The sequence below is a fragment of the Lissotriton helveticus genome, chromosome 5_1, assembly GCF_964261635.1.
Source record: "Lissotriton helveticus chromosome 5_1, aLisHel1.1, whole genome shotgun sequence".
In the NCBI taxonomy this organism is placed as follows: domain Eukaryota; kingdom Metazoa; phylum Chordata; class Amphibia; order Caudata; family Salamandridae; genus Lissotriton; species Lissotriton helveticus.
The window spans coordinates 159,489,662-159,633,840 of NC_136065.1; the positions used below are offsets into that span (position 1 = coordinate 159,489,662).

The 144,179-nt window shown below is 46.2% G+C and overlaps 2 protein-coding genes across 2 annotated transcripts; one reads left to right on the forward strand and one right to left on the reverse strand.

The window, feature by feature from the left end:
• Nucleotides 1–6,651: 6,651 nt before the first annotated feature.
• WDR5 (WD repeat domain 5) lies at nt 6,652–112,234 on the reverse strand. Its single transcript, XM_078641945.1, has 15 exons — nt 111,776–112,234; nt 109,666–109,852; nt 92,527–92,705; nt 91,238–91,346; nt 86,821–86,894; nt 68,963–69,052; nt 68,424–68,513; nt 68,116–68,199; nt 67,915–67,970; nt 67,660–67,706; nt 52,873–52,948; nt 44,170–44,203; nt 42,688–42,762; nt 18,407–18,494; nt 6,652–7,510 (listed from the first exon to the last, which is right to left on the reverse strand). Exons 3-15 carry the CDS (start codon nt 92,605–92,607, stop codon nt 7,410–7,412), a joined length of 1,005 nt encoding a protein of 334 aa, XP_078498071.1. The 5' UTR covers nt 92,608–92,705; nt 109,666–109,852; nt 111,776–112,234; the 3' UTR covers nt 6,652–7,409.
• Nucleotides 112,235–129,652: 17,418 nt separating this feature from the next.
• BRD3OS (BRD3 opposite strand) lies at nt 129,653–130,196 on the forward strand. The gene has a single exon (XM_078641946.1). It carries the CDS (start codon nt 129,793–129,795, stop codon nt 130,045–130,047), a length of 255 nt encoding a protein of 84 aa, XP_078498072.1. The 5' UTR covers nt 129,653–129,792; the 3' UTR covers nt 130,048–130,196.
• Nucleotides 130,197–144,179: the final 13,983 nt, after the last annotated feature.

Sequence of the window (144,179 nt, forward strand, 5' to 3'; positions counted from 1 at the left end):
CAGGAGATGCTTTGGGTTTTAAAGGGATCTGACAGATGCACTGCAGCCTCATTTTCTTGTAGTGTCAATGTTCATTATCAGTCAATTGCATTAGCCCTTTTTGCTTTGCTGTTCATTAAACGTCTTCATTAAAAAAACGATACTGGCTCAAGGCAGTCCAAGTGGAAACCCATGCGCTTTTTTGAATGCACAGATTGAGAGGTGTCAAACAAATGTGGTCTGGTTCCTGCACCCCCTAGATACAAACCGGATCCACGGTCAGTCATACAAATTTAAAGAACTTGGCGGACGCAAGAAACAACTGCCATTCATTCAAAGGCATGCTCCAAGAAGGGCACTTCCTGCTGCTAACGTGCTCCCCGGCTCCCTCGCTCCACGCAGGATCCAGCCCAGCACTAAAACTGCTGCACACAAGGGGAAACAAGCATATAGCGCTTTAAACCATCTCGTTGCGGAGCGATGGGAGAAAGACAAAACTCTACCTTTAAAGAGACGCTGTGCTAGCCACTTTCCTTGTTCTTTTATCTTCCCTCCATGGACGCATATTCACTGCAAGTAACGTGCATGGTAACTGCTTTCAAAACTAAGGCCTGCGCTGGTCCTTAAAGCACTTTAGATATCTGAAAACAGCGAATAGGCCTCAAAGTGTTGGGAAGTACTACACCTCTTGGCTGCTTCATACAGTGATTGGCTCCGCTTAAGTCAATGGCCCACTCTTTGTTGCTGTAAAACCTCTGCAGCGTCTGCGATAAAAATCACACAAACTGAGGCACCGCAGCGATCGGGAGCTGATCACCTGGTAGAGCCGCAGAATGAAAACAAAACTACTTGAGGGATGGGGCCATCGGTATCACGATGCCCCGGGCCCATAGCGACGCTCTGTGAAAACTTGTAACTTTCTTCGTGCCTTGTTTGTTTCTTTGCTCCAGCAGAGGAGCCGAGGCCGCCGGAGCACCGCACACCCCGCCCCGGCTCAAGCCCCGGGGTGAGGGGAAGCAGAGACTCGAGAATGGGGAGACATACGGACCCCTTTGCCGGTCCTTCACTCTCCCCAGAAGTGGCGCCATCATGCCGGCTAAGACCTTCCCAAAAGTCTTGTGCCCCATTGTGTGGGCCAGGACGGGTGTATAATGAGCAGTACGAAGAGGGAATAAAGGCGGGGGCTTACCGTGCGTGTCCCGGTGTGGCGTACCCCCCTCCAGCCGCCGCTCTCCGGTGCCCGCTCCTCCAATGCTAGCTCCCCTCTCCTCCCCACACACACACATGCAGGCGATCCGAGTCCCTCCTCCTCTCTGGATTGATCTGGTCTGGCTGGCGTCAGGGAGTCGGGCCGCCCAGCCTCCAACACCACAGCCTCCTCCTCCTTCTCCTCCTGGCAGAGCACGGCAGCGCCTCACGCCGCAGGGATCCTCTGCAAGTTCCCTCGCTTTTCCCTGCGACTCGCTCCTCGTTTCTCCCGGGAAGGGCAATATCAGTTAATTCAAGCACTTCTTTACAATATTTCCCTCTCCGCCGCGTCCGTCTTGCATTCCGCAAAGGGCACCCGGCGATCCTGTCATTAGGGCAGCCTAGTTCCACTCATATCGGTGCCGGATCCCGTTAATGAGTCTCGAGCCACCGCTCTCTCTTCTTCAGTTAATGAACAGACATTTTTTAGTGGCTTCATATCACAAGCTAATGCGGAGCCGTGAAACTTGCAGTGGCCATTAAAACAAGCAACGGAGAGTGAAAGGGAAGGGGGGGCGGGAACGGACACGGACAGCGGGAGGGGGGCGGGAACGGCGCAGGACACCGAGGGGGGGGGGATGGGCGGGGGGGAGGGCGGGAACGGCGCACGAACAGCGGGAGGGGGGTGGCGGGAACGGCTCAGCACATTTATAAACAAAATGCTCCTTACCCGATTGCCTCGTGGGAACTCGAATCTTGCAGCCAACTCCAACAACAGACACTTTGAAAAGGAACAAAATAGGCCCACTCGAGAGAAAAAAATAACACCCACCCACCACCGTGATGACGAACAGAAGTGGGTGGAGAGGGAAAAAATCTCGGGAACGCCCCCGAATCTGGTCCGGCCTTGACGGACAGATCTCTGTTCCAATGGCTAGCCTCCATTTATGGAGCTAGCCAATGGAACAGAGGGCGGATTCAAGTGTCCCTTACTGAAAACTAGAGATTTCTCCTGGAGGCGGAGCTAAAGCTCCGTGCTCCAGGCGAAACCTAAAAGGACCAGTACAGTTTGCTTTTTCACCAAAAAGGCATAAGCCATCCATGGTCATATCTATGAGACAGCTTGCATATCTACAGAAAATATTGTGGAATGCATCCAAGCGTGGCAGGGGAGCACAATGTTGGTGCAAATCGTCCTCCACTTGGCTGGGTGCTGTCCATCATGAATAGTTTGAGCCAACGAGGCCCTACGGTCATCCAGGACAGCAGGCAATATCTTGCAGCCCATGTCCCAAACAGCATACGTATAGTGGCCCTGTAAATAGACTGCTTTGACCGTTCCCATTACCAGGCTAGTCAAAGAGAACATTTGCTTTCCAAATGCCTCAATGTAAATCCACATTAAAAAACTTGTCATAACAAGGGGGAACATCAGCATCCACTGCTCAACCATCATTTCACCCTTGTAGAGAACAGTGTTAAAAGTCACAACCTTAAAGGTAATGGAGCCTCAGTTAATGTGACTTACCTGGCAGCAGAGTCAATGCTAAATAAGGCTGCAGACTGGTTATGCTTTGGTTATGTAGCAGTGCAACATTAAGTTGAAGTTGGTTTGTGGTGAAACATTGGTATCACAAGCAATCCTCTTCCAGTGCCGTTGGCACCAACATTGACGAGAGGCGGCTGGTGCAGATCCAGACACTGGAATAGGTGCATGTACCAACATTGGCACTGCACACAGAACAGGTCCTAGGGGGTCATGCAGCACTGAGGAAAGACCCACTGGCAATAACCCAACTGGAGACCCCTGCGTATCCTTTGGGCCCAAAGGCATGCAGAGGGAGTCGGAAAAGTTCTCAGGATCTGCAGCATGGTCTCAATTTGCTGCGTAATAGCTAATGGGCCAGAAACGGAGGGTGTAGCTGGATCAGCTAAGAAATCTGCTCAGCGCTCAGGAACACCAGAGGAGCCCAACTAACAGGACACGCTCACGACTCTTCCTTCGACATGGAGTGGCAGAAGGGGGTCGAACCCACCTTCGCTTTTTTATGTTTGTGTTCAGACTTCAATTTGGATTTACTGGATGGCTTTTTCCACAAGGTAGATCTCTTGCAGGAACAGCACCGGGAACAAGAGCGCACACACGACAGAGCTGGAGTCAGACTTACGAGAGGGTCTCAAACACTTTTTGTGTTTGGCAAACCCAAGCTTTGCCTCCTGGTTCCGGATCACCTTTGAATGTGAGCGCACTTGCCCCACAACTTCAAGTTTTGTTCTGAACCCAAAAGCCAGACACACACCTCGTTCAGGTCCATGTTTTCTGAAATCATGACTGGCGTGAAGCCTGTCATTTTAGAAGGGGCCAACGTTCCACTGCTCACTGGTTAGAATGTTTTAGAAAACGTTGTCATGCTGACAAATGTGGGAGCAAAGTGCTAGATACGACTCAAAAGCCCCAGAAAGAAAGGCACAGATGTCAGAGTGCAGGGCTGGTGCTTTTATGCAGCTCCACTCCATCACTTCAGGGGCAGTAAAAAAAAGCCATACTGCCCCACCTAGTAGAACACAGGAGCATTTTAAGGTGAGTAATCTCTAGTTAGAAGTATCCTTCGGTAAACCCCATATCTGACACAAAAGTACACTGAAGTACACTTCCCATGCCGCATTACTACATAGAAAACAAGCATTTGCAATGCAATAGGTCTCGCATTTACGAGAGTTTGAGCTATTGGGATTGTAAATTACAATGCCTTTTATTTATGTGTTGATTTTTAAAACATAAATAAAAAGGCATTTAACAATGCCAATAGCTTAAACTCTCGCGAATGCGAGACCTATTGCATTGCAAATGCCTTTTTTTCTATGGCCCCTTGTGTGCTGCTTTAAAAAATCACATCGAGAGACGCCACAAGTGAAAGGAAACAAGAGCCCACGAGGGAGCGCGCTCCTCATCACGGTCATGTTTACACAATGTTCCTATGAGCTGCAGATATATTATATTCTCCCACCACCCAAAAATTCGGTTTCCCATGAAAAACAACCGCCCACCCCTGCAGGTATATCAGTGGACTAATGCAGCCCTGTCGGATAACACCACCCTTTCGTTCTTCAGTGGTCGATGCAAAGCGTACCCGGAGGCTACTAACATTAAACATCGGTTACATGTGCTTTTTTTCTTCTATTATACAACGCGGACTCGACCCGAAGTATGGGAGCTTTACATGAGCACCAGTTACATTACTCAAGGACACATTTGTGTTTGGTAGGTACGGAGAGATTGCGTGATTTGGGCAGATTCACAAAATTGAGCCGACGCCGAGATTCAAACTTGGATCCCCAGTTCCATAGTCGACAGCTCCGGCCCTTACGACACATCTTCTTCCCATAGCGCTAAGACACGCCTCGGGGGTGAATTTGCGCTACACAAATCGAGGTTTATGATCTGTTTCTTCGCCACACGCTCCTCTCTCCCCGGAGTATAGACACGAGAGAACAGTATGCCCTTGCTCTAATCGATTTTGGGTGACTTCACAGTGTTTCTACCTTTTACACACTGATCCTACTTGAAAATTTAGCACCCCACAGGTTCTCCGAATCCCTAAACCCTTGCTAAAATCATATTATGCTTCGCTGGGTTGAGCCAGGTAACTAGGTGCCCCTTAATAAATACTTTCATGTTCAGCGTGAAGCGCCTAGCAACCCCTGGGGACAGGCCTGTGCTGCAGACTGAAATAATTTAAACGAAATTTAAAAATATTAACACGGGATACCCACAAATCTGTCTCTCAAATTTTCTTCATGTCGATCTCCGAAAAAACCCCAATGACATTAGATTTTACAACAGCTGATCAATGCCACTAAATTCTACTCTGTAAAACTTTCACCTCATGTCATGTAGAATCGTACTGACTTGAAATCCTAGAGGTTTCCTGAACAAGGCATTACCTGCCTCCACACTTATCCACTTCGTACCCTGTAATTGAACAGGGCATGGAACACAAACACGGCGGGACTGTTTTCTGTACCGTCCATTGGACAAAGAATACTTTCAACTCCTTAAACATGGCAACAGACGAATCTCTCTACATCAATGTCCTAACTTTTTAGTGTTGCACCACCTCACATTTTACCTGTCTCTGTCTGGTGGCTGCTCTTCTGGGCTAATGAAGGGTGTGAAGCGAGGCCGGACGCCACAGACAAAAAACACTGTCATGCGACTCATTGCAGAGGAAGTGAGAACCTGTAACACCAATATACAAACAAGTGAAAGAGCGCCATGCGTGCGTTGTAGGCACGCCGTGAGCGTGCACATCGGCGTAGCCTGCGGCTCGTGCCCAGTGGCGGCACCTGCAGTCTTCGCCGCCGTGCTTGAGGAGTGCTGCACGGCTCGCGAGGCCCTGGGAGGAGGCCGCCAAAGCAAAAAAAAAAAAATATATTAAAATGCTGCATCGCCGAGGAGCCAGCCTGCCCGAGAAGAGCTACCGGGAGGTTACCAAGGCGGGTGAGTGATGGCACTGCCGTGCCTCGGAGCGCCGCGCTGCTACGACTTAGTGCATTGAAGCAAAGCGCCTCACCAGCCTGTGAATTTGAGAGACGCGACAGAGAACCGTGTGCAGTACCCAACTTTCTAGCCGCAGTGCGAGCTTAACTTTCATGCGCAGGGTGTGACGTGACTGCCGTGCGATGAACAGAGAAGGGGCGAGGCAGTGCAGAGTTATTAGTGTGTGTTTAAACACAGTCACTGTTTCTATTCCCTGTGTGCCACTGTCTCACCCCGCATTAAACAAAACGTACAATTCAGTGAGGCTTGCACACCGCGTGGCTATACTTGTGTGTTCACGAGCTCGATTCGCCCTGCGCGTGTCCATCTCCTGTCTCCCTCCCGAAGCACGTTGACGACAATAGATCTCGCTGGCGACAGCGCTTTCGCGCTGCGTCGCAAGGCGAGACCTAAAAATGAAAGGTAAGGGACAGCTGTCAAACGCTTCTACTTCAACAGTGCATGCGTATTTAGGCACATTATGATATAGCCATTGCAGTTTCCAGTACCACTCTCTAGATGACAGTGTATACCATCACACTCTTCATGCTTTGAAAACAAAGGTTGTTATATGTAGAGTTTAATCTGCTGGACTACATAATTCAAAAAATGTGTTCCTGTCAAGTAGAAGTCTTGTCCAAGAAAGTAAAATAACTTTTCTGAAGCTAAAATGAGATAAAATTGATGGGTATTTACTACAAGTGCGCACACACACAAAACCCCATTTTGATTTTATTATGGCTCACGGTTCTGAAGTTTAATGTCACATACTGCTTAATAAGTGACGAAAAACACAAGATACCGCATATAAAAGACAGAGCCATGCCACTGCAGCAATACATTCCAATACTATCAATATTTAAAATACGAAACAAAAGATTGCCTTTTTTTAACACCAAAATATCTTTACAATGAGTTTCAAATCTTAAAATTGGAAGAGAATGTGTAACAAAGCAGGTATTGTTTAATGTAAAATGTTTGAGGATTGCATCTATTTGCACACACGGCAATAAATGTAAGCAATATACAGACAGGTAAAATGCAGATCTTAACTGGAAGGCAGTTTTGCACTGATTGAAGACTGAAATTACATTATTGGTTTTATTTGGTCACAAAAAGAAAGCAAAAGTAAAAACCGCCAAAACATGGCGTTCAATTGATCTTCATATAAGATCAAACTATGTTTCACAAGTACTCATTTCGTGATATTCCTGCGACTACTTCGATATCACAACATGGTAAACAGTCTTTTTTCAGAGTGTCCATGTCTAATTCCACAGTTGACTTTAGATTCATCCTCACAAACGGGTTCATACCTACACCAAAGGTAAGAGAGTGGTCGACTGTCAATGTAACTGATGCAAGCCATGGAAACTGCATCTGCCAGTTGTGCTTCCATTCAGAGTACAGTAAGCGCACCCACAATAATACCATTTCCTCAAACACTTCCACAGTTTGAAGACTGGGAGGAAGAAAATGAAGGAGGCTCATATCTTCAGGTCTGAGCTTCACCAATTAAGATGTTCTAAAGACTCTCCCAGACGTCCTTCGAATATTTATTTCATCTTCTCAAGATCAAGATTTGATCAATTTCAGATCAAAAGTGCACATGAAAAACCTTCAGATTTTGTACAACGCGTCCTATGCACAACAGGTTATCTTCCATCAGTTGCAGTTCTCCAAATGTAGTCGGTGAACTATTTTAGCAGTCACTTTTCCACAGCTTGATGGTTTTATCATTCTCTAGTGCGGCTGATGCAATTATATTTTCTGTAGGGTGACATGCAGTTGAGATTACAACATCTGCAAAGAAAAAAATGTATGGTTCGTAATCCGCATTCGATCTTGACTTGTAATACATCCTATGAAAAACAGTGTTCAAATACTTCATGCACAGATATGGTAGTCAATATATATACCATCCCATAACTGAAATCACCACCCACATAAGTGTAAACAATCTCAAATTTCAACTACATTCAGTACTCCATTTCTCCTAACCTACGGCCGCACTCAACAAACACAAATGCAAGAAACCAGCCTGGCAAAGGCCATTGGTCTGGTTTGAATGTGATAATTCATACAACATAAGCACAGAAAGTCAAATCAAAGATTACAAGTCAATTCTTTCAAAATATTTTCTGGATTCCTATTTCCTCATGATTCAGTATCCTTGCTTGTTTTTCAGCGCGTTCCCATCTACATGGTCCAAGCAGTCGAGTGGCTTGGACCATGTAGAAAGTGGAGTCCAGAAAAAATTTGGAAAGGACGCACTGGCTGATGAATGCTTCACTTGTTCTCAAGACATACAACCAGTGAGCCCTGAAGAAGTCTTGTAAAGAGACTAAACGCATTGGTGAATTTTTGTGGCTACTAATGGAGAACTGGTTTTATTATAAGAAGAGAAAGAAGACATGAACAAAAAGGAACTGTTAGAATTGGTGGGTCTCCAGTTGGCAGAGGCCAAGGCTTCTTGACCAAATAGGGACCCTCTCCTCCAGTCAGGGCAAGGTGGACACACGTTAGTAGATAATCCCTGCTCACCCCCTTGGTAGCTTGGCAGAGCAGACAGGCTTATCACCAGGGCAATGTGTAAAGTATTTGCACAAACACTTTCAGTAATTATAATGAACACCACAAACGGACACCACACAGGTCTGATATAAAAATAATATTTTTATATATTTTTAGGCAGACTTAAAACTGACAAACCAACATAAAATATGCTTCTTGAAACAAATGTATTCTTCTTGTGGAAAGTGTTCTTCTAAAGTAAAAAGAGTCTGTTGCAAAAGATTGTGCAATTCAGAATGCACGATGTAGCCACCACTGTGGGATTTCTCAGGCTCTCTGGCGCCCCTCCCCTACTCCGGAGTTTGATCAGGACTGCCCCCGGTAATTGTGTGGCCCGTTTGAGCCTCTCAGCAGGAGTCCCAGTACCGCGCTGGTCTGGCGCCTGGTACCGGACTCTGGGATGGAACGAGCAACGAAGGGTGGAGGTAGGGGGCGGCGTCCGAGTGCCCCCGTAGGTGCAGGCACTGGCTGTAGAGCCGCGGGCCAGAGAATACAGCAGGCGTCCCGTGGGCAGTTAACCCGGTAAGGCGCTCGGAGACACAGGGGGCAGTGCGCTCTTACAGGGGAGATCGGTGGTCTTGGGTCCCTGGGGGCTCCGTCGGTCCCGGCAACTGGGCAGCCAATCCGCGAGGGGCTCTCGGAGATTCCGATGACGTGGCGATGATTCGGCCACTCCCAGCGCAGCTCCCGGAAAGTCCTGGTGACGCTGGTAGCCGGGGAACGCTGAGCCAATCCCTGCGCGGCGATTTGGGCACTTTGCCTTCGGCGATCTCGACACTGGGGGCACCTCGGGACGCCGGGTTTTCACAGCTAGAGGCAGGGGCCTACGGCGCTTCTGTGAGGATGCAGAAGAGCGGCCACCCTGGCCCTGGCGGTGCCTCGTGTGGTTGAGCTGGGGGGGGAGCGAGCATGAGCCGGCAGAGTTTCTTTGTCCCTGAACTCTGGGATCAGGAGGCTCGGTCCTGGGGAATCTTTCTCTTTGAAGCAGGGAGGCAGGGACATCCGTCATCCAGCAGACAGGGGAGCCGGTATCGTAAAAGGCAGGGCACAGCCCAGCACCACTCCTCCCCCTAACCTTCTGGGGCAGCCAGCTATCATCCCACTGCTGGAGCTTTCCCAGACCCTGTCACACTCCCTCTAACTCGCACACCCAGGCAGGCCCACAGACAGACTGAACAAGAAAATAGCCACTTTCTAAAAGTGCTAATTTCAGACAACATTTAAAGAACACCTATGCTAAAAGATATATTATGGATTTCTGAATCCTGAGAAACCAGGTTTGGATTTTCTATCTTGTTCCTGGGGGAAGATAGGCAGGTACCCATGGGCCCCCACCCCCTCATTCTGTCCTATGGGCAAGGTGGCCTTGCTGCAGTGAAAAACGAATTTGGCAGTAATCCACTACCAGCATCTAAACCAGCAAAACGTAATCCAGCATAGAGTAAAAAAAAAACACCATAGGAGGTAGAGATCAAACAGTCAGGGAAAACCATGCCAAGGATGCCAGGTCTAACAGGAACATTAAGAAAACTGAAATGGTGTGTGCATTACATTTCAAATCATAGCTTAAGGTGGAATTTGGTGACATAGCTGAGAATATAGGTGAAATGCATTGCGTGGGGACTTGTTGATAATTTGTTATGAGTATTTGTCTCTCACCGGATGCGATTTGTTTTGTTCTCCCATAATGCCATTTGTTCCCTGGTCGCCTTTGGGTTCATCGACGCAGAGACTCCATAGGCCTTTGAGTCATGCCTTGACCCCAAGCACCGCAGCCAGACATTTGTCTGCAGCAGTCCATACAGGGCTTAAAACCGGTCTGTTTAAGTGTTGACATCAGTTGCACAGGAAGACATTTTCGATTTTTCAACTAAATTTGTACAGAGACAAGATGGAGCAATGGATCTGCATCTGGAGGTACAGTAAGAAAGGAACTGACATCAGCTGACGGAAGTGGTGCCTTTATATGCCCTGCACTTAATTTACGGAGCGGCATTAGTGGGAAGTCAAATTGGTCCCACATTTCAGTGCTCTGAGGTACAGCTGAAAAGTTTGCGGGTCCAGTCTAACGCCTGGGAAATAATCAAAAGATGAGGAATCTGCGGATAGAAGTCTATCACAATGAGTAGTCCTTGAACAGTAAGTACTTGTCAACTGGAAGTTTAACACCTCAACATGCCATTCATTGGGAAACATCTTTACGGATCCCATTAAAAGCCATGTCTGCAGTAAAGTTAACACTATTGGAGGAACTGTTCGTTGTGGCCAGGGCAGAGCATATGTTTGCACTAGAGACAATTTTCTCTCTGCAGCTAGCTCCTCAACACTCTTGTAAGCATCAGGGAGGTGGTGGTGGAGTGCCTCCATCTCGTCCCTGTGAAGAGGGTCATATTTGGGCAATAAAGCCATACAAATCTGCATTAGGCCACTGAGTGGTAGCAAGGATAAGTTACTTACCTGTAATCCTAGTTCTCTTCCAGGGGTATCCTCATTAAAGTCATAAACAAGGAATATTCCCGCTCATGTGCGGGACCCCGGAAACAATATAAAAATATATATGTAAAAACACATACATCTCGCTCCCTATATATGTACGTACATATATTATTTTTCTCACACAAATGCAGCCCCAAAACCAAGGTTAGACAATGTAAACACATATATATTTATATATATACAGCAATTGGTAAGGAACGAAAAACACATTAGGTCAAATAGTCCTTGAACTTTGTGTTTTAATGAGTAAAACCACTCATAAATCCTGAAAATTGCTCATAAAAGACATTGTCAGCCATAGGCTGCATTGAGAAGCAATAACACAGAAACTGAAAGCATTTTCAGCTAAAAACTGGCACCGTGCCTTTAAGGCAGCCATGACCCCAAGCTTCCCATCATGCCTCAGGGGTGACAGTTAGGTCAGTTGTTCTTTGCACAGCCCTGAAGTCAGGGCTAAACCACAAGTCAGAGACGTACAGCTCTCATTTACCTGGGGAGGCGGGTGGGTTGCTTATGACTGATGAGGATACCCCTGGAAGAGAACTAGGATTACAGGTAAGTAACTTATCCTTCTCTTCCAGGGGATCCTCATCAATAGTCAAGCACTGAATAGAATAGCAAGCCCATCAACCACCTGCAGGTAAATGAGAAGTACATTACCCAACCGAAAAAGACTAATCATAACAGCCCAAAACGTAGCTGTTAAACAGATTCCGCAAGGAGGCCTGGCCTACCTGGGTATCTGCTCTAGTGTCCGACTCAAGACAGTAATGTCTGGTAAATGTATGGACGGACCGCCAGGTCGCCGCCTTACAGATCTCAGACATGGGCACATTACGGAGAAAAGCCGCAGTCGCAGCTCTACCTCTGGTGGAATGCGCTTTAGGAGAAAACCCAATAGGTTTCTGCGCTAACTGGTAAGCAAGCCTGATACACGAAACGATCCACCTGGAAATAGACCGTTTCGAGGCTGCATGACCTGTTCTGATCGATCCATAGTTAACAAACAGTTGATCAGAGTGACTAATAACCTTGGACCTATCCAGACAGAATTTCAAAACTCTCTTCAGGTCCAAAGAATGCAGAGCCCTCTCAGCTGGAGTAGAGGGATTGGGAAAGAAAGTGGGCAGAGAAATGGTCTGATTTACATGAAAATCAGACACCACTTCAGGAAGAAAGGACGGATGTGTCCTTAGTACCACTCTATTCAAATGGAACACAGTATACGGTTCTGAGGAACGGAGAGCTTGAATCTCGCTCACCCTATGAGCTGACGTGATTGCCACCAAAAAAGCTGCTTTCCAGGAAAGATGCTGCAAAGTAGCTTTATGAATGGGTTCAAAAGGAGGACCCATTAGCTTTGATAGCACCAGGTTCAACACCCAGGGAGGAGAAGGGGGACGCACTGGAGGGTACACTTTCTTCAGTCCCTGCAGGAAGTCTTTTACAGCTGGCAATTGAAAAGAAGAGGTTTGTGAATGTGACCGCCTGTAAGCTGTTATAGCAGCCAAGTGCACCTTAATAGAATTAAACTTTAAACCTGCTTTAGCCAGATACAATAAGTAAGGAAGGACTGCCTCTTCCTGACTCTGAATAGGATTACGACCATTCGTCATACACCACATATAGAATCGCTTCCATTTGCATGCATAAGAATGTCTAGTGGAAGGACGTCTCGCCTCTTTTAGGATGGACATGCAGTCTTGCGGCAGTACTAGATGGCCGTATTGTATGACCCCAGAAGCCATGCTGCCAAGCTCAGTGACAGAGGTTGGGATGATGGACCCTCTCGTTCATCTTGGATAACAGGTCCTGCCTGCATGGTAGCCTCTTGTGAGGAGTCACTGACAGGTGAAGCAGGTCCGTGTACCACAACGGCCTCGGCCAGTCTGGGGCGATGAGGATCATCGTCGCGCACGAGTGTGTCAGCTTGCTCACCACCTTCGGGATCAACGGGAGGGGTGGAAAGACGTACACAAATTCCCCTAACCAGTCTATCAAAAGAGCATTCCCTCTCGATCCTGGCCGGTAAAACCTGGAGGCGAATTCTCGGCATTTGGTGTTTTGGTCGTCCGCGAACAGATCTATGGTGGGACGACCCCAGGACTGGAAGATGTCTTCTACTACTGTGTCGTGGAGGACCCAGTCATCCCGGTCGTCGAAATGACAGCTTAGAACGTCCGCCCTCACATTCTGCTCTCCTAGGAGGTGGACTGCTGTGACGGACAACTTGCGAGCCAGAAGCCAATGCCAGATGCGTTGGGCTTCCAATGACAGAGTCCTTGAGCGTGTTCCCCCCTGTTTGTTCAGATAGTACAGACGGACAACACCACCACAATGTACTAACGCTGAAGCTTCTTGAATCGAAGGAAGGAACGCTTTGAGAGCTAGGTGGACTGCTCTCAACTCCAGCATGTTGATGTGGTAGGTACTTTCTTTGGGAGACCACAGACCCTGCACTTGTAGCTGACCCATGTGCGCTCCCCAGCCTAACAGAGAAGCATCTGTGATCAATGATTGCACAGGAGGAGGTTGATTGAACAGAACTCCCACCTGCATATATTGCTTCTTGGTCCACCATTCAATGGACGCTCGAGCTGCATTTGATAGAGTAATCTGGTCGTCCCAGCGAGCTGACTGTTGGTCCCATTTGTCCTCCAGATCCTGCTGAACAGGAAGCATCCGAAGTCTGGCATTCTGGACCAGGAAGATGCAGGATGCCATCAACCCTAGCAGGGAGGCAATTCTGCGCACTTTCTGAGTCTTGCTGCGAAGTACCTTCTGACATTTCAGAGTTATTGAACACGGTCTCTCCTCCGAAGGAAACACTCTTCCTACCTCTGAGTCTAGCATATCTCCTAGGAAGTGAATCTTCTGGGTGGGCTGAGAGAGTGACTTGCTGAAGTTGAGATGTAGCCCCAGTCGCTGGCAGAGCTCGATGCAAGTCTGGAATTGACTCCTTACACTGTCTGGGGAAGGACCTTTCAACAGCCAATCGTCCAGGTATGGGTATACGAAGACCCCCCTGCGGCGTAAGGCAGCTGCTACCACTGCCACGCACTTCGTGAACACCCGGGGAGCCAACTTCAACCCAAACGGAAGGACCTTGAACTGGTAGTGGGAGGTCCCCACCCGGAATCGAAGAAATCTTCTGTGACTGGGGTGGATCGGGACATGAAAATAGGCATCTTGCAGGTCCAGCGAACACATCCACTCTCCTTTCCTGAGATGTGGATATAATTGGTGAAGCGCTAACATGCGAAATCTTTCTTTTTTGACATGCAAGGTGAGTGTTCAAGTCCAGAATGGGTCTGTATTCCGCCTTTTGGCCCTTTTTTCTGACCAGAAAATATCGGGAGTACACTCTTTTTCCCCTTTTATCCACTGGAACTCTCGATGGCTGACTTCGAGGAGAGTAGTTATTTCTTTTTCCAGAAGGTGTAGTTGGTGACTCGACGTTGGCATCGGGGGAACAGGTGGAGGCGGGTGACTGAAACGAAGACAGTATCCATTATGAAGTGTAGTCAACACCCATCGATCTTTTGTGATGCTTTGACACTCTATTAAATGCCCTGCGATGCTTCCCCCCACTGGAGCGGTCCACGGCGCTGGGGAAAGGAAGGCCTCATTGTTTGGACTGGGCTTTGTTGGAATTGTTGCCCTGGCGTTGATTCCCTCCTCCTCTGGGATTACACTTGCCTCTGTACTGGGACTTTTGCTGTCCCTGCTGGTCGGGACTCTTCTGCCAGTGCAGGGTTTGAACCCGCTGTTTTGAAGAGCCTTTGTTGTAGGAGCGATATTTCTTTTTGAACTCCTTTTTCTTCTCAAGCCCTACCGCTTTGAGTGTGTCCAACTCTGCCTTCATACGTTGCATTTCATCATCCGTACTTGCCCCAAACAATGAAGTCCCGGAAAAGGGTAAGTTCAAGATCCTCGCCTGAGCTTCTGGTTTCAAAGCAGTCAGGCGCAACCAGGATGATCCCCTTGCTGATATTTCATGTGCATAGCCATGAGCCGCGAGGGTAGCTCCGTCCGCTGCGGCACTAATGACTTGATTGGAGACTTGGCTGCCTTCCAAATCTTGTGTCTTGCTCTCCTTGTCTGGAGGAGGAAGAGACCGCACTGGACTTTTTCGCCGCTGCGATAATTACCGAGTCCGGGGGCGGATCAGTTCTGAGAAATAGAGGGTCCTCCTTTGGCGACCTGTACTTCTTGAGGATCCTCGCCGGAGCAGCTTTTACAGTTGCTGGAGTGAGAAACACCGCCATCACCGGCTATATAATCCCAGGTGGCAACGGGACGTAGGTGCACCTAGGGATATTTTCTCCAGGGAGCAGGGCAGCTGGATGCAGGGGTGTCTTTTGAGGTCAGATTTCACCTTACTGGGCCACTCTAGGTTGGGGGGTCTCCGGGCAGAGGCTGCAGGAGACATCGGGGAGTCCTGAAGGGGTCAACCCACATTGGACTCGGACTCTGCAGCGGTGGGGGACTTTGCTGGGATCGGTGGCCCACTCAAACTCTGACCACAGGCGAAGGGTGCAGTGGTGGTTCCAGGCATCGGGATTCTTTGTTCTCGGCAGGCTCAGAGTTTATCTTGGGAGTTTCTTTTGAACAGAGCTGCTGTTCACTGGAGATCCGGTCTTTGCTGAAGGCTATCAGTCCTCCCAGGGTTATGCAGGTCGCTGGTTGCAAGACAAGGCGACTCTTGGCGCAGGATCTACGGAAACTGCAGACTGGCCGGAATATGGCATCATGTACAGTACAGCGACTTACGGGACCAGTCTCCAGGAGTTAAGGTGAGTGGTGGGCAATGTCCAAAGGAGCACCAGTAGAACACCACCAGCAGCACTAGGGCGGCTGGGTGCAGGAGTTAAAAACGGAGTTGGGTGCCCAATGTTACTCTATGGGGATCAGTCTTAATGCAAAGTGGCTGCAGGCTAGGATTGGGAAGCCAGTCAGGATGAACCAACAGGGGGGCTCCGGCCTCACGATGCTCAGGGATATAGGGACACATTTGGTCCTCGTCTCCACTGCCCAGGGACGACTGGTGCAGAGGTGTCCTTAAGGGTCGGGCTTTTCTTACTGGGAGCAGTCGCTCTAGAGGGAGCCTGTGTGCACTCCTTCACTGGAGGGGTGTGGGACCACAATGATTCTGGTGTCTGACTTCTGCGGTCACAAATTCCACTCTGGTGTCTTTAGGTTTCTGCAGGATGCAGGGAAGCTGGTCCGCTACTTCTCAGGAAGTCTTGGCTCCTGGGGCAAGTGCTGGCAGGTCTCCCGGGCTTTGGGGACTCAGCAGCTGTAGGACAACTCCTCTTTTGGTGCAACTATCGAAGTCAGCAGGCAGACCAGTAGAGTTGTTGCCAAGTCAGTTGATGGTTCGTCTGTTCTTGCTGTGCAACTCATCACGCTCGTTGTCTTTCAGGTCATCAGGATCTGATTTTCTGGTGCCAGTGACTAATCTAAATACTTAATTTAGGGGAGTGTAAGGAGGTAGCCAATGGGCAACTGATCCCTAGGGTCATTAAGCCCCCTATTTGACCTCTTCCTTAGGGAAGACGGCATAACCATGACCCAGTTTTTAAGTGTATCAGAAATAGGAGCTAAGAGGGAAATAACGGAAAGGGGCTGCCCTCCACTCAACAACCAGCCATCAAAAAAAGCCCTGTCCAAGAGACGTGGATAATGTCAGTTAATTAAATAACAGAACAGTCTGTAAGTACTGATAACCGTTATCCTCCCCTAAATACTTTTGTTTTAGTAAGGGGACGTTACACTGCACTACGTCCTGAGTTCCTTAAAATTAAAGACGAAACCAATAGGCCAACACCTCTGACAGTTACACAGAACACAATAACAAAGTGTCTGACACCCTTAGTCAGTATCGAGTGTCCATCATCAGATTGGACCAAGTTCTATTTAGAAAAAATGTGAACGAACTGAATGACACCTCACGGAAACCCCACCAACGGGGTAACTGGTATGCAATCTCCAGACAGGGCCCCTGTCTCATCATCGGTTGTCATCCGGTTCAAAAAGAAATAGAGAAAGCGTGTCCAAAACAAACCAAAAAAGTGTGTAGAAAAGCGGAAGCAGAGAGTCTGCTAGTGACAATCAAAACGTGCATAAAAAACAACAAACACTTCTCTTCATAATTTTATTCGTAGAGAAATAAGTGTTTGCTGTTAGACTAAAAAGGCTGGTAGCTATGCATGCACACCATAACCTATTACCAACATGTTTCACTGCCACAGCTATTTTGGCAGATTCATCAGGGCTGCACAATTTGCTGCCACTCCACTGTTGGACACTTGTTCTATGTTAACTAAAAACAGCCTGTTAGCTCATACCAGCTGCTACGGGATCCAAGGGGGATACACGAGTACTCCTACAGTGAGTCTCCAACTGCACATAGATTGTACATATCAATCGTTATGTGGCCAGACGAGCGCGTTGTCTCGTTCACCACAGACTACAGTTTTTAAGTGTGCCAACACAAAGATGTCCACTTCTGAAAAGTTGTATCCCTATCAGGCTAGGCCACCTTAGGGGTGGTGATAGCCTGGGGGTGGGTACTCCACCACAACTAGCTATATTTATCACCTGTCCATGTGCCAAAGGAGTGGTGTGGGTCGGCCTCTCCTGCGAGGGGAGTCAGATTCGCATTTCAAAGCCGGAAGCTTATTTGAAGCTCGCAGGCCTAGGAGTTCTATTAGGTCACCCTGAGTGAGGGGGTGTGAACACCCTCTTTCCCATGTAGAATTGGTTTCTTGTCTCCTGAGAGCAAAGGCCTTCACCCTGGGAGGTCGGAAATCTGTCTCAGGTGGCAGACTGGCAGAAATCAGTCGTCCAAGACACCAGAGGATGGTAGGTTTTCATGGGGCAACTCTAAGGTGCCCTCTGGGTGCATGTAGTAATAAAGCCAACACTGGAATCAGGGTGGGTTTACAAAGTTGAGATGTTTGATACCAAACATCCCTATTTTCAGTGAAGCCATCATGTAGTTGGGGAACTCATTTTCTCTAGTGTCCAGCACATGTTCTAAAAGGGCTTCCCTGTTCATTTGCACCGGCAGTAATGGAACTGACCAGCACAGGGATATCTGCTCATGCAAGGATAGCCCTCACATGTAATATTAAGAACCTTGTGTAAGTGCTGTAAGGCATGCTGTGGGGTGACTTACAAATCATACATGCAGTGTCAGGGGACAGGGCACACAGGGAGGTGGGTCATGTCGAGTTTTCTCTTTTGTCTGCACCAAAACACACAGCCTGCAGTGGCAGACTTGCATGTGTTTGGTGAGGGGTCCTTTAGGGTGGCACAATTTGTTCTACAGTCCTAGGGGGACCCTCTTTAGTACCTCGGGCGCTAGGTACCAGAGGCACCATTTACTAGGGGACTTAGATGTGCTACATGTATTGCCAATTGGGGAAACAACTGTATAGTTTTAGGAAAGCGATTTGGCACTGGGGACCTGATTAGCAGGAACCCAGTACACTTCCAGTAGAAATCACAGCATTTACCAGGCAAAACGTGTGGGTGACCATGTCAAAAAGGGCCAGGCACTTTCCTACATAAGTCTACTACATACCATAAGAATTAGTACATGGTTCAACACCAAGTGTTTACCTGTATGCCCCTGTAGCTTCTGTACAATTTCCTTAGTCTGGAGGTTCCAGATGTAAACCAAGTGGTCTTCTGAACCAGAAACAATCCACTGTGGAGAAATGAGAGGAAAAAATACTACATATTAAAACAAGCTTATATAGACAAATGAAAAAAACTCAGTGCATCTATACAAATTAAAAGATTATGACAAACTTAAATATCAGCCCAGGTTAACAAAAGACAAGCGTAACAATATCATTGTTTTTTTACTCCAAAAACACTCGAACCCCTCATTTTTGACGCGCTGGTACAGTCATATTTATATTTGGAACAACTCTTATTCCACTCATCAGCCAATATCCACAGAAAGGTTAGTTAGGGCTTCCAATACGTGAATCTTGCTTAAGTGATAAACAACCTGTCCTCGAGTCAGTAAGAGCACAAGTAATGAGATTACCCTTCTGCATCACAGGATCTTCAATGACCCAGTCAAGAACAGTATCAATTCCATTCAATAAGCTTCAGTCGGTTCATTAAAAAAACAACCATAAAAGCTCATACAGAAAAAGAAACATCAACATACAAAAGCGCAAAAAATTCATTACAGTACATTTGATAATAAAAATCCAGCCAATGGTAAATACAATTAAAACATCATACTTTTCCTTGCTGCAATAGATTTAAGGATAAAAGTTTCTGTAAAAAAACATATCAGGTTCTTGCATTGTAAAGATCAACCTCATAGCAGCATCTGTAGTGAAAGTGCAATATTTTAAAAACAGTGGTTTTAAAAACGCTATACGAAAATTCATATACAAGTCATAAATCAGGAGAAAGTGCAAGGTGCTTTGTTTGGTGTGGCCATCACACGGACAGGGGGAAACTGGGTACTCTTTTATACGTGGAAATGCTACCAAATGGTGAGCAAGCCCGAATCTCAATCTGGTGAGTACATATCTGTGTGAGATTCTGGTTACCTGGATCAGATAAGTTTGGAAACCCTCAATATCTGAGTAACGATTATAAAATTGGCAAGTTGATAAATGATCAGAGTTGTTAATGTGCCTTCTTTTCCTAAGAACAGTATCAATTAAACAGACTGCACAAAAGTCTGACCCACCTGCTACATGATGTGGATTCTAAATCCAGGCAGTGTCCACAAAGATGTGGGTTAATTGCCAAGTGGATGATATGAAAGTCAGATGGGAAGATTGCGGAGTTTAATCACACTGGCAGTTCATCCACTTGTGGAACGCAATCACTTTTTTCCTTTAACAGAATTATACAACATACTAACCGCATCATTATGGATTGTTGTTAACAATAAGTTGTTTAATTGTTCTAAAGTCCTTTTTTTCAAATAATATTGTACCCCTCTTCTAACATGGGATGCAGTAGGTGAGCTCCCCAGCCGGAGAGCGATGCGTTCGTTGTCATGACTATGAGGAACTGGCTCTAGAAACGGGCGCCCTTTGGAAAGGTTTTTGGTGTTCCACCATTGCAGAGAACGATGAGTCCGACCGTCTACCAACACTAGGTCTGTCAGTTGACCTTGAGCCTGGTCCCATTGTCGTGCTAGGCACTCTTTTGCAGGAGGTACTATAAATATGCAAGATGCCATCATTCCTATGAGCTGCATAAACACTCAAGCTGGCAGCGAGTGTTGTTGTTTGAATTTTGTTAGGAGAGTTTGTACACTTGTTATCCTGGCTGGAGAGGGATAAGCTAGTGTTAGTTGGGTGTTTATTGTAGCGCCGTGATACTGTTGTATGTGTGAGGGTTGTAGATGCGACTTGGTGTGATTTACTGTGAATCCTAGGTCGTGAAGCAGTTGAATGGTAGCGTGCGTGTGTTGTACACACTGGCTGTATGAGGTGGCTTTTATGAGCCAGTCATCCAGATACGGGAAGACATGAATATGTTGTCTTCTTAAGTGTGCTGCTACTACTGCTAGGCATTTGGTAAACACCCTTGTCGCTGTTGTGACTCCGAATGGGAGCACTTTGAACTGGTAGTGCAGCCCGTCTAGCACAAATCTGAGATATTTTCTGTGCGCTGCGTGAATGGGAATATGAAAGTAGGCGTCCTTGAGATCTAGAGTGACAAGGAAGTCGTTTAGTACCAGTAGTGGAAGGACCTGTTGGAGTGTGACCATATGGAAATGGTCCGACTGTATGTAAATGTTTAGAGGTCTTGGGTCTAGGATGGGTCTTCGAGATCCATCCTTTTTTGGTATTAGGAAATATAGAGAGTATACGCCTTTGTTTTTCTGAAGCTCTGGAACTATTTCTATTGCATTTTTCTGCAGGAGGGATGTTACCTCTTGTCTGAGCAATGTTAAATGTTCCTGTGACATAGGACGCTGCCTGGGTGGTATGTTTGGGGTGGTAGACTTTACTTCCAGACAGTAACCTGATTGAATTATTTGTAACACCCACCTGTCTGATGTGATATTTTCCCATGCTGGCAGGTATTGCTGGAGTCTTCTCCCGACAGGAGTGGAATGGGACAGGGGAAGGGGAAGGGAGTCATTGGGCAGGGGTGGAGGCAGAGCGGGAGTTGTTATTTTTACCTCTGCCCTTGTTATTGTTATCCCTGTAACCACTCCTTTGGTAGCCCTTGCCATGAGTGGACTGTGTGGGGGCTTTGTATGAGGTAGAAGCGGTGTCTGAGGAATATCCTCTAGTGGCACCTCTATAGGATGAGCGACGAAATGAACGTCTGGGAGCCTGCGACTGCAGGGCTCCCATAGATTTGGCGGTGTCTGTATCTTTCTTCATTTTTTCAAGAGATACATCGACATTGGGTCTGAATTGGTGTTGCTCATTAAACGGTTGATTAAGAATGGCACTTTGTACCTCAGGTTTGAAACCTGATATACGTAGCCAGGCAAATCTGCGTAGTAAAACGCTGATGTTAACAGCCCTAGATGCAGTATCTGCTGCATCCAGGGCACACCTAATGGAGGTGTTTGTTATGTTTTTACCCTCTTGGATGAGTTAGTTAGCTCTATCCTTGTACCTGTCAGGGAGGTGTCTCATTAGTGACTAACTCATCATAACGTGCCCTATCATATCTGGCTAACAATGCCTGTGTATTGGCAATACGCCACATGTTTGCAGCTTGAGACGCAGTTCTTTTCCCTGATGCGTCAAGTAACTTAGACTCTTTATCTGGTGGTGCGGCCTCACCCGATGTTTGAGAGTTTGCTCTCTTGCGTGCGTTGGAAACTACAAGTGAGTCTAGTGGTACCGGCCCTTTAATGTATGCCGGGTCTGAAGGGGCAGCTTTAGATTTTTTCTCTGTACGAGGGTTAATGACCAGAGTTCTGACCGGGTCTTTGAAGACTTCAGAAGCGTGCTTAATCGCTCCCTTAAGCATTGGTAAAATGGAGACGTGGACCTGTGTGCATTATCAAAGGTATCCATTAGGAAGTCTTCCTCTGCAGGGTCTGTATGTATGTCTACACCATGATATTGTGCAGCCCTTTGTATTAATTCGTTAAACTCTATAGTGTCTTCTGGTGGGGAAGGCCTTGAGGGGTACAAGTCATCCTGAGGGACATTTGGGACATCTGGGGTGGTAGAATCATCCCATGGGTCAGGTGATCCTGTAGGCGTGGCAGGATCAGGTATGTTACCCCCATCCATATCATCAGAGCTATCATCCCTGTTGTCATCATCTTGTACTATAGAGGATGCTAGGGAATGCTGTGGTATGGGAGCATGTGGTGATGGCATAGGTGGAGGAGAAGTGGAAGGCAGTCTTAAAGGCGAGGTAGCCATGTCCTTTTTTGCATGCGGAGCTGGTTTGTCCAGTGGTCGCTTCTTTGAGGCCAAAATCAACTGTCCAGTGGTTGGGTCTCTAGCCAGAGTCTTTTGAGCAGGGTCTGGGTAAGATAAGTCTTCTGCTGGGAGTCCGATCTTTTGGTACGGGTGAAGGTTTCGACACCGAAACGGGTTGTTTTGGTTTTTTGACAATGTCCTTTGTCGGGGAAGCAGAAGTCTTTTTCGGCTTCATAGGTTTTTTTCGGCTCCGAAGGTTTTTTCGGTTCCTAAGGTTTTCGGTTCCGGTATTGTTTTTGGATCCGACGGTTTCTTTGGTTCCGGTTGTCTTTTCGGTTCCGGTGGTTTTTTGGACTCCGAAGCGGCTTTGCTTGGTTCCGACCTGGGTTTCGGTGCCGAAGGAGTAGTGGGTTTCGGCGCCGATGGTTTGGACGTCGGCGTAGCCGGCGTCGTTTTTTTCGGTGCCGGTAAGTTGGCGCCGGCACCATGGGAAGGCTGACTCGAGCTTGAGTCGCCTGAAGGCTTAATTGGCTTCTTAGCCGGGCCCAAAGGTGGGGCAGCAGAAGCGGAGTGTCGCGTGCATCCGAGCCCGAGGGCGAGGGTGTGACAGGGGTCTTCTTTGGGTGTGTCGAGGAAGGGTTGGTGTCGACGGTCTTACTTACGACCCGCTGCACTGGAGTGATGTCCTAGACTTCAGAATCTACTTCTTCGGAACCGCTGTCGACGTCGTGTTGTTCTGGGACGTGGACGCCTTCCTCAAAGATGTCGTCTGGAATGGAAGTTGAAGATCGAGCCATTGTTCATCGCGCTCTTCGGTCCCGGATAGTCTTTTTGGAGCGGAAAGAGGCACAAGCAGAACAGTCTTTGGCCTCGTGCTCCGGGGAGAGGCACAGGTTACACACTTTATGAAAGTCGGTGTGGGGAAACTTCGACCCACATTGAGAACACTTTTTATATGGCGTCCTTTCCATGAGCTGGAGTTGAGGCCTAGCTAGGCCCGAAGGCCGTCTACGACGACAGGAATCGAAGTATTCGATGTTGAAGAATAGTGTCAAGTGGAAAAGCGTCCGAAACTTATTTCCTGTAAGTTGGTGAGGATTGCGCGCCGAAGGAAATCGGTTTCAACGCGGAGCGCTGGAAACACATCCGAGCCCAGTGGCGGAAAAACACTATCTGGGGATGGAGCCGATGCTCATGCGCAGTATCATCCAAAGCAGGAGTCACCTATCCCGTGACTTCCAAAGACTTTTCTCCAACAAAACAAACTGCAAACATCCAGGCCCAACACTAGGTGGCAATTTATGCATAGTGTGCAATCTGCAGCTCATATGCCTCGAACAGTTACTTTCAAACCAAAAAACCTTACACAGATCAAAAAAACTAAATCAGAAATATAAAGAGTAGATGAGGTGAAGGAAACTCCAATATGGAATATCAGACCCACACAAAGCCAGACAAATAATTCTACTGTACATTGAGTGGTATCTTCAAAACTTTCTGGGGATATTAATAAGGGGGATTGAATAGAATGTCATAGATACAAACTTTGAACTACAAAGTTATATTTAAGAGTTTCCGTCCAATGCGTTAATTAACAGCCTGACAAACATTAAAGTCTATTTTTTGGTGGAAACTAATTAATCGACACCTGTAATATACACTTTTGACAAACAGAATCCTCTTGTTAGGCACCTAGTTTTGTAGTCTATTCTGTTGTGTGTTATTGGCAATTTATGTTGATAATCATTTATAGGAGCCATTCAATGCATTTCTTCTATACTTGGGGCACTGTAGAAAGTTTCAAGAAAACAACAGACACTCAAGATAGACTTCACAGAATTTATAACATTAACTAACCTTTTCTGATACTGAAAACTTGATTGGTAAAATCCAACACAAAGGCTTGCTAACAATAAAAGCTGTAATTATGGAGCAGATTTTTTTTGTTGACAATGTAAGCTCTGATTAAATGAATGCATTTCATGCTTTATCCTAAGAATTTCTGTTACAGAAATACTTTATTATAAAATATATATGCACTTCGAAGACTAATGAATCCATCTTTTGGCAATAACCTATACATTCAGTCAATCAAACCTACATATTGCAATATAACCAGTTAAGAAGCAATATCACAATATTCTATTGGAACAGAACTTCTCGGGGGTGGGTGGGTGTGTGTGTGTGTGTGTGTTTTAATGCACCAACAGAAGGATGCTAAAGGAGATGAAAGATTGCAAAGGAGTAGAACAAATCACTCAAGTTCAAACACATGGTGAAAGAGATGGGTCTACAGTTTAAGAAGATTACCTAATGTCCAGATTCTTCGTGGAGAGGCAGTAGAAAGCTGCCTTTTGATGCAGAAAACTGCACCCTTGTATCTGCAGAAACACAGATGGTAGTGTGAGGCCAAACTTAGCCTCCTGATAGGATGGTTTGTTGTGACTACTTTTGAAGACCAATCCGATGTGTGGCATCAGGATCCAGCCATTTTCGCCCCCACTTTCAGAAGATGCCCTGTGCCACCTTAGGGTGCATCACCATTAGTTATCCTTCAGGCGCCGCTGACTGAGCTCATTTGTCCTGGCCGTTCAATATCCTACCAATTGATTCACAAACAGGAAAATGCTCTCACGCTCCAGCAAACTGTAGAGGCGCAGAGCCTCTTGGGACAGAACCCAAGACCCTACTCAGACCTGGTTTTTGAATTACCTCGTGGAGACGGTATTGTCATGAGAACCTGAACTAGCCTTCCTTTGATGGAACGCAGGAAGGCCTTCAGAGCCAGGCGAAAGGTCAGAAGCTCCAACAGACTGTTATGAAGCTGGGTTTCTACAGGAGACCAGAGTCTGATCTACACCTCCCCAAGAGGGCCTCTCCAAATTAGCACTCACATCGGTCACCACCCGCAGCCTTGGCTGTGAAAGGGAAACGGTATGCCACTAGCCCAACTGCAGTCAAGCAGTTAACCACCACCGATCTCATGTTGCCATCTACAAAACCTAGATAAAAGGATACAACAGGTTCCTGTATATGCCACCCAGTGTAGACAACAAGTAGGATGCAGGAAGCTACCAGGCCAAGAGGTCTCGGAACCGCTGACAACCAGACCCAGGCTAAAACATCAGGATCATAGCCCAAATGTCATGGACTGACTGAGAAAAAGGCCATTAACTGCACTATATCCAAGACAGCTCCTATGAAAGGAAGTCTTTGTAAAGGAGTCCGGTGCGACTTGGCACATTGATCAAGAAACCAAAAAATATCAGAAGGTTCACCACTTAGGTGGTCTTCGAATGACTATGGTGAACCTGCCTTCAACAGAAATCACTGAGGTGAGGAAAACTGGTACCACCAACATCTGAATGTGAAAGGCAACTACATCCATCACTTTCACGAACACCTGAGGGGCGCAGGTGAGGCCAAAGAGGAGCACAGCAAATAGGAAGTGCTCCTGGCCTACCTTACTCAAGTAACATCTATAAGGCTGCAGGACGGGTATATGAGAAAACGTGCCCTGCAGGTACAAAGACACCATCCTGTTGCCCAGATTCAGAGCAGACAGTACCTGGGCCAGTGGGAGCATGTTGTATTTATCCATTCACAGAAAGGCATAAAGAATACAAATATCTAAAATGGGATGGAGGCCTCCATCCTTCTTTGGAATGAGGAAACCGGGATGGGTTGTTACTCTCACTATCTCCGAGGTTGATGTTGACTTAGGTAAGTAGAGATCACATCTCTTGCAACAAGATGGAAAGGTGCATCTCTAAGAGAGGCAGTGATGTGGGAGGAAGTTGTAGTAGGTCGGAAAGGAATGGAATGGCAGAGCCCTCTTGAACTATCGGGAGGGCCCATTCTCAGCATAAAACCACAATGATGCCTGTGTTGGATTTATTATAAAATGCACTCAGAGGGTATCTTCGAGATGCCCCCTGAAAAAAGACCACATTCCAGTGGTAGGAAGCTTGCTCTGTATATACTATACCAAATTGAAGTATAGTGTCCACAGAGACCAGTGGAACCCCAAAGTTAAGCAGAGGTAAAAGTAGATAGTACCTTACTCTCTAGTTATGGTAGTGTGGGCAAGCAGTACGGCATCAAGTGTTAAGCATTTGTTGTACACACTCAGGCAAAGAATGATGCCACCCACTCAGACCAATTTGTTTGTATAAAATTATTATTTAGCTAGATTTATTTTCTCGAACCAAGAAAGCCTGGTACAGGTAAGTGTAAATAGTACTTTTCAAGGCAGGTTGAACATTACATGCAAGATGAATGAAAAGGTCTTTTGCAGGTTTGTAAATCTTTTCAATACAGTGGAAATTACTGTTGGATTACTTTTGATTGAGTACTTGTTTGTGGGAGTTGGTATTCTGGGGAGGGAACCAGGGCTACCCCAGGGTTAAGGAAGCAATCTTGAAAAAACCTGGGCAGCAGCACTAGGGCGGCCGGGTGCATAGTGCGGAGGTCCAATATTGTCCAATGGGGGATAGGGGGCCTCCGGTTGGTGGCTGCTCACGAGCAGGTCACAAGGATGTGGGAGCAAAGCTCCTGGTGTTAGGCTCAGGGCAAAGGGGAATCAGAGTTTGCATCCAAAGTACAGCTGCAGCGACGGCTGGTGGGAGGGTGCGGTTTTGGTGTCTGGTGCCCTGTTTTCAATCCGGATTCTCCAGTTGCAACAAAGACTGCAGGTTCGGGGACGAAGATCTTCTGGGAGGGACCACCAGTAGGAGAGGTAAATTGGGATGCCTGGAGATGCTGGGAGACAGTAGGTTGGGCCACCCAAAGCTGCAGAACGTCAGTTGCAGGGGTGCCTTTAGACGTCGGGTTTTTCTTACCAGCTCCGGTCATGGGGATCCTCCAGAAAGGGGCTGCAGGCTTTGCTTGGGAGATTCAAGGCAGGTCAGAGATCACAAGATCTCAAGTAAGGATTGCCAGAGAGGTGGGGAGAGGCTGGTAGGGCTGGGGCCAAGTAAGTGGGTATCCTCTTCTTAGTTTCAGCATGGCTTCTTCGGTCCTTCTCTTCTTCTTGTCGATTCATGTATGAGGAGGCAAGGTTGCCCCATAATACTAGATTTAGGGGCGTTACAGGTACATACCCTATTATGCCCCCCTACAGTGGGAGGGGAGCATATGCCTCACTTTGGTTGGCTGGGTCCCCCATCTGCAAGATGGCGGGGACTGAGCTGTGCTTCACCTCTCCTCCCCCACCTGAGGGGTGGGTTTGGCAAATGTGGGCACACCTCTCTTCCTCACTTGGTTGTCCTGCCGAATCTCACGCACAAAGTGGGTGTCAGAACCGATGGGGGCAAGTTGCTGGGAGAAGAATGGCCTGGGGTAGGTCACAAAGGCAGCAAGCCCTCGAAGCTTCCCCTTTGGGGACCTTGCCCATCCTGGGGGAGGAGGCCTGGCATCTCGTTCCCAGGGTGTGCATTGTTTCAGACCCCAGAGAGCAGCAGGCTCATGACCAAGGGGCCCAGAAACACGTTTGGTGGTGGCAGCTGGCGAGCAGCCACTAGTTGGATTCCTTCAACCCGACTTCTGAACCGAGCCTGCAGCCATCTATGCCAACCGATGATCTCCATTGGTTTCTACAGGGCACCAGACGCCTCCTTTGCTCTCTGCTCCCAGCCACCCCTGTGCTGATGGTGGTGTAGTCTCAGTGATATTTGGTAGCCCCTTCAGTGCTGACCTCAAGCTCCAGGGCCTGTGTCCCTGAACCGCAGGTACTTACTTGCAACCGGTGCCTCTTCAAGGTGCCCCAAGCCGCCATAGGATTACATTGTTCCTAATGACCTCTGCAACTGGCTACCCCAGTGCCGGTGGTGGAGCATTACCTCCCTAGGTCCGACCTGTGCCCAGTGTTGTGAGGAAAATTGAATTTTGCCCTGTCATGTGTCCCTACGTGTTCCCCATCATATGTTATATGTGCATGATTAATATGCATATTTACCCCCTTGACCGAATAAAGACGCAATTTTAGTTGTGTCCAACGTTAGTATGTTAGTTATCCAGTCCTCCTGAAAGCAACAAGTATTAGGCCTATGTTGCCAACGTCTTTACATTGTGCACGTTAAAACATCGAGATGCACCCGTTTCTAGGCCTCACAGGGCCCGGACACCAGATTCAAGCCTCAAGTCTCCTGAAACCACTCCGAGGAGCGATGCAGCCCCTCCCGCATCCCTGACCCTTCACTTACTTCCTGTCAAGCAATGCGGTGCTCGGCCTGGCCTGCCTGCCAAGAATATGTTATGCCTACAGTTATCAGTTCAGCTCCCTGGCTTCACATTCCTAGCTAACGAACTACATAAACATCTCCATCTACAGTCTAGTCTTTCTGTCTCCATGTAAGTGATTTCCTGAATTAATATCCATAGAAGATTCATAGCACACGCAATAAAGAAATATATGCATGCACTAGCTTTAGTGACAAGTAGCCTTTGCTCTGATGACCTTTAGATTCAAGCAACATGTACTCCAAACACAAGATATCAGATATGCTATAGGTACAGGTCGTTCTGACATCCCAGACTTTAGTCTCCTCTTCTAGTGCTAGAAGTCAGAGCCCCCAGCTCTCCCCAGTTACACGTCATGGCCCGTTTGCGCGCACCAGTAGGTTAAAGGTTCCAGCTGCCCAGGTAGCCCCCTCCATGTATCCACCCACTTATGACACTTCTGTGACGTCTACATCACATGTCTCCGTGCACGCCCTGTGCACGCCTTCTTTTCACGCCCATATGTTCTTATCTTTCGTTTGTCACTTGTTAAGCCTACTGTATTCAATGCAATTGTACTGTTATACTATATATACTGTATGATGTTAATGAGATGCTGCAGCTGCCATTCCCCTTTTTCCTTGTGTCTGTCCCTTCCTGAACCTTTGCAGGTGATGGAACCCGATGGTCCATTGGCTCGAGCCATCTGATTAAAGCCCATATGACTCAGACACCACGGATTTTGCCTCTTATTTATTGAGCTATCCTTTTCAATTAATACATAGAAAAATAGTACCGGTAATTATTTATTTATTTACCACATAATGGCGCCCGAACAGGGACGAGCCCCTTCCCCACGCGCCGGCGATGTAACGCAGGCCCCCTGACCCTTCTACAGCCGTGACGGACCCCTACTGTGCACGTGCAGATATTTCTGCTTCAAGTTTCCCTCAGGCCCACGGAGGAGACGGAGACTGCGGTCCGGCATCCAGACGAGGCGGTGAGGAAGGCGGATCGTCCCGACCAGAGCCCAAGCCGAGAGAGCAAGGTCCGAGGTATCCGGAGGCCCACCTGTGTCCGAAGCCCGAAGCGCATGCGTAGTGTGTAGCAGTAACCAGACGTCGTAGCAGTCCAGACCAGTCCGAGGCTTTCAGTTCTGCTTCCCGGTGAGTACCGTTGCTGGGGAAGTATCTAGACGGGTTCATTAATTTGTGCCCGGTCCGACGGGTTTGGGTACACAGATCCGGTCCGACGTGTTCACTTAGGTGGATACGGTATGACGTGTCTCTTTAGGAGACCGGTATGTTCTGTACTGTTTTAGCAGTGCATCCAGTAATTCTAGTAAGTCTGTTCTCGAGAAATTCAAGTATTATGTTTTCAATGTATTAGGTAGTATCTGTTCGAACTGTTATTAATGTGTATTGACGTCGTGGTATGGGTGATTGTTTGCTAGTCATTACTGTGTTCATTGTGTTCAAGTTCAAGTACGGTTCAAATATGCCTCGGTTTTCAAAGTTACGTCAGATAAAAACCAGAAAAGGGTTACTTGAAGAATCAGTTCCTGTCCCTCCTAGGGACAGTCCCGGACATTTCATGCATCATAAGCATGGCTTAGATGCCATACTGTATCTAGATTTATGGGTGGACTACACCAAGGATCTCGAAGAGAAATATAGATGGCCTGTTTCAGGAACATGGGATGCCGAGTGCATCATGAGAGTAGAAGAAGCATTATGGAAAAAGAAAGCCAGACAATCCCAGAAAGATGCCATAGAATTGTGGCGTAAAGAAGCGCATAAGAGAACTGAAAAGGAATTCAGAAAAGCAGAACTAAGTAGGGAATCCTCAGAAAAAGCCCAAGAAAGGGAATTACTAGAAGAAGGTGAACGAGTTAGAGCAGAACAGTCAGACAGACAAAGAAATGCCCTTATTAAAGGCATGATACGTATCCCCTTCTCGCCGAGGGCCTGCCGAAGGCGACCCCGGAAGCACCCTGTAATTTACCGCCACCATTGGTCCCGACTAAGCTACGTCATAAACCGACCGCAGCTGAAATTTTCCTTTCTTCCTATTTAGACGACACTGTCCCAGAATATGCAAATCCGAATCCTACTCCGCCTGTTCAACCCCATCACCCTGTTAATAACGTAATTACTGTGCCTCCAGCCGTGGGTCCCGGGAATCCTGTCCATGTGCCAGTACCCCAGGACCAACCCACATTACGTACACCTACTTTACCAGTCACGTTACCAGCAACCGCACATTCAGTATTAATTGACGATTCTAGTTCAGGGGGAGCAGGGGGAGGTATTCCTATCACCCCGCCTCAAACAAAGCGCCTGACACTAAGAGAAGCAGCATTACAGCGTACGCCAAAAGTGGCCACGTACGAAGCCCTCAAGAAGTACCTTACTGATTGTAGATATGATCCAGTGCCAGGCGAAGATCACATGATATTATATTCCGTACGTTTATGACGAGTAGCAAACTTTTTAGCTACCATGCCAGATATGAAGGAACATCTAGACAGAATATATCATTTCATCCGAACAGGGGAGAAACCAGAAAGTATTCACGAAGCTATGGCACACAGGAAAGTGGAGATTCAAAGTATGATTTTACAATTTTTGATAAATTGTTTAATAAGAGAACAAGATCATCCTGATAAAAACAAAGACGAGATGAAGGTCCTGACGAGGTGGAGTGACAATATAGCAGACGGAAAACACAAGACACAGAATAGTATAGAAACGATGTACAGAAAGATTCGTAAAGAAATCATAGGCATACACGAGAGGGAGAAAGCAAGAGTAATAGCAGAGAAAGAGAATGATTCTTCAGACGAAGATGTAGACAACGAGAATCCCGCCAGAATAGCGTATGTAGGTAGGACGAGATTTTCTGATAGACACACACGCCTAGACTACAAGAAAGTTTTTCCTCCTCCCGTACCAGAACAGTGTTCTCTTGAACAATTATTCCAGGCTACCGATAAAGTTCTGAAACTACGAATAGGTTACAGTGAGCTTAGTACCATGCATGAACAAGAACTAGCCCGATCAGCAGTACGATGGACTAGTGATTCTACCACGTTTCCAGACGAAGTAGTGGCTCAAATGTTTCTGAAGCTGCCCCCAGCCGAGCAGCGACTGGTGGGTATGTACATGATCCAGCATCTCATTACATTGTACGAAAGTCAGCATTCTGATCCAGGTCCCTTATATAATGTATTGAACGAGTTACTCCTAAACAGATGGAAAGGTCTAGGTACCGATTGGATTAATGTCATTTTAGAACAGCGCCACAAATACAGAACGTTCCTGACTCCACATTTTTTTCCTGTTCCACCCCCATTATACATAGATAGAAAGAATCCGTTGCGAGAAGTGCATCCTGTTAAGGGAACGGGGGGTGAGCTCGAACGAGTATTTGTTTACACCCCTATAACGAAAATAGAACTACTGGAAATGAAAAAGTTAGTACCCTGTCACGATAAAGATCCAGCAGGGTTCCACCGTGAACTAAAAGATATGCTCCGTATGGGAGAATACACGTATCCTGATATCATTAAAATGTTAAAAGTCCTGTTGCCTGCGGGCATATATGAAAAACTCAAAGAAAAAGAATGGGAGGTGGGAGAGAAAAAGATTGACTGGACCGCATTAGAGAATGAAGATAATACACGAGTTCCAGGTACTGGTCTTGGGGAAAAAGCCAAAGCATTGCCCGAATTGTTAATACAAGTCTTGCCAAGATTACTAGCCACGAAAAAGGAAGACTGGGATGCCATCTCAGCCTGTAAACAGAAACAAGACGAAGACACTAGTGATTTTTATTCCAGATTTGAGAAATGTTTCATTATTAATAGCGGTTTGAAGACAAGTAGTGAGTCGTATCCCCATCTTTTTGTTACTAAACTAGTTGAAAATTCTTTACCACAAGTTAAAAATCGAGTACTGAAAGTCGAGAGTACCTGGCAAGCTAATACCCCGTCCCAAATGCTACAGATGTTACAGTATCACCAGAACCGAATCAGAGAAGAACAAGAACACGAAAGGAGACGTATGAAAGACACGAAAATGAAAGTACTAGTTGCACAGTCTGTTCCAGCAGATAGTCAGAAGAGGGGTATAACTCAGACAAGTCATTCTGCAGCTCCCGTTAAAGGGACATGCAATTATTGTAAACAGCCAGGTCATTACATAAACGAATGTGCAGTTCTGAAACACAACATAGCCACTGGTAAGACGAAAGAGAGACCGCTTCCTCCAAGACAGGAACATGTTCCGCAAAATACGCAACTACCGCAGAACGCACAACAGACAGTAACAGTACCGCAGCCTATAGCTGCCACACAACACGTTACACAACAGATGTGCCAGTATGCACAGTCAGATTATCCAGAATACCAGCAGTATTCATGAAACAGCCTAGAGAGGGAGGTTGGCTTGCCTCTCATCGAGGTTCCTGTAGATCAAGAGGGTCCCTATGTACACAGTCAAGTATTAGGGAAAGACAGAACGTTTCTGATTGATACAGGGGCAAGTAGGACTACCATCAGTCATGACGAGGTTCCAGGGTCTCCTCTCTCTGGCTCAAGAAATGTTTCCCTGGGATTTTCAGGAAAGCCTATTGTTAACGAAATATCGAAACCAGTTTCTCTAGAAGTTGGTCCATTGTCCCGAACTACAGACTTGTTACTTACGAAATCATGCCCTGAAAATTTACTTGGTATTAAAACATTGAAAGAATTAGGAGCTATTATTTGCTGCTCTCCGGAAGGAGTGAGATTGTTTTTACGTGATTTTAAAGGACATTATGTGTTACGTGATTTTGATCCAAGATTATTGAATGTACCACAGCATTTATGGGCGCAAGGTCCAACTGATGTAGGTTGTATGCATATTACACCATATCGTGTCACTCTGAAACAAGGTGTTGTATTACCACGAATCCGACAGTATAAATTGCCACCTGAGGCTGTAGCAGCCTTATCGAAAATCATTGACGAGCTCATTGCTCAAGGAGTGGTTGTAGAAACTGACTCCAATGTATGTAATTCTCCTATCATTCCGATTCTTAAACGTACTGACCCAAATGCACCTCCAGTTTATCGATTAGTGATTGACCTTCGAGAACTTAATAAATGTATCATACCCCAGTACCCAGTGGTCCCAGATATCTCTTCCCTATTGACTGCCATTGATTTCGAAGCAGAGTTTTTTTACTGTTATTGATCTCAAGAACGCATTTTTCAGTGTCCCCATTCATCCAGACAGCCAGTTCCTTTTCGGATTCTGTTTAAATGGAAGAAGCTATAAATTCACACGTGCACCTCAAGGTTTCACAGAAAGTCCCAGTATTTACAGTCAAGCACTGAAACGACAACTAGACAGTATTCACATGCCAACTGACACTGCCCTGATCCAGTATGTCGATGATCTATTGATCACAGCCCGTACTGAACGTGACTGCGAACGAGCATCACTGACAGTCTTGTATTTCCTGGCAGAAATGGGGCACAAGGTGTCCCCTTCGAAACTGCAATTCTGTGTCCAACAAGTGGTATACCTTGGACACTTGTTGTCCAAGAGGGGTAGACAGTTGACACCTGACCGTATTCAGTTAATAGCACATCTTCCACAGCCCAAGACACAGAAGGAGGTACGAGCTTTTATCGGCCTCACTTCTTACTGCAGACAATGGATTCCTCAGTACGCATACCTAGCCAAACCACTGATACAGTTAACAACACAGGAGGCAGCCACATCGACTGTCCTCCCTTGGACCCAGGAACATACACTTGTTTTCAATGAATTAAAGAAAGCTTTATGTCAAGCACCTGTGTTAGCGACTCCAAACTACAGTAAGCCTTTTACACTTTTTGTCACTGAATGTGATGGTACAGCATTATCTGTTCTCACACAAGATCAAGCAGGACAACACAAGCCCTGTGCTTATTTTTCTAGCACATTAGATCCAGTAGCCCAGGCTCTGCCTGCGTGCCTTAAATCAGTTGCAGCCACAGCTCTAGCTATCAGACAAAGTGATTCCATAGTGTTAGGACACTCCCTGACAGTACAAGTTCCACACTCCGTGGAAGTTCTTTTAAACCGAACACAGACTCAGCACTTGACAATTGCACGATTGACAGGATATGAACTGACACTGTTTCAGCCACACATAGAGATCAGACGCTGCAACATTTTAAATCCTGCTACACTGTTACCTTCGATTACCTCAAACCCTGTAACACATGATTGTGTGGAAGTTACTAACATCATGACAAAGCCAAGACAAGACTTGACGGACATTGCATTACCCGACCCAGACCTGACACTTTACGTGGATGGTTCATGTATGAGAACAAGTACAGGAGAGTTAGTAGCTGCATATGCAGTAACTACTGAAACTGAAGTCATAGAAACACATCGTATTGACACCTTGTCTGCTCAAGCAGCAGAGCTCATCGCTCTGACCCAAGCCTGCATACGAGCCAAGAACCTGAAAGTAAACATATATACAGATTCACGTTATGCATTCGGAGTCGTACACGACTTTGAAGTCCTCTGGCAGGAAAGAGGTTTCATGACCTCTCATGGAGCCAAGATTCAGCATGGCCCCCTCATTCAAGCTCTGTTAGATGCAATACATTTACCGACAGCCATTGCCATTATGAAGTGCAAAGCACATACGAAAGCCACTGACACCATTTCCCAGGGTAACGACCTGGCAGATCGAACAGCCAAGCTTACAGCTCAGACTCCAGACATTCCAGTTAACATAACAAAGACAGACGTTCCAGTCCCGACAACTTGTATGACAGTTAAGGATCCTACACAAGACGTACTAGACATACAGACACACGCTACTCCAGATGAAATCAAGAAATGGTCTGAACAAGGAGGGGTCCAGACAGATCAGGGATGGTTGACGAAGGGAAAAGCCACATGGTTTCTCCCCGACTCTATGGTTCAAGTCATTATTAATACAGCACACAGTCCAGCGCATTTAGGAGAAAAAGCCATGTTAGATAGCATTCAGAACCTTTGGTTTAACAAGCATTTACGAGCAGTAGCGAAGCAGAAAGTGCGTACCTGCATGATCTGTTGTCAGTTCAATCCAGGTAAAGGTGTTCCCGTGGAACAAGGTGGATTCCATCCTCCTGACCACCCTTTTGAAGTCCTCCAGATGGACTATATCCAGATGGATCGATGTCGAGGTTTCAAGTATGTCCTTGTAGTTGTATGCGCTTTGTCCAGATGGACAGAAGCATATCCAGTCCCAGATTATACTGCCGCGACCACTGCCAAGCAGTTGGTTCGTGAGTTCTTCCCTCGCTATGGTTTACCCAGGGTCGTGTATTCAGATAACGGACAGCCATTCTCATCCGAACTCATGAAACAAGTATCACTTCTGTTAGGGTACCAGTGGAAATTCCACTGCGTACGACACCCCGAGGCAGCTGGCCTCGTCGAGAGACACAATCAAACTATGAAAATACATATAGCGAAGGTCTGTGCCGAGAAAGGTGTAGATTGGATGGTAGCCCTGCCGGTTGCCCTTTTCTACATGAGAATGGTTGCTCACTCCCGATCTGGTTTGTCACCTTATGAAGTTATTTTTGGTCGTCCCCCAAACATGTGGGGTACACCTATGCCACGGAAAATCACCGATGTTGACAGTAACATGCTGACAGATTACCTAGCTTCCTTGATGTCTGCACTACTCTCTTGTCGTTCACAGGTCGCGGCTGCCTTTCCAGACAACACCCAGGTGAAACCGCACGAGGTCGTTCCAGGTGACCTTGTTTTGATCCGCAACTTCGATCGTTCAAGCCCGCTGGAGCCCCGCTGGAAGGAGCCGAAACTTGTTCTGATGACCTCAAGGACCGCCGTAAAGCTAGAAGGAAGAAAGGGCTGGCTACACTCCAGTCACATCAAGCGTTTCCATGGACTCCGTCCAAAGACTTTTTTCAAGGACTGCCCCGATACTGACTCTAAACTTCCCCTGTTAGAGAAAACTCCGCAGCAGGAGTATAAAATGAAATTGAGGTCTAATAAGTCAGACAGCGTTTAATTGTTTAAGTCCCCCTCGGGTGAAGCGGTTAGACAGGTTCCTGACATGTATGAGATAGACCCACATAGTGAGAGAGTTAGACGAAACTCCAAGAAAATACGTTACTGTAAGAATCTGCGCAGCAGATGTATTGTTACGTTATTGTTTATGCTATTTCTGAGTCTTACGATCACATGTATAAGTTATGTTTTACACGTATTTTTTCCTCCTCTTGGTCCACATGTACATCTTTCTTCTAATGATACAGTAGAGCACACATTTAGTGAACTACCCCCTCACGAGTTATCCTATTGACTTGCAATGCGTAACAATACTTTCATCCGCATGTTACACTATTCACACCAGACCAGTAATGCCACTAATTGTTGGGTGTGTGGTCGACTCCCCCCTTACCAGACCGCGAAGGGAGCTCTGCCACTCTTTCCCTATCCGTTTTCACATAATGGTTCGTGTGGAGCATGGTTTACGTTAACATCATCCTTAGACGACAAGTCCCTTTTGAATAGAACCTGTGTCCCAGACAAGGAAGGTCTTTCCCCTAGGACAGGGATAGATCTAGAAAATGAAGTATATGATCTAGGTAATTTCTCCTCCAATTTCATGGTTTTGAATGTTCAGTCCGAGACAGTGATTGTACTACTGTGGTCGAATACAGTGACAGTGGGAAGTCTACTTTCAAAGCTTCACGTCATTCCTATTTTATATGTGGTCAGACCGCATATGTACGTTTGCCCCTAGATTGGGATGGAACATGTTACATTGCCTTCCTACTGCCACCAGTTTTTCTAGCTCCGTCCGATTATCACCGAAATACATATCTAGTACACGTCAGACATAGAAGGGAGATCGAGTCCCCAATTGTCGATCAGACTGAAACTGCATTAGAACAGTACACAGATTTCAATAAAGGTTTCTTTTTCTTCATAGGTCCTGTTCAGAATAGTAAACTAATACGCAGGTTAACCAGAACCATTGAAGCAGTAGTGAATGAGACTACTTCCACCCTAGGTAACTTAACAGAGGAACAGTCTGCTATGAGATTTGTTGTTCTTCAGAACCGCCTTGTTCTTGACGTCATACTGGCCGATAGGGGCGGAGCTTGTAGAGTCATCGGATCTAGTTGTTGCATTTTCATTCCTAATAACGCACCGTCTGTATATTCAGCAATAACAAGACTTCATTAACAACAACACAACACACTGAGGAAAATCAAACCCTTCCTCCCGACTGAAGACTTCCAAACTGCTGTACAAGCGTTAGTCATCCCTCGAATCGACTACGGAATTGTGACCCTCAGCGGACTCCCGCTATCCACAACAGCTCCCTTAAGAGCCTCCCTGAACGCTGCCGCAAGACTCATTACTGGCTCAAGAAAACATTCGCATATTTCCCCAGATTTAAAGTCCCTAAAATGGCTGCCTTTTGAAGCCAGAATACAACTAAAAATTGCAGTTATGACACACGCGGCCGTGCACCACAATGCACCCAACTACCTCGCTCAAAAATTGTCCATATCAGGAGGTCCGAGGTCCAATAGAAGCTCAAAAAATCTACTCCTGAAACCCCGTAGATTCAGGAAAGAGAAAACCTACAAGCGCTCCTTCTCAGGAATGGCACCCAGGATCTGGAATGCGCTCCCGCCTGAAACTAGGCGTATCTCCTCCGCTGCACTCTTCAAGAAAGAGGTGAAAACCATCCTTCTGGCCAAGATCTCCTGAACCTTATAGGTGGTGGATCAGAGACTCTACATTGCCTTGTATCAGTGCTCACCTTGTCCTTTGGCACTATACCTCTACTTGATGGTGACACTACTACACTACTTTCTTCCTACCGACCAATATATGAGACACATTGGGTCACTGATTCACCCTCCCGATGCCCTCACTCAGTGCGCTCTCTATACTAAAACACTGGTATAAGCCTGCCACACACCCAAGGTGTACCTGAACACCTCTGTAATGGGATCAATGACTTGTGCCGTTATATTACCTGTTTACCTGACTGTATATTGATATGTTTTATGTATTTTATTATTATCCTTTCATGTTAGTGACTACTACATTGCTCCCATTACCTCTGTTCATTCCTACTGCCCCTACCCTGTCATTGTAAAGCGCTCGGATATCTGTAAGGATCTTGTTCGCGCTATATAAAACTTTGAATAAATAAATAAAATAGCCCATCTGCTACACCAGAATCCAGGCACCTGGACTTGGTCCGGTTGGCTCTGGAGTATATCTGCCTGGGGATGGAAAGTACTGTCATTCCTAGGAATAGTAGTAATGATCATATTCAGTTGTTGTCTCTGTTTACAATGTGGCCCTGCGATTTGCGGCTTGTGCGCTACATCTTGTATTCCAAGTCCAAAGTCCCATTCCCAAAGGATAAAAGACGAGCAAATGATGCTGTATGAACAGATAGATGGTCTCATGAATATTGAGGTTTCCTGAGGGAAACGTAGGGAACAAGGAGGGAATGAGGAAAATTGAATTTTGCCCTGTCATGTGTCCCTACGTGTTCCCCATCATATGTTATATGTGCATGATTAATATGCATATTTACCCCCTTGACCGAATAAAGACGCAATTTTAGTTGTGTCCAACGTTAGTATGTTAGTTATCCAGTCCTCCTGAAAGCAACAAGTATTAGGCCTATGTTGCCAACGTCTTTACATTGTGCACGTTAAAACATCGAGATGCACCCGTTTCTAGGCCTCACAGGGCGCGGACACCAGATTCAAGCCTCAAGTCTCCTGAAACCACTCCGAGGAGCGATGCAGCCCCTCCCGCATCCCTGACCCTTCACTTACTTCCTGCCAAGCAATGCGGTGCTCGGCCTGGCCTGCCTGCCAAGAATATGTTATGCCTACAGTTATCAGTTCAGCTCCCTGGCTTCACATTCCTAGCTAACGAACTACATAAACATCTCCATCTACAGTCTAGTCTTTCTGTCTCCATGTAAGTGATTTCCTGAATTAATATCCATAGAAGATTCATAGCACACGCAATACATAAAGAAATATATGCATGCACTAGCTTTAGTGACAAGTAGCCTTTGCTCTGATGACCTTTAGATTCAAGCAACATGTACTCCAAACACAAGATATCAGATATGCTATAGGTACAGGTCGTTCTGACATCCCAGACTTTAGTCTCCTCTTCTAGTGCTAGAAGTCAGAGCCCCCAGCTCTCCCCAGTTACACGTCATGGCCCGTTTGCGCGCACCAGTAGGTTAAAGGTTCCAGCTGCCCAGGTAGCCCCCTCCATGTATCCACCCACTTATGACACTTCTGTGACGTCTACATCACATGTCTCCGTGCACGCCCTGTGCACGCCTTCTTTTCACGCCCATATGTTCTTATCTTTCGTTTGTCACTTGTTACGCCTACTGTATTCAATGCAATTGTACTGTTATACTATATATACTGTATGATGTTAATGAGATGCTGCAGCTGCCATTCCCCTTTTTCCTTGTGTCTGTCCCTTCCTGAACCTTTGCAGGTGATGGAACCCGATGGTCCATTGGCTCGAGCCATCTGATTAAAGCCCATATGACTCAGACACCACGGATTTTGCCTCTTATTTATTGAGCTATCCTTTTCATTTAATACATAGAAAAATAGTACCGGTAATTATTTATTTATTTACCACAGTTGACCAAAACCCCTGGAGACTGAATCTGAAACAGTTTACCTACCTGTAAGTTATTCACCGGTCTTGCCTACAATAGGTTTGCATTGGTCTCTCGCTGTATTGTTCTAAGTGTAAATCCTGAATAGGAAATAGATTTTTCTACATTGAAAAGTGTTTTATGGACATGGAAAGTATTGCTTGATGCTACACAAACCTTTTGCCAATAATAACTTGAACGTATTGCATATTTTAAAAGTCTACTTACCTGTAATTGAGTTCATCTTTGTTCCTAAAAATAAAAGTAACAAAAGTAATATTTTTACATACATTCGCCTGGCGTTAGTCAAACTACCGACCCTCTGAGAAGCCAAACTGCCCAGCTACCACTAAATTGAGTGTAAGGTATTATCTACTTTATCCTCTTCTATATCTTTGGGGATGCCCTGGACTCTGCACGCTATACCTCTTTTTGGTAAATTATATACAGAGCCAGCTTCCTACACACATCGTTGGCTTGCACTCTGAATTACACCTAAAAAATCATCACCAATTGGGAAGGAGGGAAGCTCTAGACCACACTACAAAAAGTAGTTTAAGTGGATGTTCAACATAGGGCTAGAAAAGTGAGACAAGCCTGTTTATTTTCTAGTTTGAAGGATTCTACATTCCATGTGTATATCTGTAACCTACAATGTATGTTCAAGTAGGAAAGGTGCAATAGAGTCAAAATAGTTTTAGTGCAGCGAAAGAACGAGTGTGCAAATTATAACACTGCCATGCAGATTAAATGTATTACCACTCAAATGAGCACATGGTGAAATGTATTCCTAGAATGTAAAGTGAGCAAACATTAGTAGGCCCAATACCTAGAATCACTAGGTGCAAAATCACAAATATTCCTACCTGAAGAATCTGCATTTAGCTGAGCTGATTAGGCCTTAGATATTTGATACTGCTGTAGCCAACAAAAAAAGTGATCATATTGTTTTTAACAGCTGCAAAACCTGAAAGCACAAGTTCCCAGTGTATTTAGAAAATACATGAAATTGGGAATTGAGCACAAGAAATTAACCGCAAGTGTGTCAAGCCGAGGGCCTTATGGTGCTTGTGTTGTAAATTTCTAGAAAGGCTAACTTCATCCTGAGAGATCAAAGACAAAGATGCCAGAAGGCACAAACCTAAATATCAGAAGTAGGCTAGTGTGTATGAATAAAGGCCCACTTTACAGATTTATTTTGTGAAGTGAGGAACCACGTCAGTAGGATGAAGTCCCTATTTCAACTTATCAATGAAGTGATGGAAGTAACCCCACAGAGTCAAAAGGGGCTAATTAGAAGAGCAAGTGAGGATTTGGCAGTTCACGTTGATGAACAGTTGGATGTGGAATAAGACACCTCGAGGTAAAGATGGCTAGGACCAGAGAGAGAGGGGAGAGAGGGGCCAGAGAGCGAGACTGTCCCTATCATCTCCACAGTAGCGTATTGGATTGGCTTTAGATCTGGGGAACAGAGTAGAGACATCATTCCAGAAGGTACCATACCCTGAATTAATGAAATGTAAAATGTGTTTTACTGCATTTACAATTACAGTGCAAGGTTGCTTTGGCTGGACGCAAAAAGCATCTAAATTAAAAAACATGCTGAAGGTCGTGTTTACTAGGATCACTTTTTGATCCTGGTGGTTTCTATGAAAGTGTAGGCTATTCTTATATTTGTCTAAACAGAACATACTTTAGGACAGGAACTTAGCAGAAGGACTCCAATTTGAACCTGGTTTAGAAATGTTTGGGTATATTTTAATATTTTTTTAATCTAGGATATCAGTATGTAGGCAAATTGAAAATTAAAATAATGTCAAGATTATGAGCTACTAGATTTATATTTTTCTTTGCAGACTAGGAGCTTGCATTTTCAATATACCATAATATATATACGGAGCTACTTATGCTAAAGTAGGCAAAAGTCAACGAAAGAGGCTCCTCTTCCTACACAAACAGCTAATGCCACACTGTTCAACTATATGCCCAGCCACAAATATATATGCAGGCTACAGGAGACCTGCAATGTATTATGAGCACAGAGTATGAGCAACGCATAAAAAGACAAAAGACTTACCTGTAACTAACGTTCCCAGTGCTGATCTTTCATAGAGTGCATGCTTTTCTCTATCAATCCATAGTACTTCAATACAGTCGCAGTGCACATTAAAATAGTGCACAGGAAAAAAAACTCAGTTTCATTTAGCTCCTGGCCAATGAATGAACAGACTATGACTGGATTTTTATTAATTTTATTTTACAGGATCAATGGCAAGTTACGCTGTTGAATTAAAACAAAGTAGACTATTTCCAGTCAATCTCCTTTCCCCATCCAAACCTATACTATGCTGCAGCCACTTGCTTTTTAAGACTTCAGGGGACAGGTTGTGCTGATTTTCTCCATCAGCACAAGTTCTCATTTTGCAGAGCCCGTCTATTTTTGTGCCTAGGCATAGATAGTGTTCTCATGTTCTAATGCTTTCCTAACCGTATGGAAGGCATAATATAGAAAAGTATGAAAAAAGGATGTCCAGCTGCATCACAACATACCTTGCCGCCCGTTACAGAGAAGTTAGCAAATATGCAATATTTTTCGTTCTTGTGACAAGTGTAGGTTTTCAGGCACTGAAAATAAAGGAAATGTTACATTAAAATGTAATTTAACACTTATCTACGAGGTGCAGAAGAAAATCAGTGAAACATCAAATGGCAGCATAGAAACCGAACTTAATCACTAGTAGTATACTAACTAAAGAAAGAGAGATGCTCTCATGCACAATATTCAATCATTTTGGGACAATTCTCCTACCAGACATCATCTATTAAATGATACATGCTGCCAAAGGTCAGTAGCAACATCACAAGGACTGTCCTGCATTCAACTTTGCAATTCAAAATAGTCACACAGATTTTATTAACATAAAGTTCGATCTTATTAAACAAGTGTATGAAAAAAATAATTTATATATAATGTACTTATTATTGAAACTGTGTTAAAGTATATATATATATATATATATATATATATATATATATATATATATATATATATATATATATATATATATATATATATATATCCACAACAAAAGTCGCCCTCAAGAAAGGAAGCCACAGGCAGGTGAGTATTTCAATTTCTTTATGGAGCCAACTTGCCAGCAGACTATATATTAACCAGCACAGCAGGGGCATGTTACTAATGGATGTGCCCTTTCACCCGGGGCGCACTGGAGTGCCTAACTCAGAAGATTCGTACAGAACCCCTGAATCCTTTCAATTGGTGAGTTGCGAGACCCACTGGGGGTGGAAATCACGGCAGATTGAAGAACTACAAATCCCAACATACTTTTCAGCTACTGGAGGTTAAATTGGATTTGTTCACTACAAAGTGCAATGAATCATGGGAAGCCATCGAAAACTGCTGATTTCGCTCTCCACCAATTAGCCCAAGAAGAAGGAGCGCACAGCTCTGAAACGCGTAGGCTGGAAGAAAAATCAACGGGTGAAATGACATTTTCCATCTTTGCAATAAAGTGGGTTTGCACTTACCTGCTTGTGGAGTGCTTCTTCGAGCTGCAGGAGTAATTTGGAGGACATACATACATAACTCTCTTGCACTTCAACACAGTTTCAAAAATAAGACTATTGACGGACATTGAGGCTTGAAGACAAGCACTGGCTATACCCAATGCCTTCCATCCTACGATCTAAAAACACCATTAAATTACATTTGCCACCCTTAAACACTGTAATGGGCAAAAACATTAAAAAATGTTCCTGAACTGAACAGTAAAGTTTGGAGTCTCGCAGATTGAAGAGAGGCTATCATCCAACAAGTTGTGTTGCTTTGTTCAACTATTTCAATATGGATTAGTACAGCATTAACAGTTGGCAAGTAAGTGGCATAGCTTGCATTAAGCAGGGACAGTCAGTAACATGTGACAGTCACGATGTGCAATTAACACAGATTTGATTTCAAAGACAATAAACGGTAAGCAGAAAGAGCATATAAAATGTGACATGTATGCATACCTTTCCTTTGCTGTAGTCCCAAAGTTTTAAAGTACTGCAAGAATAAATAGAGAAAATTAGTTTATATTGAAGGGCCATAAAGGTGGTCTTGCATTTACCAGTAGATATTATACTGTCTGGCTTCCGGTCCAAACATGAAGCATAAAATCGAACTGAACTCCAATCCACTCAGCCATAAACACTACAAAGTACACACATTCTCTCTTTCATTCATTGCTAGGTTCGCAATCAGAACTTCTTAAGAAACAAAGCATCACTAAGATTATCATAACAATGACTTGCGGAGGGGTCAGAAGGTGCTGAATTTAAAATCCAACACCTTCCCTACTGTTGCACAGACTGGGGTTGGAATAGTAAATTATACAAGTCCTGTAGAAAGTTGCTGTAGAAAGAGGAGGAAATAGAGTGATGAAATTGAGACATCTAGAATCCAGATATATTCTGGATTTACATACTAAATTTCCTGTCCTTAATCTTCTGTTTTCCCATGGACTATGTGATCATGTTTTAAATGAATTCTAACTGATAGGAATCTCACAGCAATTGAAGGTTTATCTGATAATTATGGAATATACGAATCAAAGGCTCTTTCCTATTCGAATAGGTTTTTATGAATCTTTGAGGCATTTTAGTGATGGATCAAGGATATTGATATAGTTTAAATGAATTTGTAAACAACTACTCTCAAATTAGCGAATGTAAACAATCATATTTATAGGAAATATTCAGGAACCGATTTACCTTTTGTATTGCGATTTTGTATTACTACAAAGTGTACATTTTTTAATGAGCATTTATAACCATTCACTAATTGCTAAACGTTACCTATTTTGTATTGAGATTAAGATAGATGGGAGTGTTGATTCATGTTAAAGATATCTTTGATCGGGGGCGGAGTTTGGCGGCATCGTAGCGCGGCGCTCCGGACGCAATCCCGAAAACCCCTATCATCCAGCAACTATCCTGAAGGATGACGACGTCCCGAACCGGCATCGGAGTCTCCTCTCCTTCCGACGCCGGCCGGTCCTTCTCTGCAACGATTCCGACCCCGGGGAGCTGAGATCCCGGGATCGGCGAGTGCGGCCTGGACGCGGCCTGAGGGGTGAAGTCCCGCCTGTGCAGCGCCGGCCTTGGGTGTGAGGCGGGCCGTGCCCTGGGCGCAGGCGGTGGATGGTGCCCGGCGCCGGGGGACCCTGGAGGGTGACGCTGAGCCCCCTGGCTCCCATCCTGGCCCTGAGAGACTGCAAATAGCTGGGCCCCTTCCCCCTGGGGCAGGAGTGGAGAAGCCATGAATCAGACCGCCCGGTCGAGAGGCCCTGCTGCGGCGCGTCTTGCCCTGGAAAGAGGGCCGCTGCGGGCTGGGACGCCCGGATCACCCTTCCCGGGGGTGTCCAATCGTCTGCCCCTGTCCGGGGGGGCCCGGAGGCTTGAGTGCGGACCTGGAGAGCTGGCCTGAACACACACGGTGAAGGCGAGGAGTGCACGGGGGTGGGTGAGCGAGGTGGGGGCCGAGTTGGGCGCAGGTCTGTGAAGCGGAGAGGGCACTCCCACCATCTTCTGCCCTGCATAGGCGCTACCGGTGGCCCCCCCTCATCCCCCCCCTCCGCCGAACGTGCTGATCGCGGAGGCCGAGCATAGCCGGTCACGGAGAGCTACCACGGGGCGGCAGGGCTTGCGGATCTGGCGACTGGCCCCTAGAGTGTTGGGGAACTGGAGACAGTTTATCTAGCAGCGACAGCCAGGTGCGGGCAGCTAGCGGAGAGGCCGGGAGTGTCCGCCAACGGCCCCCTGCAGTCATGAAGCCCAAAAAGACCACAGTGACCCAATCCAACACCATGGATAATTATACGGCGGACCAGTACGGCGCTACGCAGCCCCAGTCGAGGGCCACCTACCCACCCCTCCTGAACCGTCTCTGGCCTCCATTATGCAGGCCATACAGTCCCTGGGCACTACGCTAGAGTCTAAAATAGACAAGATGGCGATTGAACTAACCCTACAGCGTGCCGATCTGAACAAAACGTCAGAAGGCAGCGCACAACGCAGCGGCGATTGTGGACCTACAAGCCGCCGCCAAAACGCTGCAGCAGCAGGTTCAGCACCTCACGCACCAGCAGAGGGCGGCACGCCTGGAGGACCAGGAAGGGAGGGCCCGAAGGAACAATCTTAGGGTGGTGGGTGTGCCAGAGAAAATGGAGGGGGCCAGTGTGGAGCTTTTCTTGGAGGACCTTATCTCGAACACCCTGAAACCAAAGAGACTGTCCAAGTTCTTCGTTGTAGAACAGGCGCACAGGGCCCATCATTGCGCGGATGCTTAACTATAGAGATAGGGACGCGATCCTGCAGGCGGCACGGCAGCATGGCGACCTTCGTGTGGAAGATGCCAGGATCCGCTTTTTCCCGGACTTTACGCTCAAGGTCCAGCGGGAGCGCCGCTCACTCGACGCAGTCAAGCAGAAACTTCGAGAGCGTGGCTTCCGATATATGATGTTTTTCCCGGCACGCCTTAAGGTTTTGGCAGAGGGACGATCCCTCTTCTTCACCACGCCGGAGGAGGCCCATGCCTGGCTGGAAGGTCGTGGCCGGCGGCAGGGGGGCCCGGATCACGAAGGAAGCTGGAGGAGCACGACCCCCCGATCTCTAGCCTTATCTGTGGGATCGCTGGAGGGGTCACGGCGGCGCCAGGAGGGCCAGCCTCGGCCGGATGGGAGGCGAGCCCGCAGCCTCCCGGCGACACCGGAACTGGAGTGAGATGATGGAATATGTGGACTCGAACTGGCAAGAGCTCACAGACATGTAATGCATTACGAGACTGTGAAATACTCCTCTTGTTGTTGTACTGAATGGGGGAGGGGAGGCATCGATCCAAAAGGGGGTCTTATAGAGATGGGTACCGAGTGGACAAATACATCTGCAGATGCTGCTCGCTCTCGCCTCGGCTGAAGGCCAGTACCTAGGCTGCGGAGGGGTTGGGTTTTCCACTTTCGGTCATCGGTTTTGGACAGGACGTGAGTTGGACTTCTTATTGAATTATAAGGGGGGGGGGGTCAGGTGGGAGCCCCGGAGGTTGGACTTGGCTGCAACACTCACCCCTAAGTTTATCGCTTCAAGGGCTACAGGCGCTCTGCTTATTGGGGATGTCTGGTGCGGTTGGCCGGAGAGGCAGGGTAGCAGGGTGGGGGGTGGGTTGGGGGGGGGGGGGGGGGGGGTGGAAGCGGGGTATTCGGTTTTGTTCTTGCTTCTTGGTTTTTGTATTGTGCCACTGTTTTGACTCCATCAACACACTTAGGGGACGGCTGGAAGGGAGGTGGAGGGTTCTTCCCCTTTAGCTTTGGCAGAGGACATGGCAGGATCACACTCACCTAAGGCGCAACATATAGACATTTTATCCTGGAATGTGAACGGCCTGCAGAATAAAATCAAGCAAACGGTCGTATTGCAGTACCTCCGTAGGCAAGCTCCAGATGTCGTCCTCCTACAGGAGACATCTGTTAGGGAATCACTGTTGGGCCCTGGATAGGTTTGGCTACACCCTGCGCGCCCACTCGGGTATACGACAGGCTCCAGGGGGGTGGGTATACTCATTAAGAATTCACTACCATTGGTTCTGGGGCGCAGCTGGTCTGATTCCCTGGGTCGTTACACGGCGCTGTCAGCGCAGTGGGAGGGTCGCACTCTGAACTTCTGCTCGCTGTATATTCCTCCGAAGCTGCACACATCTACCCTCCCGGACGTGGGGAAGTTGTTGCTGGAGCTACCTCCCAGGACGCTAGTGGTGGGTGGGGACATGAATGATGTGATGGCTAGGGATCTGGATAGATCGACATCCTCACTGGATGGGGGTGGGGTGCATCACCTCAGGGATTTCACGCAAGCAATGGGCTTAACTGATCTATGGAGGGCACATAACCCACACCTGAGACAGTATACGTATCAGTCAGCTGCCCATGGATCCTCCTCTAGGACTGATTACATTATCACACACACAGAATGCATGACACTGTTTCGGGATGGACACATTAAGGCTAGAGGAATTTCTGACCACGCACCGGTGGGGGTTCAGCTGTTATGCCCCACCCTGGATTGGAGCGTCCCCCCCTCGGCTTGACTCCTTTCTTTTTAGGGATAAAGACTTTCAGGAGCGCTTCAGGGAGAGAGTGGGTCACTATTTCAATGAGAATGTAGGCTCTGTGGATTCCCCGGGGACAGTATGGGAGGTGTATAAGACGGTGGCCAGGGATTTTGTCCAGGCTGAGGTGGGGCGGAGACGTAAGGACAGGCATGCACAGGTGGAGCAATTGGAGTTGAAGCTTCATGACCTGGACGGTGAGACGGGACTCACCCCAGAACAGGACCGGGTGAGACTGCATAAAGCGCGCCTCCTAAGCAAAGAAATAAGGGATGTCCTAACGGACCAAGCACGGGCGCATGCACTGGCCACCCAGCGGAGGGTATATGACCTTGGTGACAAGGCAAACAAAATGATCGCCTGGTTGGAGAAGAAAGATCGTGACCGCAGTTGGGTGCCGGGAATTGAGCACCCGGATGGGTCGGTGAGTACCACGAGCAGGGCCATCACGGAGGACTTTGCGAGATATTATGAGGAGGTTTACCGATCGCACACGCCTAGTAGCGATCAGGAGTGTCGCGATTTCCTGGCCCCCCTACAACTCCCGGTGCTGGAGCCGGCTGATAGGGATGTGTTGGAGGCGGACATTACAGTCAAGGAAGTGGAGGAGGCTATGGGGGACCTGCAGACAGGGAAAGCCCCCGGGCCCAACGGGTTTCCGGCGGAAGCGTTTGGCTGTGTGGCGCGCCACACTGCACCGCATATGTGCAATATGTTCCTTGAGGCGCGGGATGTGGGGCACTTTCCGAGGGACCTGCGACTGGCCACGATCGTGGTGATCCGTAAAGCGGGGAAACCGCAGGGCGCATGATGCTCGTACCGGCCTATCTCCCTCCTTAATCAGACGAAGGTCCTGGGGAAGATCCTTGCAACACGACTGGGAGCGGTGATCCAGTCGCTGGTCCATTCGGACCAGTCCGGCTTTATGCCGCACCGGAGCACGAGGCTTAATTTGCGCCGCTTGTTCGGGGTTCTGCAGACAGCTGCCGCATCCCGGGAGGTGCCAGCGACCATGCTCTCCCTTGACGCCCATATGGCCTTTGATAGCATCGAATGGCGATACATCTATGGCGCACTGGAGAAATCGGGCTTCGGGGACAACCTTTGCTCCTGGGTAAGGTTGTTGTACACGGGGCCGCTGGCGCGGTTAACGGGCCATGTCACGGGAGTTCCGGTTGGGGCGAGGCAGGGGGGTCCCTTGTCCCCGACCCTCTTTGCCCTGGAACCACTGGCGCACTGGGTAAGGTCGGACCCTGGGGTGTGCGGGATAGACATGAGGGGAGGCTTGGAAGAGCGCACATCTCTCTACGCCGATGACATACTACTCTACTCCCAGCGACCGGCGGAATCCATATCACGTCTAATGGCATGCTACATACATTTGAGGAATATTCCGGGTACCGTATCAATTGGAGCAAATCCTTGGGGTACGTTTTGGCGGGACCCCAGTCGCCCGCGGTGGCCGGCTGTGAGGGCCTGGTTTGGCGTGAGACGTTTAGTTATTTAGGGCTCTGGGTCACGCCGTCTGCCTCGGAGTTGCACGGATTGCCCTTCGCAAGCTGCAGCACGACCCCTATGAGGGAGGTCTGGCGGTGCCTGATATCCGCCTATATTATTGGGCGACGCAGCTGGTTAACGTGAATGGGTTGGTATTCGCCCCGCAGGATGAGCCTGCCTATCGGGTGGATCGTATGGCCCTAGGCGCGGATACCTATTAAGCGGCCCTCTATTCTGCGCGGTGTAGTCAGCCTTTGCCCCCGCAGACTGCGGCGGTGGTTGGGATATGGCACCGGGCAACAAAATTGCAACAAAATTGCTTGGTTGGGAGAGGAGGCTCACGGCCCAGACGCCCTTATGGAGGGGTGACTTCCTCTGGGAGGTCGCAAAGCTCCGTGACCTCCGTCAATGGAGCCTGATAGGCCTTGATCTACTGGGAGATGTCTGGAAGAGGGGACAGGTGGTAGACTTTGCAGCTCTACAGTTAGAATTCCATATGGGTGATGGCGAATTCCTCCACTATCAGCAATTCAAGCATGCTATCTACTCGCATTTGTCACAGGGGGATCAGCTACCTGAATACGCCCCGCTTGAAGACCGGCTGCTGTTGGACCCGATGATTGATAAAGCTATATCGCTCACATATAAGAAGCTAGTCAATAATATTCCAGCCACACTCGGACCTCTGCGGGAAAAATGGGAGTCTGACTTGGGCTTGTTAGAGGATGATGACTGGAATGAGGCCCTGCAGTGTCCTAGGGAGGTGGCGATCGAGCTAGATTCCGATTGGTGCAGCTCCGCATCCTTCACAGGTCCTACACCCCACGCATGGTACCATTTAAAATGGGATATGCGACATCACACTTCTGCTTTAGAGGGTGTGGGGACGAGGGCACGTTCTTCCACATTCTTTGGGACTGCCCTAAAATTCGGCCATATTGGGTTAGACTAAAGGATATAATGGAAGAGGTGGTGGGGCGGAGGTCCCGTTGGAGGCTTGGTGGCACATTCTGGGGGTCACGGGAGAGGTAACATGGCCCAAGGGAGATAAGATATGGTTGGCCTTCGCAAGCATGGTGGCAAAACAGAACATTGCACGTCTTTGGGGGAGTGACTTGGTGCCAACGATCGAGGAATGGGAACGAGATATGGATTGATGCCAGAGGGCGGAGAAAGTCATCTACAATAGTCGGGTTTGCCCAAAAAGTGGGAAAAGATCTGGCAGGCATGGAGGAGGCACAGAGGGGACTGGTCGGGCACCCCAGAGGGCACGCAGTAGGAACTCCCCTTGCTAAACACCGCACACGACAGGCATTTGGCACTTCCTCCCCTGGGAGGCGATGGGCCCTGGCTTCCGATACACTTTGCACATTAAATGGGGGGGTAGGTGGGGCAGGAGGGGGGAGGGCTCGGAGGGAAGAGGAAGGGCAGGGAGGTGGGGTTGGGATGGTGAACCCACTGGCTTGGAGGTAGACCTTTATTGTACCCGCCGCCTAATGCTTTGCCATGGTTTTATAATGTAAGCAATACCGCACTTTCACTGCTCCAAGATGTGTCTTATGGTGGAATTGTTTATTTCAATAAAAAGATGTTTAAAAAAAAAATGATTTGATCGGATTTGTAATGCTTATGAATACTGGTGGTTTGACTATTTTGATAAGTGAATATATCCAGGGTCTGTTTCCTGGCATTGCCGTTACTGAAGATGTGAAAAATCAGTGCACTGGCCTGATGTTGATAAATTGGCCCCATTTGCTCCAAATACGTACTAAATGCTTTTGAATTTGGTACCACAGACTGAAAAAAATTGTCAAAATTGTAAATCAAAAAAGAAAAATAATGAAGAAAATGGTATATAATGTATAATTATGTACTATATTATTTAATTCGCCAGACATATAGAGACAGTAGATTGACGTAGTGACACACATATCAACATCAGTTGTTACGGACTACTGATCCCAGAATGCATCTAATGTGCCTCATTATCACACACTTGTTCTACACTGTTAAATAAGATGCAGACACTGTTACATCACAAGGTGTGTGATAAAAAGTATTGACTGCTCGCAAATGTATTTAGCGATCTCATGTAGATTAATTTATCGTAATGTACGATGTATATAATTTTGAGCCACTCCAAGATGGTGTCTTACACTAAAGTCCGCTTTTCATGACTATGATGGCAGCTTGATGCAAAATGTTTAAGCACGAACTTCATGGAAAAATGTTGTGTGAACAAGCGCTCCGTGGAGCGCGAAACGCGCCACGACAAGGTTTATGATTAAAATAAACCTCAAGGTTTTGTCTTAAGAAATTGGACCTTGTGTTTTATTTGGAACTAAGTGCTCGTCAATACTCCGTTACGTGTGAGAATATATATATATATATATATATATATATATCCCCCAAAACTTTGTAATGGTTCAAGAAAGGATTAAAAGTGTGATATAAATTGAGATTATATGATCACAATTTATATCACACTTTTTTGTTTTACCTCATGCCCTGAAGCAGGATTACCCAGATATCCTTTCTTGAACCATCAGAGAGATTTTTTTAAAATTGAAATTCTAGCTATTCTCATGGATTAATCAGTTGCATTTTGCAAAATCGACACTTGTCCAATACTACCATACACAGAACTCAGTGACTGTAGAGACCTCAGTGCTTGTTCTGTTCACTTTCTACTTGTAGCAAAATAACATCAGTACCACTCACAGCATAGAAGACCAAAGCACTCTGCTTCAGCCACGTTAAGCTAAGTTTTAGGTTGGCAGTTCACTGTACCTGTGGTCATCAAAAAATGTACAGCTCCTTACGAAAAGGTTGTGTTAGGTTCAAAATGCAAATCCGCGAAAAACATTGAGCTTTTCATGCGCACTGCTTCTAAAGCATACAATAGTTAGGTTTGAATTCTTGGCAGCACAAACATGTTACTTTTCTACAATTTCAAACAAATGTTCAAGTATGTATTTACAAGTATGATAAATTATCCGGTCTTTGTTGAAATTTCCTTTGTAGACATTTTTCTGGAAAGGCAAGTGGACATAAATTTAAAATTTAAACATTCATACTTGTCTAACGTTGCTGCTAGAATATATTTGCCGTTTGGAGAGAATTTCACAAAAGACACTGGAGGGTTGTCATCATCTGAAAATAAAAATAATGTACAAGCATGTTAATCCTTGGACTTACATTCTTAAAAGCAGTTTAAAAAAAAATACACTTTTCAAAATCTGCTCTGAAAGTGACCTTAAGGGCAGAGCGTATGAATCACACTTAAAAAAAACCAAAATGACTTGCCTGTACCAAAGACTCCCAGTACACTTTTCATTCAGCTATTGCTTTTGAAATTCTACCAATCAGTCTATCGATCCTTGTTAAAACAATATAGTCGCAGTGCACATTAAAATGGTACACAGGAAAAAAAACATAGCAGAACCAGTTTCATTCAGATCCTAGCCAATGTTAGGATCCAAAGGGTAGGTTTTTTTTTTTTTTTTTGAATATATTTTTATTGCAGAACAGGAAGAAAAACATCCAACAAGCCAACCCGTACACCACCAGTCCCCATCATACAGTGCAATAATCATACAGTACACAGCCGATCGGCCCACATCCCGGAGGCTGGGCGGCACCGCAAGAAATCAATACACTGGAGGCACCACGGTGTACGCCCCATTCGGGATACAGGTCAATTATAACATTCCGTTTCCGCTTTTATCCCACAACAACCAACCCTCATTCTCCATCAGAGCCCAGGCCACACTGATGTCATGTCACTAAAGCCTCTTAAGTACTATCCCGGGCCAGTCCATTCTAGGAGGCTGCCGCTAGTTGGCAAACCACTCCTCCATACAACACCCTCCCAATGCCCTCCCCCCCCCAACTGCTGCTAATGCGGGATCCAACCTCTCCTTACTGCTCCCGGGTGACAACTATCAGAAAGCTTCGAGAAGCAAGCAGCCACACGGAGCCCTAGGGTATAACTAAGCAGTGTCCTCGCTTTCGGTGAGATAGTCTCTCAACGCCTGCACCACCAGCTCCCAGGACCGCGCCAATTCCAAGCATTTCTCGTTGCCAGCCCTAATCGCTTGGCGCATTCGTAACACACTCTCACAGCTCGACCACCTCACCAATTCATTCCTCCACCTCCGTGCAGACGGCCCCTCCTTAGACTTCCAATGCCACGTGATCTCACGCTGTGCTAATATCAGTCCCAACCCAATGAATTTGCTCGTAACTTTGGTCTTTTTAGTATGCGGAAACCAAAGAAGGAGGCATGCGGCCATGTCAAAGTCTACCTCCCGCTCCGTGACTGTATTCAAGAGGTCCCCAATCTCAGACCAGTAGTCCCCCAGTTTCGGGCAACCCCACAGCATATGGTCAAAATCCACCGCAGGTTCTAGACATCGCGGGCACATGGCATCAAGCACCTGGAAATGTCGCCGCAACCTCTCCGGGGTCAAATATGCCCTATGGAGCACAAAATAATGCACCTGTTGGAATCTCGCATTCCTCGTCCCCTTCCAGGTCCTGTGGAGCACCTGACCCCATACCGAATCCGGGATTTGTCTGCCAACACTGGTCTCCCAACGCGATTTCAGTTCAGCCAGCGGGGCGAGGCCGTCATTCAACATCCTATTGTGGAGGCAGGTCACCGCCTTAACGGTGCCCGCGGCCATCACTACATATTGGCACACCGTCGCCACCTCCGGCTCCGTCAATCCGCCCCCCCAATGCCGCTGCAGGGCCGTAATAACCGCCGCATGCAACAGGAAGGTACCACTCGGCAGTCCGAATTGTTCCTGCAAGGTCTGGAACGGGGCCAGCGCCCCGTCCACATAAAGATCACCCACCATCTGCAATCCCAGGTCCTCCCACACTAACAATTGGGACCAATCACCCCCATGCGGTAAGGCAGTAAGCATTCCTAACGGAATCTCAGGCGCATACGGTCGGCGTTTCCCAACCCTCTTCAGGTACCTGTTCCAACACAATCTGAGCGTCCATTCCTCCATCGTGAGGTCCCTACTGGCCAGGTTCTGTTGCATCACAATAGATGACAAGACATACCTCCGAATGCCTACCTCCCGGCCCTCCTCAGGTCCCCTGAACTCTCTGGCCACATTCTGCGTCAGGATCTGGAGCTGCGCTGCCAAATAGTATAGCTCATAATCAGGGACCGCCACACCTCCCTCGCACTTGGGTCGCATCAGGGTGGTCAGTGCCACTCGCCTGCGGCCGCGGCCCCATAGAAAGCCGGTCACCATTGACCTCAACTCCCGAAAGACACCCTGCGGGATCCACACCGGCAGTGTTCTAAAATAATAAAGGAGCCTCGGGAGTGCCACCATTTTCAGCAGCGCCACACGGCCCAGTACAGAGAGCGGGAGGGAGGCCCAAAAGTCCATACTGCCTCGTAGCGCCCTAACGCAGCGCCCCACATTCCCCTCAAGGAGGTCTGCCGTGTCATGGTATATACGCACTCCCAAATAAACAAAACAAGAGGGCTCCCACACTACCGGCCTCGTGAGCTGGGGGCAGAGCGTGGTCTTCCGTAGCGGAAACACACAAGTCTTAGTCCAGTTCACCTTGAGACCTGAGAGCCTCCCGAACCTGTCCAGCATATCCACTGCACCCTCAAGAGCCCTCCCAGAGTCTGCCAAATACAAGAGCAAGTCGTCGGCATACAGCGAGACATAATGCGAGTCGAGCCCCAGCGCAATCCCCTCAAAAACGATTCCCTGCCTCGCCTGTGCCGCCAGCGGCTCCATTGCTAAAGCAAAGAGCAACGGAGAAAGCGAGCAACCCTGCCTCGTGCCCCTGCAGACCGGATAAACCGAGGACACCAATGTTCCCAACCGCACCCTCACCTTAGCCGACGAATAAAGCACCTTCGTCCAACTCCGGAACCCCTCCCCAACTCCGAACTTCAACAGCACACCATCCAAAAAATCCCATTCCAAACTATCAAACGCCTTCTCAATATCAACCGTCAGCACTACCGGGCCTGGATCTGCCAGGGCAGCACTATCAATAACCCCAATCAGCCGGCGGATATTCATCGAAGTGCTCCTCGAGGGGATGAATCCCGCCTGATTCCTATGCACCAGAGAGGTCATCAGTGGGAGGAGCCGGGTGGCCAGGATGCGGCTCAAGATCTTATAGTCTACAGTCAGCATAGACAACGGACGAAAGGAAGAAACATCCAACGCATCCCTGCCCGGCTTCAGCAGGGGCACAACCAGCGCCTCCGTCATAGAGTCAGGCAACCTCCCTAATTGTTTCGCCTCCGCATACACAACCTGCAGTCTGGGGGCCAACACTTCCATAAATCTGGCGTAGAACTCGATCGGCAACCCATCCACCCCAGGGGTTTTGTTCCGCGCCATATGACTAATCGCTCCTCTGATTTCTGCTAGAGTCACTGGGCCCCCCAGATCCCGCGCGTCCTCCTCCTCTAGCACCGGTAGAGGGATCTGAGCCAAGTAAGCGCCTATATCCGCGGCACTCATTAAGAGGTGGCTGGTGTATAGGTTCGCGTAGTAGGACTGAAAGCGCCCCAGGACCACCGATTGCGAATAGACCACCTCCCCATCCTCCTGGCGCACACTCATAACCGGACAACCTCTAGGGTTCGGATCAGCCAACTTCGCAAGGAGCGTGCCCACTTTATCCCGCTCGTCATGCACTTTCACCGCATACAGCTTATAATCATAACACCTCAGTCTCTCAGTCTCCGTCGCCACCGCCTCCCTAGCACGCAACAGGCTATCCTGCAGCTCCGGCCGCTCGGGCCGCCGCTGCTCCACCCCTCTCAGCACTGCCTCAGCCTTCGCGAGGTCATTCAACACTGTACCTCTCACACTCAGAAACCGACCCATACATATCCCCCTCACCACCACTTTCATCGCGTCCCATTCATTCGCTCTAGTCTCTGTCGACCCAGCATTAACCGTGAAGTATTCGTCTATACCCTGTCGGACCGTGTCACAGAACGCCGGATCCTCCAGCGTCTCCGGGCGAAGTCTCCATGAAGGGACCGCCGACCTCGCCAGCTGCCATTGTACAGAAATCAGCAGAGGGTTATGGTCCGAGATGGTTCTAGCCAGATACTCAGAATGAGTTACCATCGGCGCTAGAGACTCGCAACAGAGTACTGAATCCAGTCGGACATGTAGATCATGCAGGGCAGAGTGATAAGAGTAATCTCTAGATTCAGGGTGTTGCGCCCGCCAGACATCCACCAAGCCCCACCTCTCCTGCCAGTCCCTCCTATGAGTAGCAAGCCTGCGCACCGGTGAGTCAGCTAATGGTGGGTGCGACCTGTCCAACAGCACATCCGAAATAGAATTAAAATCCCCCGCCAGCAATACCGGGCCCGCCAAATAATATGCTAGTGAGCGCGACAATCCCTCAAAGAAATGGGCTTGATCAACATTGGGGGCATAGATGTTACACAGCACCACCTCCCTACCACACAGCCTCCCCTCCACCACCACATAACGACCCTCCGGATCAATCTTCTGAGTTGTGACCTGGAACGGCGTGCCCGCCCTGATCCATATTAACACCCCTCTGGCGAACGCCGAATAAGTCGTGCCGAACACCTGACCCCGCCACCTCCTCTGCAACGCCCCACACTCCAGCTGCGTCAGGTGGGTCTCTTGAAGCATCGCTATCTGCACTCCCCGCCTCACCAAGCAGCCATGCACCTTATGGCGCTTGACCATAGTTCGAATACCCCGGACATTCCATGTGACACATTTCAAATCGGGTAACGTCCCCATAGAGCATCAATCCCAACAGTGGCGCTCGCCAAAAACTGTGACCCGCATTGCAGCAATTGAACAACCCCTTAAAAACACCCCCCACAACTCCCACTCCTCCCCTCCCCAGGACAGGGCCTAGTAACCCAGCTTCAGCCCCGTTCCAAACCTCAAACACCCAACACATCACACTAATCTGTGGTCGACACCACAGAAGACCTTAAGGGTCTGATGAGGGCTGTGGAGCCCCGAGCCAGGACGACAGAGCAACCACCCCGCGCCCACAGTCCCACGCTGCTAATGCAGCCCCATACCTGGGAGTCCAAAAGAAGGCATGAGCGTCCCTACCCGATAAAAGTTCAGGAACCACAAGCTTCATCCATTAAAGATACCATCCGATGTCTGCGGGGTAACCACCGGCCCCTGCGCTCCCCCCCCCTCCAAATCTTCCTCGCCGGTCTTCTCATCCTCATCGTCGTCCCCCGAAGCCGAACCCCTGGAGGCATCATCTCGTTGTGATCCCGTGATGGTCGCCGTGGCCTCCAGCGCACTCTTTCGATCTGCAAGTATCTGCGCCTCGCGCTCGGCCCGTTGGCGCCTATTCCTGGAGCGAATGCGCAGCGACTTCCTGACCCTGATCGGCTGTTCTCGTTCCCTGGCGGGCCTATGAGCCCGATCCGTTCCTGCACGATATAGTTCCAGCCATGACCACGCTTCGTCAGGTGTTTGAAAAAAGTGCGACTTCTCATCAACGATGACCCGCAGCTTAGCCGGGAAAAGCAAGGAGTATTGAACCCCCTCCTCTCTCAGTTCTTTTTTCACCGGCAAGAAGGAGGCCCTATTCCTCTGTACCTCCTGCGTATAGTCCGGGAAGATCGTCACCTTACTGTTGTCCACCTGGAAGGGCCCACAATCTCTCGCCCTTTGGATCAGCAGATCTCGGTCTTTATAGTGCAGCAGTCTGGCCACCATCGGCCGAGGTGGTCGGCCCTCCAGAGGAGGTCTCGCGGGCACCCTATGCGCTCTTTCCAGGGAGAAGAAGGGGGAGAGGCCCTCCGGCGCCACCACTGTGCGGAACCAGTCCTCCAAGTAGGATATCGCATCGTTCTTCTCAATTTTCTCTGGTAGCCCCACCACCCGCACGTTATTCCGGCGGTTGCGGCCTTCCGCGTCCTCCGTGCGGCGCTCCAGATTCGTTAGTCGACGGACAACGTCATCGAGTTTATGTTCCGCCGTGACCACCGCCGGTTTCAGCTCCTGAAGCAGTAGTTCATTGGATTTCACACGATCAGATAATTTGGAGTGGTCCGCCCTCAGCAGGCCGAGGCCAGACGCCACCTGCGCAATGTCCTGGCGCAACTCATCCCTCGTAGCAGTGATCGCGGCCAGGATAGTATCAAGGCGGAGGTTCAGCCTCTGTTCCTGCGTGGAGGCCTCCGTTGGGGAGCCGCCACTCGCATCCGCTGATCCCCGGCTTCCCCTCTCAAGCGATTCGGCGGCGCCATCTCCCTTCGCGGCCATCTTGCGTGTAGGGATTTAGCCTCTCAGGCCGCCCCCGCGGAGAATGGCTAAGCGCACCAGGAACGCTTAGCCCCAGCCAGAGCGGTCTACCACGCCCCAGGCAAGGGGAAGTGCGTGGCACCAACTGCCCCCACACCCGGCCAGTCGACAATATCCGAACCAGAGGGACCTCCCAAGCCGCCTCAGCTTCCCATAGAGCGTCTGCCAAGCTCGCTACGGCCAGGGGGAGCAGAGTCCGCCGAAGGGCCGCCAGTCAATGGAGTGGGTCCCAGGGCACACCTAGCACACTGCCCCCGTAACACAGGTCACTGCACCACACCATGTGCAACCCAGCGCCTCGTCGTCCGGTCAGCGCTTCTGCGCTCTCCCCCGGGCAGGACCCCCAGCAAGGTCCAGGTCCGCCGCCGTGCCCCTCTTGAACCGGGACGCGCGGGCGCCCCGGGCGGACACTCTCACAGCGCCCCAGCCGTCCGCTGCTCGCCTCTGTGCGCCGTCGGTCTCCACCGCGGGTCGGCTGGCTGGTGAGCGGCCCCACAGCTCAACAGTGCCTCTGCCGGCCCAGCGCCCTCCTAGGCGCCGCTCCTGCCTCGGTCGAGGGTCCGGGTGGGGGGAGGGGGGGGACCTTTCTACCAACAGCCCCACCGAGCGTCTCCACAGTCTGGGGCCCGCTCCGACGGGTCACTGCACCAACCACTGCTGCTCGGGGATGCCGCAGGCGCCCGCCGCTGCTCTTGTGCACCTCACCGCTCTGCCTTCGGAGCGATCATGCCGGTCGCGCCGCCATCTTGCCTTTGTTCGCTCGTCGGAGAGAGCTGGGCACTACGGCCACCCGCGCCCAGCAGCCAGGGCTCCGCTCGGGCTCAGACCTTCCCCAGTAGGGCAGCGGCCCCTCCGGTCCTCATTTCCGGTCACCAGGCGATCCGGGGCAACGTTCGGCAGGATGAAAGACGGGACGCGGCGCGGAGCAACTCGCTCACGCAGCCATCCCGGTCGGCGCCGTAACCACGCCCCCTCATCCAAAGGGTAGTTCAGAAGTTTATAGCAGAATATGTTCAAGATTTACCACCAGTTTCATGGACATGCAGGGGTTAAGGCATATACATTTCAGTTAAAGGGAAACTTTTTTCTAAGCCACCTTTAGATCTTTTACATATTCAAGGCCAAACAGTGCTATATGGCAGGGAGCAGAAGTAAACCACATTTGAGACCGCAAGGACTTTCATGGTCCAGTTCATCAAAAGTGTTAGGGCTACTGGCATTTACCACGCTTGTACAGGTGCCATATAGCTACACTACTAGTAACTCTAATGTACTCAGAATAACCAGTACTCCCTTTATAGCACTTGACTCTAAGGCAGTTGAGTGCTACCCAGGAGGTGCTTAGGTGTTAGAAACCCAACACCTAGGCATTCACCATCCTTTGCAGCTTACTCACAGTATCCAAGACACTGTTGACAGTAGATGGTTCAAGGATTTACAGAGACAACAGACTACATACCCATAAAAAATAGGGACCCCAGTTATGGGGGACCTTTACATGATGAGCCATTAGGCAGGTTCTTCACCGGGGACCGATAAAAAGTCCTTCACCTAGGACTATAAATAAATAAAAAGAAAATCTCTTCATGGTGGAATAGAGCGGTCAAGGGCTGGTGATAAAAACTCAAAAGGAAAGGCGTACGCCATAATGTAGAGGTTTTGTATCTGAACACAAAGGTGGTAATGCAACTAAGGCTGTCATGATGGGTGGTATCAAAAAATGCAGGGAAGCCCAATAGGATCAGCAACCCAATCCCCATCTGAATCAGACAGCCACTCATCATTCAGAGAAGTAAGCACTGTCAGCATTTTTGGTAAAGTTCTGCACAAGTAGATGGGATGAAATCTTTTACTGTCCAGAGTTAAGGGGGGGAATTCTTTAAACGTGGTTTGACAACAGTGGATTTCCATAGATTGGGAAAAATACCCCATCAGCTTAAAGTTCAGTTACATTATGCTGGCTGGGCATATGTTCTGGGACAAACCAGGCGGACAACAATCTTTAATTACGTTCAGCACATATGTTGTGATAGGAGAAAATGCTGACATACAGGATGGACTGAGATGGGTTAAAAGGCATATCACAAACTGAAATGACATTTTTCAAGGTGGCCTCCCGAATCAAGAGTTCTTCATCGCTAGAAAAACATGTAATGTTGCGGCAGAAGTGACATTAGGTTGCTGGCTCAGAAGGTTTGTGCCCCAGTAACAATATGGAAAAAGTCTTTAAATAGATTTGAGGATGATCAGATGCAACAGACTAATACTAGATTAGCATCCTTTATTTTGTTTTTATGTAGGAAGGCAGTTGCCACTTAAGCAGTTTTAATGGTCCTATTGTAGTCGCGTCCCATTTGCTCCTCTCTCTTTACATGGAGTGTAAGGTCTTTCGGTTTTGGAGAAAAAAACAAGAATTGTTACTCTTGTTTAGAGGTATGAATTTTGGCTTCTGTAAAGAAGGCAAGACGTCCAATACTGCTATAAGGGAGGAGTTTCAGGAGGTCACTGGGTTTATTTCCACCCAAGTTATCGAGAAATCTACTATTTAATTGGATACAGCAGTAGTCAGAGTTTTAGAATTCAGATTTTTCCAGTAAAGCTTTAAACATTTTGATGCAGGTTTCCTATTTTGCGCCCTCCAACATACTGCAAAACCACAGATCCAATGACAGGCGATAGGCTGGAATAATGGAAGTTAGTAGTTGCAAAGATCTTGTCAAGTAGGTGCCACACAGAGTGTGTGGGTTCAAAGTTATGTCGTTTTAAATTTCCTACTGCTAGGTCTGTAATGTTAGAGCCATGAAGGAGCATGATGCTTTTTCAATAGCAAATAGGGTAAGGTCTCCAAGAGGATATTGGACTGTCTGTACAACATCCAGAGGGGGTGGACCAAATCATTAATTTGAGGTTTTAAACAAAATAACAGTATTAAGTTGTGTAGTATCTCTTTGCTCCTATATCAAGATAACCAGAGCAATAACAGTTAGTAAAACTTCTAACATGTTGCATTACAGTACAATTACAAATGTTATGTGGATTTGCTTACTTTTGATTACCATCACATCACTTCTTTTTTAACAGAAGGGATGTGAAGATGGACACTTAGAAATTAAGTCAATGGTCATGCTTCAAATATCAACTACTCCCCCAAACAGTTCAATCGGTAACTCAAATCACCCTCATCCCTGCTGTTCAATAATTGGGTCCTTCAAGCAGCTCTGACAACGCATTCCTGTCAAATCATGTAGTAGTGAAAATGCACATTAAGCCTGACCTGCTTCCCTTACCCTAGAGCTAGGGTTCTCAAAAGAAGTGCTACTGATTCCCTTCAAAACTGGACTTGAACTCCACCCTGCTATCCCAGTTCCTCCGTCAGGGGGACACTTTGAACAGAGACTAAAGGCATTAGGGTGGGGGCTGGTGAGATCAGCCACCGATGCAGATAAGGTCCAGTTCGCCGGAGAGACTACACAGGACAGGTGAGTCACTCAAACTTGGGCCATGGGCATCGGGTGCAGAGTCACGAATCCGCCCTGGTCCAGAGACTGGTGTTGATTTCTTTGCCGGACAAATCCAGTGTCCACAGGAGACAGGAGTCTTTCTCAAAGAGAGCACAGGTCCTCTGGGGTTCTTGGAGTTGCTAGCTGCAGGCCACGCCAGGTTCTTGAAGAAGGGTCGCTGGAGGAGGAGACAGGCCTGTAGGGCTGGGGCCAAGTCCGTCGTCATCTTCTCCACTGTGGCACAGCTCTTCGGTCCTTCTTAGATCGTCGAATCTACGGAGCAAGGTTCATGGGTACCCCTAAATACTAGCTTTAGGGGTGTTCTAGGTTGAATAATAGGTCCCTTTCCCTACACCCCATCTTATGCCACCCTCCAGTGGTGGTTGTTGGGGGGTGGGCTATTAGCCGCATCCTGATTGAAGGAGTCCCCCCATCTTCAAGATGAAGGGCACTGAGATGTGTGCTTCACTTCGCCTCCCTCACTTGGGGGGCGGCTGGCCAAGGTGGACACCTCCCATTCTTCCTAGGTTTTCCTGTTGACCCTCCAGGCCAAAGTGGGGGATCAGAAACGGTGAGAGTCAGCTGCCGATAGCAGCAGAGGCTGGGAGCAGCTAACAAAGGCGGCAAGCCTTTGACATTTCCCCTTCCCAGAGTCTGCCCATCCTGAGGGAGGAGGCTTGACACCTCTGCCCAGGATAATCTTCGTTTCAGGACACAGAGCTCGTGGCTCTCTACCCCATGGTTCAGAAACCTGTTTTTCAGGGGGCATCGCTGAGATGCCTTCAGAGTGCATTTTACAATAAATCCAACACTGGCATTAGTGTGGGTTGTAATGTGCTGAGAAGTTTGGTACCAATCTTCTTAGTCTTCATTAAAGCCATCATGGAGCTGTGGAGTTCGTGTTGACGAACGCCACGCCCATGTTCTTAAAATGGCTCCACTGCACTTACAATGTCTGTGAATGGCACAGACACAGTAGGGGCATATTGCTCATGCATCTATTCCCTCACCCGTGGTATGATGCACCCTGCCTTAGGGCTGTGAGGCCTGCTAGAGAGGTGAAGTACCCATGCCACAGGCAGTGTTGGTGGGCATGGCACACAAGGACGTATGCTATGTCAACTCTTCAGTTTGATTTGCACTAAAACACACAGCCTGCAACCGCAGTGTGTGGGTGTTAAGGTAAGGTGTCTGAGGGTGGCATAATACATGTTGCAGACCTCAGAGGCCCTCTCTGGTCACAAGGCCTTTGGTACCAGGGGTACCTTTAACAAGGGACTTAAATGTGGCCCATAGGAGGGCTAATTGTGAAGACAAAGGTACAGTTTGGGGGAAAAACACAGGCCCTGTGAGCCTGATTGGCAGGGACCCAGGGCACACTCAGTCAAGTTAGCATCAATTATCTGGGAAAAGGTTAGGGGTAACCATGAAAAAGGGGCATTTTCCTACAATCAAACATTAACCTTTTTTTATTCGTTTTTTGCCTTTTAAAGCAGAGTTCCTCACCACTTATTTCTCGAAAGTCTTTCCAAGTGAATTGAGAAACTTTTTCAATAATCAGAGTGCCGCCTCGCTTCCCCCCCCCCCCCAAATTAATAATTCCAAAGTGTAGTAAGATGGCTCTGCATATACTATGCCAAAGTAAGGTATCGTGTGCACAGAGTCCAGTGGGACCCCAAAGATAGGCACAGGTAAAAGTGGATAGCACCTTACTCTCTATTTGTGTTAGTGTCAGCGAACAGTAAGACTTTCAGAGGGCAGTGTTAAGCATTTGTTGTACAACTCAGGCAAGAAATGAGGTCACACACAAAGACTAAACTCAGACCAATTATGTTTGTATCAAAAATATTTATTTAGTTATTTTATTTCTAAAACCAAGCCATGCCTGGTGCAGTTAAGAGATTAATCCTTTGCAAGATGTATGCAGTAAATTACAGTTGAATGTAGGTTCAAATGTGGTTGGTTGATTTATAGGTAAGTCAGTTACTTTACAGATTACTGTGCACGTTACTTCTTGGATTACTTTTTAGTTACTTTTGCTAGCAAGTGTGATATTCCTAGCTATCACACCGGGACATCGCTTAGACAAAAGGTAAGTAACACAGTTTTAGTATATTTGCAGTGTTTCAAGTTTTCATACAAACCAACTCCACACTGAAAAGATTTTTCAAAGAAAAGCAGTCAATGCAATCCTATGGGAGGAAAGGAAGATATCGGTTTACAGGTAAGTACTTTGGTGCGGGAGTTGGTATTCTGGAGTTAGCACCAGTGTTCCCCCAGTGTCACTGATGCACCTTTCAAGCACCCTCAGACCCTCAGTCACACTAGGGCAGCCGGTTGCAGAGTGATGAGACCCAATGTTATCCAATCGGGGATACGGTGCCTCCGGTTGGTGGCTGATCACGGGAAGGCCATAAGGTTGTGGTAGCAAAGCGCCTGGTGTTAGGCTCAGGGAAAAGGGGATCCGATTTAGCACCCAACATGCACCCACAGCGGCACAGGGGCAGCTGGATGCTGTTTTGGCATCGGGTGCCCTGTTGGTTTCAATGGAGATTCTCCTGTTGCAACAATTACTGCAGGCTCAGGGACGAAGATCTTCTGGAGATGACCACCAGTTAGAGAAGTAAGTTGGGATGCCTGGGGATGCTGAGAGACCGTTGGTTGGGCCACCCATGGCCGTGGGATGTCGTGCAGGGATGTCTTTAGGCGTCAGTTTTTTTTTCAGCCAGCTCTGGTCGCAGTCGGGGGAGGTCCTCCAGAAAGGGGCTGCAGGCGTCGTTTGGAGATTCAAGGCAGGTCAGAGATCACCAGATCTCAGATCAGGATTACCAGGGGAGACCTCCTCGTGGGGTTGGACCATTCGAACTCAGGCCGTGGGCTCGGGTGCAAACTCACGGATTTGGTAGGAGCCAGAGTCTATTGGTGTGCAAATCCGCTGTTCACGGGAGACAAAGTCTTGCTTTGGGAAGGCAGGGTGGGTCCTCCGGGTTCTTGGGGGCTGCTGGACACACTGGGATTTCACTGGAGCAGGTTCGAGGTGGTAACAGGCGGGTAGGGCTCGGGACAAGTCAGTGGGTGTTGTCCTCTTCTTAGTTCAGCATGGCTTTTTCAGTCCTTCTTCTGGTCACTTCTTGTTCGAGGAGGCAAAAATCGGGGTTGCCCCTAAATACTCTATTTAGGGGCGCTACAGATAGGTAAAGGTCGGGACCAATGGCTCCCTTCCTTGCGGTTGGTACTCTCCCTATTATGTCACACTCCAGTGGGAGGGGAAAAAGACCTCTCTCTGATTGGCTGGGTCCGCCCATCTGCAAGATGGTGGGGACCGAGTTGTGCTTCACCTCCCCCGCCTGAGGGGGTGGAGTTGGGAAAGGTGGGCAAACCTTCCTTCCTCAATTGGTTTTCCTGCCGATTCTCACACCCAAAGTGGGGGTCAGAACCGGTGGTGGTCAGTTGCTGGAAGCAGCAAATGGCTGGGGTAGCTCACAAAGGCGGCAAGCCTTTGAAGCTTCCCCTTCGTGGGCACTGCCCATCCAGAGGGGAAACATCCTTTACCACGCAACCATTACAACGCGTAATGGTTACATCGTGGTTTTAACAACGCAATTCATTACGTCGACTTGCACTGGAGGCGCTCTAGACTAAGGAATAGTGTGAATTACTATTCCAAAACCTTCCCTACTGTACGTAGACTGGAGTTGGAATAGTAATTCACACTATTCCTAAGTCTAGCACCCTCTAACGCAAGTCGATGTAACGACTTGTGTTGTCAAAACCACGATGTAAAATACTGTGTTGTGATGGTATGTGTGGTATCATCATACATCCACCCTGAGGGAGTAGGCTTGGCACCTCGTACCAGGATGTGCATTGTTTTAAGCCCCCGAGAGCAGCAGGCTCTCGAACCAGGGGTCCAGAAATATGTCTGGTGGAGGCAGCTGGCGAGCAGCCACTCAGCCAGGGTAGTGCATTTTTCATTAAATCCCACACTGGCATCAGTGTGGGTTTAATGTGCTGAGAAGTTTGATACCAAACTTCCCAATTTTCAGTAAAGCCATTATGGTGCTAAGGAATTCGTAATTACAAACTCCCAGCATCATATACTCTTAATGGCATTACTGCACAATGTCTAAGAATTGGCTTACACTGTAGGAGTACAGGGCTCATGCACCTGTATCCTCGCCACTGGTATAGTGCACCCAGCTAGAGGGGTGGCTAACCTATGCCAGGGCAGTGGCTTGTAGGCATGGCACATACGGATGTGTGCCATGTTGACTTTTCACTTTGTTCTGCACCAAAACGTGCAGCCTGCTAGGGCAGCGTTTTGTGTAAAGGTATGGGGCCTCTAAGCGTGGCACAATAAGTGCTGCAGCGCTTAGAGGCCTTCCCTGGCCACACGGCCCTGGTTACCTATGGCGCCACTTACAAGGAACTTACATGTGGCCAAAGAGTGCCAATTGGGTTTTGTATCAATGCAGTTTAAGGAAAGAACATAGGCCCTGGGTACCTGGTTGGCAGGAACCCAGGGCACACTCAGTCAAAGCACATCAACAGTTTGGCAAAAAGTGGGGGCAACAATGCAAAGAGGAGGCACTTTCTTACACAAGGGAATTAAGATCTAGTCACAGCGAAGAAATCAAAGCCAGCTGAAGACTTAGGGATGGAATAATGGGACTGGCGGAAGATCTTCCTGTTGTGGTGATGAAGTGAAGACGGGCACCACCAATACTCTGCAGGTGTAGATGCCAGGTATCAAACTGGTAAGCATTTAACCAGAGGCCAGAATTTTTATCCCAATTTCCCAAATGTACCACGGTTTGCCAGAGGGCTTTTCCCAGCAAGAACTAGGTGTGTCTATCAGCAATTCAGTTTACAGTGAGGATTATAAAAGAAAATGTATTAATTTAAAATCTCAGACAATGTTTGGAGACAGGCTGAACACAAAGACTACTTTCAGAAGCTTCCCCTCCTAAACTGTCTCTGCTGTACGTCTAAATAGATAGAACAAGAATGTACACCTTTGGTTACATACCAATCAACGTTTTTAAGCACTGGCCAGACGCAGTGTCCCAAATTCGGCTGTCAAAAAAGGGGGAGGGAAAAGAAATAAAATCACTTCAAATTACAGAAACAGAGAAAGAGTAAAGTTTACAAAATGCTAGCAGAAGAGGTTTTATATTATATGTACAAAACTAAGCAGGTGATTACATTTGTAACGCTATTTCAGACTGATGTGTATGCTGTGTACTGACTAAAACTGTGACATAACAGTAAAAGATGTACTTACCAAAGACCATCATAGCTACTTGAAACTATTAAGGAGCCATCACGATTAAAATGGACCTAAAAAGTGAATAAACATGAGGATTTACATTTTTAGATTACATTAACCATCCAAAAAGTAACCTGCTGCTTTCCAAAGAAAAGCAGTTTTCGTTTTCTCTAGATGGAAGGGAAACTACTGCTCTCTATTTAAAAAGGAACTTACAGCTGACACTGGATCGGAGTGTGCAGGCAGGGTCTTAAGGCACTTTCCAGTCTTCACATCCCAAATTCTAACACTTTCATCAAACTGTAGAATGAAGTAAGTAAAACATGCATAAAGTTACAAGAGGGAAATGTTAAATGCCACATCCTATTCATAACAAATCGAACTTTAAACATGAACGCAATCATGTATGAAAAAAAGGACTACATTTTAGACACTATTTAATCCAGTCAAGGTGTCCTGCATCTTACAATTACATACGAGTTCTTAACATGAGAAACAGACAAACTAGGGCAAACAACACTCACCGATCCGGACACAATGAGGTTAGACTGGGGGTTGAAGTTGCAGCAGAAAACGTAGTTACTGTGACCCTTCAGGGTCTTTAAGCATTTTCCCTAAAGAAAGGCAATTGGCATTTCAATTAGATGTTATAATTCCACATGAAGGAAAAATTGGCAATATGTAATGATAAATATCTCAAAAACCCGTCACATTTTCAGAATGCTTCCTACCCAAAGTAAACAATTCGTGTACAAAAAGCCCTGCAGGGACAGGCATCAGAGGCCCAGGCACAGCTAAGAACAAAGGGCAGGCATCCTTTCACAGTTGGAGGAGAATGTTAAAGGGAAGTGGATAGGATAAAGATTATGGTCTGGCGAAATAGGGAGTGAAGCTGGGAAAAAGTTATGATGGCAGAGCTAATATGGTATTAACTACAACATTTTTGGAAGTTGTGAATGGAGACTGTGGAAGTGACAAAATGGCTAGGTTGAAACAACTACACTGTATAGGGCAATAAAAATTCCAATATTTTGTTCGCTTAATAAAAATCTACAATCCTTACCGAACTGACGTCCCAGATCTTTAGCGTTTTGTCATCAGAAGCAGACACAAGAAGGTTGGAATCAGACGACCAAGCAACATCAGAGATTCCCTAATTAAAACAAAAACAGAAATGAGCAAACCCGGCTAAAATAATACTTCCCAAACCATTATGTTAATCCTTCATGTGGGGCACAATTTTGATTCAAACTGAAAAATGATGGAATGCGTTACTTACCTGTAACAGCAGTTATCCAGCATTGGTGTCTTTCATAGATTCACATGCCTGAATCATTCCCCGTCGTCGAGACGGGAGCCCCCGGTCTATACAAAAGTAATGTCCTATAGACATACATAGAGAAAGTAGCCCTAGGGCCTTGCGTTAGTAGCCTATGTCCTTTTGTAAAAAGGACCAAATACCAGAAGGTAGCTAATCAGCTACCACCTCCCTCTAGAACCTTCCTGTCAGGAGCCTCAGTCTCTCAGATTTTCGTACGCACCAAGCTAGGTAGGCGTAATACATGTTAGAGAGAGAGAGGTGAGACCTTCCAGGGGAGGCGGGAGGGTTGCATGTGAATCTATGAAAGACACCAATACTGGATAACTGCTATTACAGGTAAGTAACGCATTCCTTATCCAGTATTATGGGTGTCTTTCATAGATTCACAGGTCTGAATCAGAGTAGCAAGCAATACATTATGCACATTTCTGATGGAACAGCATAAGCAGTCTGAGATAATAAATATCATGCGACTAAGAACCATCAACAAGCAACAAGAAGTAAATAAATGTGCATACCAGTGAAGGATGGTGGGAAGGAGGAAGGCTCACCTCACTGGAATAGGTGGCGAAGCACAGCCTGGCCCACAGCTGCATCCTGCATCAGTTCCGTATCCAGGCATGCGGCGATTTCCAGGTCGCCGCCCTGCAAATGTCCAGTATCGGCACTCCAGCGAATAGCGCCGCTGATGTGGACACAGCTCTTGTAGAATGAGCTCTCACTTTGGAATGTAATGGCCGTCCGGCCTTGTCGTGGCAAAAGGCAATTGCAGAAGATATCCATCTTGAGATACTTTGTTTGGAAAGTGGCATGCCTTTTCTAGGTCTGCTGAAGGCGATGAAAAGCGGATTAGTTTTTCTGAAGTACTTTGTTTTGTCTAGGTAAAACTTGAGACACCTCTTTAGATCCAGAGAGAGCAGGGATTTTTCCGCTGCAGTGCTGGGATTTGGGAAAAATGAACGGAGTACCAGAGGTTCATTAAGGTGGAAGTCCGACGGGACCTTGGGAATAAATCGAGGATTAGTTCTTAAAATCACTCTATTTTCCTTCAACTGCATGAAAGGATTTTGTATGGAAAGAGCCTGTTGTTCGCTGACCCTCCTGGCTGATGTCCGAGCAAGTAGGAGGGCTGTTTTCCAGGAGATGTATTTGATATCCGCCCTATGGATGGGCTCAAAGGGGTGCTTCATCAGCTGGTTGAGCACCACGTTGAGATGCCATGATGGTGGAACTCTCCTTGGACGAGGGATGATCTGTAGAGCCCTTTACGGAATTGTTTTATCAACCTGTGGGACCAGAGAGAGGGTCCTTTAGAAGTTCTTGTAAACCGGGAGATTGCTGCTAAGTGCACTCTGATAGAAGCGTGCGCAGACCAGATTGTGCCAGTTGTAGGAGGTATGGAAGCAACTGCTCTGGGGTAACTCGAAATGGATGGAGACCTTTGTCCCTACACCAGATGCAAAAGCGTTTCCATTTTAAGGAATAGGTCTTCTTTGTGCTATCTGCTCTTATTTATTTATTTATTTATTCAAAGTTTTATATAGCGCGAACAAGATCCTTACAGATATCAGAGCGCTTCACAAAGACAGGGGAAAAGCTCTTGCTTTTGCGAGAACATTCTTGCACTCCTGCGGAATGTCTAGTAGGTAGAACTCTCTGTACTCAGGAGCCATGCCGATAATTTGAGTGAGTTCAGGCTCGGATGAAGTACTTGGCCTTTGGACATCGTGAGAAGAGACGGATTGGGGGTTGGACTGAAAGGCGATGGAGGTCCGTGAACCAGTGCTGTCTCGGCCAGAACGGTGCAATCAGAATTAGGGTGCATTGTTCCGTCTTCATTTTCCGAAGGACTCGTGGGATCAGGGGAAATGGCGGAAATGCGTACGCAAACACGTTGCGCCAGGCGATGGAAAATGCATTTCCGAGGGACCGCGATTGGGGATGCCAACTTGCAAAGTTGCGGCATTTGGCGTTCTCCCTGGTGGCAAAGAGGTCTATCTGCGGTCTTCCCCATTCTGAAAAGATGTGGTCCAGCACTGTTTGTTCGAGTTCCCACTCACAGCGATCTCCGTCTGCTATGAGCGTCTGCTATGAGGTTGTCCTTGCCTGGGACATACTCCGCTGTTAAAGTGATATTCTGGAGCACAAGCCAGTTCCAAATTTTTTGCGATTCGCGAGATAGTGTTAGCGAACGCATTCCTCCCTGCTTGTTCAGGTAATGCATTGTTGTGGTGTTGTCGGTTCTGACAAGCACTGTGGAGTTCCTGATGCGCGGGAGGAAGGCTTGTAGAGATAGAAAGACTGCTCTTAGTTCGAAGAGGTTGATGTGGAGCTGTCGTTCCTGGTCCGTCCATTTGCAGCTGATCTGCAATTCTCGAAGGACCGCTCCCCATCCCTCGAGGGAGGCATCCGTAGTTATGACGTGCGGAGTTGCAGGCAGCAGGAATGGTAGACCTTGCAAGAGGTTCCTGGGCGACGTCCACCATAGCAAGGCTTTTGTGATCTGCTGAGTGATGACTATGTGATCGTCGAAAGAGCCCGTGCTCTGTGTCCACTGTCTGGTCAATGCCTCCTGCAGAGGGCGCATTTTGAGCCGGCAGTGTGGGACAAGCAGGATACACGAGGACATCATCCCTAGGAGGGACTTGAATGTGCGGACCCGTAGGGATGCCTTCGAGGTCACTGCGGTAGCCAGCGAGATAAGTTTGTGTGTACGTTCTTGTGATGGGAATGCTTTTGAGCATTTCGTATTCAATGTTGCCCCGAGAAAGGTGAGAACTCGGGAAGGTTGTAAGGCAGATTTTTGGTAATTGAGTGTCAAACCCAGGTGCTGGAAAAGATTGAGACAGGCTTTGGAGGACTCGGCTGCGTCTGTCATGGATGGTGCTTTCACCAGCCAGTCGTCTAGGTAAGGGAAGACCTGGTGGCCCTGTTGTCGTAGGAAAGCTGCCACAGGGGAGAGGCACTTGGTGAAAATTCGAGGTGCCGATTTGAGGCCAAATGGGAGGACGCAGAATTGGTAGTGCTGACCTGCTACTGCGAATCTGAGGAATTTCCTGTGGCGTTTGTGGATAGGGATGCGGTAATACGCGTCTTGCAGGTCTAAAGACGTCATGAAGTCTCCCTCCTCCAGCGACCCCAAGATCTCTTGGATAGTCACCATACGGAACGATTGACTCTTCAAGAATGTATTGAGTGCCCCGAGATCTAGAATGGGCCTCCATTTCTTCGCCTTCTTCCGTATGAGAAAGAAGCGGGAATAGAATCCCTTCCCTTTTTGAGCTGACGGGACTCGTTTTATTGCTCCTTTCTTCAACATGGAAGCTACCTCTTGAAGGAGTAAGCGTACATGCCTGTGTTGTAGTTGGAGAGGAGGAGTTGTTGGGGGAATTGAGTTGAATTCCAGTGAGTGTCCAAACTGGATCAATTGGAGTACCCACTGATCTGTAGTTATTGATCTCCAATTGTGGAGGAAGTGTGTTAGTTTTCCTCCAAGTTTGAAAGAACGAGATGGTAGATGGACTGGCTGGAGGAAACGGTCATTGGCGTCCGCCAGTGGCCTTTCTCTGGGTTTTTCCCCTGTAGTTAGACCTTCCGTACGCGGTCTGGCAGCCCTGTGGCTGTTGTCGCTGTTGGTACTGCGATCGGCCTTGGCTATAAGAGTAAGAGGATTTGCTTTGGTACAATCCTCTGTAAGAGAACTGACCTCTGCCCCTGCTCCCTCGAAAGGACTGGCTTTTAAACTGTAATGTGCCCAGTGTTCGTGCCGTATCTGCATCCTTTTTGATGGTTTGTAAGGCCTCGTCGATCTTCTCCCCAAAGAGGTGCTGGCCGTCATAGGGCATATCGAGGACCTTTGTTTGGACTTCTTGACGGAAGGATGTGGCTTTCAGCCAGCCTGGTCTTCTCAAGACCGCGGCTCCCGCCAGCTGTCTGAAGCCGGTCATTGCCACGTCTACAGCACAGTCAATGAGCTCTGATGCCGATGTTTGGCCTTCTTTAAGGAGTGATTGGACTTCCTCCTTGAGATCATCAGGCAGTTCTGTGAGGTATGGTGCAATGTCCTCCCACAGTTGTCTGTTGTAACGGCCTAGTAGCGCGATGACATTAGCTACCTTAACGGTCATGGCCGATGTAGTAGAGAATCGTTTGACACCAACAACAATTAGCAGTGAGTCTGGATAAAAGCCACTCTAAATATATACCCAAATAAACAACAGAAAAGGGAAAAGTTATTGAAACGAGTTCCCATCAGTCCACCATCGAGACCGCCCTTCATCATCTGGGATCTCTTGTACAGATCAAGATATTAAGGAAACCACTGCTGATCTGGCAGATAATATAACCAAGCCAGTGGGAGTCCTGAATACTGTATCACAGAAGTGAAGTTGGTGTATTTAGTGGGGAACTGAATAGCAGTGCTTTAAGATAAAGGTGTAAGTGACAAAGAATAGATCTCCTGCTGCTTCATCAGGACCATTAGTGCTACTGCTATGTAGAAATTAAGACCATATCATCTGATAAGTGTATGTGTACTCGTCTTCCCGTCCTGGACCGAAAAATTAGAAGATATATAAGGGTACAAGAACAGTGTAAAAATCATACAATAAGTAACAAGCACGCTTGTGCCTACGTTGTAGAACTATATGATTAGTACTCCAAAGGCCATTGAAGAGTATTGGCCAATGTTTAGACAATTGTAGTTTATCACAATTCACAATTTTTAATTTCACTCACCCACTTGTTGGGAAGGAAAAGCCCCACCTCACCTCATGAAGCAGCAGGAGATCTATAGGCTCCAGTGACTGCAGAAACATGTCGACCTTACATCTTTTCTTTAGTAGTTATTTGTTACACTGCTAATTGCACTGTTTTTATTGATTTAGGAGTGTGAGGGTGCATATTAAAGTTGTTCTTTTTCCTGATCACGACCTAATTTTAGAACCTTTTTCTCTTTTCTTTGTCACTTACACCTTTTTCTTAAAGCACTGCTATTCAGTTCCCCACTAAATACACCATCTTCACTTCTGTGGTACAGTATTCAGGACTCCCACTGACTTGGTTATATTATCTGCCAGATCAGCAGTGGTTTCCTTAATATCTTGATCTGTACAAGACATCCCAGATGATGAAGGGCGGTCTCGATGGTGGACTGATGGGAACTCGTTTCAATTGTTAACTTTTCCCTTTTCTGTTGTTTATTTGGGTACATATTTAGAATGGTTTTTATCCAGACTCACTGCTAATTGTTGTTGGTGTCATTGATAGTCAGGGGGTTTAGCAGTTAGGGTCTTGAAACATTCCCCTGGGACCTTCTTTTGTGTTTAGTAGAGAATCGGTTGCCAATTCCGTCTAGTTTCCTGCCCTCCTTGTCGGGTGGAGCTGACAAAGGGGATGATGGATTCCTAGAGTTCTTTTGGGCCGCTACGTTAACCATGGAATCTGGTTTAGGATGTCCAGTAAGGCATGCTGGAGCTGTCGACGGTGCCTTATACTTTGTCTAGCCTTGGTACCATAGCGGAGACCGAGGCCGGTGTCTGCATCAGCTGTTTCCCTTGTTCCCAAATGTGATCAATGATGGGATACCGTCGTCGTCGACGTGGAAACAGACAGTAGAGACGGTTTTCTTCAGCGCTGGTTGTAGCGTCGACGAGCCAGTCGACGACTGCGCAGGCTTCCTGAAGGCAGGAGCCTCCTCGTCAGACGTTGTAGATGTTTCCTCTGAAGACTTTTTTGTAGTCCTTTTAGGAGGAACGTCTGTAGGGCTAGGGGAAGTAACCTTTGGCCTCTTCAAGGATATTTTAGAGGAAACTGAAGCCATCTCACCGTCCTCTGAAGACTCCAAGTTGTCCCTGGATTTAAGTCTGTTCAACCAGAGCAGCAGTCGACCTTCTCTGTCTTTCAGTGTTTTTGTAGAAAAGGTTCTACAAATTCTACACTCTTTGGGTGAATGGTCAGGATAAAGACAGTACAGACAGGTTTCATGCTTGTCATCGACGTGGAGCCTCTTCTTACCACAAGAAGAGCACGCCCTGAAGAGACCCTTCTTCTGCTGGTCAGCCATAGTTGTTTTTTGATAGAAATATCCAAATTCTGCGAGGAAAAGAGATAAAACTAGTAAAACCTGAGGAGAACTCAGGTGGGGACTCCCTAGCACAACGTGCGGTAGAAAATCTGAGAGACTAAGGCTCCTGACAGGAAGGTTCTAGAGGGAGGTGGTAGCCGATTGGCTACCTTCTGGAATTTGGTCCTTTTTACAAAAGGACATAGATAGGCTACTAAGGCAAGGCCCTTAGGCCTACTTTCTCTATGTATGTCTATAGGACATTACTTTTCCATGTACCGGGGGCTCCAGTCTCGACGACGGGGAATGATTCAGGCATGTGAATCTATGAAAGACACCCATAATACTGGATAATGATATTTTCTTTCCTCCTTTTCTTATGTGTAACCAAGTGTTAAATCATCAACATCCCCTAAAGTTCTACAATATTCCTCTTATGAAGCATAAGGATTCCCAACAGAGTTACCATCATGTCCTGAAAGCTCAAACACTTACTTTCCTACAATTTAATAAAAATATCCTGAAGTGTATGAGCCAATATCCCATCCCACAGCTTCCTCACTTAAATCTATATAGGGCTGTTTGTTTTTATATTGTTTGTGGAAAATTTTGTAACAGGTGTTTCTAACAAGTAGTACATCTGTCCAAGAACCATAGTATCACCTGGAAGCTCACATTTACAATTTCGCTTGATAACACTTCCGAATCGCATCCTTCCCCTCATCAGTCCCAAGTTTACTTATTAAGTCACTTCCATCAACTGTAATCCAAACTGCCTTGCCAATGCATGATCCCAGGCTGTAATTTGACCATTAATCACATCACCACACCCATCCTTTGCACTTTAACATTTAGTGGCTCGCTTGGATGTATTTTTACCACTAGAGTATCAACACTCACTCATTTCAGGGGAGAGCAACCATTAGGTTTCTGACAGCAGAGCCTCAGCCTCCTGTTTAATCGCAAGCACAGTGCCTCCTGCTGATCATAATGGCATTAGTGGAGTTATACTTATTTAGAGTAAACCGCCGACACCATTCCAGTCAACTTCTTTCATGCCCAGAACTCACAGCAGATCATAACGTCCTAGGCATGAAAAATGTGCATCAAGAATATTTAATGTTATTTTCCAAACATTTATTTTGGAAAATAAATTGCACAGAGCGATGCAGAGTGGTTATACAGGAAAACTTGTGTTGCACGGTTAACCTATATTGTGCTCCCAACCATACCGGCAGAAGAACGTCACCATCATGCGGGTGGGGAATTCTAAAGCGGAAAAGTACACGATTAATATATGGTCTGGTAGTTCTTGAACAGGTTCCAGCTTTGAACAAGTGTCCTGGTTCCCCAATTTGATGTTAATCTCGTATTGTGTATTCTTTGCAATTACCAGATCTTTGAGTAGGTTTGCCACAGCATGCTCCTATGAAGAAGGCTATTCGGTGCAGATCTGGATTATAGGTTCTATTCTGGTTGCATGAAAGGGCCTCTTTTTATACGATTCCACTAACCTTCCTCCATTTTTTTGGGGCTGATGCTGCTGGTTTTTCAAATCAGAATACACACTAGGCCCTGCCTAGGGTGCCGCTCGTGAGAGGAGTTTGCTGCTGTCTGAGCCTGTTCGTGTGGTCCCGCTACAGGAGTAGCATTGCCCTGGGACTTTTGCCAAATACTTCTGCCAGCGAGAGGAGGGAGGCGTGAGGCCGCAGAGGAGGTGAGAGGCGCGGCCCCGGGACTGCGAGGATCAGCTTGAAACACCTACAGCTGTGTCCTCTTCCCGGGGGAGCCGCGCCCCCTGCCAGTGCCACGCCCCCTTGGGAACCCTCCTATATGAGAAAGGGCTCGACCGCGGACCGCGGGACGCGCGCGGGACGCAGCCCGGGGCTAAGCCCGGGCAAAGGGCGGGCCCTCTGTGGCCCTCCGGGGACCGAGGGAGCCGAGCCGGGCCCACTCCCCTTGATAAGTTGTCTTCATATTCCTATTGTGCAAGCGATTACCTACATCAAACGGAAATAGTTTTGGAACCATTATTCACGCTTGTCCATCTAAAGTTCTTAAATATACTCCATAATGCCCTCTAAATTGGTCACCATGGACAATTTTCTAATTAAAAAGGTTGCCCAAATTAACAACAATAGAAGGGCGTCTTTGGGGTTGGACCTATCGTCTACAGCTACTTTAGAGCAACCAGTTATTCCCACAGAGACTCCTGTGTTAGACGAACCCCCTGTCCCTGTACGCAAGACAATTACTGCTGTTGCCCTAATACACGCGGGCCAGAGTGAAGAGGATTCCATTGGCCCAGTACTCATAGGAGCAGGCACAGGCTCTACTGGATTGTATGAGCCTACAGCAAAGGAATCACCCCGTAGATTTAAAAAAGCCCGAGTTAGGCGCAGGGGGAAGCAAGGGAGAACGAGTTCTAAACATCAAGAAGGAGGGGGGGTTGAGTCTGTATCCTCATCAATCTTCATAGGAAATAGATTAGGTGCTCCTAGCGAGACGGGAGACACCATTGTGCCGAAAGGCCTTGGTGCTTCTTGTCTCTTGATTGATTTCTCAGACACTGGGGCAGTTGTCAATGGCGAAAGTGCGGCCATTGAACCTGACATGACCAATAACCAGCCATTGTCCAGTACACCGACCAGTGTATTTGTACTGGACTTACTTACTGGGAACGATAGCACTAGGCTGTCAGGTTCCCCGAAGCTCCCTATTGAGTCGCCTACCACGTCCCCTACATCCCCCCTCATTAGGTCAAGTATTGAAAACAGGGAGGGGAATTCACTGGGAAATCAAGTATACAAAACACTGGAAGAGGTCGAGACTGTTTCCTTATTAGAAACTGGCGAAACCCCCGGCTGTGAGGAAGCCATGATGGCCAAAATAGTAGATCTAATCAGGGGCGCGATCCAACCCCTCCTTGATAGGACTTCTACGATGTGTGCACATCTAGACCTTATTGAAAAGAAGGTTGCACAGAATTCCCTCCTTTTGTCAGATCTGTTAAAGGGGATAGGCAACACTAAGGAAAAGCCGTTATTAAAAACTAACTTATCTGTGAAATCCCCAGCAATAGGTCCCCCCTCACCGCAAATAATAACGACACCAGTACAAACAATATTAAAGCCCAAGCAAAAATTAGTGAACGGGGCAGTAAGTTTGGCCAGCCCGATGATTACATTAATTACCCCGACCCCACTGACAGCCACACTACAACCGGTGGCTCCAGTATCCAAGGAGCAATCGCCCAAGGTAGGGGGAGGTCAAATTAAAGATCTTAGTAAGGACAGGGAAATTGCCAAGGCCAAGATGCCTAACAATAATCCCATTGTCCCCCCAAAAACTAAATCCAAAATTAATCATAATATAGATCTAACCCCTGACTCTGCCCCTTATGTTATTGTATTGGCAGGGGTACCAGAATTACCGGCAGGTAAATGGGAAGATCACGGAGCGTTACGGAATAAGGTGGTGTTCTGGCTCCGTGATAACAGACCGCTACCTGCTTCAATAAACGGCGAAATTCTAACCCTAAGGCGTGCTAGCTGGGTAGGAGTGAGGCCAAAGGATAAGACTGGTGATGTAATAATCATCAATTTTAAGGATCATAGGGCTGTGAGGCATATCGGGGATTGGTTTGATGTCAGTAGTGGTGATTCTATCTCTACACATCTCCTTTCCTATTTTTATCCCTATGTACCCCCGAAAAGTGTTAACAACTGGGGCAGGGATAGGCAACTTATTAGGAAGCCCGCACAACAACACCGGAGGTTCGGAAATGCCAGACTATGGGACATGGCTGAGCCAGAGGGGGCACGGCAAATGTTGGGTAATCATGGCTATGTAAATGGTCAATGTTCTCCTCTTTACACCCAGAGACCAAAGGTCTACTATCCTAGAAATGGGTACTTACCTTATCAATACCCCGTCCTCACTGACCACTACCCATTGCACTTGGAACCTAATCCCTACCAACCCAGAATAGGTAATACCAGAGAATTACTACCAAACATCTATAATTTACCAATCCAAAATCGATACCAGATTTTTTCTGGTTTGGATGGGGTTGATTGACAACAAGCTCAGTCCCCTATAGAATCTCTGGATGGGAATAAGCTCCTGCCATCAGCCCTCAAAGAGTGCACAAAGGAGGGAGTTTCTTTTTCTAATAGCACTTCTAATGGTATAGACACCCCCAGTGAACCTTTACAAGAACCTCCCATATTAAATAAGATCTGCGCCTTCGATGGGCTGACACCTTGTGACAGTGTTAGTCTGGATCAGGTGAATTCCCCTGTAGGTGTTAATAATAATAATAATAATACTGGGAGCAGGGGAAAGATAGGTTCTGGTCTAGGGCAGGTGAAGAGTACTTTTTGTGAATTGCTCTTTTGGAATGTAGCTGGGCTGAAGCAAAAAATTATTAACCCAGCCTGGGAGTCTGTAATAGGAGGTAAGGATATAGTGGCCCTACAAGAAACATGGGCCCAGGACCCAATCCATATAAATGGCTATAGAACCTTTTTTACTCCCGCGGTTGGAGGCCATTTCGGTAGGGCAAAAGGTGGTTCGATTACTTATGTTTCAAACCACCTTAAAATAAAACAGGCCCAATGTCACTCAAACTCCAAATACTTCCAATTAATAACTCTTAGAGACTCTAAAAGAGCAAAGGTGCTTATTATTAATTTTTATAATAATGTCCCGAGGGATGAAATCGTGGTTGCGATTAAGCTATTAAAGGAGGAAGTTCAAACAGAGGTTAACAAAAACGACAAAGAACTAGTAATTTTATGGGGGGGAGATTTTAACTGTTCGCTTTGTACCAAAGGGAGTCAGGGCCTATGCGGCCTAATGACTGAGAGGGATGTGAATCTGACCCATTTCGATCATACTTTAATGGGGGATCTGCTGAATGAAATAATGTTCATGTTTGACTTAGGGTTTGCCAATGAATTAGCATTAAAACCCACACCCTTTGTCCCGACATTTGTTGGTAGAGGTCTGACTATTATTGATTTCATTATCGCCTCCAGTAATCTTGGCCATAGAGTCGTGACGGTTACTAACATTCCATTGCCCATAAGTGATCACCTTCCCCAATGCCTTAAGATTGTAGATCTCTTCCCGGACCCATCTACGGCCGCGCCACTTGCTGAGGCAGCGGTTGATGTGGTTCTAGGGAGACAAAATGGCTATTCACTTAACTGGAGTAAAGTAATCCCCTCGACTTTTTTTAAAGAACTGTGGGAGGCGTGCTCTACTAGCTTTTTCATCTGTCTGGGGCATAACTCAAGTGGCGAACAAATAATTGACCACTTTGGCATAATAGCCGAAAACATAAAAAGTAGTTTAAGGGTGGAGTCGAAGCGTAGAGGTAAGGGCCCTAGGAGCTGGTTTGATAATGCATGCACCAGGGCTCTGAAAAATCTAAAATATGCAGTCCATAGAAGCCCCAGGGATGTTGGTGAAATTAGATCATGCAGGATGGCATATAATCAGGCCCTTAAAGCAAGGAAATCTGCATTAAATAAGGAGGCCATTGACTCACTCTGTGAGGCTTCAAAGTCAAAAAACCCCGCTGCTTTTTGGAAAGTAATCAACACCCCTCTTCCTTATGAAACCCATAAGGCGCGCTTGGAGATCGCCATTACTGAAGACAATTGGGTGGATCATTTCTCCAATCTTTATAAAGCACAGGATGATATTCATAGTAGCGATTCACCTACCAGTTGGGCCTTGGAACCAGGTATAAACCTGGTTGTCTCACTTGACGAGGTAATGCTCGCCTTAAGAGCTACTAAAGGAGGGAAGGCAGCAGGTCCTGACGGGATCCCCGCGGATATTTTTAAAGAAAACCCTGAAATCTGGGGCCCTCTGTTGGTACAACTTTTTAATGCGGCCCTATTAAGGGGCCTAAAAGAGTCTTGGTTTACTTCAGTCATCGTTCCCATCTACAAGAAGGGCGATAGGAACAGCTGTGCCTGTTACAGGCCCATCTCCCTTCTTGATTCTTCAATTAAAATTTTGGGTCGAATAGTGCTGGCAAGACTCCAAACCTGGGCGGAGGAAAATGAAATTATGAGTGATCTCCAATTTGGTTTTCAAAAAGGGATTGGCACAATCGAACAAGGTTTAAATCTGATGTTGTTACAGCACAAATACATAAGGATCAAGTCGGAACGCTTGTATTTTACCTTTGTGGACCTTTCATCAGCGTTCGACTGTGTGTCGCACACTAAACTATGGGCAGTTATGAAAACTTTGGGTGTGGATACGATCATCATTTCTTTCCTGAGGGAACTGTACAGTGGAGCCACAGCATCCGTCCGCTACGGCAGGGGGGGCGAATGCTCCAGACAATTTAGTGTGGGCCGCGGAGTGCGCCAAGGATGCGTTTTAGCACCTTTTCTTTTTTTGCTCTATATTAATGGGCTCGAGCACCACCTGCTGCACGAGTGCGGGGACATGCCCAGAGTGGGGAGGAGGGCAATCCCCGCACTAATGTATGCGGATGATGCCGTGCTTATGGCACGCACTCCCCGGGCTCTGCAAAAACTAGTAGTAAGCTTTGAGAATTTTATGCTTAACCTAGACCTGCTAGTTAATTGTAGCAAAACTTTTACAATGAACTGTGGTTCCAAATCATGCAAGCCGATGAAACGTATAATTTTAAATAATGTTCCTCTAGACAATACCCCAACTTTTTCATATTTAGGTATTTTATTTCATGAGTCAGGTTCTTGGACAAGTGCCATTGAGGCAAGAACTCTTATTTATGAAAACTATCATGGCTTTAAAGAATTTTGTAAGAAAACTGGGCAGGAAGCCGATAAAAGAAATGATAACTATTTATAAAGCAACATGTGTATCGGTGGCTATGTACGGTTCGGGGCTGTGGGGCTACTCAAACGTTGATCCAATCCAGGTTGTGGAAAACAAATTCTTGAGGGAAGTCCTTGCTGTTCCACAGTGTGTGGCCACTTTTAATTGTCACGCTGAACTTGCCCTAACGCACATAACTGATATTATCAAAATCCAACCCATTTTGTTGTGGCACAGGGTATGGACTACAAATGAATGTGTTATGAATCGGGCTTTATTACAGGACACCCTCAATTTGGATCATGTGGAGAGATCACAATGGCTTGCCTACGTTAAGAGCTTCTTGACTGAGATTGGGTGCTATTCTTACTATTTAGATCCATCAACATTGGATAGCATCTCAAGGCGCTCACTGAAGGTCCTCTGCTTGGCTCATTTAGAAGCTAAGAGGAGGAGAGCTGAATCTCTAAAAAATTCAGTACAGTCACATCTCCTGACCTTATGTGAGCTTAAGTCCGTACAGCCATATCTATCCCTGCCTATGACAAACTATGATCGTTTTCTTTTAACACGATTTAGATTTTGTATATTTTTTAGATTGGTGTCACTTCCTAAAATGAACCTATGGACACGTACTTTACCCCTCTGCCCATGCGATGTCACCTCACAACAGTCAGATATCCATATCCTGTTCTTTTGTAGATTTTATACTGCCTTACGTAGAGAAATTATAATCCCTTTTTTAAAAGAAATGAATTTTACCAGATGCCGCCCAGCTTTCTTAGAGCTCCAGAGAATGGACACGGTTTTATCTGTATCTGTGGTCTTAACATTTTTAAAGAGTGTTTTTAAATTACGGAAACATATGATAACAGAAAACTTTTAGATTAATTCATAGTTTTTTCCGTTTCAAACATTTATTTTGTTGGTCCTCGGTATTGAACTTACTTCAAAAGCTGTAATTATTGCAATTTGTTATGATGTTGGTCTCTTTCTTGGTTACTTGTTTTTTAACCGAATAAAGATCATTGAATCTGAATCACTAGGCCCTGCTGTCCAGGCCCCAGTACGGGTGCTCTGAGCCCCAAAATACCAGACTGGCTTACTTATCTTGCACAGAAGTTCCTAGTATATGGTACATGAGGTACACCGGGCTAGTAATGTCAAGTGTAAACAGGGGTCTGCAACACTAGTGGTGCCACCATTGTTGGAACCGAGGAAATACATGGCTCTAGGTCTGACATAGCAGCCTAGTCGAGCAACTTCCAGCTTGCTTACTCACTGTAGCAAAATGACCATTTAGCAAAGGCCAAACCTACCTTTTAAAATATCTGTAAGTCACCCCTAAGGTAAGCCGAATATGCCCATAAGGCAGGGTGTCAATTGTTAATTAAAAGAAATTTAGAATTTACATCTTCTGACAGTAACAACTCGCAATTGTCTTTTTTGGTGTAGTAAAGCTGGTAGCCCCATTGGCCAACATGAAGTTTCATAACCCCATGCGCCAACTTCCATATCTGACCACCGAACATGGTACTTCAATGTATCCCATTAATCAGAGCATTAAACCGCATTAAACCACACTTCTTTCTGAAGTCAGATTTAAGTTAACTTTTGAGGCAAAGGTGGCTTTAGAAAGTGGCCATTTTGTGGTCCAAACCCTTGTTAGCCCTTTCGGACTGTCCACAGCTGTTGGTCCCCTGAGGCAACAGGCTGTTCCCCTGCTAAGTGTGGAGCGCACCCAGGAACAGGGATCACAAAACTGTTGGTGGGAGGAGGTGCAACATCCTCCAGCAGGAGGACTATACCCAGCCCTCTCCTTTGTGTAGGCAGATAGGGTAGCATCTACTTCAGAGGGGGGAAACCCATTGTAGAACCAGTTTTCCGGGAGGAGTACCTTATTATGATAGGTACACCCTAGGGGTGTGCCCAGAGCTCCTCACAGGGAAAGAAGCCCAGAGTCAACTTGGATTTAGGTGGAGAAGTTGTACTCAGAGATTTGTTTGGGGCCAAACCTCCAGGAAGTGATGTCAAGTGGGAAAGGTTGCCCCGTGGCTGGTGAGTCCTCATCGCCCATAAACGTGAAGATGGCATAAAAGTGGCACTCACTCTTCAGATCACTACTGGACTGGAATGAGACGGACTGCCCTGCTGCTCCCTGGACCAAGCAAAGAGTCAAAGAATAGACCACACCCAAAGGCCCCGCAAATAGTATGGTACCCACTCGGCCAGGACATACGAGATGTCTGCAAGGACTGGTTGGCTAACCTCCATTTATGCTACAGGGCCATCACGAGCTAATGAAACCAGCACCCCTCGAGAGCCCAGAACACCTGACCGCCACTAGTTGTCAAAGTGCCTGCTGGGCGACCAAGTTGTAACAACCCTTACTAGGTGCCCCCTGGTCAGTTTGATCCGTGACCGAAGTAAGAGTGGACTCTGGTTTCAAGAAAGATAGATTTACTTGCATCCAAAGAACTGCTGAGACTGTTGTAACAGGGAGACCAGTTTACTGGTGACTACTGGACCAGCACTGGCCTCCCCTCGTGGGAGTAAAAAGTACAGAGGCTGGAGACGACATGACACTCGTGGATACCAGAACGGCTCTGGAACAATTGCTGCATTGCTTCAAGATCCAAAGCACCTTCAGAGTCCTCAGCATCCTGAATCCCATGAATCAGCACCACTTCCTGGATGGACCATGGTAAAGAGAGGACCGTGAGACTGGTGGACCTGACCGGTAATGGTCTCCCTGGACTGTAGTGACCGTTGGGAACCTGTGAATGGCTCAAAACCTGTTGTGGCCCATTCAAGTGAAGATGGATAAGGAACCACCAAGCCATTTAAAACGATTTACTGCAGTCTTTTTAAAAGTGAACTGTGATTTACTTATCTTTGAAAAAGGACATCTCCGGTTTCCTTTTATAGATTTTTGTCGTTTTGGTGTCTAAAGATAAAGAACAACCGTTTTTTAGAAACTGGTGCCAAATTTTATTATGTTGTGTTTCTTATTACTGTTTTGGTACTCCTAAATGCTTTAGACTTTGTTCCTTTGTTTAAGCCGGACTGCTCTGTGCCACAACTACCCAGGACGGAGGTACCGGTTTTATTGAAATACCTAACAGGACCGGATAGAGATTGTGATATTATATGATGAGGTCTTACAACCATACCACATAATATTCCATATTTCTACACTGGTTTACTTCACTCTGCCCCCGTTTGATTTGTTCATCACAAAGTCATGCTTCATGGTGCTCCATGTTAAATTTGGTGTCTTCTCCATATATGATGTTCCTGTTCAAATTCCAAAGCCATTTCTCCTTTTAATTCTTTGACACTAATGCTTTTTGCCAGTTATTCATCTCACATTTAAAGTTCCACATTAAAATGTAATCAGCATCAGTTCGAGTAAATTGATAACAAGGGTCACAATGCACATACTCTGTAATTAGAACTGCCCTATTTACTATTGTGTGCTTTTGACATCGGTAAAATGCTGTGATGCTTTCAAGGTCCATGTTTGCATTGCATAAAAATTCAAACAAACAATATTCATAAATGCCATTGCATATCATGGCATCACTTCTGTGCATGGTAGAGAGACAAATCAGCAGTCATACTCTAATTGTAAACAGTGAAAAAAGTGAATATTTGATGGCAAATTACATTTTACTTGAATTTGTACATCCCTACATTATGTTATAATCTTCAGTAGCTGAACAATTTTTGCATTTACCATTTCTAAAGTCTAGTTGAGATTTGCATGAATCTTTTAAAATCTCGGCCTATCTTAGTTTTTATAATCTTATGTTCCCACCCCAACTGTGTAACATTTCCATGTATTTATTAATAACAAAGCCAAGCATGTTTTACAGTTTTCCATTCATTTGCCCTTACTACCACTTCATATGGTCTGCACTGGCAATGTATTTATGATAACAAAATAATAATATAAGTGTTCATGTTTAAAATCTGTTATGGGCTTTCAATTTTTTTCCCTTTAATATCTACTTACATTACGTCCCCAACATCATGCTCATGAAATGAAACAGGCCCAGCCACTAGTAGACTCCATCGGTCACTTGAAACCTCAAGATGAAACATAATAATCTTAACTCCACTCCAACACTAACCGGTTTAAAACATGTATGGGACGTGGCTTTCCACTTTTACACAAACCTTCTCAACCACCTGCTTCTAATGATAACACTGTTGTGTAAAGACCTCTACATATTCGATTAACTATGCAAGCACCTCATGACACCTACTTCTGTGAAGTCAAGGCTGAAAACGTCTTACTGAAACATTGCACAAACAAAGGATTCACGTCCTGTAGTACAAGACTTGCTATTAGCTTTCTATTAAGTTTTTAAAGTCTTCTTAACACCCACCCAGCAGACACGGTCTTAATTGCAGATACCAGTGATAACTGAATTATTGATTAGTGTTTTAATATTATGTTTGATGCAACTAACTCATTTGAATTCATTACTGAAGAACATGTTGTACATTATATTGTGGATGTCCACTACAATTCCCAGAAAATATGTACCAATATAGAACAAGCTCAATATGAACAAAACTCAGGTGTGATTCTAGTCACACAATGAGCACTCATTAGGATAAAAACAAACACTGCTCACACAATTTCTTTTTCTATGCAATGCAAAGTACCTGCCAACTATAATTCCAAAATGCTTACCAATTTATGACCAGATATAGTCTTCTCAAATTTTCCATCAAATGCTCCCCAAATTTTGAGAAGCTTGTCAGCAGCTTAAAAGACGACAAATGAAAATAATATTATGAAGCAGTTGTTTTGAAGAAGAAAATTATTGATTTCAGAAATATAGACTAGTTTAATGGGGAATTAGGGGTAGAACTATGTTTTTCTTCTCAAACATAAAATCCTCATTGATATTCAAGAGCATGTCTGTTCTACAAAAGGAAGGAGGATACACTCATGAACTTATAACTGGACAAACAAACATACAGATTAACTCTTCTGCAAAGTGATTTCTGATGGACGATTAGCAGACCCAGGCATCAGTGGTGGCTTCAGAAGCAAAACTGTGGGGCGTGGCATCACACTGCTGGCCATGGAGGAGAAATGAGTTGTACGGAATTATGTGGAGTGGCACATGTGGAGTGGCCTTGCATGGACTGGAAGGGAATTGAGTGGAGTGGAATTACACAGAATGGAAAGTTGCCAGAGTTGCCAATGTATTACCCTCTTGTGCTTTAAAGCTTTACATTAGGCACAAACAGACAGGGACATCAGAGAAAAGAACCAGACATAAAGCTGCAGAATGGTTGGTGAGAGTCCAGGAGGTACATGATGGCATCCCTGAATGTCACGGTCAACAAAAAGTGGACATTGTGAGGAGGATATCTCCTGCAATCGAAACAAGATGTAGCGGATGTTAGGTAGAAGCTAATCACTGGTATGAGTCTGGGTGAAAAGGCAGTCAGGAACGAGTTGGCATGCTGTGGAGAGTGGGTTGCAGAACCTCTACATTGTATCAAGCACACAGCACTCCCTCCGCAGCGCGTCTGTCGGCTATTGGTCGACGCAGGTGAGGTTTAAAGGAAATCTACGGGTGCTTGAACCAGAGATTTTCTTTTATTTAAATAAAAAGAGAAATGGGTGGAGGTGAAATCGCTACAACTTCTGCCCCATACATCCATGAATTTAGTGCGCCGCGAGATGCATGGACGTCACATTTCCCCCCACCAGACACGGAGAAGATAAGCAGGCGAGTTCAGTCCAGCATGTCTAGTGAGAATTTTTGCCAGAAGCAGCCACTCCAAAATTTTGGGGAGGCATCATTGGAAATGGGAGAGCCTCCCCTGTCCAACTTTGCCTCTCAGAAACAATTTCCACCTTGCGCAACCCGGTCTCCCTATGGGACTGAGATCTGAAACCAGAGTTCATTCTTTGAAGTGGAGTGCAGTAAATGCTTAGATCACACCTGATCGATCTGTATCAAAGTCAGATTTCTTTAGAAAAGGAGATAGCTTTAGGAGACAGCAGAGATCAGCAAGCAAAAAGCTTAATTTGTTTTTTAAAGCAGATTGCCACTTAAAAGGCATTACACTTTAGATGGATTCCACTTCATAGAAGGTTACAATCTCAGACTCCCAAAAGTGATGCTGCATATGCAGAAGCACCAAATCTGCCACAATCGCTATCTGGGATGACCTAAAACAGATGTGAAAAGAAATTGAGTGTTTGGACTACTCGTGATGGACCCATTTGCACCTTTCAAACAATACACTACCAGACCCCCGGAGAGGGTAAAGATACCAGATATCCATTAAGTATCCTAGAGTGGATCTCGAGTCCACTCATTGTCCATATTTATACTCTGTTTGACTTCTGGGCGCAGTGCAAATGCACCAATCTGAGGATACCAACATAATGTTTAGTCTGAAATTTCAAATTCATTCACATTTACAGAAGGATTTGACATTTTCAACTGTACATTTGCTTCTTTTTTTATACAAACTTGAGAAAGATCAACATCTGACTTTCCATGGTAACCCAAGTGAACCAAATCGCAAACTTTTTCACATGTCTTCCTGTATGTAGGTTTCCCAGAGAAACCATAAGCCATACTCTTGTTCGCTCAACAAGTTTACACAAACTCACTCTACACAAGACAATATCTGCATCTTTGCTTGCAGAACCTCGGCTCACAAGCCATCCAAAAACTTCACTATCACCCATAACTAGATACTTCACCTTCAAGACACCTTTAAACTCCAAAGAGAATGGAAGAATAAGACTATTCACTCAAGACTAATAATTACACCCCAAAAGAAGGCATGCATAAGTGGATCTGCTTTATCCTTACTGGAAGCAAAATTATGGCATTAATGGACAGAAAAAAACACATCACTTAGATATCAGTAAAGCAGCAAGTACTTGGCTCCTCTCAAACAAATGAAGCAGGACAAGAACTAAAATCACCAATCCACAGTAAGACAGCTTGAATAAATGATCTCCACTCAGACTAAAACCAATCTCCCTCACAAGAATTGTAGGGATGATCGCAAGTAAATATTTAACTCTTTATTTCTCTCTATGCAAGCAGTCACAAGATCAAAGCAACACGACAAGGCAAAATGACAATCATTGCGCATAAAATCAAGACGTTGTCCCATGTATGACAATCAACCCAATAACCCACATGGTTGCAACCAGAAAACAATAGAGCACAGGCAATCAAACCCTCATCCCTCTTGGTTCTGCTTTAAATCAAGCACAGCGCCACATTAAAATGGTAAGAGCACCACTCCAATAATCACAGAAGACACCACAGAACAGAATTGGCCACATTACCAACTCACAACCTGCCAATTGAGTACAACTTTCAGTGTGGCAGTCAATCTGTCTGCTAATATGCTTTGATGTATTTTCATGGGTAAAAGCATTATATAAATTGAACTACAAGGCAATAAACAATGTTCCCAGATATATTACATTTGTCAGGTTTTACCAGGGCGCCTACCTAATAGGGTTAATGACTACATCTCCCAGAAGCCCTGGATGTGGGAGTATCGCTATTTAAAGATGGGTGGGACTGATTATCACTGTTCGTGATTTTGTAACTGACAGTGAGTTGAACTTTGCCACTCGTTCCTGTGAAGCGCTTTTCAGTAGTTCCGTGGGAAGCTCTAGCTGTTCTGGCAATTGCTTTCGGTGTGTGGAGGAGCCGCGCCTTTGCCCTAATCCGTGTAGGTTTCCATGACTACAGCCGGCAGACTCGGTGCTTCCGGGTTGCGGCTGGGATTCCGGAGTGTCTCTGAAGCTGCGGCGGTTTGAAGCGTGTCCAGGCTGGTGCTGCTTGGTAAAGCGGCTGGAGGAATCATAGCCTAGGAGAAACGGCTTATCCTACGGAGCGGACCTTTCCGAGAACAATCTAAAGTTCCTGTAAGTTACAGGGAGTGTGTGATTTAACGCACTGCCTTGAATATTCTCCTGCTGCATTACCAAAGTGTAAAAGAGACAGTTCTCTTTGTATTTTGACATTCACGGCTGTGTTAGTTGTATCGTGTTATTTGGCCATAGAGAGTGGAGCGTAGTGGGGGGGGGGGGGGGGCGGGACGACACTCCCTACACGTTACCGCTACGGAGAAAGTCACTAGTGACACTGGATATTAAGTGCCAAAGCGGAAGGTAGTGGGGATCTACACCTTGCCGTGTTTGGAGTCAGATCACTTTGGAACTTGTTGTTCTTGGCCTAAAGAGCGGAAGACAGTAGTAGGAGGCTACGTCTTGCCGTGTCTGATTTGGAACTTTTTGTTTACTTTTAAAGAGACACAGTGCCCGTCACCTTTAGTTTTCTTTGGAATCACTTGGGAGCTGGGTGTGCAAAAGATTCAACATATGTGTTTAAAAGTGTTTCAAGAGTATAACCTGCTTTTTGTATTATTTAGGGACCAGAGGTTCGGATATCTTCTAGATGTTACAGGGAAGAGGTGGATCTCACTTAATACCTAAAGGTGATTCTTAAGGTTCTATTTAGCGAGAATGGAATGAGTGTAGGTTTACATTGTGGATGTCTTTAACCTGGTGTTTTTTTTCTTATCTTTCAGCTATCCCTTCCCTGCAGTCCCCTTCCGTCCCCTCCCTTGTTTCTTTATTTTCCCCTCACCCTATCACTCGAACACACTGTGTTATATACACAGTGTGTTGGTGAGGTCGGGAGGTGGAGCCCTATTGCTACAACCGGATCCTGCAGCGTGGAACCTGACAACATTAGCAAATATTCCAGAAACTACAAACACTTTTCCCTGAGGCAACCCCTTTGTTGCATTTGTGACTTTATTGCATCCTGGAGTGGTTTTCAGTTCTTTAAAACATTTGCACTGATAGGATAGTATTAATTGTTAACTATGCATTCCATGTCCTTTCTGATGTTCATTCCTGTGACTCGAAAGATGCAAATGATAATAAAACCCCAGTTAAATGGAACACGCTAACAATGCCACAGCAGTACTAGGAAGCGTGACTACAGCACAAGGTGATATATACAAGTAAATATAAACATGTTGCTTTACCTTACCAGCTGTAAGTCAATGTATATTTCGGATCACAATCATACACTACTTACATGAACTTGCTAACCATTCTCCGTTTGGACTGAATTTGACAGATGATACTGCTTTGGTGTGTCCTGCTAGTGTAAACTTCAAAGCATAATTAGGCTTTACAGGTGCAGGCTGCAAAAGAAAATACACAAGATTAGTTCTTCTTGACTTTCCTTTCATGGTAATGGCAAACTGGAATATAAACTTCTAAAAGGATACTTACAGCCAATATAATAGCCTATAACACTTGCAAAGCCATTACCACAATGTCACAGAAAGCAAAGTACACTTCAGCGACTATTTGAATAACCTTTATAAATGCCCCCAAGATATGCTCTGGGATGTAACTGCTAAGCAGACGTCCATGAATTGCCTTATTAGCATCAGTGACTTTGAAACGACCCCCCACATGGTAACCTAATTTGTACAATAAAGAAATGCTCTACAAGATTTTTAACATTTTAGAAGCTCTGCCAAATACAGCTCTTGTAGTACGTGTACTTAAAAAAAGAGACAAACTGTTGCAACATATTTCTCTCTCAGGAAGCACAAGCATTTCATCCAACTCATTTACTTGGACTAAGCAGATTTAGAGGATAATTTTGATTTATCAGTTAATGATATGAAGCCACAACATAAATAAACGCATCAAATGTTGTTGGTTACATCAATATTAATGGCAGAAAAGGCTGGGGGTAGGGGAGGAGGGATACAGGTTAGTAAATTAACTCATGACATCAGATATGGAAGCAACACTACAAAGTTTTGGTCGAATGTTCTTTGTTAGCGTACAGCCTGTACACATGGTGCACCAATGCAAAAGGCAAAAAAAAGGGTCACCGCTAATATGCCATTTAGCAAACGTGGCGGTTTTCACAGTAAATATTGTAGCGACAGAACATAATACATTATATTCTGCAGATTTTAATAAAAAGATGTTTCCAACTCAAACAAATTAAAAGTTACAAGAAAAAGAACCCGGAGGTGCTGATCAGAGACTCTTTGCAGAGGTTAACATTTTAGTTAGTTATTGCTGTTTTTGAGGTGTTAAACTAGTACTGGTGAGGTAAAATCGGTATTAAAATGACAAATCTGCAGTTTTGCCACAGAAAATGCCTTACTACGCTCCATAATTTGCCTGTACTCCTGCATAATTTAGTCTACTCTGGTCACATAATTTGATTCTTAATGGCCCCAATATTCCAGTGGCCCAGACTAGAAGCTCTGCACGAAACATCCAAAAGTCGAATATCAACTCATGTAAACAAGAAGTACTGAGTTAGTGAATAAGTCCATTAGGAAGAGGAAATACCTTGCTTTGATTGGATGAAGAGGAAGGTGTTGATTGTGTTTTGGTAGCTTCCGTTTCAGGTTTCTTTTCCTCTGTTGCCATGGTAGTGTGGTTGAAAGAAAATTGTATTTGATGCTGTCCGAAAGAGGATTCAAAGCGAGGCCCTTGGAATAGGGGAAACGGATATGCTATCCAGTCATCTATAAATGCAAAAAACAACAAAAAAACACAAGTAAAATGCAAAAATCGATTAAAATTTCATAAACGCATGCAAAGAAAAATTAATTCGAGGAAAACTGAATTAAAACATTCAAAACCCTAAATTTACAAATGGGATTCAAAACTGTGTTTTGATTGTACACACACGGCTCTGTCATTAATTGTTTGCAGACTCCTTCCTCCTGTTCCCATCAGTCATAGCTTTATCAACTGCATAGTAAGGCGTTTTCCAATTTCATAATATGCAAAAGAAGGACAAGAATGTGTTTACACTTCAAAAGAATCTAGATCAAGACTAAAGATAACGGAGGTTCATGCTCTGGAGGGTGCAATAAGTTAAGCAGGCATGTCAAACCTAAGCCCAGAGAAGTCAGATTCATGTTGGATTTTTAGGATTAACCACATAAGTGCTGGAGCGCGCTTTTCACCATAACAAATGTCTGAGAAAATTAACTATAGCAATTAAAAGCAGTCTACCTCATCAATGGAACTGCAATTTCAGATACACCAGCAAGATGGTTCTGCAAGTTAAATGATAGTCACCAATATAGGACTGTTGCATGGCACAAACCATAGAAAACACTTCACTCTAAGGAAGTAGTAGCTACTTGTCATTCCCCAGATTTAAAAAAACAACAACAAAAAAGTGTCTGCACTGTTTCTGGTTTACGATTCACCAGTAATAGCAACCAAGTGAGGCAAGCCAAGAGCAATGGTGTCACCCTGTAGAGTGGTGTGTGAAGTATTGGGGTAGTGCCTGATGCCCAGAGAGTGGACTCCAAACTTGACACAGTGGTATACGAGTTATATTTACATGTATGGCGGAATGCAAAGAAGTGCGACAATAGGTTCAAAACTACCATATAAATCAGCTGGGACTTTAACCTTACAAGTACTACAGTCTCACATTATGGAAGAACCATGACTTGCACTCTTCTGATCCATCAATAATCATTTGCAATTCAGATTTTACTTTCTTTGCAGGCATTATGGAACATAGATATTATCAGCAATCAGGCCGTTCTTGATCTGATGTTTCGCCTTTGAAGTCTGAGTTTTGATTATAAGAAGCAAGGCCCTAGTGTGTGAATCACCCGATTTACAATGCAGTGGCTAGTGGTAACCAGTGTGGCTCATGGAGGACACGACTAATATAGTCCTATTTAAGTTGATGTCTTGTCTAACTGCAGTATTCCGTATTCTTTGTTTTTTGGCCATTTTTTTTTTTTTTAGTTTTAGTTATACAGAGTACCCATTTGCATAAATCTTTCTTGATATAGCTAGAGATACCAGTATCCTTTATGGAAGTTTAAGGGAGGGGTGAAATTATTGTAGGATTCTCAACCTTCAGAATGGAGTTACCAGTCAGTGTTGACTAGGAATTCACGAGAGTGCGAAGACCCATATCAAGTTAAAGATTTTTCACGTCAGTTAAAGTAGTAGGTGGTCCTTCCATTTTCCTTCAGCCAAGGCGAAATGAAGTTCCATTTTTGCCACAATCTGCAGCCAAGTACTTGCATTTTTTGGAATCGACTTGGAGAGGATTGCTAGCATACTTTGACCTGCAGCTAACATGAATTCACGGTCTTGAAAATTTGACCAGTGAGGTATGGCCGCATTTTAAGATGATCAGATTGTATGGAGCACATTTGGAGCAAATAAGTTTGAAAGAATTCACAAGTGCAAGAAGAGTGACTAGGTAATCGTTGAAAAGTAAAAAGTGCAATTAAGCCCCGGAGATACCTTCTGAAATGGAATATAACGAAGATCTGAAAGGCAGTAGGTAGACGATTTTGGGCCCTGGCCTTCAAGAAACATTTTATCCAGCAGAGGATTATTCCCTGTATCTCAGTGTGATACTACTTTGGAGCAAGTAGCAGCTGCTCAACTGAGTCATAAGCAGAAAAGATACACAGCAGTAGTAGAGCATCAACCACTGACTGATCTTAATTTAGTCCAAAATAAGAGATTGGAGTTTATTCTGTGCATCTTCTTGTTCCGAATCAATTCCACAGGACAAATTGTTTTGTTTGATGAAAGTTATCAGAGTGAAAAATACCTTTTCAACAAGTTTACATAAGACAAACACATTCAACCTGGTAGAGTCCCTCTTTATTTAGAATACAAGTGACAAGAGTTGTTTTTATGTCACTTCGGGATTTAACCAGTTGACAAAGGAATTCAAGACTTCTTTTGCCAGTATGGCAGCAGAGACCTTAGGACTGGCTTGAAGATATCGGAATGATAAGCCGTTGATGGGGAACTAGACATGCTGGTGGCTTTAACATGGTCAATAATTTCTTTCTGTGTCACTATGTTGAATGAGTACAGTGCAGCTTGATTTGGTATGGGAGGCACTCAGGGATAGTGTTTTGGTTCCAAGTAAAGTAAGGTTAGAGACTTTCATGATGAAGTAGTTTTCTGAGTTATCAGAATTTCTCAGACCGATTTACTTTTGTTAAAATGCTCAGTTTAAGATTTTTTGAAGAATGCTTTGGCGTAGTATTTACCCTCCAACATGTGTTGTGTGCAATAGGAACTATCTGGCCGTTTTGATGGAAGTTCAATGGATTCTGTATGGCCTTTGGAGTCACTTAACATTTAGATTGAGTGTTTTTGTTCAGTCTTTTGAGGGATCTTGTTTCTGTTGTTCATGGCTTACATAAGAGTTGATACAACAGTTTTCATTCTGGAATACTGTAGGTGTATGGTTTTCAGGTAGTTCACCAGGTCAAAGGGCGCGGGTTTACTATTATTGGAACTGTTTTACAGGCATTTCTGAGACCCAGGGAAGGTGGGAGGGGGTGTGGAGGGTCTTTGGAATTTTGCCATTAATTTGATTGAGCAACAGAAAGGGGACCAATCAACCTTTGGGAAGGGTCTTTCACTTAGTTGCAACACAGGCAGCCACATGTTTAGTAACGTTTGAGCCCCTTGAGTTCGAAACAATTTTTTGTAAAAATCGTCAGCTTATGCAGCAGAGGATGGATTAGGTAGCAACAACAACAAATCCATAATTAAGGGAAAAATTCCACAGCCGCAAATATCACGTAATTCTAGATGCTCGGTCTGTTGAATACTGGGGTTTTGAAAGGAGCAAATGCTGGCCTTGTTATTTGAGTTTTGTGTATGGCACTTTGTAGGAATGTCTATAGTGATATTCAACTACATTTCTTCTGGTTAAAACTTGTGCAAGCTGAATGTGGGAGATAATACACAATAAGGTGGTGGGGGGGGAGCAGATGTTTCGGCTTTCTGGAGCTTATGTTGAAGCTCATGTTTGTCACCCCGGCCGGTCTCAAAACAGAAGTAGTAATCAAGGTCTACTGCACAGTACCTCTAGATACTACAGTAAGCCAATAAGAGAAAGTTCAATAAGCTTTTGACAATCTCTTAAACATTTAAACACAAAGTGACTTTCACTTTATATAACAAATTCTCCACACTACGAAAATACATTCCAGTTATAACACCGCACAAGATCTGAAATTCCTGAGCACCTACAAAAATACACATTGAGCAGTATCCCAGTTTCATCTACCCCAATACAGACTTCACATGCACAGTCAATTTTTAAGAGACCAGACCTAGCCATCCCACTTGAAATACCACCCCAAGGGACTGGAAGCAGAGGGTCCTACACCTTGGGACTCCCGAGTCGTAAAGTAGCTCAAGGCTACTAGGTTGCACTATACAAAGAAAACAAATGTGCGTCATCTGACTGCATGGACAAGAAGGTTAAACCTAAAGGCTGTGAAATCATTACAATATCTCAGTTGCTGCCCTATGCTAAATATGGGTTGCTACCAAACACCATCATTTACCATGCACCGTTTGAAGTTCCATCGGATAAGCAATCCAAAGGCTTAGAAAATATATTTAGAAAATACATTTTAAAAAAAACACACAAGTTGGTTGTACGACAAGTGGCTACAATCAGCTTTTGTTGTCTTTTGGCAAGCTAATCATTTCCATAATAACGACCCATGGTATATCACTCTTATTTTACCCCCATTATACCTATATAAGACTTCTACATCTGCTCACAATTTGGGAAACACCGAATTAAGATGGTGTAATGTGCTTGCAGTAAGGATTACAGGCAAGCCAGCCATGTTGATGTTTCCAATGCTTGTTTGCATTACCCAATATGCCTTCTTTACACCATGTTTAGCTATCATACAATATACCATTGTGTAAAAGTAACATTTCGGATTCTAAGCAGCATTAAAAAGGTGGGTAGCATGCAATTAGTTGTTTTAGTAAATTTTAAAAACCTACTTTACCACCCGCCTTGCCTCGAACAGCAGGGAACCCATTACCTCATCTGATTATGTTAAAGACTAGGAGCCAAAGTGGACTCAAGGAATGTACATGAAACACTTTGATTTCGGTGATTGGTTCATCAAATCATCAAAATCAGGCACTATAATACAGAAGGTACCACTGAAAATAATAGTGAGCAGACTAGAATCAGTTTGCAGGACCCCGCAGAAATAATTATAAAAAGTTAAGACAACCCTATGAAAAACGTATCAGAGATTGTGTGATACACACAGAATCTGGCACAGTGTTACAACAAAGTTATGGTGTGCGGCAATACAAACAGCACAAGTCAAACTGCATTACTACATACTTGCTAAAACAAGCATGACTTATGGTCATCATTTCGCACATCAATGAAAATTTGCCATCTTGTTGGGAACCGGTTATAAACTGATAAGTGATGGAGTGTACTTGTGACAACATCCCTTTCTAAGAAGAGGAGGGGGAAGAAGAGAGCACACTTTAAACAAAATATTAACATTTTTTTATGCATTAATTTAAAACATAATTTAGCCTATGTTTTAAAACATTTGAAGAAGAAAAAAAAAAAAGAACACAAGTTTTAATTAACAAGGTCTATTCAATCAAACTGACAAAAGGCATTATCTTCTGCTGTCTTCACCACAGTGTCCTACTGGTCAGTTATGTAATCTAATTCAGTTAATGAAGCAGCAGTGTAATACTAATGTTTTAGACCCACTAGGGTTAGAACAATTTATTGGAATCAACGTGGTATTTTCATAACTAGAACAACAATCTCTTTCTGGCTCCAAACCAAACCCCATCAAACCTCCACCTCTATTAAATTATTGAACAACTGCCAACACCAAACAAAATAGCAGGAAGGTATGTCATAATATAGCCTTAGAGCCTGCTGTAACTGGCTCTACCGGCCATTAAAGCCCAGCTACAGTGTTAAAGGTACAAGACAAAGGCCATTAACAAGGGAGCAGGCCTTTAATGGCTGGTACAGCCCGCTACAGAGAGCTTTAAGGCTATTAGAACATTCCGACCCCAGAGGGTAGAAAGTTCTAATTTGCAAACCAAAGGCCTCACGGCATTTGAGGGGATTGATGTCCCATTGGGAGCCATGAGGCCATCTGTTCTCAGCAACAGCTGTGAAACAAACACTGGAATGTTGGAGCTCTGGGAGTCTACCGGGCATTAGAAGCCAGAGCACTCCATTGTCTTCAATGAAGCGCTCAACATTCTAATGTTTAAATAAAGTAGGGTGACCATACGTCCCGGATTTCCCCGACAGTCCCAGTCCCCCAAAGCTTTTCTTAATTTTAAAGCTATGTCCCGGTTTTTTGGGACAAGGTCAATTCAACCTGTAAAGGAAAAATGAAAGGTGTACGCTAAAAGTAATTTGTCTGGTTCAGGCAGCGGAGGAGCCCATCAGCTGAATGCATGCTACAGCAAAGTGCAGGCAGAGTGGGGAGAAGGGCAGGGTGCTCAGGGAAAAGGTGATGCCATAGCTAAATGTATGTTAGCAAAGCTTGTAAATGCGTGGCTGGTTATATTATATATACACACATATGCAACCCCATGCAAAAATCGAGACAGGTCAGTAATAAGTAAGGCTGTAGTCCTACTTTTGTCTGTCCAGTTTTTTTCTTTTCAAAATACGGTCACCCAAATATGTTCTTTTAGGCATTTGGTGGAGGGGGCGGGAGAGGGAGCAAGGATTAGAGCATCTTAAATCGTCAATATTGCCTACACCCAATTTATTAGACACCCCAGTCTATGTTACCCAGAGCATTTTTAGGTCTCGCGCCTGCGTTGCACTGCACAGCAGTGCTTGCGCAGAGCGAGATCTTCAGTGAGTGAAAAATGGGGTTTTAGCACTGACCTAGGAATCAAACACGCGATTCCTTTTGTGCTACCCCATTGGCCTTTGCGTGCGTCTTTTTATAAAAGCCTGCACGCAATTAGCCAAAGGCATGCGCGTTGCTCCGCCCACGGACTATTGGTGTCTATTACGCACTTGGTGCGCGTAATAGACACCAATAGGCCATGAGGTTTCAATTATCGTGCCCAGAAACAGGCGCGATAATTGAAACCACGGCGCGCTGTGGCGCACGCGCACCACTCGCGCAAGTAAATGAAAGAAGCCGTGTTTTGTTCAGCGCCACTTTCACCCGGCTTGTTTTTCAAAGCGTGATTAGATCAACGGATAAAGACTTTTGGGATTTTTGCGTTTGTATGTTCATCAGTGGTTGTTTGTGCACTGCTGGGATTCGCTGCAGAAGACAAGGAATGTGAGAAAGTGGCTCTTTATATACTGGACTAGAATGTAGTACAGTGTGTATAGAGTCCACCAATCCCAGAGGTATAACAGACGTTAAAGTCAGAACTGACCTTACTCTCCAAAGTGGTAGCTTGGTCGAGCAGTAAGGCAGTACCAGAGGACAGTGTAAAGCATTTGTTGTACACACTCAGTCAGCAAAAGGTTTCACACACTCAAGAACTGAACTCCAGGCCAATTGGTATTATATCCTCAGATATTTTTAGAACCAACAGTTATGAAAATATAGTTTTCAAGTTATGAGTACTCTCATATAAATACTTTGCAGAGAAGCAATGAAGTTTGTGCACACAATAATTGCAGGACAGATAGTAAGCCACACAGTCCTGAAACACACTCTAGCATTGAGCGCAATGGGTTTTTCACAGGTAAAAACAGATTACTTTACGGATTACTTTGGTAGTTCCAGGACTAGATCTAAGATTCAGTCCTGGGGTCTAAGCTGAAACCAGATTAGAAAAAACTTTTAGTTACCGTGATGAATTTTCCTGAATATAATACTGTTTTAAAGTTCACACTTTTCAAGGTAAATCTGACAATGTTATTCAATGGGAGGAAATTCAGGCTGCAGGTAAAGTACGATCGCGTTACTTTGGTAACGCGGCACTAGTCTCCTAGGGCCAGCACTGGGAGCTTAGCTCAAACCAGGTAGGTAATTACGTTTCAGTATTTCGTACGATTTTTAAAGAATATTTGCAGTTTTCAAAAGTAGACAGAAGAAATTTCATAGAAAAGCAGACAATGGGTTCCTATGGAGAAAATACAGATTACTAGAAAACCCGCTAGGGATTACTTTTGTGGTTCAGTACTGGGCTGAAATGTACAGTAATGGCTTCTCCCCTGATCACAGGTGAGTACTTTCGAATTCAGACTTTGGCTGATTTTATAGGAATAGTTTCAGTTTTCAAATCTTCACGCTTAGAACATTTTAGAGTCAAAATGGGTCAATGTTATCCAATGGCAGGTAAGTGAATTACCGGTTTCCAGGTGAGTACTTGGTTGGTGAGGTTATGGTTCTGGTTATAGACTCAGGGGTCCCCCAAGGTCAGGTGAGTACAGTTAGTTCAATCCCAGCGGCACAGGGGCGGCCAGGTACAGAGGTAGTTAGGCCCAATGATATCCAATGAGGGAAAGGGGGCTTTCGGTTGGTGGCTGCTGGCTTGCAGGCCACGCGGCTCTGGGAGCTCGGCTCCTGGTCACTTGCTCAGGGCAGGGGGGGGGGGGGGTAGGTTAGGACCAAGGGGTTACAGCCAGCGGCACTCGGGCGGTCGGGTCCCGGATGCTTTTGAGCCGTTGGGCGCTCAATGTTATCCAATGAGGATCTTGCAAAGGGAACAAAGGCTCGGGGACGGTGACTCTCCAGTGGCGACCAGCACTTCGAGGGGTAAGTTGAGATGTTGAAGCACAGGTAGGTACCCCAAAGAGAGTCACAGGGGGACGCGGGGCGTCTTTGGGGGGTCGGAAAAGCTTACCCTCTGCTGGTCGCGGTTGGGGTGGCCCCTGGTTCTGAGTCTGCAGGCGTCGGCTGGTTCTTCGAGGAGGGTCTTTGGGGACTGGACTTTGGGTCCCAGTCGCCGGGGGGACGTCCTCGTGGACTTGGTTCAAGTTGGCCCGGGCTCGGCTGGTGCAGAGTGGGCTGGTCCGGAGCTTCCTGGTGGGCACCAGGTGGGTTGTTGCAGCAGAGCCTCTGCTGATGGGAGTCCCAATCGTCGAGAGGGTCAAGGCAGGTAGGTCCTCTGGGTGTCCCAAGGTTGCTGTCCGCAGAGGTTTGCCGGGTTTAGGCATGAGCAGGTTCCAGGATCAACAGGCAGGTAGGGCTGGGGCCAAGTCAGTTGTTGTTGTCCTGTTACCAGCTGCCTTATACGGATGCGGGCCTATAACATTGCATGTACTTTGACAGTGTTGCATGTATTGGCATATACAGTTATAGTGATTGAGAATAGCTGTGACATACTGATGCAGACCTATAACGTTGCACGTATTTTGTCAGCCCAACATTTATTATAGCATATACAGTTATGTGGGCCTTGGCGTTTAAGGGGTGTTCACATGTCATTTAACGTTTAGAGGAGAGTTATATATCGTGGTTGTATTCAGAACACCATAATGGACAATATATGCACAATATTACGCTTATTAGGCAAGCTAGCTTTGCATGGCTAGCATCCAATTTGTTCAGACCCTTCTGGATTGTGTCTAGAAGGTACATCGATTTGCACTCCCTAATATTCGGAATGGACAGGATGTTGCCCCCTCTGACACCAAGTGTAGCCTTCTCCAGTACCAACCACTTCAAACTCTCAGGTGCATGTTGTGTATTTTGAAAATGTTCTACAAGAGGAGTGCCTTGCACACCACAGCGAATCCTGTTTTTGGGCATGGTCATATTGCACTCTGGCTTTCCATCTATTACTGTTAATTAAATCCTGACCCTACTCGCCACTAAAGAGCCTCTCTCTCTCACACAGACACTCTCGCAGAAAGGCACTCTCACTGACTCTCTCTCACTGACTCTCACAGACAGAAACACTCACTCTCTCCCGGAATCACTCCCCCCCCCCCCCCCGACTCACTATCCCCCCCCCCCCGACTCACTATTCCCCTCCCTCCCCCGACTCACTATGCCCCCCGACTCACTATGCCCCCCCCCCCCGAGACTCACTATCACCCCCCCCCCCCGAGACTCACTATCACCCCCCCCCCCCCGAGACTCACTATCCCCCTCACTACCCCGAGACTCCCCCCCCCCTCCCCCGAGACTCACTACCCCCCTCCCGACTCACTATCCCCCCTCCCGACTCACTATCCCCCCTCCCGACTCACTATCCCCCCTCCCGACTCACTATCCCCCCTCCCGACTCACTATCCCCCCCGACTCACTATCTCCCCCCCCCCCCCGACTCACTATCCCCCCCCCCCCGACTCACTATCCCCTCCCCCCGACTCACTATCCCCCCCCCCCCCCGACTCACTATCCCCCCCCCGACTCACTATCCCCCCCGACTCACTATCCCCCCCGACTCACTAACTCACTCTAGCAATGCCAATACCTCAATCTTTAATAAAGCAAGACCTATTGCATAGCAAATGCTTGTTAGTAATGGTTTCAAATATATGAATAGGAGTTTTCGGAGATTGAAGGCTTCAAGGACAAAACCATTTAAAAAGGACTAAAGGACCCATACCTTAACATGTAAAAAAAAAAAAAAAAAAAGATAATTTCTTACTAATCATTCAACATGAACAGAGAAAGTGCTTGGGCTTTTCTAAAAAACGGTAAGCAAAATTCCTTGGATTGCCACAGATTAACAAACGCATTTAATTCAAACCCAACTCTGTTGACCGAGAGAAATCATAGGAAGGACTTTGATTTCAATCTGTATATATTTGAAGTGAACTAGAGGTGAGATTTATGTGTCGCTTAAGAAATTATCATGGCTATGTCATGCATTAAAGGAAATTCCTAAAAATACTTTTTTTTTTTTTTTTTTTTTTTTTAAAGGTGCCCGTATGTGCAGATACCACGCAGAGGTACTGAAGCCACATGCCTCTCTCAAAGTGGGTCATGTTTGGCTGGACTAACTTAAAGACAATTGTACCATCCTTCAGCAAGTTGCTTTTAGGTGCATCACATATAATAAAAGTATATGCAATATAGAAGAGAAAGTAAAAACTATACACTGGCAAACAAAACCACTAGATGTACAATGTGGGACCAATTAGGCTCACACAATTATTAAGCCATATTAATAGAAAGACAAAGATGGTTATCAGGGTATGCAGTGTGCGATTACAAGGAATTTGTGTGGAGTATAATAAAACGCAGAATTGACAAGCCCAAAGACTGCAGTGTATGGAAATAAGCTCAAATAAATAGGATGTTAAATGCTGTTAAAGTTATTTTAAGAGGGAACTAAACAAATTGCTCAAAGGTGGTTGGTTACCAGTAACACAGCTGTGCCGGGAGAGTGTCTTAACTTTTAAGACATACGTGGCGATACTACAGATCATAAAGTCTTGAAAGATTTGACACTGATGTTCCATATTTTGGAATAATTTAGTCTCTCCAGTGCTGACGTTCAGATTCATCCATTTTGGTGTATAGTGCAACTAATTATTCTTATTTTTAGAATGGGCAGGGGAATTTAGATATTCTGTAGATTCTATATCCACTGATAAGCTATTCAAGTCTTATCCACTGCCATCCACAGCGCTTAGCCTCTTTAGGTACATGCATACACTTGAAATACATTTTAATTTAATCAGTAGAACTACATGATGGACTTGTCCATTAGTTTCAGCTCAGAGTATGAAATGTATCCCTTCAAAACCTACGTTTCAAGAACATTGTCCATCCAGTACAGGTTTTGACTTCATTAGTCTTGCTTTCATTCTGAAGAAGCTTACTAGGAACTAGATGCAAGTTTAATGGAGTAGTACACCTAGAGAGGATTATTGCAGAACAATCATCCTCCATAGCAGCGTCACTGTGGAAGTCGTTAAAAGATTCTGCTGTATTGCTTCAGCAAGCCTCGAAAAATCATAAAAATTTTACCAGACCTGCAGCTCTAGTGACTTTAATAATCTACTTGGTGCAACACTAATGTACTTGACCCATTAACCGATCTTACCGGTTGTGCTCCTAGGCAAATATTTTATTTGTCACTTTTTTCTTCATTTAACACACAAAAGGACCATCAAATATGTGAGTTCAGTATTTCTGCTGTACAAAAAAACTAATTTCATTTAACAAACAAAACTGTTGCTCCATGAACAATAAGAATCTAGCCCACATATGCACCTGATTTGCCTCTTCGTTCACTAATAGCATTGTCTTCGGGTCAGGAATGTTTCACAGTTCCTGCATTAAAACTCACTTTTAATAAAGACATTATAATGCATGCTGTGGTATTGTGTACTGTCATTTACAGACAGCACATTTTCTATTGAAATGGCCATAAACATTTCCACTAACATGCAGTTTTACTGATAAAACTATATAGCATACAAGCAATAATTGTGCAATTGGGTTTCAGCTAAAATATTTGTTTGCACATCAAGTAAGATGTCTTGATTTGTTTTCATGCTACTAAAGTCTCTTTCCATCACACAGAATTACAAAAAAGTGTGCTTTCCTAAATACGGAAATAGTTAGTGAAATATTTGTGAGATAAAAAAAACTGGACATCCTATAGTCTTCCATTTCCACTTGTATGGTTCAGTTCACAAAATCTCCTAACTTTGCAAAGAAAAGTAAACACCAACCTCTAGGGTTAACAAAGCAGCAAATTGTAAGAAGACCTAAGTTGACATTTGACCTGTCTTTGAATGTAGGGCAAAAGTGACAAGATTAAAAACAAGATTTAAGGCAGCTTTATTGCTCATTCGCTTTACACAACACTATTGTTTCTCCGCTTGCCAGAACGGGCCAGTAGTCCCTAAAAATGGCTCACCCTGAAAAAAAATCTGACTCACCAAAGCAAGTAGATTTCTTGAGGCCTGTTCAGTGTCAGGGATGTGTGCCATGCCGACTCTTCACTTTGTTCTGCACCAAGACACGCAGCATGCAAAGGCAGTGTGTGAGCGTCAGGGTACAGGACCTCTAAGGGTGGCACAATAAGTGCTGCGTTCCTTAGAGACCTCCTCTGGTCACAGTGTCCTGGGTACCTGTGGTACCATTTACCAGGGGCTGACCTGTGGCCAGAGATGCCAATTGGGTTTAGGCTTCAATGGAATTTTAGGTAAGTAACATAGGCCATGGGTACCAGATTAGCAGGAGCCCAAGGCACACTCAGACAATAGTGGGGGCATACCATGCAGAAAGAGAGCACTTTCTCACATTACACAACTCAAAAAAAAAACATGAAACGTTTAAAAATGTCTTATCTGCAAAGACACAAACTCCTAAATATTGTTGCTGCGGGTCTTCATACCCCCTTGCTTCACTTCTAATATAGGAAAGTATGTGACTGTGTTATATGGAGCTTTGACTGAAAAACGTTGTCCTGAATAGTTTGAAACCATCATGCATCAGGATATTTTATGTTGGAACCACGTGGTACATTAGTAACCCCTCTACTACAGTGGGCCAATCTTAAAAAGAATGTGCACTTTTTGTGCGCAAACCATAATTTCACTTATCTAGTAAATAATTCCCAAAACAAAATAGCACAATCAAGTCAAAGTAGATGGCTCTTTCATATGAGAGAAACTCTGATCAAACAACAACAAAAAAGCCATTTGCAAAACCAACAGCAGTATTAATCCATATCTGGTGGTAAACTGTGTAAAAGACTGTCCATTAACAGCAGTATACCACGCTACCAGAGTTACAATAGATCTCACACTACAATGTTGGCTCTAATATTCAATAATTTACTCCACTAATTATATAGTACAGATATGTTAACTTGTTCCCTATATAACCAGTTAATACCCCAGCTTGAGGTGTCTGCCATTAAAAAAATGGAGTGCAGTGGCCATCCAAGTGAAGAGCCTCTGCCTGGCAAAAGGTTTAAGAGCAGCTAACGGGCGCACGCCCTCTGACCGTAATGGGAACAGTACTTTTGACAACGGTCGGGCGTCCAGTAGAATAGACTATTTTTTTGTCGATGTGAGGGACTGGAGTAAACTGATAGACATGGCCGTGGAAATAAGAATGGAAAGTGATCACAATCCCTTGTGTATGACTTTCCATCCATATCAGGGGGATGTGAGGCATAGCACCAAGGTTGAGCGAGTGACCCTGGACGTAGTCTGTTCAAACAACCAGCGTCACCTGAAATGGAGAAGGCTGATAGAAGATGCAGGGAAGTTAGATGTCCTTAAGAGAGCAGTGGTTGAGGAAATAAATAACATCAAAGATCATATAGGGAAACCAAATTTCCAAGACCACATGATAGAGGCCCATACAAAATTCTTCAATAGACTGCAAGGGTTTTTCCTAAAAACGGTAGACCAAAGCAAGGGCAAAAAATACCGACCAAAACAGGGATGGTACGACAAAAGTTGCAGATTGGCACGACAAAATCCGAGTAGTGAGCTAAGAAGGGGCGATCCTGTTGCAGTTAGGAAGGCAAGGGATACATACAGACTAACCCAAAAACAAGCAAAGAGAAGGTGGGACGAGGAATGTTGGTGTGAGCTGAAACATGCTTGCGCAGCTAAAGATTCCAAGTTATTCTGGTCCACGGTAAAATGGGATAGGGGAGGAATAGCTGCCAAACCACAAAATCATGTTGCGAAAAACAAATGGGTTGAGTTTTTCAAGCCACAATATGCCCGTAGCATAACACAAGTCACTGATATTCCCCCACCAACCGTTTACTTTAATAATAAAGTATTTAACGTAAACGATGTAAGCACCGCCCTGGACTGTGTAACGGGGGGGAAGAGATCCGGGTATGGATGGCATTCCGGCAGATCTGTTCCTAAGCGACCGGAATTCATGGTGTATGTATTTTTCATGGCTGGCTAATGCAGTGGCCATGGGAGGGGAAGTGCCTCCCTCCTGGAAGGGAGCTGAAATTATCCCTATATTTAAAAAAGGCGACAAATCCCTTCCCAATAATTACAGACCCATCAGTCTCATAGATACAGCACAGAAACTGATGGGCCGATTAGTACAGAATAAGTTGCAAATGTGGATTGAGGAAAACAACATCTTGTCGCCATACCAGGCGGGGTTTCGCCCCTTGACTAGTTCCGTAGACCAGGTTTTCTACTTTATTGCCATCTATTGGAGAAACTTAATATTGAAAAATGGCACTCTATATGCCGTCTTTGTGGACTTAAAAGCAGCTTTCGATCTAGTGCCAAGAGAAAAGTTGTGGAGGACTTTGGCTGAAGCAGGTATAAGTCCAGATCTTCTCACTCTCCTTGTGCGCCTACATGAAAATAATTACGCCAAAATTAGGTGGGGGGCGCAGGGAGAAGTGACCGATCAATTTCCTGTGGAGCGGGGGGTGCGGCAGGGGTGCGTCCTGGCCCCAACACTATTCTCCATCTACATTAATGGTATTGTGGACCACTTGAAAAAATCTCCAAGCGATGCTCCAATCATAGCAGGCTCACATGTCCCCGTCCTTATGTTTGCGGACGACACGCTCATACTCTCACGCACACCGAGCGGTCTCCAAAAGGCTGTCAATGCATTTGGCGAATTCTGTGACATTCGGGGCCTTGAGCTGAATACAACTAAGACAAAATTTATGTGTTTGAACCGACAATCCACATTCAAAGGTGTAATCACGTATAAGGGTACTCCGCTTGAGAAAGTAGAGGCTTTTTCCTATTTAGGAATAATTTTACAGGGCAATATGAAATGGAAATCACATATCAACACGGCAGTATTAAAGTTTAATCAGCTTTCAGGCGCAGTTGCACTTAAACATAGAGCCTCGCTGACAAAACCAATAAACTGTGCCCTTGAAATTTACAATATGAAAGTCCTGAGCGCCTGCTTGTATGGCTCAGAACTGTGGGGTTTTTCAAACTTATCAGATCTGGGTCTAGCGGAAAATAGATTTTTGTGAGGGCTGGTAATGGCTCCACAAAGTACACCTATGATGCCATTGAAATTGGATCTTGGTAGGAAAAGTATCGAGGATATAGCTCGCTTGCGGCCATTGTTGTATTGGAGGCGCCTGATGGTGACCCCTGAGTTAGCCCATTACTCTGCAGCATTGCTAGATGTTGTTAAGTTTGATTGTTTTCACTGCATTGTATGGTTGAAAGATCTGAGGGGTCTATTGCTAAAGTTAAAACTGGATCATCTCTGGGGCAATAGGGATGTGTCTTGCTTCCCGTCGAAAGCGAAATTGAAAGAAATATACTGGGAGATGGTGTATTCCACAACCTACTGTACTGGGCCGATAGGCAATTTGTCAGCCCGCTTTCTGGGCATTAAAATGGTTCCATCTTGCGAAGCCTATTGGGACATAATTGAAAGCCCGCAAGACAGGAAGTTATATTTCCAATTTCGATTCGGAACACTCCCAGTAAATGCTTTTAAGAGACATTGGTCCCCACTGCGGGATGAGCACTGTTATTACTGTAAAGAACAAACAGAGCATATCTCACATTTGTTGTTTTGTTGCCCTTTATATGCCAGCCCACGGCGGAAATGGCTACGACCAGTCTGCCTAAACATTGGCACTCGCAGTCAATCAACTGCCCTTAGAATACTAGAATCAGATTGTTCTCCAATCTTTGCGATTGCTGTAGCGAAATTTCTTGGTTGGGCATGGGTGATCCGCACTCGCACTTTACTGGCTAATGTAACATAAGGAAATACTGTCACCATGGCTACATTGTTTTTTTTAACAATTTTTAAATTACCCATGTATTTTATATTTGTAGTGGATTCGACTGTCATCTGTTTAATATGTATTTTAATGTGATCATTTTAGATGTAGTATTTATTTGTATAGTGTTAGGGTGGAAATGCTTTTATGACAAATGTCGAATAAAGCTTTGAAATTTGAAAAATTTGATAACCAGTTAAAGCTTAAGATCGTTATAAATGGCAAGCTGGTGGCCTGAAAATACAAGAGAATCATGTACCACACGCTTACAGTATATAATATAAACATTTTTTAAGGTGTGACATCTAGGTGACTTTTCTCGCAATTCTTCAAAACGATGACTGGTGAAGTACATAGACGAGACTTTTTTTTTTTTTTAGACATTTTACTTGTTTTCTGTAAATAATAGGTCAACATTTTCCTTTTTTTAGCTACTCTACGTTAAATCGATCAATGGGTGCCCAATTACTTAAAGCAGTAAGCACAGAGAAAACTAGATTTAGCTGGAAGCAGTTCAAAAAAAGAGGAAACAACACTTATGTTATCTAAATACACGCATACAGCATACAAAGCAAGAAATAGACACTTGATTTAAATTGCAGCCATTATCATTTCCCACTTCAAAAAGGTGCCAACTTCAAAGGACATCAGAAGGTGGAAGACCAAGAGGACCATGCAAACTTGCAGTACATGCTCAACTTATTAAGAACATTTGGCAGCAATTAAGACTTAAGCTGCACAATAAATACCTATTTGCCCGGAGAGCAGCAGGGAGAAAGCAGGGGTGTGGAAGGGATACAACTGACAATTACATTGTTAGCACTCACCATGTCTATTGCAGATCAACTCCCCAATCACCAAATCCAACCTACTAATTGACCATAACTAATCCACAGTATGCAAAGACTGCACTCTTTCCATAGCCATGGAACTCTGAAGAACACACAAGTTACTGGGTTTGGATACATCGAACCCACTCAGCATATATAGATCTGTACTTACCGGAAATGGCCCGTGTTGCGCATGAACAGTATCAAAAGGCAGGGGATGCAGTTTGGTACCAGTTGGTGAAGTTGTACTGGCACTGTCGGTCACCACTAATGCTGGTGATTTCTTTCGGGGGTACTGTAGGTAAACTTAGTAGTGGCAGCGTGCAATTGCTCTCCTGTCTTTGCCTGGCAGCCTTCACCTGTCGGAAAGCAATAGTGATATTGGTTAGACAAAGTATTAGGAGTTATGCCGTCCAGTATTAATCAGAAAGGAGTTCACACTTAGGGTTATCTAAATTTCCTTGAAGCAAATACTCTGAACCGCTGCAGATCACCACGACGTGTTCTCTTTTTTTAGCAGCTCTAAACGAGAGAGAATAATGCACAATACCAGCGTGTAGAGCTCTCGAGTTCAAAATTAGATATTCAGTCAGTCAAATATCTTTATTCGGTTAATTAAAACCATAAAAGCAATACACAATTCATTTTTTAAAAATAAGAACTATACAAATAGATTAAAATTGGCAATTAAACAAACTATACACATGTTGCAGTTCCTAAAATGATTCATTAAAAGAGGTTTTTTAAAAGAGGTTTTTTTTGTTATTAAAAAGTTTGAGTACAAAACAGGTTCACTATAAGAAAAGGTCCAGAAAAAGACAAGCGCCTCCATGTCCCAATGATCCTTGTGCAGTGTCCCAGAATAAAGTTGACAAAATATCAACCAGGATGTATATTTGTCTGGGTAAGTCTTGTTTTATTTGATCGGGCAGCCGCCACCAAGAAACTGGCTACACCATATGTGACCTGCACAGTGTTCAACATTTGCAGGTATAAAAGTGCAGGCCTTACTTGGACAAAATTAAGTTCCTTCAGAATGGGATATAAAAACTTTTTCCGGGGCTCCAGATAGTGTTCGCAAAACATCACAAAGTGGACTGTATCCTGATTTGAGAAGCTATCACAAGTGCAAGGTGGGGTATTTTCAAGGGTCCCCCACTTTATGTTGAAACCCAGCACTAGATGGATAAGATTGAACCTAAATCTCAATAATTAGATATTCATTAATATCATTCAACTTAATTTTCCAATCAATCACTTCAAAAAGTGGGTCCAATACATTGACCGAACGCTCTAACGTGGCCTATGGACTAGATAAAATGCCTGTGTTGCATTCAGATCTCCCTTCTAGTTGTTAAATTACCGTCAACTGTGTCCACATGGTAGTACCTATATTAACTGGTCCGATATTACAAAGCTACACCACCGTTTGACAATATTGGAGTAATTTCACCTCACCCCAAAACATTCCAGGACTGGAGTCAGAATAGTAAATGACCAAATCGGCGGCCTAGTTTGCGTAAAGTTGCTCTTACCTAAAATAGTGTACGAATGGGTTTAAAATTGTCATTTAGCAACACTACTAACTAGTGGCTTAAATGTTCACTCCCCTTAGTCTAGAACCCCTGAGTTTATGAAAGAAACAAGCGTCAACAGTCCCTTTCAATCTAACCCACCCCAATTAGGAACAAGGGTTGAGAGCACGAGTCGGAGACAAATTTGCTTCTGTCAATGAGATCCCCTTGTTTTGCAAAAGAACATCACGCCCACACAGCCGGTAGCAACTCACACTCACTGAATCACAGTGGAGTGCCATGCAACACGTGCTAATCAAAGCTTGAGCACTCATTCAATTCGTAACGGCACATTGTGCGATTTCTGCATTCAAGTGTTGCCTCATAAGAGAACTCTATTGTTAGAACAAAAGGCATTGGTAAGATCAAAACACGTTTAAATACCACCCTGGATGTTTTTAAATATTGCTTGGGCAAACGTTGAAATAACAGGTGCATTAAGCCCTTTCGTTTAGGAAGCATCTGCCAGGCAGCAACCGGGGGCGCCTGTAAAAACAGTCTAGCCACGTTCTCTAATAGTGGAGGGTACGCAACGCAGTATAGCAATTCGGTGGGCCCATCCCCATAATTTGGGTGATTCTATCTCTGCGAGGCAGCTTTTCCCGGCCGGTCAATTTCACCCTAAGCTGCACTGGCGTAGGCCTGACGTGAAGGCTACAGGGCGGCGCGGGAGAGGTGAGCGGCGCATGTTGGCAGAGAAGCACTCACGGGGTGGTGAAGCGCCTATGGCTGGGCGGTGTCCGGCCTGCGCGCACGGGAACACTCGCGGCGGTGGCTCGCGGCGAGGCGGGCCATGAAGCGGGAGGGGATGTCTGAGACCCGACCAGCAACGAGTGCAGACGAGACCGAGGGCAGCAGGAGATGACGTCGCATGACGTAGGTAGAGGCCGCGTGGCTCTGATCAGGGGAAAGTGACAGGGAGGCCGCTGCGTAGCTGGGTCTGAAAGAAGACAGACTGAGTTTGCCTCTCGTGCCAGTCACAGTTGTCTTCCTGCTGGCTTGACGTCTGTCATACGGACGGACAGGCTAGATTTCGGGCCCGCAGTTAACAACCCACAACAGATTAGTTATTCAGTATCGAGTGCCCCCCGCACACACATGGTTCAGCCCACCCGCTCTCGGGAGGCGGGGCCGCTTTGTAAAAGGACTGCAATTCTAAAGGAGCATAGTTTTGTTCTGCGCGCGCCGAGCAGTGATGCAGCTGAGCGCCGTCAGTGCGTCACGGCAGCGCACCGTTGCCATGGCTGTCGGTCCGAGGCAATCGGTACGATGAGGCCACGCGGGTGAGTGTTCTATTGATTTGTGTTATTTAATAGAGAGCTTCACAATAGAGTTATAACATATCAATTTAAAAATATACACGCACATCAAAGGTGAAGTTATGTCCTTGGTAGCTTTTCCAAGGAGGCAGAGGTCTTCACCCATATTCATAGCAATGAAGAGTAGGTGGTACAGAATTCTGTGATTGGAAGGGGGAGTGGTGAGGTGGGAGCGCTTTAGGCCAGATATGAGTGAAAGGGGGAGAGGATGTGGTCTCACGGCTAGAGCTGCCGACTTTGGAGCTGGGGCTCAATATCCTGAGATTCTGGGCAAATCGCTTAATCTCCCCACATCTACCAAAAATGAATGTGTAATTTAACTGTTACTCATGTAAAGCGCTCCAATACCTTCGGGTTGAGTTTGCGCTACATTAAATCTGCAACAAAGAGAAGAGGTTTGAGAAGAGGTTTGAGGTCTTTCTTGAAGGTGTAAGGTTGGAGGTGGAGGGCCCTAGGCCCGCATATTAGGAGCAGCAATGACCTGACACTGACACCAGATGAGGGTAGTAGGAATGGCCCCGAGCACGTGCGCTCGGCCCCTTTTATTGCCAGCGTCATGTGACACCATGACGTCTGTGGTGGGTGGGTGTAAAGTGTAATACAGACACTCTGAACACTAGACCGTGTCCATGCTAGGACACTACATCCCTCCCATTTTTTAATTGCAAAGACCCACATTCAGAAATCAACCTGTGGGGAAAATAAAATGTATCAGGATGCAGTCAAGTGTTCAGCTTCCGCAGTGTCTTTCGATCCGCCGCTGCTTGGAATCACAGATGATGTTCAATCTGTTGCGGGGAACATCAGTTCACAGTGGCACCGGTTTGTGGTGCTCGATGGAAACAGTCTGTTGACGACTCTGCAACCAAATTGTCCTCACAGTCTTTCTTTTGTTGACTTCCGTGGCAACGGGTGCAGTTAAGAGTTCTTGTTGTTCGCCGTGGAATGATATTCACATACCGGTCTCTGCCTTGGTTTCACTTGTGGTCTTTGTCTTACTTAGCAAAAGTCAGATCTGTTGAAAGGCATCCCTCTCACTAGGATGACTTCTCTCGTTGGTGTTCCCCTGCCACGGGATATCCTTGAGGTCCTCTTTCTCGGATTCGCGCTGGGCTGGATGTGTCCACATCAGTTGTTCCTGCGCCGCCGTCAGTGGGGGTATGGAAGAGACGATGTGTCTCACCTCAGATTCCGCAGCCTCATCGCAAGGTAGCTGTTGGTTTCTGTCTTTGCTTGCGATGTCTTCGCCCTCCCCGGACCTTTCGGATGGGCGTCGGAGGACCGTCTCTCGTCGCGGGGACTGCGTCCCGGAGGCCTCTGCCCCTGAGTCACCACGGCTGGCATGTGTCCAGTGTCCGTGTGACCCCAAAGGTGGATGTCACTAACGGTCTCGCTTGCTCCTCTCCGCAGATCCTGGGTGTGCGGAAACATCGTCTGTCAGCTGGTCTTCTTTGCCACTGGTGTTCTTCCGGCCTCGTGTTCCTCACACCGTTGTCCTGGCACTTGTCACCTTACTTCTCTTCGGGAGCGTGAGTGTTCTTCCTGCACTCCTCGCTCTTTCCTTAGTTGGTTCCCTGTGAGGACGTTGCTTCGCACTGACTTCTCCTTCTACTCTTAATTGTGGCAACAGGCCACATGGATATGCTTCCTTCCTTTTCACGGTGGCAAACGTGCCACTCAGATCTCTCCTTTTCTTCCTTCCTTCTCACGGTGGCAAACGTGCCACTCAGATCTCTCCTTTTCTTCCTTCCTTTTCACGGTGGCAGACGTGCCACTCAGATCTCTCCTTTTTTTTCCTTCCTTTTCGCAGTGGCAGACGTGCCACTCAGATCTCTTCTTTTCTTCCTTCCTTTTCACAGTGGCAGACGTGCCACTCAGATCTCATCTTTTCTTCCTTCCTTTTCGCGGTGGCAGACGTGCCACTCAGATCTCTCCTTTTCTTCCTTCTGCATCGCGACATCACTTGGACCGATCTTGTGTCTTCTCTTCTGACCTGGGTCCACCATGCAGTGCGCGCACCCCGCATGTGTACCCCTGGTCTTGTCCCCGTCGGGGACACTTTCTCCTTCTTCCTCAGCAGCCAGAGTTGGTGTCGCGAACCTTCTTTTTTTGATGCTTTCTTTTCTTGATGCTTGTTGGTGACGTTCGGGGGTCCATGTTTGTAGACCTGTTCATGGTTGAACGTCCTGGACCGGTTGGTGGTCCACTTCTGCCGATGCCTGGCAGGTTGCTTTCGGTCGTCCTGTCGGACTTTGCGCTACAACAGTTCCTGGGGGACCCGTTGTGGGTCAGCACTTGATGGGCGATCATTCTGCGGATCGGCTCCTGGGAGGCGCCATGGATCTGTCGCGGGTCGGCACTTGATGGGCGATCGTTCGCGAAGATTGTTCTGCGCGATGGCGCTGCAGGCATTCTTCTTTCTGCTTGCGGTGGCTGTGCGTCGCCACGTGGCGCGTTGTTTGAGCACTTACTGTTCAGGGTTCTGGGACGCCTGTTGCAGGACGTTGGGTACTTGCTGCTTTGGTTGTCGTCAGGTACTTGATGCTTTGGACCGTTGGCGGGAGTAGTTGATGCTGCGGTGAGCGCCTGTGGCCACAAGGCGTCGCTGCTCTCTCCGTCCTTTGATCGCGGCAGTCGTTTCCCTGGACGTTCTTTTAGTGCTTGGCAGTCGTTTCCTTCAGACGTCAGTGCTTGGATGCTTTGTGAGGCATTGGTGCCTTTTCCCACGTCGCGTTGGAAGTGGCAGTCGCCGACTCCTTGCTGGTGTGTGTGGGTGTCACTGGCGCTGTTGCGCAGTTACTTGCTGCGTGAGGTTGGATGCTTTCTTGCGTTGTGCAATGCTTGTTTTAGTTCTTTTTTTTTTTTTGAAAATGCAGGTGCGCTTTGCCTTTTGGCCACTGGGTGGCAGTGTTCACTGTGTCAGCAGCCTGCCTTGCTTGATACCTTCTTCGCAGATTGAGCACTCTATTGTCTGTGCTCTCTCGGTGCACAGGGGGCTGGGGTTGGAGCTACTGCCGGGAATCTGGCCTCACACTGCCTTCCTGTTGAGTCCCTGTCCTTGGGTGCTGGGCACCGGGCTGCCTTCCTAGTAAGTCCGTCCCCTTTTCTTATTTACCGGCGGGGGCAGGAGGCATAGGCATGGAGGCGAGGTACTTCAGTTGCTATGTGCAGGGGGGGGGGAACCATGCTCAGTGCCTTGCTGGTTGTCCGTGCTCTCACACACGCTTTGAAGTTACTTTTGTCCAGTTCCAAATTAGTATTGTGGCGCTGGACGCTTACAGGCACTTTGCTCCTTTACTGGATCTTGGCGGCGCTGGCCGCGTGCAGACGCTTCTCCTGCTTTCCCCTCCCCGCCCGCTGCAGCCTCGGCAGTCCTCGCGGGGGGTGTAGGGGGGGTTTGATGCTTCCTCAGGCGGGGAGCGCGTCGCTCCGGTCACTCTTCCCTGGGCGGGGGTGCTTAAGGCAGGCCGCGGGTATGCTCCGCCGGCTCTGCTTAATTACCAGCTGCTGCAGGCTCCACTCTCCGGTCTCCCGCCGCAGCAGCCCTTCCTCACACACGCTGCGCGGCGGAGACTTGCCATTTACCTCGCAGGCCGCGGGTAGGCTCCGCTGGCTCTGCAGTGTCTCTCCTCGCGGGGGGGTGCCGTCGGCAGGCCGCGGGTGGGCTCCGCTTGGTCTTGACCACGTCGCGAGGGGGGTCGGGAGGCGGTTAGCTACTCCGCTCCCTCCCCCTCATTGTTGACGGGTGTTGCGGATCCGGCCGCGCTTCCTCACGCCGCCATTAGTCTCTGTGCCCCTGCCGCTTCCAAGCACACACGCGGCGGGGGCGGGGGACGACTCGGGCAGGCCGCGGGTAGGCTCCGCTGGCGCTGCTTATTGCTGGGCACAGTTCATGGCGGGCACTTCGCCCCTGGGGCTCACCTTCGGCCGGCGGGCCAGATGCTCCGTCGCGGTCGCGGCGGGTGGGCTCCGCCCGGCCCGTGTACCTCTCCGGTGGGGTTTTTCAGCCACGCGGCCGTCGCAGGTGGGCACTGGGCGGTCCGCTTGTTTTCGGTGGCTCTCGTTGGTGGCGGTCGACGCGGGTGGGCTCCGGTCGGCTTGCTGTGGGGCGCCGACGTGCCTACCGGCTTCACGGCGCGTTGCGCCTCGCCACAGGGGATGCCCTCTAGGCGGGCAGCTCTCTTCCCCTTTTTTCTCCTTGATCAGCCGAGGGTAGTGGCACGCATGGGCTGCACTACCGGCCTCGTCGCCATTGTAAGGTTGGAGGTGGAGGGCCCTAGGCCCGCATATTAGGAGCAGCAATGACCTGACACAGACACCAGATGAGGGTAGTAGGAATGGCCCCGAGCACGTGTGCTCGGCCCCCATTTATTGCCAGCGTCATGTGACACCATGACGTCTGTGGTGGGTGGGTGTAAAGTGTAATACAGACACTCTGAACACTAGACCGTGTCCATGCTAGGACACTACAGAAGGGTCAGATGAAGGCTCTAGAAGCTTCTGGCTTTCTTCAGAGAAGGTTCATGTATTGCTTGCGTTTAAAGGTGGGGCCGGTTCGAGGAGGAGCAATTGAGCTTTTCTTGAATCTCTGACGGTGTCTGAGATTTTCCATTTCTCTGAGCGATATGAGCAGGAGCACAGCTGATCTCTTATGACAAAATGTAGTGTCCTGCTGGACACGTTCTAGTCTTTTAGAACTTGTAACCCACACTATACACCCACCCACCACCGGCGTCACGAGTCAGGTGACCCGGTCAATTAAGGGGGCAGAGCGCACGTGCTCGAGGGCCCATTAACTAGCCCACTATCCTGGTGTCTGTGTCTCCTTGATTTGCATAATACGGGCCTAGCGCCCAACACTACAATGGCGACGAGGCGGGTCTTTCCCACGTGTGCAGCCACTGCTTTCCGGTGGAGGAAAAGGGGGAGAGAGTTGCCCGCTTAGAGGGCACCCCCTGTGAATCGGCGCTGGCCACCGAGAAGCCAGCGGGGCGTGTGCTGAGCCCTGGGCCGACATGCTAATGAGAAGGTGACCGGGAGCCTACCCCGCACCTCTCGAACCCACCGTAGCTGCCCTGGCGAGAGAAGGGCCCCGGACAGAAGCTCCAACCGACCGGAGCCAACCCGCGTCACCCACGAGTGACCCCCACCATGTGGAGGAAGACGGAGTCCTGCAGCACGACCGGAGGTGACCGGGTGCCCATCCCGCACCTCGGCAACGGGCCTGTGTGAGCATCCCACGGGTGGAGCGCCAAGAGGGGAGTGTAGGCCGAGCGGTGCCCACCCGCATCGGCCGCGACTGAGTGCCCGGAAAGCAGAGGTAATGGCGGCCACCAGCTAGCGCTGCAGAGAATGAGTAAAGCGGAGCCCACCCGCGATCAAGAGTGCCCGGTTTAAGCAACACAAAAGCAAGCAGCCCCGGGAGCAGCGCGTCCCTCTCCCACCCCGTGCAGCATGTGAGGAGTGAGACTGCGGCGGTGGGGTGGAGGAGAGTAAGGACCGTCCCGGAGGGAAACTGGTGCGGAATGAACTGTGTCCGCAGGATCCAACAACCCCAGCCCCCCGCGCAGCGTGCAAACTATGAAAAGCTGCTGCGGTGGGGGTAGAGGCCGGGAAAAGAGGCAGCCCGCCTCATGATCCAGTGCCCTTGGTTAAATGCCCGTACAAGCGGCAAGATGCCTAGCGTATGGTCACAGGACTCAGCGTCCAAGCGCCATACCCTCCCGCATTGCCCGAGTGCAAGAATTCACCAAAGGCAAAGAAGGCCGCCCACCAGCAGCTGAGCCGACTCTCCCCCGCCCAGTGCAGCGTGCAAATAGAGAGGCTGCTGCGGGCGGGGGGGACCGAGGAATGAAAAAAAAAAGAAAAGCGCGCCGCCTGAAGACGCTGTGAGCGGCGCCAACACCCCCCGCGCAGCCCAGGAAAGTAAAGACCCACTCACCGGTAGTAGAGGGGGGCAGCCGTCAGATCAGGCAGAGAGGCACTGCGAGCAATCGCAGAGAGAGGCCTAGATCTCCACAGTGCTGGCAGCCCACGCATCGCAGCACAGTGAAGGCGAGACTGGTGTTTGGCCCAGAAGATATCGGTGACCGCAGCCGGCAGCGTGGAGAAGCTGCCGAGGATACAGGTAATCAAGAGGAAAGCATCACTGCCATCTAGTGGCCATCTAGCGCCACTGCACCCACCCACATAAAGGAAAGTGAGAGATCACTGCAGCCCTGCACTAGTGACCCCAAGCGCGCCAAAGCAAAGCAGACTCCAGCTGAGGACAAGCTGTGAAGCCCCCATAGAACAAGGCAAGTGCACAGCAGCACAGAGACTCTACAGATTGCCAAATCCAACAAGACACACAGCAGCGCGAGATTGGCGCAGAGGCGCCACACAGCTGCAAAGAAGCAAAAGAGCGACATAAAGTAAGACACTTCCAGGACCTGTGGAAACAAAGAGGAGGTGGCGCCTGCTGGCCACAGGTCGTCACCACAGCGGCAACAGAGATACCAGAGCCTTACCACCACACGGAAACGCAGCGAGTTCATGAGGAAGGGAGGAAGTGCAGCACGCACGTTGAATGGCGCGACGACGCCAGCGAAAGTCCTAGGAGCGGTGCGGTAACCCTCCAGACACAGTGAAGCACCCGAAGAGCGCAGACATAAGCGCGCCAAAGCAAAAGCATTGCAACAGAAAAGAACAGTGATCACGCAGATCACTGGAATCATGAAGATTCACCAGGAGGACACCGACCACCCAGTCTGGTCGCAAGAGAAGGAGAAGCCGACCACCCAGTCTGGTCGCCAGGAAAAAAAAGCCGACCACCCAGTCTGGTTGCCAGGAAAAACAAAGCCAACCAACCGGTCTGGTCGCAAAGAAGGCAAAGCCGACCACCCGGTCTGGTTGCAAAGAAGAGAAAGCAGACCACCCAGTCTGGTCGCAAGGAAGATAAAGCCAGATGATCGCCCATGAAGAAAAGAAGGATCCGACCAGCAAGATGGTCGCCTGCGATGAGAGACCTGGCAGGAGGTCTGATCAGAGGGAAGTAGAAGTCTGTGGAGCGGATGTCCGGAAGAGGACCCACAAGAAATCCACGAGGAGGGTCAGAAGAAGATGGACGCGACACCCGTCAAGAACCAGAAGTAAAACAGTCAAAGGAAGAAGGTCGCGCGACCGGTCCAGTCACAGAGTGGAAAGAAGACCGTGTCCTAGAGCAAGGACAAGACCAGAAGGAAACGGGCGGAGTGCACGCTGCTCGGAGAAGCCTGGTCAGGAAGACAAGGACAGCAAGATGATCGGACCGCGTCGCGAAAAGGAAGATAGAGAAAGACGGGCACAACGCCTCAAAGAAGAGATGGAAAGAAGAAAGAAGTCAAGTGGCATAACACCATCAGGAAAAACAACGTCCAGGAAGATGAGCAGAAGTGTGACAGGTCAACCCACACACCAGAAGAGGAGGTGACATGCGCCACAACATCGAGCACAATGACGTACATGTCCAGGAGAACATCGGTGACACCAGGGGAAGAACAGGCATCTACTTACAAGTCCTCTGACAACCTGTCGGCTGCAGGAATGAACAGGCTGGACCATTGGCAACACCTACCTTTGAGATTGAGCGGAAGTCTGGATGGGGAGAACGCTCAGACGTCCGGCAGAAGGAGAACTGAACACTCCACACCAGCCCGTGGATATCCAAGGGGCAAAGGCCTCAGGGACACCGGTGGCAGAGGGTCCCGACAAGAGAGATGGATCCACCGCCGTCTATCCTGCACGTCCCAGGAAGAAAAGGAACTTGAGCGCAAAGGCAGGAGTCAACAACCTCCCTCCAGGTGGAGCTACGGACTTTGTGGTGACACTCTCATCGTCTCCTCCATTCACACACAGACTGTGGAGTTGGAGCAACGCTGCAGAAAGCACCCGGCCCAGTGGAAACCTGATGAAGAGGGCTTCCGGGATATCTCGTGGCAGGAGGACACCCGCGAGAGGGGTGTCCTAGTGAGAAGGATGTCTTTCAACTACTCCCTCCTTTGCAAAGTGAAGCCACGCTGCCGCCAGTGAAGAAACCAGATGGACTGGTGGAGAACAACATCCATCAGATCTACCATCTTGGCATCTGTCTGTCGTCACCACAAGAGCGAGGCTGAAAGTCCAGAAGGGCACATCCACGGAGCACCAGGACGTCATCCCCATGTGAACTAGTAGTTCCAGCTGCAAGTTTCCACCGTCGTCATCCGTCAAGCAGCTAAAGAGACTTTTGTAAAATCGTGACGATAGTATATTATGTGTTTATTTTCTCCCGCAGATTCGGACTTTGTTCTTTTAAATTTTTATTAAAGTTTGGGAGGAATGTAGTGTCCTGCTGGACACGTTCTAGTCTTTTAGAACTTGTAACCCACACTATACACTCACCCACCATCGGCGTCACGAGTCAGGTGACCCGGTCAATAAAGGGGGCCGATAGCGGCTGGCGGTGGCTGCTTTCTTTGTTCCTTATTTACCCCCTGAGAATGCCCGCATGAATTGTGGTGACTAAAGGCAGTGATGTTAACACTCCTCTATCTGGCGTCTGTTTCCACGGTACTCTCCCGCCGCCCGTTTGTTTTTCGGCGTGAGAGACTGTTGTGTTGGGGGCGGTGTGCTGACGGAGCCTTCCTGGTTCCAAGAGTTTGGCGCAGCTAGAGGGTGGCAGAGGAATCCAAGGAGATTGCCCCAGCGCCTCGGACTCGGCACTGGAGGGCTGGAGGTACAGTTCTGTGGTGGAGCAGGAAGATCTGTCTCCTGCCAAGTAAGTGCCGGGGGAGGGCGGTGAGTCCAGGAATACTAACGATCAATGGCTTGCTGCCGCTGAGTCCTCCCGATGGTGGGGTCAAGGCGAGGCGGGCTTTGAGGCTGACTTTACTGGTCTAAGGTCCTCAGTGCTACAGGACTGGGTGGTATTTGCTAGAAGCAGAGTCCCGGTCAAGCCTCCAGGGTCTTTACATTTTTTTTCTTTTGATGCTGCTCTGGGCTTTGTATGTGAAGATCTGGAGTCCTGTATGGAGAGGCGTGGGCGTTGTGCCGCCAGCCTCCACTCTAATAGCTATCCAAGTATTTCGGGCTGTCCCACAATAGCACATTTGCCTGAGGTGGGGGTTAGTCGCTAAACATTACGCAATAGGACTGCCAGTATCTTACCAGCTCCGCTTAAGTCATCTGTTTCTCCTCCTATCATTGAAATTAAGGCTACCTCTAGACAAGGGAAGGAGAGTCATATCAGTGAAGATACGCCCCCAGGTAGGGGAAAGGGTAGGAAAAAAGCGAGGGGGGGTCCTTCTGCTGTGCCAAAAATTACTCCATCATTGAAGTCCTATTACAGGGTCCTCTTCTCAGCCACCTCGGATCGGGGTAACGATAAATCTACCAGTATAGCTACTGTCACTGTTATCGCTACTGTTGAGGCCCCGTTCCATCTACAGTTCCTCCTATTGCTCACACAGACAGCGCTTATCAGCCCTCTCAGCCTTTTCAGCAAACAATTGTTCATCCATCTGTGGAGCTATCAAATAGCTTTTCAGTGCTAGATAGCCAATGTACAGATCAGGGAGAACGGGGACATTGGCCGACATTCTGTTCGGTCTGAAGGAGGACATTGGTAGGAGATTTACAATCTCAGAGGCAAATCAGGTCGCTATTCAGGCATCAGGTGAGGCACTGGCCCAGAAAGTTGAAGAGGTCTCACAAAGGACGGATGTTTTGGAAGCAGAGATCCCCAAGATCAAGGACGCCTTAAGTTCCTCCTCAATGGCAATGGATACGTTGATACAGCAGAACCGGGAGATGAAGGATGACATCGAGGGTCTCGAGAATCACTCTAGGAAAAATAATTAAAACATTTTGAATGTTCCTGAAGATCTTGAAGGGGGTGATATAAAGTCACTTGTGGTTTCGCTTCTTAAAACGACAATTTTGAAAGACTCTCCTGATGTGGATTTGGACCTAATGGGGGACATTCAAAGAGTGCATCGAGACCCATATAGGAGAAACCCCGGGAAAGAGCGCCCCAGAAAAATCCTGGCGAACTTTCTTACCTATGCCATTAAGGAAAGAATTTTGTCTTTGGCTCTAAAAGCAGGACCTATAAAGTGTAATTCCTTCTCCAGCCCCTTCTCCTTCTCCATTTGCTCAGATGTCTCTCATATAACCACTACGAAACAGTGGGAGCGGGGCAAGAGATTCGGTAATTTTGAACTCCTTCGGGGCCCGGGCCCAGCTGAAATTCCCTGCATTACTCTGGGTAATGTGGGACAATCATATGTACAATCTGCGCCAGACGGAGGAAGCTGACAGTTTAATGGATAAGATCAGAAAAGACAGCAGAGGCGGAAGCGAGGCTGGGGTGTAACTTATAGGGACTTATTTGCTGTTTACCTACCATGGCGCACAAGTATAAATAAAATAATAAAAAGAAAAAAGGGGATATATAAATTTACATTAAATTCACACTAAATAAGCTTGCATAGCCACCGGTGCTGAGCATCACATTGTCTGCTACTTATTTGCAGCCATTGTTCGGATAAGCTTATTTATGTGTAATTATTTACACATTATTCGGTCGCACACAGGGGTGGGGGGCACCCGTCCAATAGCTCATGCTCAGAGAAGGAAGGGTTTCCCGGGGAGGAGATGGTTGTTTGGTGCAGGTTGATTTCGGGGGGAGGGAGCTAGCTATTGTATCCTATTATGGCCCAAAAATGGATTACCCTGCCTGTTTGTTTAGAGTAAAGACTAAATTGGTGGAAGTCACCTCCTCGGTAGTTATAGGGGGTGATTTTAACATCCTTCTCGACCCTCGTCAGGACCGATCAAATTATAGTCAGCACATTGCTGCCCCTTGATCCCGCCGGGCCATGATTAATATGATTCACGAGCTAGGCTTAATTGATGTCTGGAAGGCCAAGATGGTGGCAGTCCCGGGTTTTACTTACTTTAGTAAAAAATATGGGCATGCCTCAAGAATAGATTATATTCTTATGAACAGAACAGGTTTAGAGACTTTGGAGGATATTAATATACTCCCAAGCATTTGATCTGATCACGCCCATATTTCATTTTCACTTTCGATAGATAGATCCAGGGCCAATTTAGCGCCTAGATGGACCTTGAAAAGGGCAATGCTTTATAATCAGGATATAGTCACTGCGGTTAGAACATCTATTGTCAATAACTTCCACAAAAATATCGGTTCAACATCGCCTGATTACGTCTGGGACGCATTTAAGGCCCATATTCGGGGTCATCTGCACAGTCTGATTTGCATTAAGAATAGGGAGGAGGCGTTGAAATTTAAAAAATTGGAAGATAAGATGTCTTATCTAGAAAGAGCTAGATTGAGTCGCCACCCAGATAATTTGCCACAAGTCCTTGATGACTTGGAACGTTTACGTTCAGAGTATAGGGGGCTGTTAGATCTAAAAGTTAGGGCGCAATGGGCTGTCCACGGCATGGAGAATTATGAATACGAGGAAAAAGCTGGAGCAATCTTGGCCCGCAAGATAAAAGCAGACCGCGTTAGAAACAACATTAACAATCTAATTATAGATGACTTAGGGACTACCTCTTGTGACCAGGAGGATATGCAGAGGCATCTGCTCACTCTGTTTTCTAAACTCTATGAGGAGGAGGCGACTCCAAGCACTTATAACATCCAAAAATGGCTGGAAAGTAAGGCCTTACCAAGCTTGACAGAGGAAGGTCGAGACATGTTGAATAGCCCCTTTACGGAAGTCGAAATCAGGCCCTATATAAAGAAAATAAAGAATAATAAAGCTGCAGGGACCACCGTCCTTCCAGGAGAAGTATTTAAAGTCTTTCAGGAGGTTTTGGTCCCAAGGCTTTGTGAGCTTTTCAACTATGTATACAGCCCAGAGGGGAGGGTCCCCCCATCTTGGAAGGAGTCCATCATAGTACTTATTCTAAAACCAGGGAAAGATCCCCTTAAAGCAGACTCCTATAGGCCTATCTCCCTATTTAATGCGGATTATAAGATCTTTACCAGCATTTTGGCAGGGTGATTGGGTAAAATGGCCCCACAACTTATTAATCCTGACCAAAAGGGTTTTATCCCGGGCAGATGTATTCAAGAGCAAACTCTGCAGTTAATAGGCAGTATTGATCTAGCGTTGGCACGGTCAGAGCCCTTGGCAGTGGCAATTAATTAAATAAAAAGGGGTGACCCAGTGTCCCTCAGAACCTGGGTAAGTATTTCAATTGAACAAAAGTGGTTCTGTCGGGTTTAGAGAACAACAACGTTTTTAACACTGCTATAAATGCGGTCATGAATTTGAAGCCTCTGACACAAAAGACAACAAGCTTAATGAATAAAGCATGTATGAATCTACTATTTCAATGTACTTAATAAATAAGACATGGGTGAAAGAAAATTGCATTTGTCAAATGTTTTATCCCAGAATTACTTCATTCATTGGTACAAGCAGTATCTGCGGCTACGTCGTTTTTTAGATTTAATCGGGCTCCTATTACCGGCCCCCACCTAATTGCGAGCAGGCCTGGGATGGGACGCTTGCCCTCCTAGATGTTCCACTGATTCATTCGAACTCCTTAAGGTAGGACTTATGAGACGCCTTCACAGCCCTTCCTGCACGGCAATAACTTTTCCGGCTCCCGGTTTTTCAAACCAAACGGTTCCACCGCGATCACTTTCTAACGCGTCTCGGCCGCCATTTACTGTGCGGTTTTGTAGATCATTGCATGGCACCCCGTTCTAAATAAGTACTCTACCGCCAACACGTAATACCTTCCCTAGTCACCTAAAAGGCAGACATGGCTCATAGCCGTTTTTCGAGCTGCACTAGCTGCCACTGATCGCACTTCACAATCGCCGTGCCTCTTTTAATAATCAGGCATGATTTTAACTCTCACTAACTGAACGGTAATTCCACACGCTTAACACACGGTCTGTCACTTTGTTCCATAGATTGCAGGCCACCGCGTCTCTATTTATGCACAGTCATTGAACGACTATCTCGCACATACTCTTTCAGTCACTTCATGTAATTAATCTGGGACTGCTCCTGTTTCACAGATTACAGGCCATTGCGCCTCTCCTACCCCGTCCTGGCTAATTAACCGGCCTTCAGTAGGGTGAGTATTGATAACTCTACAGGTGCAATTATTGATTATGTTGCATCTAGCGCCTCCTTGACACACTGCTTATTTAATTTCAGACTGTCATCCCCTCCGCCTGTCTTGAGAAAGACCCGCCGTGACCTCCGACTGGGGCACCTTAGGGTCGAAACGTCGACGCTTTATATTAGGTCCAGCATCTACAAGACTCTATACTTAAACAGATAGAATTTCTTGTTTGTGTAAAAACGTTTCTGGCCTATTTTTACCGCACCACTTGTACATATGTGTATGTTTTCACTGTATATAATGTTCACTACCTGAAGTCCTTGCACTTGTGTCACCTTTCTCAATTTGTATTGTTATTGACAGTCCGCAGTAAGATACTGATTGTACCAATGAATGAAGTAATTCTGGGATAAAACATTTGACAAATGCAATTTTGTTTCACCCATGTCTTATTTATTAAGTACATTGAAATAGTAGATTCATACATGCTTTATTCATTAAGCTTGTTGTCTTTTGTGTCAGAGGCTTCAAATTCATGACCGCATTTATAGCAGTGTTAAAAACGTTGTTGTTCTCTAAACCCGACAGAACCACTTTTGTTCCCTTGGCAGTGGCGGCATATGACGCAGCTAAGGCTTTTGACCGTGTCAACTGGGGCTTCTTATGGGAAGTTTTAAGAACGATGGGCTTCGGCTCAACTTTTATACAAACACTTAGAAGGTGCTATGAGGGTGCTTCTGCTGCTTTACTTTTAAATGGCCTCCTGACGAACTTCAATATAAAAAGGGGAACAAGGCAGGGGTGCCCCATCTCGCCCCTTTTGTTTGATATTTATATTGAATCCCTCGCACAGGCATTGAGGATGGATGATATGATCACCCCCTTTAGAGTTCTAGAATACAGCTGTAAATTAGCCGTATATATGCTGATGATTTGCTGGTTTATACCAGTAATCCGGCGGAGGTGCTCCCTAGGGTGGAGGCTGCTCTCACTGAATTTGGTCTGTACTCTGGCTACCTGATTAACAACTCCAAAACCGAGGTAATGGGCTGGGGGGTAGATAATTGGCAGGCACCTGTAGCAGTGAGTTTAAGTATCTGGGGATAATAATAGCAGGCCTAAACAACATCACCCAGATAAATTTGAAGAAGGTGGCCAAGGAGATCGACCATCTTTTCTCCAGATGACAAAACCTTCCTCTCACAATATATGGTCGTGTGAATCTAGTTAAGATGGGCATCTTGCCCAAACTGACGTATCTATTCAGTACTATACCTTTGGTCTTTTCTGATAAACTTCTGGGGGAAATCCAGGGGAAAATAGGCAGCTTTATATGGGCGAATAAAAACTCCAGGTTGTCCTGGAAAAAGCTAAAAAGACAACTTAAAAGGAGATCTGACGCTGCCCGATATGCTCTGGTACTCATTCTCTTTCCAGCTAAAAAATATACGTAGTCTGCTCTCTAGCCCTAATGATTCCAACTGGGGTCGGATCCTGACTATAATAGCTAATCTTGAGGGGGAGATAACAGTTTCTTGTATAAGTTTGGAGCGCCAAAATTCTACAAGAAAGTCCGACTGAAGGTTTTAAAACTAGCGCTTCACGTCTGGAATAAAGTCAAAGGGAAATGGGGTATAAGATACTATTCTGACTTTGCCCGAATTTGGGATTTGCCGGGATTGCCCGAGTGTCTCAGAGATGGCTTAGCGCCCCCTATCAGGAGAGCAGGGATTAAGATATGGTCCGACATAGTAACATCTGAGGGGTTTCTCTCTTGGGTGGTTCTGAGATTAAGGATAGGGGACTCTTTTTCCAGATTCAAATATATGCAACTTTGTTCTTGGTTTCTGAGAAAGAGAATATTGGTGGGAATTGGGAGATCGAGAATGCCCTCAAGTCCTAACCCCAGGAAAAAAGAAGTGGGATTCTGGTATAGAAGCCTGTTAGATGCAGAGGATTTACAGATTTCCCCCCTCTCATCTAGTATGGAATTCCTCCATGTTGGAAGAAGCCTCAGCTAGTCTTTATGCTTTATCCCTCCAAATCCTATATACGTTCGCCAGGCCATCTTCTCTAAAAAACAAAAAAAACACTTTTATGTCATTATTAGGCTGTATTACACGGCCAAAAAAATAGCGAAATGTGTATGTCCCACCCCCCTAAGTGCCCCAGATGTGGCCTGGTCGAGGCAGACGACATCCACACTTTTTTTGACTGTGTCATTTTGGGTGTCTTTTGGGCTAATGTGGGGAGGGCTTTGGAGGGTATTTTTAAAGTTAAATTGTGCCTTAATGCAGCTCGAGTGCTGTTTGGTTTGGATATAGATCTCTTAAGGCGGTTATCTGCGACACAAGTGGGCTTGTTTTTTTGTCTGATTTTGATCGCCCGTAGAGAGATTTGCAAACTGTGGAAGGATGCTAGTCCCCCTCTCTATGAAAACTGGTTGCGTGCAGCATTAGGTATGGTGCGTCTAGATATGGGATTGGCACATACTGTTAACAACAATGTGTGGGAACCTTTGATCTTGTGGGTCAGAGAGATGAGGCTGGTCTAAGGTCTCAAAGGTTTTATGATTACACCATGCCTCGTACAAAGAAGCAGGCCTGGTTGGCCCCAGGTGAATGCAAGAACATTAGCCCTGGGCGCCCAAGTTGGAGCGGGTTTTAATTGTTCATTTACAGACGCCAATGGTGAAAATGAGGACCTTTAAAAAAAAAAAAAGAAAAAAAAATGCTTCATCATCAGGTCCCAGCTGAGTAGCCGAATGCTACTCAGCTGTGCTGCGACACCTGGTTACAGTGGAGCAGGTTTTACGGTGTACGTGAGTGTGATGAAGTGTACTGTGAATGTTAAAAATACCTCAGGATTCTACCTGTTGAATTTATTCGCGGTGATCCTGAGTATGTTTAAAATGAGCTTGTGGATAAACAGTACTATGTGCAACTGTATTTTATTATCCAATGATGGTCAACATGTTTCAGCCCTCAAAAATATATAAACAGGGCTTTCGTCAGGACCTCTCAAAGTGAAAGGTGAGTGGTAAAAAATCCCCGCATGTGCTGCATATTAAGTGTTCACGCTAAGGAACACTGAATGCAAAAAGGTTGTTTCTTAAAAAGGACTGACTGTATTATGCGTATAATAATGCGTGTCGGATCATTTTTTTTGTTAACAAATATCCCAGTAGTAGCATTACAAATATCCCAGAATGAGCATAAGTAAGGGTGCCGTCCCTTATGTGGCTAATAGAGGTCCCTTTACAACTCCACACAGACACCTAGTAACAGCCTTCTGGTACTGCCTGTTTTCTTGTTTCGTGGATTGTATTTTATTACTTGTGCTACTGCTGGGATTTTTTTTTACCTAACAAACATCATTTGCTACACCAGTAGCTCAAACTTACAGTAATGCAAGACCTATTGCATTGCAATGCTTGTTTACAATCTGTAGGCAAGCTACTGTTATGTAAAGTGCAAAATAAATCTTCACTTCTTTAGGATTGGATGAGAGTACATTTTAAATAATTTCAATTCCATTATGGAACACATGATAAGACTTGTTGAATTTTGTTTGAAATCAATGAAATTAAGATGTTTTTTTTCTTGAATTTAGGTGATGGTGAAATTGAAAATTCATTATACGTCACCTGACTACTTCCCAATTAAAGTAGCATCTGATACACCTCACTGAAAACTTTCTGTAACATGTGGCAATTGGGACATTTTCAAGAATTTCGCATTGCACATTGAATTTTTTCCAAATCAAGGTGTTTAAGTCAGAAGTAGCACGCTTTCTACGGATAAAACATGTGGTTGATAAATGTGCGCAAAGAACTTTTAGATGATGTGATCAAAGAGACAGCCCACCAGCACCTGTCTTGAACAGGTAGTATAATCGAACTTGAAAAGATATTAAAGAGATGGAAGTACACCTCTGATTTATTGCTGCTAAAATCACCAGTTTGAATAATTCGTACTTACGTTACTGTACTACTGTAAACTTGATTTGTTATTAAGATATCCCTAATTCCATCCTATAAGTAATAATGTTACTAAAGTTTTAACTTTCTAGATTGTCACAATTACAACTTTGGTTTGATGTTAACAGTCACTTGACACAGGCAATGCTTGGTAGAAACCATTTTCTGTAACAATCACGAAGGTTAAATGAAAACCGACTAACCTGCTTTCACTCTTCTCTGATTTTGAGGTTCAGTATTAGAACTTTTATAACCTCACTTGTTTGCAGGTAGCTCATTGGATTCCCATATGACCTAACGTAGTGATGAGTGGAAGGGTACCATTAGCTGAGAAAGCCATGTCAGAAGGTTATGCCAGGCTGCGTTACCGGGACACCTCATTACTTATCTGGCAGCAACAACAGCAAAAGCTGGAGAGTGTGACACCAGGCACCTATTTGAGTAGGAGCCGGAGCATGTGGTATTCTCAATATGGAAATGAGGCAATATTGGTGCGGGACAAAGCCAAACTGGAAGGACTCAAGGACACGGGTCAATCAAAATTTTGCAGTATAATGTGATCATGTACTATACACGCAAATTAGCATGATGATTGTGAATTTTGGGTAGTAAAGTAAAATGATTCTTTGGTCCGATGCACCCCCTATGGGGTTCTTAATATGACTTTAACTGTTGAGTGTCTATAGATGGCAAACAACCTTTCATTCCAAAAACATTGATAAAATGGTACAATTATGTTGGCAATGGCAACTAGCCTTCAGTTCCCAAGTTGAGTTTTAGGTTTGACCTTCATGAATGCACAGGCACATTTGCTGTGACGTGTTGTATCTCACCAAGACTTGGCTCAATGTTCATTTTCTAATTAGTCTACCAAGCAGCACCTCTCATTTGACAGTATAGCGCTTTTTAATTGTATATTTTGGTTTCTGATATTATACATTCATTTTAAATAGATAAGCTAATGTTCATTTTGCACTACACAAATTAAGTGTTATTGGAGTATTAAATGTTACCCTTTTGTTTTTAGTATTTATAAATAAGAATGAAAATATTTTTCTTAAAGGGAATGTTTTTTTTGGTATGTCTTGGCTTTAGAACCAATTTAAAGCACTTTGATAAACCAGTATGTGGAACTAGTTAATGTAATTGATCCAACAGAGCCATATCACCATGCAGCAAAATTGTTTAAAGCACAGTTAAGGCATTCCGAAATTAAGAATCTGCATTAACAGTAGTTGGGATCTTCTAATAAGTTCTGCAAAGCTGACGCGGTTTAAACAAGTTTGGAAGAAAAACAAAAAGTACTGCATAAAGAGATATTACAATACAGAGTCTGTCCACGTGTTGTCCACCCTCACTCTGCTGAAATGAAATGACAGTTTTTAAAAAGATCAGTTCAAGTGCAAAATGTATACCAATGTGGACTGTAAACTTTTTTTTTGCTAGACTTGAAATGTGCCGAATAATTGATTACCTGAGTGAAGTGTGTGGGTTAGGAGGTTTTTTTCTGTCCTTTCCTTCATGTTGGTGTGTGTCAACCTGTATTTATACAGATATCAATACTGCCAGTATTTTACTCTTGAATAGAAATGGGATTCTGTACAATGAATTGTGTTTACTTGATCAATGTGCTTGCCATAAAATTAAGCGTTTTGTACCTATTTATTTTTTATATTAAATATACAGGATAATGCATGATTCATAGATCAACTTTTGGTATTCCCTATATCAAAAAAATAGGCGAAGCAGCACTTTCTTCAATACAATGTGGATTCCAAAAGTTGATATCAGTGTAGTAGCTTTAATGCTGGATTTCTATTTGGCATTGAGCTCTTTTGGCTTTTTAAAAAATATCTGTGACGTTGGCTATGTCGGTACCTGTGCATTTCACATCTGTTAAGGCATGTGATTTCACAATGAACAGTATTCAATGCACATCAGCTTGACTGGTGGTTTGTGTCCATACACTTTTGAGTATCTGGTATTGTCAATTGTGCCACAATAAACATATAATGATACTACATGAAATTATTTAATGTGCTTGCTGCATAGCCTTGCTTAAGATTCAAGCTTCATTTATTACGACAATTCAACTGCACAGTTGCACTAATACCCCCATCATATTTCCCCTTCAGAGATTAACCCCCTTCCTTAGCCATTGTTAGAATATTGTGTTCCTTGCTTATGCCCAGTTTGTACAATAGATGGTAAAGCTAAGAAAGAGAACTTTTGGGTATGACGGGCCCTATTATGCATTGGGCACACTTTCCGTGTTTGTGCCCGACGTACCTTAAAATAGGTGCACTGTGTGCGAACAGGGAAAATGTGCCCTATTAAATAGAATGCGCTGCCCCCACGGCAGCCACTAACTTGCGCTCCCCTGGGGGCAGCGCATTCAGGTGGTAAACAGGGTAGCTTAGAAGCAGCCGCTCCCGCCTGCACTTTTAAAAAGGATTAGAGATCCCCTTGCGGGCGGGTGCAGTGAGTGGCTACAAATCTACATGAAACAGTTTTTAAATGCCTTGAACCCTAATGCCCGAGGACAACTGTTCTAACCTGACTTTAAATGCTGCAGTCGAAATTGCTAGTGCATATGTAAGGCTACAAGAGGGAAAATGGAGGAAGGGCCTCCTATGAGGAAAAACGCCTGCAACCAAAAAGGTAATAGGAGAACGGGGTCCGTCGGTACAGTAGCATAATCACTCAACCAGGTGCCTAAGGATCACAATGCTTCGACGTCTGGAAGTAGGGCCACATTACAAGTTTCTGATCCAAAATGAGAAGGGTGAGCTTATTGGAATGTGTCTAAGAAAAAGAGTCGCCAAGCATATCCAGAAACACCTCCTGCCGGGATTTGCTCCATACAAGTGGTTGAGGAGAACACTTCAGTTTTGCTTGATACAGGTAGCTGACCAGTGATCCAAGGACGTTTGTTACACCACGACAAATAGTGCCTTAGCAGAATGTAGTGATCTCGTACCTAGGAGGACGAGAATGTCCCCCCTCCAAACCCCATGAAAAATGTTCATCTACACAGAGGTGTCACTAGGGTTGGTGTCACCCAGTGCGGGTAACTCATGGTGTCACCCCCTCACGACTTACCCCATGATGGACCTCCTCTGAGTCTTCCAGTGCTAAATAACTGGTGCAGATATCCAGAGCGTCATAATTCAGGAGTCAGGACCAAGAGTCCATTCACTGTTTTGTGTGGACTGTATGCCAATGTTGTCAGTTCCCTGAGTCCAGTCTTGGGGGCTTTGTCTGGACACGTTAATGGTGGGTTTGAGTGATGGAGTCTTAACGTTGGCTTCTGCCCTTTGGATATGGTTTTACGCTTTGGGTGGTAGAGTTTAAGTATCAACAGGCCACTGTACACTTGAAAAGAAACTTCTCCAGTGTATGAGATTCAAATCAAATGAATGACTCTCACATAAATGTAAATGGCTGAGCCTAACAATTAACTAATGTAACCAATAATGGCCATCTTTTCTTGACAATGCTTAAATAGGGTTACCAGCAATTCGTAGCTGCTGAGAGGAACAGTTTCCATCAGAAAGCATTATTTTTAGGTCAAACCTAGCAGCACACATGCGCTGCTCTTCGTGGCATGGTGTATCTACTCTGGGGCCATAGACCACGCCCACCACTTTCCATTTGTTCCTTCCTATGCCAGTCAGAATTGCGGTTTTTGGTGAAACGCTGCTCAGTTTTCCGCCTTTGGGTGTGTTTTCACTTTGATGTTGACTGTCCCGGTCACATGTCGCCTTACTAATGGCTTTACATATTGTGTGTTTGACGCACTCCTTTTTTTATATTGAACGGTCCCATGTCGTTTCTTGTTGTTACTCCTGTCTCTCTCTGCTTGTTTGTGTGCCTCTTCATCTTTCTTCACTGCCACTGGCCGTCATGCTTAACTATAACTTTCGTTCATCAGGCTTAAGCAGACTACCATTTATTTGCATGCATGGTAACGGTGTCCCCAGTGGCCGAGTGGAGAAGATGTTCGGTCAGAAGCATCACTAGGGTTGGTGTCACACAGTGCGGGTAATTTATGGTGTCACCCCCTCACGAATTACTTCATGATGGACCTCCTCACCTCCTCTGAGTCCGCCAGTGCCAAATAGCGGGTGCAGATATCGAGAGCATCATAATTCAGGAGTAAGGACCAAGAACCCATTCACTGTATTGTTTGGGCTGTATGCCAATGTTCAGTCTTTGGGGCTTTGTCTGGACACTTTAATGGTGGGTTTGAGTGATGGAGTCGAACGTTGGCTGCTGCCCTCGGGATATGGTTTTGCGCTTTGGGTGGTAGAGTTTAAGTATCAACAGGCCACTGTACACTTGAAAAGAAACTTCTTCAGAGAGTCTGCATCATCCACTTAATATGGACACACTAGAGACATTAATGGTTACTCTCGTCGAGGGGTCTACTCTCCGCTAAAGTCTTCCTTCTTGCATTGGCCTCCTTGATAGCTTCTTTTGTCACAGGACTTCCCAAAATGACTCTTCCTCAATGCAACTTGTAATCACTTAACTGAAATAGAACACAACCTCTGCAACACCATCCCAAACTGCGATGGAAACCTCGTAGTCACGATAAAGTCATGTTGATTGCCAATAGCATGAAAAGGCCATACTGCAAAAACATGGCTACTATAACACAACATCAATATCTCTGAAATGCCTTCCTTGTTAGAATCCCCTGTACTTCCCTTACAGGGGCTGTGCACTCTCTGTGTCTGCATAACCCATTTTTCTTGGCTCTGGAGTATCTGTAAAGGAACTCTACCGACTATTTTTATTGGTACTTTTAATGGTCCAGTATTCACAACAGCCAAAATCCTCATGGCATGTATCTCACCACACAGTTCAAGCAAAGGCGGGAAAAGGAGCAGCGTTTCACCAAAGAAAAGAAAGCAATTTTGACTGGCATAGGAAGGAACAAATGGAAAGTGGTGGGCGTGGTCCATAGCCCCCGAGTAGATACACCATGCCACGCAGAGCAGCGCATGCATGCTGCTAGGTTCCACTTACAAATAATGCTTTCTGATGGAAACTGTTCCTCGGCAGCTACGAAATGGGAACTTCTAGTAACCCTATTCCAGCATTGTCAAGAAAAGCTGGCCATTACTGGTTACATTAGTTAATTGTTAGGCTCAGCCATTTACATTTATGTGACCGTGTCATTCATTTGATTTGAATCTCATACATCGGAGTAGGTTCACTCACTGTCTACGTCACACTAGTTAGAGCATTGTTAATTTCTGGTCATTATCAGCAGTCCTATTGACTATATAGAAATTGTACCCGTAAGGATCTTGGTGGAAAACCCAGTCCAGGGCACCCCTGGCCTTGACATCAGTGCTGTGATCTTGCATAGGGGCCTAATGGCCATGAGTTTATCTGAGTAGCTGATTGATCAGAGCCAGGAACTCTTAACAAAAATTCTGCTAGGAGCAATGAACAGAAAAGGTGAGAAACGTTTCCTAATCATGCTTTCTGCAGTGTCGTTCTTCAGGGGATAGAACTTCTGGGTATAGAAAATGGAAGGATGAAAATGATCAGTACTGGAAGGGGGACAGTGAAACCGGGCAATAAGACACAAAGAAAAAGAGAGCAGGGAAACATAGGAGGGGAAAGAAAACAAATAGACAGTGACGGAACAGGATTGAAAAGAGACAATAAGAAAACCTAGGGGAAGAATGTAAAGATGTAGGAAGGAATTACCAGTCGGGAATTTGAATACAGATAGCTGGTGGTTGGGAAAAATCATGATCAAGTTTAATGAATCGGAGATGGTGTTAAACCTCCGTTCCATGAGGTAATGTGTCCCTCAGGTAAGGCACCACCCAGCTCATAAGAAATATTAGCAATACAGTCAATTAGATAAAACGCCCCACTCAAGCACTGATTGCTAGATTAGCAGAATAGTGCAAAGATATATTACAGAAATCCAAAAGTACGGTGCAGGTTAATTGCCATGAAGGCTGTCAGCAAATAGAGCACTACAGAGAAATACAAAATCAAAAATAGTCCCACGTGGGCATCAAAATCGCGAGAGACACAGGCAGCATCCCTCCTAGAACAGGAAAGTCTCTGGTTCACCCACCGAATCGGAGGTTTTTGTGCATGATTTGCACATCTGGAATTAACAGCTGTAGAATCATTGTGGTACGATCAAATCTGTTCCATTAATAGCATGGTCTCAAAATGTCATTGCCTTCGCACTATCCCACTACATTAATAATTATTCTACCCCCTCTATGCTAATGCCATGCAGAGGTGGTGGAATGGACTAGATGCATAAACAGCATGAAGAATAGGGTACAGTGAGCTTACGGAAGGACCTTGAGAAATAGTTGCAGTTTTGTGACTTAGCCTGGGAAAATTAATCCGAAACAGACAATGGAAATAAATAATATTCTACTTGAGTATGTGCTGCAGAAATGACCGTCATATGTGCAGAGGGAGGACAAGGGTGACCTCCATATTGGAAAACATAACTGCTAGACCCAAGGCCTAGGTGACCAGTCAGCAAAACAATCTTTTTGCACACCATAGGAAATTCTTTTTGAAGACAATAGTGCTATATCAGTGTTTACGTGTGTAATCAATGAAGAAACTATATTCTGCACATTGTTAAAGAAGCACAAAAATATAAACGCACAAAAATCCTTTGGAGTGTTCATAGAGAATTAGGTCTGTACACCGACACGGGAACCACAAGCCTGGAAATTACCAGCCTCATCATCACCAAGGAAGTAAGAAACTGGACAGGAGTGAGGCAAGCTGAAGGACAACAGATCAGACGCATGTGGTCACTGTGCTTTGGAGCTCTCCCATTTAAAAAAAAATAATTGCCCAAAACTCCCAATACAGCATATTAGATGTGGCTTGCAGTAAGGGGAAGGGGACACCTATACAGACATGGGGACACCTATACAGATATATGGACAGCACAGGGTGGTGCATGACAGAATATTGAGGAGAGGATCGGTGTGATTAGACAAAAATAGAACCCGTAATCTTTGTCACAATATAGCTGCGTGTGTTGTAGTTTATTTGGAACCAGAAAATCAATGAATAAAATATTGCAAAGTGGTGCAATTGATGAAAACAGCTAGCAAGTTAAAACAAGCATTGGCATAGCCATTAGGTCTCGCCTTTGGGACCTTATAAGTGTTTAGCCATGCAACAGTTGATGTTGTTGCACCAAAGATATTGTGCTGCATAACTAAATACTTATAAGGTCCCAAAAGCGAGACCTATTGGCTATGCCAATGCTTGTTTTCTTTACGCTTAAGAACTGAACCTGCTGCTTCCGTCACAAATGCTGCTGTTGAAAGAATGTTCTCTGCATAGGAATGTTATTACCTAATACAGGATTGTAAATTCTGTGGCACAATGAAAATGAATAAAATTGGTTAAAAAAATAACAGGGATATATGGTTCATAAAAAATGGCTGGAAAATAATGAAGTAAATAGATATGGTGGAAGTGATACTGGATTAGACACTACACAATAATATAACCGAAGGATACCCAGTGACTGTACAAAACAAAAACACAAGACAATAGTTAATCTTTGTTTAAGAACAATAACAAATCAGGAAACTAAGAGTCTCTGCTGTTGCCAAAATTCGCAGCTTGCTTTTGAGGCTTTTGCTGCCCGGAACACTTCGAGCACTTTTTCTTGTGCGTGTGTTGTGCTTGCTTTGCACCTAGTCATTATGCAGAGTTGACGTGAGAAGAGGGGCTGAGGAACTTATCTCTTACATTTTTCCATGGAATCGAGACTACCCTGGCATGAAGGTGCACGTTTTCCTCTTCGGATTCTGCGTGGGACTCCACATAGCTTTGCCTCATGCTGGCATTATCAGTTGCCTGGCTCCCTTCCCTTGCAGCTACTCGCCGCCTGGTTTTTCCTGGAGGTTGGCCTTGTTATGCACAGCGCCCTGGAAAGGCGTGGTTGGCACAGGGTTAGTAGCAGATACCGCTGTGCCGATTTAATGTTTAAGGCCAGTGCAGTCTAAGGGAATCCTGCACCTGCTGTAGCTGGGTTAGTGTAAACAGACTCCGGAAGGGCCCGCTGGTAGCAGTTGATCGCCATGGAACTCCTTCCTTTCTTGTCATTTTACGCTTGTGTGTAGGGTGACCAACTGGCATTGGTGGAAATTCAGGACGGTGAGTGTAAAAATTCAGGACAAAGGGTCAAAATTCAGGACACAAATTCAGGATAGGAGGTCAAAATTCAGGACAAATCTTCAGGACAATTGCATACGTTTTACAGACACACCAGAGGTCGCGCAATTGTATATAAGTAAGCCCAGCCATATCTAGACCTATTCAGCAATTTGCAAATGTATCCATCATGTATCCTTCCATCTATCATTTCACTCATCCACCCCTTCATTCATCCTTTCACTCATCCATCCATTTTCCATCCATCCGCCCTTTCACCCTATCCATCTGTACACTCATCCATCCACTCTTCTAATCATCCATCCATTCACTCATCCCTCCAGCCATTTACCCTTTCACCCATCCAGCCATCCTTTCACTTACTCATCCATTCACCCAGTCACTCATCCTTCCACCCATCCACCCTTTCAATCATCCTCCCTTTCTATCTCCATCGACTCTTTCACTTAGCAATCCTTCCTTCCATCCATCCACCCACCCATCCATCCATCTACTCATCCGCTCATGAATCCATCATTGACCCTATCACTCATCCATCCTTTCTCTCATCCATTTATCCTTTCACTCCTTCACTCATCTATTCATCATTGTGTCCATCTACCTTCCCTTTCACTCACTCATCCATCCTTACATCCACCCTTTCACTCATCCGTCCATCTATTCACCCTTGCACTTATCAATTCATCAATCCATCCATCATTTCACTCATCCATCCACTCACTCATCATCCACATTTTTTCTCATCCATCCACCCTTTTACCCATCCAGCTACCCTTCCACCCATACATCCAGCTATTTCCATTTTCTCTCTTACATCCTTCCCCTCACTCATCAATCCATCCATCCTCTCCCATTATCCATCTATTCAATCTTTCATTCATCCATTCACCCTTTCACTAATTCATCTAGCCATCCTGCTATCCCTTCACTTACTCACTCACCCACCTTTTCATATCAATTTTGAGCTGAGCCTTTTTGACAAGAGGCCCATCAAGAACTTCACCCTCGCTGCAGGAGCCATTCCGGGACTGGGACAGAAGCCACCCAGGGCAGAGACAGGATTCACCACAGGGGGGGGGACAGGAACCACCACAGGGGGGAGGGGGGGGGCAGGAGCCACCACAAGCGGGGGGACGGGGTAGGAGCCACCACAGGGGGTGACAGGAGCCATCACAGGCGGGGGGGGGGGGACAGGAGCCACCACAGGCGGGGGACGGGGCAGGAGCCACCACAGGGGGTGACAGGAGCCATCACAGGCCGGAGCCACCACATGGGGGGGGAACAGGATCCACCAGGGTGGGCACAGGGGTGGGTATGCAGTATTCTAGTATCATCTAGGTGTCTTCCAGGGTGGGGGAGGGCTCCTTAACCCCTCCTGGACAAGACAACGAGAAGACAGGCTCGGTTTCCAAAATGTTAGTTTTGCCCCCCTCCCCCCACACTGATGTACAGTACTGAAAGGAGATACTGCAAGAGAACCGATTTAACTGATTGTCCTCCATACTTTGTTAATCAGTGTGGGTGGGATTGTGCCATTTCTTTATTTTATTACAATATAGACTGCATATTTGTAAACAAACCTCCATTCTTCAATTTAGTGACAGTAATTAAGCCCTGTGAAAAGAACCACGTGCTGCCTCGGTGTAATCAGGGCCGGTTCTAGGATGTTTGGGGCCCTGGGCAGAAAGGGAATGTGTCACACCAATTGCAGATTCATGACGCATTGAGGGCTGTTTGCATCTGAACAGATGCCCCTGCTCCTGAAGCCGCAGCCCACTCCCTCTCAGTCACCTTCGAGCACCTCTTAACAGCTCGTCAAGGGCTGGAGGTGTGAGGGTTGCCATCCCGCTGTGCCTCTCCAATGCTGCTTGGTATCTGAGCTTTCCTACAGCATCAGAGTTACACCTGACCTTAACAGCATTGGAGTCAAGCAGGGAGGTGGAGGAGGTCAGCTGTGCCGGTTGTGTGAACAGTTAAAATTACGGACAAATGGCGTCCGTTAAAGAATCCTTCACGGACAACGGGCAGAGGGCCGAAATTACGGACTGTCCGTGAAATTTACGGACGGTTGGTACCTACTTGTGTGTGCCCCAAAAAGCAGAGCATCGAGAGGTTTGAATAAAACAGACTTCTTTACACACTGTAAACACTACCTGGGATGAATCTAATACCACATAGTCTTAGAGTTGTGCCATTCCTGTATTGTCTTACCCTCGACCTTAATTTATTTGTATATTTATTTACTGATTATAGTGTTTTTAGTCAAATCATTTGACCAACTACTTTAACGGTACACATGAAAGGAGAGATGCATAAAGCGGTGGTGAAATAGGAATAATTCTTAACGATTTTTAAAAAACTTGATCGTACAGAAAGTGGCAGCTCTTTCCATAAATTGGAGCCAATAGTGCAAGAGAACAGAATTGACACATGCATGGAGGATATGGCGCAGTGAGAAAGACAAAGTGGCAGAAAACATAAAGGCACGCGGCGAGACTGCAACAAGGAGATGAGTAAGCAGCATGGAAGGAGTAGAGATGCACACAGCGAGAAAGCAAAAAGAAAATTGGGAGAAGGTTTGGGGGGTGAGCACAGAAGCACACGGCAAGACAAAACAACCTGAAGATCGGAGTCTATGGCAAAGAAGCACAGACAGAGCAACATGAAGAAGGGAGTAAAGAAGCACACAGTGAGACGGAGCAAAGTGGAGATGAATGGGAGAAGCACATGAAGAGGCAGAGCTACATCGAGACGTGGGGAGGCCGATAAGCACATGTAGAAGATAGTTGGAGAATACACGCATTCTCGTAGAGTGCTTCTCTAAAGAGGACGAGCATTGGCCGCGCGGAATGCATAGATGGGGGCTGCAGCGGGAGAGAGAGGCGGAGGGAGTTGTGTGCGCTGCTTGCAAAAGCACTTAATGAGCCATGACGGCTCGTAAGTGTAAAACAAGGCTTAATGAGATGAGAAAGACAGATGGCGGCTGCACGCATGCTTGCGAGCGTTCACGCAAGCTTCAGGCCAGGAAAAGCTTACGGGTAGCACTATGAAAACCCCCTTACTAAAAGTCGAGCAAGCAGTGCATGCGCTGCTCTAGGCTCGACCTAAACATCTGATCAATGTAAACAAATAAAACCATGATAAATACGAGACCGTGTGGGATTATTATTATTATAGTTAATCACGGTCTAAAGGAAATTCCATAAGAAACCTTAAATTCACCCTTGCCAGTAAAAAGTTCCCCCATCCCTAGCATGGCAAATAAGGTGAAAGTCTAACTAGCTGCAAAATAAAAGCAAATCAACAAATGTAAAGTCTTCGGACCTGCACTATAGGCCAATGAAATCTGAATCTAGGCATGTCATAACGAACCCCCTTGAATCCATTCCGGCTCCCTCCTCCACCTCCTCCGCGGGAGGAAGGGCGACCGAGCGAGTTGGAATGGTGCCCCCATGGGCTGAAGAGGCATCGGGGGGCCTTGTTAGACTACCACTCCTGCCACAGGTTAACTAGTGGGGTGTCAAATTTGTCATATGACTATAACCCCAATTAGACACATTGCTACAGAACCTCTCTCGTATCCTCCTTTCACCCCTTTCTTTCCTGTTTCTTTCTTTCTATCATCCTGTGCCTAATTTCCCAGCAAGTCAATGTAGAGAGGATTAGCTAAACATATATCTCAAGTACCTGTAATCACTGCAATACATACTACGTTTGGCTAACCCCGTGACAGAAATGCTAATGTATCTGTTTATAAAAAACTAATAAAATACTTTGAAATAAAAAAAAATCAACATTCGACTTGCATGACTTTCAATTGAATAGGCAAATATCCAACCATTCCAACTGAGACCAGCCCATTGGAAAGCAAATCAAATGTTTAATGATGCAGTTAGCGCTTTTCTTTATGAAAATTTGTGGCCCATAAAGCGCTATCTTAATATCGTAATCCACAACTGAGGCTAATCCTCAAATCAATACATTTAAATATTGTGAACCACTTTAGGCTCCACAAGGAAGACTGAGACTAGTTACATATTATAACCATAAAGTTTTATTAAATACTAAAAGGTCTACAAATTCAGAATCAAATTATTGTAAATCAAAAATTAGTACATGAATACAATAAACAATACCAAATTCAAATCAATCAAAAGCATATTAGCAAGAGGATGAACTAATATAACGTCGCCTCAATGGAAAAGTAAATCAGTTCTACCATAAAGAGAATACCCTAAATCTACTCTGATGTGCTCAGTAAGCATTCTAAAAGCGTTCTGGAAAATCTGAGGTTCCTTGGTTTTCGGGACCGGACTCCATTTTGTTTGCGTTGCTCGAGACGCCATTTTATGTTGCCCTCACGTAGGCCTAGGTAGTAAACGAACGAACGAAGTTGCATGGGCCTCGTTGTTCATGTACGCATTTAAACAGGCCCTTTTCGATTTGCGAGTGAGCTGCAAAGATGCTGACCCCGTCACCTGAAACTGACCCTTTACGAAGCCAGTTTTCTCTAGCTGATCGTTGTCTGAGTCCCCAATCAATGTTCAGGATATCGTTAGTTTTTAGTGTTCTTGCACATATCTTATCCTACTCAACATCTGAATTGTTTCTTTCCTTTATGACTTTTCGTTACATGGGTAGTGCTTTCAATTATGGGTTTGTCCGGCTTGTGGTAATCGAATTTGGGACAGTCCTAATAATTAACTTGTGGGTTGGTACGATGTAAAGTGAGCTTTTTGGAATGTAATAATATATGTAAAATGTATTCTATTGGTCAGAATTTGCCGCAGTGGGTGTGCATTTGTAAGTGGTCGCAATTGCCAATATAAGGTGATGTTTTGCTCTACAAAAATTGAGCAGTTTCCTGGGTCTTACACCGTGTTGTATTGCTTGGTTCACTGTTACTAGCTGCAGCTAATAAATTGATCTCTGACGCCAACCAGAAGTATTCCGTGTCTCTGTAGTCTAAGACAGGAGAAACCCGAAGACTTCGGGTGTGTCCCTGGCACCACTGGGTTCTAAGAAAACCCGGTTCTTCAGTTGGCGCCCAACGTGGGGCGACTTCAGCGGTACCGGCCCAAGCCCGAGGATCGTGAGGAGCCGCGTGGCAAATTCTGGCGGAAGGCCGCCACTTCATCGACCCCTGTATGTCGACGTGGACCGAAAGTCTTTGCTGCAAGGCCTCCTGCTTTCCGACGGCTACGAAGGACTGTCGCCCTGTCTTGGACCCTTGATTGATCCTTTGTAGAGCGAGACGATAGACGGTCTTCTGGTGGCGTGACAGATACTTTGGTTAAGTATAAGTGGGTCGCTCCCACGACTTTGTTTGGTTCTTGGTTTGGCTTGATTCGGATGCTGCAGCAATCAAAGCCGAGGGGCTCGTATATTTACGAGTGTATCGATAATTGATAACCCCTTGAAGTTTGAAGCTAGATTAGTGAGCTATAAGATGCCTGGTCTTAGCAAAATTAGGAAATGGTTTAGTTGTGGTTGCAACAGGGATTCCCGATTGGAGGATTCGTGTCCGATACCTCCGGTTGGAACTCCGACTTATGAGCTCTATTCCAAACACGGAGTGGGTCCTATACTTATAATGAAGTGTGGGTCCGCTATACTAAAAAAGATGGTGTCTTACGATGGCCCCAACATGGTAGCTTTGAATGAAATATTTTAGATAATCTGGAAGTAGCGCTATTTAAGAAGAAAGCCCGGCCGGCAATGTTTGACTCTTTCCGTCTCTGGCGAAAGGAAGCCAAACAGCGAGAAATTAAGCAAGCAAAAAGAGATAGGAAGGATAAGAATATGTCAATACTACAAGCTGCTAGGCAGTTTAAAGCAGACGAGGAAGATCCAGTGAGTGAAGTTTCAGATAGACAGCGTTGCATGGCCATAGATAAATGTTATCCGGCCTTACCGTCTTCTCCTCCGAAAGTGATGGAAGACCCTGAAAAAGAACCTTTGATGTCTCATTTACTGACATTGCCACCTCCTTATGTGCAGGGTGCTACAGCGCCTCCATTACCCCCGGTTGTTCCACCCTTTGTTGTTCAACCTCCTGCTGTTGTTCATCCACCTGGTGCTCCACAGATGGTTTTACCTCTTACTGCGCAACCCACTCTAGGGTCGCAAGCTTTACTTCCAGCTTTGCCTCAAACTCCTTTGCCTTCTACTTTTGCATCTTCGACTTCTAGTGTTCCTGTTCCTCCTTTGTCTCAAGATTTTAACTTTCCTCTTTTTACGCCTACTTCTTCTCCTTCTGCACGAAAACGAATGACTGAAACTGTTGTCAATTTGTTGTCTCCATTGTTTGGGCCACTGAGTATGACCCCTGTTTCGGAACGTAAGCAGAGTCGTAGTCAGTTTCCTAGTTCTGAAGAGCGGGCGGTGTTGGATTTATTGGCTCGTAGATGGATTTTGAATGCTCCCAGGTATAATTTGCCATCAGTTATGGATGTTTTCTTTCAGTGGGAGCCGCCTAAGCAGAGGTATG

Coding starts and splice junctions, on each gene's coding strand:
- WDR5 (XM_078641945.1), bottom strand. CDS start 92,607: ATGGCAACAGAGGAAAAGAAACCTGAAACGGAAGCTACCAAAACACAA. Junction 52,949..67,659: donor GTGCTTAAAAACGTTGATTG/GTATGTAACCAA, acceptor TTTTATTTTCAG/ATGATGACAACCCTCCAGTG. Junction 7,511..18,406: donor GAAGCTACAGGGGCATACAG/GTAAACACTTGG, acceptor TTTTCTTTGCAG/ATGTTGTAATCTCAACTGCA.
- BRD3OS (XM_078641946.1), top strand. CDS start 129,793: ATGAGTGGAAGGGTACCATTAGCTGAGAAAGCCATGTCAGAAGGTTAT.